We start from the raw sequence: 142,430 nt of genomic DNA, 5'->3' as shown, positions 1-142,430 counted from the left end.
AATTCCAGCAGTGAAATTCCATTTAAGCATAGCCAACTCTCTTGTCTTCTCTAGACAGCTTCTTTTCCACCTCACAGCTCTCCAGTGACCCTTCAGTCTCCCACAAGATGCTGTGTGCTGTAGTGCCCTCAAAAATGCTTTTGGTCCAGCTACAGCACTCAATTTCAAGTTTGAGCCTGACTCAGATGAAGCTGTTTTCCAGATCTGCTTTATACTTCAAGGACTAGGCATGTTCAGGGCACAGCTCATCTTGTCTTGACATGGGAGTCTGAAACAGGTCAAAAGAGTAAGATCTGCAAGTGCTCCTCTGCCTCTCTTGAGTAGAAGAAGACACAATGCTAAAATAGGAGCAGATGACTAAAGTTAAGTGGAATTGTCTACCTTCTAGAAACTTATACTTCCCCTGAAATACCTTCCAGGATGTTTTTAGAGAAGATGGCAGGGGAGTAACTGCACAAGCAGCTAAAACCAGCCTCCTGGACATCCAGAGAACTTCCTACAGTTTTGACTAGACTTCTTTTACATGTCTCCTGTATTGATTCCTCCCTGTGCCATTTTAAGAAATTTGAGTGAATTAAAAAAAACCCCTCAAAGTCACTTTTTCCTTTCTCACTTAGAAGCGCTGCTATATTAAGTATAGTTAAAAAGTAATACCAGTGTGCACCTTTTACCAGCCTTCTCAAAGCTGTATTAACTGTGAATTCACTTTAAAATTGTGTTTGCAGTTATTTGTGTTTGCTTTCCTCCCAGTCACAGCTGCTGAGGGGAAAAAGAAATCACATGAAAAATCCAGTAAAGTTCCATACCAAGGATACAAATTTGGACTGCAACTCTAGAATTATCATCTGAGAAAAAAAACCACATCTGTAAGTCATCATTTCTCACGCTTGGTATGCTTCTCGTGCTCGGTATGCTTGGTAGCATTACAGCTATGGCTACGTGGCTGTAGAATTTTCTCCCACACTTCAGATGTGATCCTGCCCATACTCCCAGCAACACCTCCATTAGTAATACACTGATTACCAGGGGCTTTGTCCAAGTTCAATACTGGGGGCTGTTCGATATTGCCAGAAAATTTATTGCAGGAGTGCTGAAGTTAACACCAACACCAGCTCTCCATCTCAAAGGCGTTTTTAATATGGGGGATACAGTGATACAAAAATATGTCTAAGCAACATAATTGCCCTATCCAGAATAATTTCAAAAGACTCCCAGAGACGCCACCTTAAATTTAGGAACCCGCCTCTATTCGGGAGCCCAAAGCTCTCAAAGCCACAGGACTGCTACTAGAAGACAAAAGGCAGTAGGAAAACATATAAAAATCCAGTGTAACTCCTGAACAGCCTCTACTGCTCCATAATAAGAGAATAATAGTGTGTGGCCCTCTTATAGCACTCTATCTGGGGATCTCAGTGGCTACACAATGGATGAGTTAGTTTGTCTCTTAGCCTAAAATAGAAAAATGTCCAAAACAGAGCTGTGGGAACACAGTACCTCTCCAGTTCAAATCACAAGTCTTTGAGAGCTCTTCAAGGCACGGAGAAAGCCTTACTCATGGAGTATACCTTGCTCCATCTCCCTGTAAACCATCTCCATGGTTTAACTCCAGCTGGCAACTAGTACCATGTAGCCACTCACTCACACACCCCCTGCTGTGGATGGGGAGAAGAGTAGGAAAAAAAAGAAAACCCCATAGGTTGAGATAAGAAAAGTTTAATAATGGATATAAAATAATAATACTAATATAATAATTATAACAATAATAGTAATGAAAAGAGAGACAACAAAAAAGAGAGATAAAACCCCAAGAGGGGCACATTATTCTCAACACAACTGCTCTCCACTCACTGACCAATGCCCAGCCTGTCCCTGAATCATCATGATCAGACCCAGACAACTCCCTCCAATTTATATAGTGAGCACGATGGCCTGTGGTATGGAATATTCTTTTGGCTAGTTTGGGTAGTTTACAGCATTCCTGGCTACACTCCCTCCTGGCTTCTTGTGTGCCTTCTCATTGGCAGAGCATGAGAAACTGAAAAGTCCTTGACTTCGGGTAAGCACTACTTAGCAACAACTAAAACATCGGCGTGATATCAACATTGCTCTCATACTGAATCCAGACCACACCACTGTACCAGGAAGAAAACTAACTCTATCCCAGCTGAAATCTGGGCACTCTCCTTTGGCACCACAAGGATGCAGAAAAGCTGAGCGTTGCATGGAGCATATCAGAAGCAGCATGGCATTTCTTTGCTACTGTTTCTGGGCTGGTACTTGCTTTCAATGCTTGAAATTTTGCGTAGTAAAAATACTAAGTAAACTTGAATTATTTTATAAGAGAGGTTGAATGGTAGGCTATATATAATGTACTATCTAATGCACTGAACAGAAAGATATAGGCAATAAGGCATATGTGTGTTCTTCTGTATATTAAAACTTGCTTTTTCTTGGCATTTCACTCTCAAATTCTGTTTGACAGAGAAATTCATGCTGACACGAAGAAGCTTTTCACCAGAATTTGAGGTGCAAGAATATGTACAAGATTTTTTTAGTAGCTCATTGGTTTTAATGGCCTGGAATAGTGCATAATTTATCCCGAACACCAGTCAACTAAAGTATTATTCGTCCGATAGCTTTGTTTTAAAAATCTTTCTAAGACATTTTCTACCACATGCTGCATAGGGTATAGTCCTCTAGACATCCAAACAGCTCTTGACTGCACATTTTTAAAACCCTCAAACCGATGGCTCCAGGCAATAAGTTCCAGGACATCAGAGCTAGGACATTGTTTAAACATAAACATCCTAGATTGCAGGAGCCCTTGCCTTTGCCTTCCTCCCCTGGAAGGTGATGGCTTCCCATGTTCAAACAAAACACTTCTGCAAAGCTAGGTCACTTTCTTGGTAACAACACTGAACAGGCTGGACTCAATGTAACCACTATCCTTGACACAGCTTGTTCAGCGTGTAGGGAAAAATGTCAAAACTAAACCAGTAAAGACCTCCAGCTAGCCAATTCTCCCAGTAGGTTAAAAAATATACATGTTAAAATGCCAGGACTGCCTAACATTTCACTTGAAATCCTCAATAGCAACACCCCTTGGTACTGTAGTGGGAAAAAAAGAGTATAAAAAAAATCTAAGATCTACAAAAAGGCCCTTCAACTTTAAAGTGAATGTATTCTTGGAGAAGTGAAGGGTCTGTTGTGCAGATGGCTGTTTGCTCTCAATGCTAGAAGCAGACACTCTTCAGTGAGGAGGAAAGGGGAGTCAGATAGCGTATTACCATGCAAAAGCAGCAAGCTCTGCCTATGATGACTGCAATATTAACTCCCAGGGCTTCCTGCGGCTGAGAGGCAGCAGCAGCAGCAGCAGCAGCGAGTTTCACTTGCCCCCTGCCCCCCACCCCCAAGCTTCCAGGTTCAATAAAGATTACATCATGGAATAAGTATGCCATGTAAGCCTGAGAATCAAAGCCGTCACAATTGGCGGCTGTTTAACTGTAATGTCGCTGAAACACATACTCCCCCTATGTGCACATGCACTTTCCCCCTCACCCCTCCCGGCCCATCCCGAACCCTCCGTGGCTCCTACGATTAAGGGTAGTATTATCGGGGAGAGGAAAATCTGATCAAAACTGTCGACTGCAAACTGCCGATTTTCTATGGATTCAATAAAGGCCACCTTAACGATTTCCCTAATTAATGGATGACATCTTTGGCTGGAGGAGAGGCGCTGTATTCTACTCTGCCTTAGTCTTTGTTAACCTTCTAATTAACTTTCGTAGGTCACCCAGGTCTCCCAAACCTAAAAGTGAAGAGAGCCATTGTGCTAGAAGCAGTAAACTTACTTTTTCTGCCTGGGTACTTAAAAGGGAGAACGATTATAGGCAGGGAAAAATAACTTCATTTAAACTCTTTGTGACTGTGGAGAATGCATAGGTCCCTGCCTTAGAAAATAATTGAAACACCTTTTATACCAATATTTGCATGCATAATACACCGAATTAGCAAATATACATCTAAATTCAGCTGCAGTTGCAAATTGATTAGGGATTTGGACGGGGTTTTTTTGGGGTTGGTTTTTTTTTTTTTTTTTTTTTTGGAATGTCAACTTCAGTGGGTCAACAAAAGGAATTGGATTTCTTGAGCAAATTGCAACTGCAACAGCTATCAGCTTTTACATGGCATGATCTCCAGCAAAGAGTCTGGGCTAATAGTACACACACATGCATTCTAACACTATAATATTAGGCCAGATTAATCCCTGTGGTAAGACCATTGAAGTCAATGGAATTGTATCGGAGATGAATTTGGTTCACTGCCTTTTGTGGAATCTAATATGAATTGACCATTGAGCTGGAGGCATCAAAGATGATAAATGCAGCCCTCTTTCAAACAGTCTGATGCAACCCAAAAAAGGGCAGGCAGAAGGCATTTAGGATGGGTGGCCTTTTCTTCTGTCTACAGCTTTCTCAGGGAAATTCTGCCCTCATTCACGCCCATTGACTGAAGTCAATTAAATTATTTTAATAAATTGTAATTAAAATTCACAGTGTACAATGAAAGATTGAAACTTCATAGCACAACTTGACTAATAAACCTGAAGTTAATTGCTTCTTGAAAGTAAAGATTGAGAGTGCTTCTTTGGCTTACGGAAGAGACATGAAATTAATTGTTCCTAGTTTTCTCTACTCAGCAGAGAATAACAGAGCAGAGTAAAAGAGAGTAATAATTGTTCCCCACTATAAACATACAGATGTACATCCCTGCACAAATATCTGACTGTGCAACCCATATTCTTGGACAGAATGAACTGAGCTTAAAATTTTTGTTGAAAAAAAATAGAGCAGTGTGGTCTGGTGAAATTTTTGGATTAGCTGAGGAGGAAGCATGATATAGTGATTAAAAGAGACCTGAAAATCAGGCTGTCTCCAGACTTATCCCTTACTGCCATTGTTTCACAGTGGAAACTGGCGGCTTTGACCTTGATTTAGTTTCTCCATCTTTAGGGAAGTTACGAGTCACTGAAGTAGCATTAGAAAAAAGAGGCCTTGGCTGATCAGATATGAAAGTTGTAGTCATGAAAAATGCAACATGCTAAACCAAAAGTGTGAGGTTTTTAAATTCTTTTTTGATGGTTCAATTCTGCCATCATGTACAAATTTTCTAGTGGAATAATTGGCATGTAAGATGACATCTACTGCTTCTTTACTCTCCGATCAAGTGGTGCAAAGTATATTAATCATCCTCCCAAGTGTCTCTTGATTGTCCTAGAAACACCTTGCCTGTGGATACATAACTCTGAGGATATCTGAATTGTGTCACCTTTCAAAAATATCTTCAGTTTATACACACTTTTCACATTTCTGCCTGCGAGTCTTGAAGAAGTTTTGGCGTCATGTGGTACTGATTGATGAGGAAAGGCAATCAAACTACATGTATGAGACCAAGATACAGAAAAATGCAGCTCGCCTTCCCTCCCTCTGGAAGCTTCTGCCACTGGACAGCTAGGCAACTACTGGAGGCCCAGGGCTCTATCCTGCTCCTACTGAACATCACAACCAGGCAATGCTTTACGTGACCATTCAGAGGAGAGACGAGCTATCCCACATTGATTGTAATTTGTTGCCCTTTGTAGCCTAATGACAGCTTTCAGGGACCCCAGTGTCAGGCTCTGCCTCAGAAGGAGTATTTGTACTAAAGCAAGAGGTCTTCAAGGAAGGGGATCACTGTTTAGGTTTGATGAAAAACTGGGTTCATTCTCAGACACCAAAACAAACCTCCCACATGACACAGAGCTGGGGGAATTCATCTCACCTGACTTTTAATATCCATGTGAAGTTATCTGCATCAGTGGGATTAGGGGGGACAATCAGAAAGAAGGTAAACCCCATGGGTTGCCATAAGAACAGTTTAATAATTGAAACAAAACATAATAATAACATTATGATAATAAAAATAATAATTGTAATGAAAAGAGAGACAACAGAAAGAGAGGGAAAAATAAAACCCAAGAATGAAAGACAAGTGATACACATACAATTGTTTATCACCCAGTTTACATATTGAGCATGACATTCTAAGGCATGAAATATCCTTTTGGCTAATCAAGTGCCCTGTTCTGGCCACACTCCCTCCCAGGTTCTAGTGTACCTCCTCTTGGCAGAGAATGAGAAACTGAAAAGTCCTTGACTTAGACTAAGCACTACTTAGCAATAACTAAAACACCCGTGTGTTATCAGCATTTTTCTCAAACTGAATCCAAACCACAGCACTAGGAAGAAAACTACTTCTATCACAGCCAAAACCAGGACACTTAGTAATGAACATAACAGACAATTTAAAACTTGTTATTTCAAACGAAACAAATGATCTGTGATAATAATATTTCACAGCAACTGGGACATTCATTATCTGTCTTCTGACACAACACACTGGGTTGTGTGTACCCAGAACTGGAACTGACTATCTGACTCTGACATTAAAGTCATATTTCACAGTCTGTGATAGATGCCTCCCTCCAGCTCAGCCCATCATTTTCCGGAGGAAATTAATTATTTTTACCAGACAGCCTTGCTGTTAAATTAAATTATGCTCAGTTGTCATCTACAAATAGCGACAATTTCATATGAATAATAATAAAAAGGATTTACAGACAGAGAGTGCAAACCAGGGCTCCTAAAATGCATTTAATTTGTCTTCTTGCAACACAAACACAATTTTTTTTAGGTCAAACTTGTAGTGAAGCGCTGGGCACATAGCTCATTGAATCCACTGCCTTGGCAAGACTGGAGCTGGACCTGAGGTACAGCAAATGTTCCATCTCCATTGCCTGGACTAGAAATTCCACCCTGCCACCTTCTCAGCCCTGAGAGGTGTGATGAGCTGCTTTCCCAGACCAGGAGGCTCATGTGGATTTTCTCCATCCTCCGAACTTTTCTGTGGGGGAGAAGCTCGTGAACTCAACACAAACAGAGGTGTCGTCCTTCCCAATTTTAGAGTGAGCTCAGCTCTTAAAAGTGACCTTATACAAAGCAGAGCAAGGCTGCACATTTTGTGCATCTTGGTGGCTTTCACACCAAATATGTTTAATTTACACGAAAAAAATAGTGTTTCTTTCCCTGCTTGGCTCTCTGGCAGAAGCAGAAGGCTTGATCATCTCTGACGAGCTCAGCACTCTGCAGCAATTTTGTCTTCACTCTCAGCTGTCCCCACAGGGATGTTACATGTTTACCCAATGGGGCTGAGCAGATGATCCTGCCTGAGGTGAGTGCAGTGCAGCCCAATGCAACCGGCATCCTGGTACATACCAAATGGATACAACTGGGCTCGTTTAGCCTGCAGGAAAGGAAGCGCAGAGGAGCCTCTTATCACTCTCTACAACTACCTGAAAGAAGGTTGTGAGGAGGTGGGGGATGGTGTCTTCTCCCAAGTAACAAGCAACAAGATGAGTAGAAATTGCCTCAAGTTGTGCCAGAGGAGGTTTAGATTGGATATTAGGAAAAAATTCTTCACTGAAAGGGTTGTCAACCATTGGAACAGGCTTCCCAGGGAAGTGCAGGAGTCACCATCTCTGGAGGTACTTAAGACATGTAGATGTGGCACTTGGGACATGGTTTAAGGGTGAGCCAGTGTTGGGTTAATGGTTGAACTCAATGATCTCTAAGGTCTTTTCCAACCTAAACAATTCCATGATTCTATAGCATCTCCATGTCTGTTAGATGTGAAAAATCAACTCTACCCTGTTGCCTAACTTGTGCCAGAAAACATAGTGCCCAGTGAATGGATCACCTAAGTAAAGTTTCAGTGCAATAGGTCTGCTTCTCTTGGAAGCCAGGAGCCATCTTTCTTCTGATATAAAATAGTACAATTCTCATTTTTGTTTCTACACAGGCCCCCGTACAGTATCAGAGCTTTTTGGATGACCTGGACTAGACTCACAAAGAAGTCTCAGACACAGCAAGGCTGACTGAGCTGCTCAGCGTTGTCCAGTATTAGAGATGTAACAAAAGTAAAGACTTTGTCCCCAAAATATGGCATTTTAAGTGCCTCCAGGTTGATACAGACACCTTTATGTCGATCTTGGACACTAAAGAGAAAATTTGGAGTGAAAGGAAAGCACTTTGGTCAGCCCTAGTACAAGAGCCCATTGTTGAACACTAGATTGTATAAGTAGAGAGCAACAGTAACAGGCTCTGAAGGCAGGTCCATCTGTCCAAGATGAAAATCTGGATATCTGAGAAGTTCTGAGGATTCCAAGGGGTTTATATGGATGAAAAAGAAAGTAAGAGAATCTATAGATTCTTCCCTAGCTGCTGTGCTTTTTTTGTTTAAAGAGTGTGCTTTATACTTCCCAACTACACCAACTGAGGCAGGGCCATGGGCTTTGGAAACCCTTATGGCCATGCCTGAAACTAGATTAATATGTAAAAATATGCACATAATGGCACTGCTGTCTCCCTGGTTCTCTTTGCCCCACCAGGAACCCCATTAGGTCTACCAGCTGCAGTGCCAGTCCCTTTCTCCCATTTTCTTATCTGCTGCCTTACAGTGCATTCCTGGTAACCATTCCTTTTCCTCCTCACTGTTGCTGATTTGGTTTCTCTTGCTGATTTTTGCAGCTCAACTCCTATATTAAGAGCTTCAAGTTTCAGCTGCCATCTCAACAGAAAGTCACTGACCTCATTGCACACCTGTTTCTGCCTTTTACCCCTTCTGCATTCTCCAGTTACCTTTGGGCCAGTCTGATTTCTTTTTTTCCATCCCTCCTTTAGCCCCTAAGTACGGTGATACTTACCCCCAACTCTCCTCTCTCCTTCCCTTGTTGCACTTCCCCACCCACTAAGTGTTAAATCTTCCAGCCTCTAGGCTGACTTATTTCATCCAGGCACGTGGTCTGGTGAATGTCTCTAGACCCTTGTGTTCACCCTCTGCGTCTTTGCATTTATCCTTGGAAAAAAATCCTTTCTTCATCCACTCCCTGCTAGGGTCCCTTCAACCTCCCCCATCCCTACTCATTCTTTGATTAGCACTTTCCTTCTCCGGACTCACCAGCAGGCTCTTTCTATGGATCACTCTCTTCATCTGTTTTCAAATAAGCCTCTGAAGCCTCTGCAAAAACAACCCTCCTCTACATACCATTATGCCTTTCTCATCTCCTTTACCTCTTATCCTTTCAAATTACTAGTTTACTCCCATTCTCTTGAACTCACCTCTCTGACACTCAGCAGTCTGGTTTCCAGCCACTTCACTCTGCAGGAACTGCTCTCTCTAAAATCACTAATGATGTTCTTCTAGTCAATTCTAACCACCTCTTCTCCAGCCTCTTTCCCTTTGATTTTTCCAACACCTATGACATATCGGACTATTCTTTCCCTTGGAGTTTCCTACAACTCAGCTGCTGTGCTGAAAATTGCCACCTTAATTTTAGAGCTTGGTCGTTGACAGCCAGAATCGCTAAGAATGGGGGCACAATGAAAAGGATAATTCTTTGTGTAGTCTTCTGCACACTAATGAAGCTCCTTTTAAGAAACCACGAAAATTTTGAGGTCATACCCAATAGCAAGGAAAACTCCAGCACAGGCTCTTTTTGCTTCCTATGGACCTCTATGCCACACCTAATGTGTAATACAAGAAATTTCACTTTCATATCTTCATAGTTTTCTTGACGGATTCTTGATGATGAAACTAATAATTTCACCTTTCTACAGACTGGTTTTTTGTGGATCTCTCTGTTCACTGATAAAGTCAGAGATGGATTAATTCAGAACCAGATACAGATACATAATATATACAAAAAGAGGATCAGCCTGTGAAAACAGAAGAGTCTTTCCAGTGTCAGGTTAGCCAAAAGTCAAAGAACATTAGAGGGTAAAAGCAAATGCAGTGGCATAGCGAAGGTCACAGTCAAAGGTTTAGGGGAGGGGGTGTGTGGTGTGGTGTTAAATCCTCCAGCTCAGTAATGAAGCCAGAGGCTCTTTTCAAGTTAAGCTATACTTGCAAAGCTACATGGATAACACGAACAGATGTTCCTACTGTTTGGCCCTTGCTGTACCCATTTTTACGAAGATAGTTCTACTTGAGAAGTGGACTAAATAAAACCTGCAATGTGGACCTTAAAATATCAAAAGTTTATGTGCAGAGTGCACAGAGATAAAACACACAAGAATTATCACTGACTTCAAATCAAACTGCTGCACTCTGTACTCTTCTACTTTAAGCTCTGTTTGCCTGCCTTATAGTCTGCAGCAAAGCTGTGCATGATAAATCACATCGTGTTTCCCATTAAAGTAAGAATAAGTTGCAGAATATGATGGTTTAAAAAAATCAGAGGAATGAAATTTAACTGTTGGGATGCCCCACTCCCTCCCCTGTGTGTCAAAGCAATTAGTAAGAGTTAGATCAAAGGACCCACTCTGCAGAAAAGGGAGAAATAGAATCCAGTGTGAAATATCTCCCTGCAAAGACAGAATATATGCAAATAAATTGCAGGTAACTAGGAGATCTGATACTATACCACCGCCAGGAGGAGAGGGTCAGCAGTTACATCTGATAATAGCCTGTCTCTTTTATTTGGGGATCACTATTTTCCAAAGGAAAAGCTAAATATTGATTAAGTGATACCTTAAATACCACAAGATTATCAAAGCAATTACAGGGATTAACTTCCCAAAATGCTCCAGTAAAACCTCAGCTTCAGAAACTGTGCCAACTTGGTAATGGCTATTAACATCTGTATGCACAAGAGTAATCCCCAGTTTTCTTTATTTTTCCTCTCTCTTTGATTGCTCCTATATATATTACAGTTTCTCTAAGTACTTGGGATGTACCTCCTGGGAACCTCATTCTGCATTCTCTGTTTTGACCGGATTAGAGTCAGAGGAAGTCAAAGTTTATTCAAGGAGGACACAAGACACCTGGTTGTGTCGCCCACTTCCACACGAGAAAACCTTCCCCGTTAGAAGAGGGCAGGAGACTTGCCAGTCATGAAGTCCAATATGGATATGCTGACTTCAGTCGTGCTAGCTCAGTCTCATTCCCTGACGGTGCTGTCTACCTGAGGATTAAATGTACTGAGGGCACCTTTGGGAACAGCATCAGAGGGCTGAAGAAGTTTAACTTGACTAAATAAGAGCTTCAGCTTGGTCCCCAGCATGGTTGCAGATCCCAGGCTCCTTGTTAACTTTCTACTCCCAGAGCCCACTCTCACGCTTACGTTGATGGGGACGGCTCATTTTTGCTTCCATTTTTCCCCCTTCACTCTTCTCTTAGTGGGAGAAGCAACTTTAAAGCATGGGAGAGACAGACAGAGAGAGCATGACGCCCTATAATCCAACAAGTCAACTTCCCGAGCTCAAACATGAACTGATTTTTTTTTTCTTCCCTCGCCTTATAAAAAAGAAATTGACTTTTGTTTGGAGTTTGTGAAAAGTGGGACTCGGGGCCCAGTCAATGGGGCTCCCCGCAGCGCGGGCTGAGTGGAGCCATCTCGAACCAGTCAGCCGCGGCACCAATTAATCCGCTCTTTGTCACAGCCCCGGCCTCAGCAGCAGCGGCAGCAGTAGCAGCAACACATTTGGCCATTGTTCAGACCTTCATGCAACGGGATTTACCCTTTCAAAGAGGCAGTTTTGTCCCAAAGAGTTCGAGCGGAAGTTTCTCACTGACAATTTGCCCCAAATAGATAGATTTGTCAGCAGCAACCTTTAAAAGCAAAAAGCCATGGAGGGAAAAGGGGAGAAAAAGAAGTGTAGGAGGAAGAGCAAGTGCATCCTTGTCTCTGTCTGTCTGTCTATGAGGCCGTCCCAAGCAGGTGGGATGAGTGCAGGGCCTGAGGTACAGAAAGGCAAAATAGCATTGATGGGGGCTCTTGTTCATCTCAAGGCAGATGCAGCAAGGGAGCTAACAAGCTCCCAGGCAGTTGTATAGCTGCTCTGACTTCTGAAAGCCTTTCAGGGAACTTCTTTTACATGGCATTGTCATGCCTGATACACAGCAATGTGCAAGGCTGCCCAGGGTTTCCCAGCCTCAAACACCCCAACAGCAGCTCAAACTTGAGAGCAGCAGGCCTCGTTCTTTATGGTCTTTCCACCAAAACCTGCATTTAAACACCTACAAGCTTCTTTTTTTCATGAACAGGCTGATGTAGCTTTTCTTATGCACAGTGCAGTAGGATTCATATTCCAGGCAGGAAACGGGTAAACAAATCCACAGGTATTTCTTGCCCCGGCACACCCTCCTTCGGACTTCACAGTCTGTTTGCGTGAACAGAGAGACAAACCTGTGCTGTTGCAAACTGCAGCTCTTCACATGCTCTGCTGTTGCTCCCACCCTCAGAGTAGAGCACTACCCAGTATCCCTGGCTCACACATAGGACCTGCCCTTCCCCACAACACTTCCACACACACTGCAAAAGCAGAACGGGAAAATGCACAGGAAACTCTCTCCACAGCTTGAACTCCAGCAGATCCACATCTATACACACATTGCCTCTCCCAGCAGCATGGAGACAGCCTTACTCTCACATTGCAGGGCAGCAACTGAGAAGTTCTCAACCCTGTCAGACTAATATCTACTAATAACTCAGATTTTGGGAAAAATAGAAAAAATAAACTTAATCTCACCTTGACCCTGAGACTAGCTCAGCTAGTTAGAGCCTGGTGCTAATAATACCAAGGTTGAGTCTGATCCTTTTATGGGCCATTCACTTAAGAGCTGGACTCAATGATCCTTTGGGGTCCCTTCCAACCAGGAATATTCTGTGATTCTGTTACACCCACTGGTTGGGTGGTGAGGTGGGAGCTAGCAGATTCCTTTGAGCATTACTGTGCTGAAAACTAGAGCTCTGGTTTTTTCCTGGCTTAGGCTGAAAGAGGTCGTTCAGCCCAACATAGGGTTGCCCTTTGCATACAAGAAACTGACATCTAATCCTCTAGACACCAAGTATAGCCTGATCTTCCCCAGAGGCCTTTGCACAGCAAAGGAGCCAAATTCACAGGAGAACAAGTGGTTCTGCTGCAGTCTTAGTGCTTACCTGTTGCTATTTGGGCAGTTTGGCTTCCCAAACAAAGCTGAAGAAATACAGTTTGCAGATGTAGATCTGCTGCAGTTATCTGACCAAAAGAAGGGCATGAGAAACAGATGCAAGGCAGCTATACAGCCCTAAAACTTTGCAATGAACTCTGGAAACTCCACTGCTGGGTGACAGCTGGTCCAGCTCTTCCATCAGACTACTTGGTCCCACTGTATCTAAAATGGGGTTTATCTACATTACTGAAAGAATCTCATTGTTTGAGTATTGCCCAGCCCACTGGTGTTTATTTGATGGCCTTCCTAAGGCGTTTCCTGAAAGACTAGAGAAAAATGAAGACCAGGTTCAAACTGACTTAAAAAGTGTCACCAGTCTGCTTTATACCCCTAAGCCTGCTTACACCTGCTCTTGGAAAGCAAAAAGGGCACAAGGGGTGCAACCTAATTATAAACCAGCTAGAAGCAGGGGTTATTTGCTATTATGTTAGACCTATTCCAAGTCAATTAGTTTAGAAAACCTAGAACACACTGAGTTAAAACCAAGACCAACTCATAGCTCTCAGTTAAAACTGAAACATCAGGCTCCACACCTGAAGACACCAGTGGATATCATATATTCTAGGTGCCCTTCAGCACAGAGGACAAAGAGTTCAACAAATAGTTGCAGAGCAGCAGTGTCCTCAGTCCCATGAGGCAGTTGTAGGATCTAAGACCTTCCCCATCTGCAGAGGAGTTTTAAGAGATCATAAGGGCAGGTGAGTAAGCATGGACACACCTTGCAATGGTACAATACACTGAGATGGGTAAAATTCAAATAGTACAATTGCAAATATATTCAAACACAGCTTTCTCCATATGGCATCTCTCTGGTGGGAGCCTCACTCCTTCAACTCTCCTAGAAATGCACAAATAAATTAACATTTGTTCTTCCCTGGCATGGTAGGAACACCAGTACGAGGGACAGTGGTATCCATAAGGAAGCTTGGCTGTTTCACCTTTTATTCCTTTAGCATGATTGGCTCTGGTCATCAGTCAAATTGATGGATCTCCTGAGACCAAACCTCCTCTTTTCTGAGCAGTCATTTTGCTTGTAACTTCCAATAAAAGAAAAAAAATCTACTGGATACAGAAAATATTCTACCAGCTACAGTGTGCTTACTATGTGCATGGAAAACAAAACAGAAGAAAAACATATTTCCTCTGTTTGTCTGTCAGATGCTGAATCACATCAACATCATGCCAGGAAAAAGGCTAGCTGGATTTGGGCAGAATAAGCCAACACTGACTGCAATGACAACATATATAAAATATAAGTAATAATCAAACATTCACTCCTGACAGTACAAAACTAGTTAATTGACCACACAGTGGATTTTAAGCAACTTCCCATGCATATATGTAGCCAAACTACAGTATTTTGTTCCCTCTTGAGGTTTCCTAAAGATCGTGATTCAGTACACAGTATCATCTCTTCACTTGTAATTGGAACAAAAGCATTGTTGAGCAATAATCTGTGCACCTGACTTTTACTGCTTTAGCTTAGTGATCTGCCACACAGCTTGCTTATCAGTATCAGCACTGTCACAGAACTGAGTAATTATGAAAAGTAGTTTATTGTAAGCATTACTAGTTATTACTGCTCCACAAGCACCATTCCACACTGGATTGCCATCCGTGTCAGTCCTCAGCTTTTGATTCAGTGCTTCAGTACTTTTTGCTCTGTATTGTAGTGTGAAGAACTAAGTCACAAGATAAAGCTCTGTACTGGAATTCCCATAACACATTACCCTTATTTATATTTTTTTATAAAAGCCATGTTTCATGGAAAAGAGGGACAAAGAGGTACTGGATCACATCTCACGAGGGGGATATCCTCACCTATATCCAAGCACCAGTAATTCCCTAATACATATATAGTGATAGAATGTTCTTGTGACAATGCAGCAAAATTGCTTCTGGTAAAATCATGTGAAGACATGAGAAAAATATCTGAAGTCTCTTTTAAGAGCACTTAAAGCTCGGAATCCCTGGGTTAGTAGCATGCAAGTGCCCCACACTGCAGAAAGCACTCCAGGCACCTGGGTTTATGAACCATCAAAATACATTGCAAGCTGAAGGATGTACATTGCATTTGAATGGTGAAATCTTAATTGAGGACTGACAGGACTCTTCCAGTCAGAGAGGCTGCCTAAAACTTTATTGTTCACATTGAATTTTGCAGATCTTGTCCGCACCAGCAACCCTGTCAAAGTCTGTTAAACTACTGCAATTTCATATTTACAGTGGAAGACTGCAGGATCAAAATCTGCCTCAGTGTATGTTCTCATTGAACTACACTTTCTGTTTGGGTATGACAGGTGCAAATAGCTGCAGGATTAATTCATTTTACAGAGGAGCACAGTAGACTTCTGCTTCCCACTTTTCTTAGGGGTAAGAGTGTTAAATCTTGTTACATGGGCTCAGGCCACTGGTATCTCAAGCACACCATCCTGGTCTCATGTCCAAAATATCAAAAGGCAGAAAATCCTAACCAGCCCCATAATACATGTAGCTAGTTGCAGAGTGATGTGTGTTGTTCTCTCCTCTGTTTGGACTTGCCAGTAATTGCTCTACCTGCAAGGATATTTCTGTGACCCATATTTTATGAAGCAAGAGATAAAGCAAACTTGTCTATAAACATTGCAGTCAGTAATAAAGCTATACATCTCGTCTTAGAAATCTATCTGCCCCAACCGGCTCAATACTTTTAAGCAGCACTGAATGTGATGTGCTGACTCAATGCTGCATCTGGAAGTATTTATTTTTGTTGGTTCTAAATTCATTTCCTGAAATAGATACAACAGATCTGGTCTCCAGCCAATATCAAGAGATATAGCTAAATTGAAATCAATGGAGCTGAGCCACTACATTGCCAACCAGAAATACAGCCCTTTCTAACAGCATTCTTTGCTGCCACTACATAGTATTTTGTGCAATTGCCTCAAAGGTCAGCTTGTTAATAGGCTTCTCCAGCAAAATTTGGGAGGCCAGTCTACCAAAGAAATGATTACATTCAAAGGAAAATCAATCAGGGTCATAGCTAAGGCAACTCTTTCCTACGCACACACAAGTGCTTAGGATGTAACCGGAGTATTTATTCAATACACTGACAAAACGATTTTTAAATGTCACAGCATCACTCCAAGATGTATTTATTCCTTGCAGTCAGCATTGTTTTATTGACAATTTAAAACTATTAAAGCATAGACCAATCTTAAGTTTTCTTTTATTGAGTTAATAATATATTTGGTCTTGTATTTGGACCTTTCACTAGTTTTACATAGCTGTGTCTCCGCTGGCTTCAGTATTGATACTATCTTTTGTGTTCATGTCAGGAAAACTAAAATGAGGCTGTTTCTCTCTAAATTAGATTGCAGCTGCTGCTACATCATTGGCTTATTACGACACTTTGATTTATATCTAACTAGCAAACTAACAAATAAGTCAAGTTACTAACTACAGCTGCTTTGTTCAGCGCTTGTCTGGCATTGTCTAGATGAGATCAGGTACCAATGTAGGCGTATAAGCCAAGCCTGACATATCCCTTTCAAAGGCATACGTGATTAATGGGGCATTTCATTGCTGCAAGTGAACTCAGGCTTGTTCCACCCCTGAATACAAGTATTGAGAAGAAGTGCCATGACTTACAGCAATACTCTTTTCTCAGTTATCTTTCTTAGGTATAACTGTCCCCTCTCTTCTGCACAAGATGCCTCTGCTCACATACACTCATCAGATGCAAGAGTGGAAACAGAGCTATATGGTTGCTGTTGCATGTGGTCATTAACTTACTTAACCAAGCATGCACATGCACAAGGGAGAAACTCACCACTTTTTCACTGGCATTTGCAAGGAATGCAGGTCTTCCCCAAAGCTTTGCTGGATGGATTACTCAGGATGGAGGATGAGCTGATAGCTGCTCCAGCCTAGAAGCCACCAGAGGTAACTGGTATATTCGCTGTGGGACACCTCAGCACAGTCGAGATGGAATGCAAGGTGCCACCAGCTCAGGGAAAGTCATCCCCAGCTGCAGCAGGAAGGTGGTTTTGCTTTACACAGCACACATGAGCACGAGGAAATCCCTCTTGCACCAGGAGGGAGGGAGCAATTACACGATAAGGTTTTAACATTTTGGAGTAAAAGCCTTTTCTTGCCTCATCTGGGTAAAATTCATGGCACCAAACTGTGGTGCTTTTTGGTTTGTTTATTTTAATCAGGGCTCTCATCATGGCCCTGCAGCCCTAGAAAGCACCTGGCCCCAGGGTGGCTGCCAGCCCAGCTGCCACACAGCATCCTCATTCCACAGGGTCAGAGATGTTGGGTGTATGGTGGGGTCTAACCCCGGCCAACAACTCAGCCCCACACAGGCACCCACCCACTCCCCCTTAGTGGGGAATAGGGGAGAGAATAGGAAGTGTAAAAGTGAAAAAACTCATGGGTTGGGATGAAGACAGTGTAACAGGTGAAGGAAAAGGCACACACGTGTGCAAAGTAAAACAATTCACCACTTCTCATTGGCAGGCAGGTGTTCAGCCATCCCTGGGAGAGCAGGGCTCTGTCACACTCAACAGTGACTTGGGAAGACAAATTCCACCACTCTGAACATCCCCTGCTTTCTCCTTCTTCCCCCAGCTTTATATGCTGAGTATGAAGGTTTGTAATATCCCTTTGGTTAGCTGGGGTCAGCTGTCCTGGTTATGCCCCCTCCCAGCTTGCACCCCGAGCTCCCTTGCTGGTGGAATGGGAGGCAGAGAAGGCCTTTCGCTCAGCAGTAGCAAAAATATCCCTGTGTTATCAACACTGCTTCCAGCACAAATCCAGAACACAGGCCCATGCCAGCTACCATGAGGAAAAATACCTACCTCAGCCAAAACCAGCACAGCACGATGGCTCAGACAGGGCACAGGGAGGACCAGCATCACGGCGCACAGTGCAGGGCCCTCCCGGGAAGGTGTGCGTAGGGCAGGGGCTTGGCAAGGAAGACTCAATACTGAAAATGAACATGTTAGGTGTATTTCGGGGAGCAGCCTGAGCTGGGCACCAAGCACAGCCGTGTCACAGACCAGGAGTGTGGCAGGACAGCCAAGAATCACCACAGTCCCTTCAGCAGCCCTCACAGTATGGCTGCCCATCCATCTACTGGTAGGTGGATACAGAAGGGGATTTGGGTGGTGCTGCAAAACCACAGATTGTGACCTAAAGAGAAGGGAGCTTACCTTAGATTTCAGAGGTGAATGGCAACCCTGAAGAATTATACTTTGTGGGTCTCTATGCTGTGAGGGTGCTGCTGTGCTCACCCCTTTTGCTTGAGGTTGCCTAGGGACTTCCCTGGCTCTTACGTGGCACATACCACAAAGGAGGGGAATGGAGATAGTTTCTTAAGCATCCCGAAGCAAGAGCAACTCCTCCTCCCAGGAGGAAATAGCTCTATTCTTTCCCTTCTTATCTCCTTTCCAAGAAAACAGGTTATGTTAGATTTGCCTGATCTTACCCACCTGCTTCCCACTGAGAGAAACAGAGGAAAATGCCACATCCATATATTCTGCTGCTACATCCATACATCTCTGGCAGTTCAAATTTCAAATTTTTCCCACACCTGACCTTCTTCTTCTTCTTTTCTTTTTTTTTTTTTTTTTTTTGCTCACTGAGTATCTTTTGTCTCCCCATTCAAAGAGCAGAGAAGACACAGAAGATAAAGGCAGAAGTGCTGAACTTGAAGATGGGTTGCACATTGGATTTTTCTTGCTGCTAAGGCTCCAAGAAAAGAAAAGATACCTGGCAAGAGACTATGGCACAATGATGAAAGATGTCACCATGTAATCCAAGTCCAGAGTCCTGAACGAGATACACTGAAAAGGGAACACATGCCAGCTCCTGTATCAAGATGGATAACTGTACTTCCAAGGCGCTATGAGAAGACAGTAAATTTCATTACTATATTAGCATCTTCTATGTATGTAGGACTGTTTAATAAACAAAATACTAAATATAATTGTTGTGGTTTAACTCAGCAGGCAGCTAAACACCATATGGCTGTTCACTCACTGCCCACTCAGTGGGACGAGGGAGAGAATCAGAGAAAACGTAAAACTTGTGGGCTGACATAAAGGTAGTTTAAAGGAACAGAAAAGGAAGGGAAAAAATAATAATAATGATAAAAGAATATACTGATAAAGTGATGGACAATTGCACATCACCTAGCCAGTCCTCCAGCCAGCTCCCTCCAGTCTTTTTGTTCAGCAATGATACCATATGGTATGGGATATACCTTTGTCCAGTTTGGGTCAGCTGTCCCAGCAGTGTCCCCTCTCAGCTTCTTGCACGCCCCCAGCTTACTTGCTGGCAGGGCAGTATGAGAAGCTGAAAAGTCCTTGACTTACTGTAAGCACTGCTCAGCAACAACTAAAACATCAGCGTGTTATCAACATTATTCTCCTCCTAAATCCCCAACACAACACTATACCAGCTACTATGAAGAAAATTAACTCTACCCCATCCAAAACCAAGACAGTAGGGGTAAATGTTAAACGGTAATAATGGTAATAATTATAAATAAAATGTTAACAATAATTTCATGCCTTTTTGGAGCTGTACTACTTTTCCATCAAATGACCATGGAAATGGCTTTCATAGGAGCTGCAGTGAAAAACTGGGGTAAGGGAGAGAGCTCTTCCCTGTATTCTTGGAAGATACATGCTGCCTTCACTTTCAGGGCTGAGATATACCCACCCAGAGGAAAGAGGACAAACCCCAGCTGGTGCAGGTTTGCAAAGCAACACCAGGCACAGCCTGGGGAACAGGAAAAGGCTGATGGTTTGCTCCCACCCCAGCCCACCTCACATGCAGAGCCAGCTTTGGGTGTGTGCATTATGTTAGTGGAGTTTTGGATGGAGGGCTGGGTTGTTTGAGCCCTTCTTTTTATTTAACCTTCACAGAGCCTGATTTTGTACATGGGAGGGAAAGCCCTGCTCATATTTAGAGCAGCCTGTCTAAGGTGTGGCTGGAACCTGTGGACACAGTTTGATCAGCCTTTGCAGTGTTTTTCAGAGTTTATAAGGCAAAGAACTGTAGCTTCTGTAGGGCCAGAAGTCTGCCTCACTAGAGCAAGAGATGCCCAGGGACAGTTATGGGCCCTGCTGCCATTTAATCACCTTTGTTTTGGTCTCCAGACCCTGCTAATGTAGCATCTCCTTTCCTGTTACTCTCCACATTGCTCAAGCCTCCCTGGAAGCAGATTTGGAATGGATTTGTCTGCATTCCCTGATACACTAGTTTCTTTGCTTTCTGAGATCTCCCTGAGCAACTTCCCAGTCCTCTGGACAGTGTCTCTCAGTGTTAGGCAGGACCAGGCTTGCCCTGATTCAAGGCTTCCTTCTGTGCTATGGATGCACTGGACCCACGGGGAGCAAAGAGCAAAAAGTCACTGGGATTCCAGTGCTGTCCAGAGTCATGCAGCCCTGCAACACAGGTATGGTGTAGGCACAAGAGGAGTCACCCATAACCTGGAGTAGAAGGATGGAAGGATGAAATAATGAAGTGCAGAAGGACGGGGACTGTGTGCTTAGGGCTGGGCTGAGCACCACTTTCCGTCAGCGTTACTGCCAGCAAGAGGGAAGTCAGTCATGGTGCGTTAATACCTCACGCCAGTGACAGGGAGGAGAAAGGAGAGACCGAGGGACACCCGAGGTTTTCACAAGTTCCTCAGCAACTGCTACCCCTGCTCTCTGGTGCCCTTGCCCGCCTCAGCTTGCCTACGCAGGAGAGATAGTCTTTCCTTCCTCCGCAGATGCGGAACGAAAGCACCTCTCACCATTCTTGGGCTTGCTCTACCAGGTCTCAACAGGTAGAGCGTTTCCAACAGGTGAAGCCGGAGAGGCCGAGCTGGGAAAGGGTCCCGTCTCTGGCCCCCTGCCGCTCCACCGCCCCCCGGCTCTGACAGCGCTGCTGGGCCACTCGAGGCACGGCGAGGTCGGCGGTGCCCGAGGGTCGCAGCGGCCCTACGGAGCAAGAGCGGGCTCCTTGCCCGGCCGCCGTGCAACAAGTCCCGGCGCCGGGGAGCGGGAAGCGGCAGTCACCCTCCCGCTCGCCTTGCACACCGCGCCGTGCGCCGGCCCTGCTCCCCCCGTGCCAGCCTCCGGCTCCCTCGGCACCACGGAGGTCCGGCTGCCCGGCGGGGAGGCTGCAGGCTCGGCCCGGCCCGGCCCGGCCCGGCTCGCAGTCCCGGCCCGCTCCCCGCCCGGCCCCGCCGAGAGCCAGCACGGCCGTGCCCGGGCCGGGGCAAGGGCAAGGGCAGGGGCGAGCCACAGGCGGGCCCCACCTCAGCACGAGAAAAAGCGAAAGAAACGGGATCTTGATCCCTTCTTTCTGCTTTCCCTTTTGTCTCCTCTTTTTTCCTTTTTTTTTTTTTTTTTTTTTTTTTTTTTTCTGGGGGGGGATGTCCTTTTTTATGACAGTGAGGGCACAAGGCGAGTGAGGAGGCGGAATCGTCTCGGCAGCCGCTGCATTTTGTGTGGAAGCCGCTCGGGGGTTCATTAATATCATTAGCATTTAACCCCCTCCCTGCCCCCTCCCCTTCCCAGCGCGGGGTGACGTCACGCGGCGGCAGGAGTTGGGGGGAAAGCGAGGGAAGCTCAGTGGGCAAGGGGCGTCCCTCTCCCCTCCCCGCCGCTGCCTGTCACAGCCTCTCTGCCGATATTATAGGGGCTGAAGCCTGGAGCTCAAAGCGCGAAGTCAGCCAGTGTAATGAACTTCTGGAAACCTTTCCCTTTTTATACCATTCAGTTTCTGAGAGGCAGAGACTGCCTCCTCTGACGCCTTTTCCCCCCTTCCATTATTTTTCCAGGCTCTGATCTCCCTGCTCGTTGCACCGAGGCGCTCGGCGCAGAGCCCCGCTCCCCATCCTACCTTCTCTTTCGCCTCATTGTTGTCCTGGCTGCTGTGGCTCTCGCTTGCCTTCCAGGAGCGCGGTGGCGAGAACAGTCGCACCCCCTGCACCCTCCCGGGGTCCCGAGAGCATCTGCTCGCAGGGGGGCAGCGAGCGGCCGCCGACTTTGGGTCACTTCGTTGCTATTTTTCCTTGCCTTATTTTCGGCTTTCCTCCTTTTTTTTTTTTTTTTTTTTTCATATTACTCCACTTTTCTTTTTTTTTTTTTTCTCCCCTTGCCGCGTCCCCGCAGCGTGTCCCCGTCCCTCGGGAGGACATTGCTGGGGAGCGGGGCCCCGGCGAGGATGTGCCGGCCCCCGCGGCGGAGCCAGCAGTGAGCGCCCAAGGGAGGCACCTGCCCCGCGGAGGAGGGGGCGCTCCGGGGGGGCCGCACCGCCTCGCCCCGGCGCCGACACTTCACCCCGAGTTTAACGACTCCCGGGGGCTTCGAGCATGAGCAAGCCGGCGGGATCAACAAGTGGGTAATAACGCGGTGGAGACTTCGAGCAGCCTTTCCGAGCCCGGCTGCAACCTGGCCTGGGGGGCGGGAGGTGGAGGGGAGGGAAATGAAGGGGAGGGGGGGTTGTGGCTTGGGTTTGCATACCCCCCCCTTCCCCTCCGCCACCCCCGCCCAATTGAAAAAGAAGTGTATATTTCCAACCGGAATGGCAACGAATATATAGGCTCGGTGTTGCCCCGATGGAGTTTGGGCCCGGGGTTTTACAAAAAGTCGCTTTTCAGCTGCATGCCCTGGCCTTCCGCGCCGGGAACCGGGGCAGAAGCCGGTGGGCAGCGAGCCCCGGGGCAGGCGGCTCTGCCGGCGGCGGGGAGGGGGCTGGTCCCGCCGGGGCTCGGGCGGCTGTGTGCGGGTCTCCGGTACTGGGGCGGAAGAATGAAGGTTTGAGTTTAAATGGCATTACGGCGTTGAAACGTGCTGCTTTTCTCACGGACTTTATGCAACCTTCTGCGACATAATAATTTCTTTTTAAGAGTTTGAAACTCCGGTCACTCAGTTACACGGAATCGCGTAAGCAACTCAGTTGAAGGAGGATTTAAATGCAATACTTTGCACACCATTCCCAGTTACAACAAATAATCCTGCAACGAGGAAAGCAGAAACAACTTAAAAGTCACATTTTCCTTAATCCTAAATCCATGCACCTCATAACTGGAGAATTTAAAGCATGACTAACCGCTCTTACAGAATGGCTCAATCCGTATAATCCCAATGGGACTTTCGGAGTTCGTAATATGGATGGAGTCAGTAACAAAGGGGGGGAAAAATACCCAATCCAATTTAATGTCTGACAAGTGATGGATCGGACAGCTATTTCCTCTGCGCTCCGACGGGCTCCCGGGGTTGCGGAGCACCGGAAAAAGGGAGTCAGAGCCGTGAGGAACCCGCCGCGGTACCTGCCACCGGCCGGCCCCGGCCAGCCCTGCGGCCTTCTCCTCGCCGCTGCCCTCCATTATTTTGACCCGGGTCCGCCCTTTGTCCGCGGGGGCCGGGAAGCCGGGAAGGAGGGAGGGGGGCGCGGCAGGCCCGGGGGACAGCCGGGGCCGCGGCGCGGAGGTCGCGCGTGGAGGAGGCTGGCGGCGCGGAGCCCCCGGCGCTGAGGCCGAGCTGCCGCCCGCCTCGGCGTGGGTTAGTTTTATTTCTTCCTCCTCGGGGCTGAGTGCGGCACCTTTCCGAGCCAGCCGCCCGAGGGGAAAAAAAAAAAAATGTATTCGAGGTGCTAAGGGGCTAACTGGGGTAGAGGAGGGGGAGCAGGGGCGAAAAACCTGCGGTGGCCTGAGGCTGGTTCCGCCGGCTGCTCTGCCCAGGCTGCTCGGGAAGTGCGAGGCAGTCGGAGCGGGATCGGGCCCGTGGGCAGCCGCACTGGGACGTTGTCGGGGCTCCTGGCAGCTTTCTGAGTGCTGGGGAAGGGGCAGGAAGGACCGGTGAGCCTCGTCCCCAAAAGACGCCGGAGCTTCTGCCGGAGACATTTTGCGGAGGAGAAAACCCGCCAGGCTGGTCCGCGCCTCCGGCCGCACGGCGCTGGGCGACCCTGGGCCACCGCCGCCGCTTACACCGCTTGATGACCCCCTGACCTTGAGGACCTCCCTAAAGGGACCCCCAGGCCCGACTCGGCCAAACCCCACGGGGACGGGCACGCGCGTGGTCTTGCCCAGGGCCCCGGGACCCGAGTGCAGCCACACTCGGCAGCGCATGCAAGCTGTCCCGGGGCCTGGGCGCTTATCCTGGAGGTCCTGGGGGGCTCCCGGGCAAGGGGGCTGCGTCCTGGCTTTTCTGCCCGCCGGTGGGCGCCTGGCTATGTCTGCTGCGATGTCAGCCTGGGTGGTAACAAGACCCCATCCCGCCGTCCCCCGAGCCCAGACTAACTTCTTTCAACAGCCTCTGATGGTAATTACAGTAATCGGGGCTGCCATATATCCTTTAAGCAATTATGACACAAAAAAAAGCCCCCAAGGACCCCCTGTCGTGGGATGTTCAAAACGGTTTCCCCGCTGAACAGAAATCCCATTTTCTTAGCGCTAAAACTTCTGAGACGAAGCGGTACCTCGGGGAACCGGAGCGCTTTTAAACAGAGTTAATCAGTTATCGCATGACCCCGTGTCAAGCTTACATTTTTCTCCTCCCACCCCCCGCCCTGCCTCTTACCCGTCTACTTATTTCATATTTTTCCCTGCACGAAAGTTTTCTCATAACAGCCCCTGCGGGGCAGAGATTTGGGTTTTTGGTGGGGAGGGGGGTGGGGGAGGAGCAGAGCGCGGCCCGGGCTGCGGGCGGGCGGCGGGACGGAGCGGCCCCGCAGACGCGCGAAGCTGGGGGGCCCCAGCCGCTCCCTCCACCGAGTCCCCTCTGCCCGTCCTCAGCCTCGCCAAGGCCCACGGAGCTCAGCGGACCGGCTGCGCCGCTCCGGCAGCTGGAAACGTGTTTATGTGGGTTTGGCGAGGTGCTCCAGGCGCTCGGGTTTTATAGACCGAATACGTGGGCGTGTAAAAGGATATATGGAAAATATGTTTACATGCATGATGTGGATATGTACTTAGATAGTGAACAGGATTTTTTCAAAACTGCTCCCAAACACAAAATCCGTCTGGGAAAAACTATTTCTAAAAGTAACCCAAGTTTCTTCCCTCTCCACCGCACCACTTTAGCGCCGGCGGAGCCGAGCTGGCTGCCACGCACCGCAGGCCGGCCGGAGAAGCGGGGACAGCCGCGGCTGTCCTGTGCCCCGGCGGGGACGGCGGTCCCACGGCGGGCCCGGGTGGGCGGCCTAGGCTGGGGACGGCTGCCAAGGGAAGAGGAGCGGAGCGGGGTCCTGGCGCCGGGAGCGGGGTGGACCAGGGTGCACGGGGGCAGCGCGGCAGTGCCGGGCTCCGCACCGGGATGCACCAGCGCTGCACGTATTGCTCCAGTGTCTCTCCCCCCACCCCCAGCCTGCCCCTCCTCCTCCTCCTCCTCCTTTGTGTGCGTGCGTGTGGACCCTCTCTCTCCCCGTGGATGCTAAGGACTGGAGAGGGAAGTCGAGCGCTTTCCCCCCGTTGGCATTGTGCGATATCCGAATTCCCATGCTACACTTTTTGACGGGTCACTGGTGCCCCAATAGGCAGGTGGCAAGGAGGGCTTGTAATTACACACTCCCAGAAACGGTGCCTTGGCCTCAGCCCTCCTCACGGGCGCCTACCTGCAGCTCCAAAGCCGCGGTTTGCTCGCAGGCAGTGGGTCGGGGGGGCATCCTTCAGCTGCGCTCCTTATTAATTGCGTAAAAGTTTTCTATTCTTTAACCTCTCTCCCTCCCTCCCACCTCCCCTCCCTCCGCCACCCCTCCCTCTCGCAGTCTCTAACCTAATCCCCGTCCCTCTCACCGTGTTGTGTATAGCAGCTGTCGGGTTTCATTTAGGGGAGAAGCTGGCAGCTTGTGCTCATTGGAGGCAGTCAAACGAGTTTCAATGGGCAAAATCATTAAGTTAACACTTTATCTAATGTCCCTATTGTCTGCCAGCAGGCATTGTCTTAGAGCCTTAGCACAGACATGTCTGAAAGTATCTCGGACTCCTAAATTCTCTAGGGAGCGAGAGGAGCCCCTGCGGCCTGTTTCCATTGCCCTCTCCCGCCCCCCAGCAGCGCTCCGCACCGCTCCGCACGCTGCCGCTTTTCCCCCTCCAGCCTTCATCCTCAACCGCCATAGCCCGGGCTCTCCCCGAACTACTTCCAAACAAAGATAGTGCTCTCGAGAGCTCTTCATTAGAGTTTGGAGACCAAGGTTTCGGTGAGGGGACTGAATTTCCAGCTTAAGTTCTGGTAGGAGAGAAGAAGACTGTTTGATGCAAAGGGAAAGAGAAAAGAGAAGAGAAGAGAAGAGAAGAGAAGAGAAGAGAAGAGAAGAGAAGAGAAGAGAAGAGAAGAGAAGAGAAGAGAAGAGAAGAGAAGAGAAGAGAAGAAGAGAAGAGAAGAGAAGAGAAGAGAAGAGAAGAGAAGAGAAGAGAGAAGAATAAAAAAAAGAAAAAGAGAAGAAAAAGAAAAAGAAGAAAAATAAAAGAATAAATAAAAAGAATAAAAAGAAGGAAAATAAAATAATAAAGAAAAATAAAATAATAAAGAAAAAGAAAAGAATAAAGAAAAAGAAAAGAATAAAGAAAAAGAAGAAGGCAAAAAAAATATAAAGCAAAAGAAAAAAAAGATAGAAGGAGAAGAAATAAGCCATAGAAAAGGCAGAAGCCGAGCGAGGTTTTGGCGGGTTTCTTGAACCGGGCTGCGATAGTCTCTCTAAGAGGTTTTACATCCCCCTCAGAGCATTTGCAATTCTAGTCAAAACCGGTGCGAAAGCAGCGCCCGGTGGAGCGGGGGCTGCGGGAGAGGCGGAGCGGAGCGGAGGGGCGCTGCCCGCCCTGCAGACTCGCACCCAAGCTCGCCCGCAGACTCCTCCGCTCACAAAAACGAGGTGGAAAGTTTTGGTGCAGGTTTTGAGGTGAAGAAAATGGCACTCCTTCTCTGCAGCAGAAACCAACCCCCTTTCGCCGGGGTTGCTAGCGGGGAGAGGAGATTACTTGGCTTCCCGGTCATTTTATTTTGTTTTTGTTTAATTCTGTCCCTCGGTCTCCTGACTGCTCTCCTGCCCAGGGAAAGTGCCGGCCTCTGTTTGCCGAGCGCCAGAAAGAGAGGGAAACATTCCCCTAGAACCCCCGCAATTCCCTCCCCGCCCCCCTCATCCTCACTTCTAGCGGGCAAGCCTGCTGCTCCCGCTGCTGTCATCTTCCCTTCCAAAATGGGTCTTGGCGATTATAGAAGATCCAAATAAACGTAGTGGGGCATGAATAATGCTCATTGTAGAAAACTGACACTTGCTCAAGGAAAAGAAAGTTGGCTATAAAATCACTTCGTTATTTGCTTGTACTGCGGCTCTGGGGCTAATCCCTTCGGAGGTCAGATTGCTGAGCACTCTCTCTTTCCCTCTTTCCCTTCTCTGCTTTCAGGTCGCATCTTAGACATCCCTTGCAAAGTGTGTGGGGACCGCAGCTCCGGGAAGCACTATGGAGTGTACGCCTGCGATGGGTGCTCGGGATTTTTCAAGCGGAGCATCAGGAGGAATAGGACCTATGTTTGCAAATCAGGAAATCAGGTACCAGCCTCAGAGCATTCCCCTCACCGCCTGCACCCATTACCCTGCATTTTCCCAGGGGTCCGTATTGCCCTCCTTTTGCCAACAGAGACACCCGCAGCAGCAAGGTGCAGCAGCCATGCAACCTCACCCTCCCTTCCCAGGGGTTGTCGGACCGAGGCCGGGCTCTGCGTGTCCCAGCCCGCCTGTCCCTGGCACGCCCCCCCGCCCCAGACCACCGGAGAGGCCGGGGGGATGCGCAGGGAGGTGGAGGGATGCGGGCGGGGGGAGGGTGTAGCCAGCACACCGCCTCGTTACGAGGGGACAGAGAGGGGCAACCTTCAGTAAGCCTCAATACGTGGCCGAGAGATGGACAACCATCGGTTTACATGCCGGCGTGTCGCGCCCGCGCCTGGCCGGAGGCATCTCTGCTTTTCGCCTTCCCGCTCCGGCCGCGCTCCTTTCCACCCACGGACCGTCCCCACGGGGACGTGGGGCTGGGAACGCGGAGTGGGGCTCGGGTCACCGGGGCGCCCCGAGGGGGCGGCACCGCCGTCGCTGTCTCGGGTGCTGAAGGCGGCCCGGCCCGCCCTATCCTGGGGCCGAGCGCCCGGCCCGGCCCGGCCCGGCCCGACGCACCCAGGGGCGGCCCCTCCGTGCCCCCCGCCGCCGCGGGGAGGGTGTCGGGGGCTGGCGGGGTGGGCGCGCTGCTGCCCCCGGCCCGACGGCTGGCTGTGTTGCAGGGAGGCTGTCCGGTGGACAAGACGCACAGGAACCAGTGCCGAGCCTGCCGGCTGAAGAAGTGCTTGGAGGTCAACATGAACAAAGATGGTACCTGCTCCCCCTCTCCCGGGGCCGGGGTGGCAGGGCAGCAGGACGGAGCTGCTCTGAACCATGGAGCATTATGTCATTCCGGTGTTTCCTTGCCCTGGTCCCTAATAACCCCCCGATCCTGTGGCAGCCTTGGACATTTCTCCCCAGACATCTCTTGGGCAGGGGGCACGAGAAAATTGCAGGGAGGGAGGGAAGCCCAGCCGAGCAGTGCAGGGTACCCAGTGTGGAACCCCCTGGTGACTCCCTCGTCTCTCCTTGGTGCCCCACAGCGGTGCAGCACGAGCGGGGCCCCCGGACGTCGACAATAAGGAAGCAGGTGGCCCTCTACTTCCGCGGGCACAAGGAAGAGAGCGGCGGCACCCCACACTTCCCCACCGCTGCCCTGCCAGCACCCGCCTTCTTCACTGCCGTCTCTCAGCTGGAGCCCCACGGCCTGGAGCTGGCCACCGTCACTGGCACCCCGGAGAGACAGGCTCTGGTGGGACTGGCACAGCCCACCCCAAAGGTCAGCCACTGCCCCGGCCCCCAGCGGGCCTGCAGACCAGGGTGCCTGCAACCTGTCAGCTCCTTCCTGCCTCTGGGATAGACATGGCAAAGAGCAAGGCTTGAGGCTTTGAGGGTTGCGGTGGGGACTTCTGTTATACCCCTAAGAGCCCTGAAGATATGAGGTGCACGGGATGAGAGGCCCTCTGCAGAAGGGGTGAGCAGCAGCACTGACTGATAACCTGCTCCATACAAACCCTGTCTCTCCTAGACTTTTACACCTTCATGGCTGCAGAAGTGCTACTCCTGCCTGGAGCCCTTCCACAAGTCAGTTTTAAACAAATTGTTTCACAAGGCATGCAATCATTGAGTTTTCTTTCAGCAAAATGCCCATCTCCATGGTGGTATAGTCCAGAAAGTACTATGTGTACTTACTAAAGCCTGTAGCTTGTCCACATAGACACAAAAACCAAACTTAGCTCAGCTGGCTCTGTACTTCTTGGTTGTGACATTTCCTAAGCAGACCAGTGGAAGCACTACTGTGGCCTCAACTGCACAGGAATTAGCTGTGAGGTGATGTTTTTCATTAGCCCATTTGCAATGGTATTTTGAATATTCACTGCATCCAGAAAATCACAGAAGAGACTGATTAAATAGTTCTGCATTTTCAGAGTTGGTAGCTTGGCAGAGGCCATCATGAATGTGGTCACAATATATAGTTTTACATGGTAATTTTGGAAAATACAGAATCAGATATTATTTGGCAAGAAAATGTAGCACACACTTGAAAACATAACTCCATTCCAACCCGACACAGCCTTTGGATAGTGATGTTTAGCTCTACTCATTTACTTACAACCTGTTGCAGTCAGGGAGCAAGTTGAAGGTTAAGGCTAAGTGAGTGCTTACTGCTTTGCTGAGCAGGGTTGGAATGCTAAATCAGCTTCTGAAGCAAGGTTTCAAACCACAAATTCCTAATCAAATTTGTATTCTTCTAACTCTGCTATCAGAGATGTGCGATTGTGTAACCGAGTAAAGGATGACACTTTGTTTTGATACTTCCCCCCTCCCCCCCCGGGTAATAATTTCATTCTCCCTTCAGCCTTTTCCTCCAAACTGTTTCTGCAGTACAGCTCATCCACGCGGATAAGCAGCAGGGAGCAGTTTGGAGTGAGCCCACTGCAAGCAATGCCCTCTGCTTGCAGAACAGGAGAGTGCACACTCTGTATTGGGCATGAGCATGATGCACAGAATGGCAGCTGTAGGGGAGAGGAAGATGAGGCTGCCTTGGTGACACTGTATGAAGTTGCTTTATTTTCTTTTTGACATTAGTACCCACATGAAGTCAACGGTACCCCTATGTACCTCTATGAAGTGGCCACTGAATCCGTCTGCGAGTCAGCAGCCAGACTTCTGTTCATGAGCATCAAGTGGGCCAAGAGTGTCCCAGCCTTCTCCACCTTGTCCTTACAAGACCAGGTAAGGCACCTGCAGTGGGAGTGGCATCAGCCTGGTCTGCCTGTTAAAGGCTCAGGCCTCAGATAGGGTCCTGAACTTCCAGCCCTAGATTCAAAATCCGTAATGGACTTGGACTTCAGCAGTTCTGAAGTTCAGAGCAGAATTTAGGTCTGTCCCTGAAAACCAGGCAGTGATTTAGAAACTGCTCTCCTCCAACTTTTATTTCATGAAGCAAGTGAAAATCAAACAAACAAAAAAAAATCTAATATAAAGTGACTATTATGGGAGGACAAGGTCTAGAGGAGAAATCACCAGGCTGCAGACCAAGCTTAGCATGCCAAAACTCTTTTTCTACTTGTGGGACAACTCTTCCCTCCATAAAATAGGAAACAGCATTTTGCTATTTTGAGATGAGAAATGTTTATTAAAGTATATAGTCTCAGGATACCACTGAGGAGTTTCTGAAGACCATTTCTCCTCCTCCTACTCTACCACTTCCTCTATCTCCTCCTACCTTTGTCTTCTCCTCCTCCTCTCCTCTCAACTGTTTACACAGCCAACATTTTTTCCTTATTCACCTTGGCTTCAGTGAACTTACAATTACATCAATATGGTGGAAGCAGTATTTGACCAACCCCCAATATTTTCCCCCTTAATTAAAATCTTCCCTAATGTGTTTTGTTTTCCTCTATGACAATTTGCCTTTGCCTCGAGTAAATCATATGTGCACCATACAAGCTGAAGCAATTTCTTAATGACTTGATTCTTGATGAGGACTCAGTGTGCTTTGTATAATGCAAAAAAGTAATCATGCAATTATAAAATGGAAGGGTGGAAAACTACACAAAGCCCCAATCATAAAAGACACCTCATACTTTGATACGATTGAGCTAATTTACCAAAATGGTTACTAGAGAAATTGTGCCTTAGATGTTACACAGCAGTCTAGATGCTACATAGCAGTCATCAGGGGAACTAGTTTCTTTCCACAGATGCACGTTGCAAATGTTGCATGTGATATGCAGATATGTATTTTGAACTAAAAGAAAATAATTTCTTAGGAAGCCAATAGTGTTTTCTACCTAAAGGCAAATCATGGTGGTCACAATGTGATATAAGGCAAAGGTACATAAAAATGTTTCTTTTCTAGCACCAAACCCATGTTTTGAAATTCTTGTCTGGAAATTATACAAAGGGGAATGCTGCTCAGCTCCACTGCTATGCAGTGAGGATGAGGGGAGCGATGACACAGGGCCCAGGAGATCACACACGCTGTTAGGAAGATAACAATCCCAGTGTGGAATGCTGCTCTCTAATCTCATCTTCTGCTGGCACTACTCCTGTGGAGCACCGGCTCTGTCACACCAAGCAATCAAAGAAACAGGCTGAAATACCAGGAACAAGAAGCAGGTGTGCTGCTCCAGCCCCAGCCCCAGCCCCAGCACACAGGTGGAGACTGGGTCCATCTCTACACCAGTGAGGCATCTCTACACCTCCACAGCAGGCTCCCTAGGAAAAGGCTTTATTTGACATAATAGGGATGCATTTCCCTACTCATCTCTGTTAGCGTGCAAAGGAGAGGGCAGCAGGATTTGGGAGCAAGGGAAGTCTCCACTGCACATGAACAAGCAGGTCTCAAACAGCAAGGTCTGCTTATCTACCATAGATACCATAGTGCTCCTGTTAAATAACCCACTACCTCTTTCACTATCATATCAGAGACTAACATTAGTTAAAAACCCAGCCTTCCCTTAACATTACCCTGACTTGCTGTACCTCACTGCAAGCCAGCTTCCTCAAAACTCAGAGCTGCTCAGCTCTAATGCTTTGACTTGGGCCTCTTTCCGAATGATTCCCCTGACATATTTAGGAGAGCTGGAGAAGAAATAACTTATTTTAAATAATTTTATTTCATAAATAATCATACTGTTGATTTTTATAACAGTGCTACTGCATTATTTAATTTGACAATGGCACAGCTGTAAATGTCTGCATTTCTCTTTTTGTATCCCTGACATATGCCTGAGGAGACTCTAAAACCTTTTCCTGAGTTTTGGGGGATTTTTTGTGCTCTTCTAAAAAAAGGCAAGTGCACTGTGATTTCGGGACTCTGAGATGGTTTCATCTCGAAGGCAAGGAAATAGATAAAAATTAATTTGCTGATAAAACACAAGTCTGAGGATTGCTGAGTCACTTACCCTTGGTAAAACAGAGGGTGCATCCCTTCCTTAGATCCATACAGATAAATCCATCATGAACTGGAAGCCACACAAAGAAAAAACCACCATACTTCTAGTTCTGCTAGCCTGCACACCTGCCCATTTTGTCTGTGAGACAGGTTGGCCCAATGCACGTCACCAACAAAATGTCACTCTAAAGATGGGGTTGATTAAGAAGCAAAACCCAGTCCTTCAGAAAGCCCAGTATTTGTTGCTTCTTTGAAGAAGGAGGGCTGAGTATGACTTCAGCATGAATTATTTTAATTAGTGGTTTTACAGACATATGCATAGGCATGAAGAAAGCTTCAGCTATTGGAATAGTCTCTTATTTCTAAAGTCTTCTGACTTTAAAGAGTTAGTGAAAGAACATATGAAATTGATGAAATTGATATCTTCCAGGAACCACCATTCATTACCATTGTATCTGCATGAATGAATGACAAAAAGTTTTACAAACGCAAATGAAAGGCTGGCGATCATTTCCTGTGTCATACAGAAACCTGCCCATCCATCAGGCAGGATTATCCAAAGGAGGGGCTGGGTTCACAGGTTGCAGTGGTTAGGAGAGACTTAAGAGCATCTTCATCTGCTCTCAGAACAGAGCAGAGATGGGCACTACACTCTAGACAAAGCACCCCCTCCCCTACATTTCATAGAACTAATATGGGTAGTTTTCTACATTGTGAAATACAATGTAAGTATTTCAAACAATAACTGTGTGCAGTGACAGAAATACAGTCCTGTCACAATTTCCTTAGGTTATGTAGAAGTCCTGCAAAGCATATAGCATAAAAAGGCACAAAATAGACATAACCCTACAGTGACATTTTAGAGCAGAGATTCTGAGAGGTCTTCATCCCATTCGGATCAGAACGGGGGGTTAAAACTTGTAATCTCAGAATCACAGAATGGGTCAGGCTGCGAGGTACCACAGTGCGTCACCTGGTCCAACCTTCTTGCTCAAGCAGGGACAACATGGCACAGGATTGGGTCCAGATGGTTCTTGAGCATCTCCAGTGAGGGCAACTCCACAGGCTCTCTGAGCAACCTGTTCAATGCTCAGTCATCCACACAATAAAGTTCTTCCTCATAGTCAGGTGAAACTTCCTGTGCACCGGTTTCTGTCTGTTACCTCTTGTCCTATTAGTTGGCAACAAATAACACTGCCCTGAACAGCAATACTGTTAAGAACTCACACATTGATGAAGAATTAATTTTTATTGATGCTTTCTGTATCAGCTATTACTTTCACATATCTGATTCCAAGGAAATAATCATTAATTTGGTAGAACATCTTTTTACTTTGCTCTTCTTTACAGACTTTTTATAGACTTAAAATACCCTCCTTCCTATTTTCCTAAAAAGCTAAGCTGCTGAAACTTTCAGGAACATTAATTTTTGTAGGTTTTGGGGGGTTGTTTTGGTTTGGTTTGTTGGTTTTTTTGCTGCACGAGTTTTGGAAAATCTGTTTTCACTGCAGGGAGCTGCTAGAAGATACCTCCCTACTCCATTCCAGTTCTCACCCCTCCAAGTCTCTCTATTGTGAGGCACAAGGTCCCAGCAATGTGTATGCACCACAACATGCCTTTTAGGCCATGAAGTTCAGCTGAACTGAGTGTCCTCCAAATGCCTCTTAAGAGTTGGTCTGGGCTAACAGTCCTAGATGCCCTCAAAAATAAAAATGCCTGGCTTTGCCAGTCTGCATTTCCAGAAGTCTTTTATCCTCCTCAGATGCACCACTGACTCTTCATGGAAATCAAAAGCATTGCCTTCAAACAGAGAAAAACACATCCTCTATCCAGCCACACAGCATGCAAAAATGGCAGAGAACCAGCAATGCTGTCAGTGTAGGTGCTTGGATTTTCACATCTCTGAAAGGCAACAGCTCTTAGTGCCTGGAATTTCTGAGTGATTTTAAGCAAAAAAAGTAGGAAAACAGGTGGCACTGAGAAACAATATGTGTGTCCAGATGCTGTGCCTGACAGAGCTAAAGACTCACTTAGTAAGGAAGGGGCTAAAAGATACATATGTGCCCTAAAGCAGTGTTCCCTACACTGATGCAGGATGTTGTCCAGGCTTTTCTTCACAAATTCTGCCTTCCCAGGGGAAAGGAGTGTAATCCCTAGAGAGCAAGAGGAAAGCACTCATCCAACCTGTCCTAGAACAGGTGTTCTGTGTGTGAGGGAGAGGAGCAGGGAGCCCACACCATGCTGAGAAACAAAGGCACAGTGTGTTCATGTTGTGAGCAAACTCTTGGGGAAGGAATTCTCACTCTCCTTTCTTCTCTTCCCTTTTGGTCCACAACATGGTGCACAGTGAGCCAACGCTTTAGTGTTTTTCCACAATGCATAGACTTATTTCTAGACACCTTCTCAAAAACCTAAGAGCTAATGAATGCTGTGGGGAAAATACCATGACAGGCATTTAAAGTAGTTTTTAAAATAACAGAAATTTACATATTTAAATTGTTTATAAATCTATAAATTATACACTATGTTATATTGTACATCTATTGTATGACAGCTGATGCTTTTGGAAGATGCTTGGAGAGAACTGTTTGTTCTAGGAATAGCACAATGGGCCATTCCAGTTGATGCTAACACTCTACTGGCTGTATCTGGTAAGAATTGCACAATTTAATGACTTTGTTACAAAAATTACCATAAAAATACATTACTGAAAAAAGAACAACATGTAAAGAATAACAAATTCCTACTGAACAATAGAGCATACCTGTCATTTATAAATCTATATTTAAATGCAAATAATGTTGTTTTGTTGTATTCATGACCGCTTGCATTGTCATTTAAATGCAAATTACTGTGTTTGTTATCATCCAAGAGAAGATTTTATATTAACTTTCATACAATATAGTCAGTTTACATGGAACCAGATAGACAAGTGTGACAATAGAGTGGATATTGATACAGAGGATTTTGTCAGAAATCAATATAAAATAAAGGAAATGCCTTTAATATTATTTATTTCATCTGTTTCTGTTTCAGGCATGAACGGTGACAATACAGATTCTCAGAAGCTGAATAAAATTATTTCAGAAATACAGGCTTTACAGGAGGTTGTGGCTAGATTTAGACAACTTCGGCTAGATGCTACTGAATTTGCCTGTCTTAAATGCATCGTCACTTTCAAAGCTGGTAAGCAGAAAGAAGCTCTTGCTCGTCTGGTCTGATAACTATGAGGTTGCTACTTTAGAGAAAAAAATTATGTTTTAAACCGCATACAGCTTTATATCACCCAACAGGTTTCCCAGTATTGAGTTCCAGTAGTCAGTGCTGCCTTTTGAAAGACTGACAGTGGAGTGCTAGGAAACTAATAGGAACATTTAATTTGCGTTGATAGCACTAGCTGAACTGTCTTGACCCACTCAAGAGTCAAGCTGAACTAGTAACTATCTGCTTTCCAGTGCCCACACACAGCGGTTCTGAACTGAGGAGTTTCCGAAATGCTGCTGCCATAGCAGCCCTTCAAGATGAAGCCCAGCTCACTCTGAACAGCTACATTCATACCAGGTGAGTGGTGTCTTCTCCCAATACTTCTGGCAGGTGTAGGGGTAAGATCCTACTCTCGCTGTACTGAAGGAGACATTTGCACTGACTGAAACGGAGACTGGGTTGTTACAGCAAGTATTCACTGGCTGTCAGCCTGCTGGCATTTGGCATTTCCTGGTGGAAGAGAACTATAGAAAATGTCAGAAAAGACCCTTCAAATCATCGAGTTCAATCATTAACTTAACACTGCCAAGTCCACCACTAAACCATGCCCCCAAGTGCCAGATTTATGTGTCTTTTAAATACCTTCAGGGACGGTGACTCCGCCACTTCCCTGGGCAGTCTATTCCAATGCTTGACAACCCTTTTGGGGAAGAAATTTTTCCTAATATTTAATCTAAACTTTCCCTGGTGCAACTTGAGGCTGTTTCCTCCGCTTGCTATTTGGGAGAAGAGACCAAAACCCAACTCACTACAACTTCCTTTCAGGTAGAGAGTGGTAAGGTCTCCCCTGAACCTCCTTTTCTTCAGACTGAACAACCCCAGCCCTCTCAGCTGCTGCTCAGAGGACTTGTGCTCTAGACCTTTCACCAGTTTTGTTGCCCTTCTTTGGGTATGCTCCAGCACTTCAATGTATTTAAACAAATGGAAAAGTGCTAAAAGGAGAGATCTTCTCCTGGGAAGTGATACCTGCTGTGGAAAACTTTGCAGTTCAGAGGGCTACATTCTCCTCTACACTTTATCCAATTAAATACCTCTAAAAGTGATGCTCAGAACTTCACATCTCAGACCAGGATGAGTGCTTTTTACCCATGATCTCCAATTCCCATATGATTTCCCCCACATTGCAGACACAGAAATCAGGACACGAATGGCTCTTCCAAGATGCTACCCTGTGTCTGTGCTCAGGTTGAAACAAAAAACCCAGAACTTGTGAATCCCACTGTTGTGCTGCAGCAGAGTGATGAGAATCATTGTCTGGGAAGAAAATATTCCCCCTTGTCTCATTCAGGACAAGTTCCACAGGATACAGAAATCTTAAAACCTGCTGTAAAAGCTGTAGCTGTCATTTCACAAAGTGTATGGGGATGAGCACAGAAAATGTGCAAAGGACAGCCCCACACTCTAGAACAGCTGGCTGGGAACAGATCAGTAGCCTCCTACTATGGACCACTTCAGAGTGGTGTGACAGGGGAGAAGCCTGAAGATGTTACCAAACATCTTCCGCAACATTGCCCTGGTTGGTTCAGGACTCCCAGGGAGTTGTCACAGGGCTTGTAAAGTCCACGTCTATGTCCTTTAGCTGCAGTGGAGGCCCATGAGACTAGAACAGTGGGAGATGGAGCCCTGAAAGAGAAACTTCTATACTACCTTTTCTTTCTGAAACTTTGATTTGCTGTCGTAACAGCTCTGTTGGGCAGAAGGCTACTCCATATCAGAGATTAGATGGCAGCAGTCTCTGAAGCACTTTAGTCTAAAGCCTGACTGGGGATGGGAGTATGCAAATTCCATCCAGTTATGGGTGCTTCAGAGCAAAAAGAATAACTGCTGCATAGCAACCTCTTCCTACTCTTAAGGAAGGCCTTTTCCAGGAAGATTGCTCCCTAGAGTCTGAGACAGGGCCTGTTGAAGAGACAAGCCAGGGACATACTCACTGTTTCCATTCCAGGCATGGCAATTTTTCTGCTGCATTTCCGTGTTGTTGGAAGTATCTAGCTACTGGGCTAAACGATATCTGTTGTAAAAGATAGCCTTTTACATGGGAAAATCTGCAGTGCACTGACAGGACTGTCACTTTGACTTCATTGGGAGAGGAGGGCTTTCAGCTTGCATTTCATCCTCAGGCTTGAATATACCTTCCTGCCAGTGAGTGTTACAGCAGTATCAGCCCTTTGACCTCAGTGGAGTCAACAGGATGCAAGGGAGGGCAGTCTGGAGGAGCAGTACATTTCTCCAAATGACCTACTCCTCCTTTTAGGGACACCACTGTAAGCAGAAGTTTGAGAATCGCTGGTGTAAAGTCAGCGTAAGCCCAGCTAGAATGCACATCCTATGTTGTGTTGGCTTTAAAACCTGGGAGAAAGGATGGAAAGTATCCTGTACACAAACACATTACCTGGGGATAAACGTAGCTTCTTTAACTAAAATTTTCTTTAAAAATGTCAACTGGCATTCAATACATATGTCAACCAAAAAGGGGTAGAGAGATTACCATGGCAATCCAGCTAGGTTTAAACTGCACTTTAAATGAGAGGGCAGTTATTACAGGACAAGCTCTTCCCTGAACTGCATTGAAAACAGAGTTGTTGTATGAGGGACACATCAGATCAAGTCTTTATATTGCTACTGCTCAAGGGGAATAAACAAAGGAGATAAACAAAACTCAGAAACTTTGTTCTATATTCTGCTAACTGCTATATAGAGAGACTTCCTTGGAATCAAATCTTCTTGCTCACCTGAGTACAAAACACAGGTAGCACCATCTCTACAGTTGATTGAATGTTGGTCCTTTTCTATGAAGTAAAATAGTTACTCTGAAAAAATACTTGAAAACTTCAATAACATTCTTTCTCTCTCCATTTCCCAGGTATCCCACACAACCCTGTCGTTTTGGGAAACTTTTATTGCTTTTACCAGCTTTACGTTCAATTAGTCCATCTACAATAGAAGAAGTGTTTTTCAAAAAGACCATTGGGAATGTACCAATTACAAGACTGCTTTCAGATATGTACAAATCCAGTGACATATAAATTACCTTAAAATAAACAATCAGGATGGACAGTTTGAGAAGAACTTTTATCTATGGAGAATAAGCCTCAACTAACAAAATCTACAGGAAGCATAAGCCTGGGAATGTTTAGCCCTTAAACTCATTGACAAAAAACACCCCAGTAGATATGATTCTGCTGCTCTGAACAGAGTGATTTAGATCATGGAGAGAATGCTTTGTTCTACAGAAAAAGTGAAAGTGGTTGGAATTTGGCTGCTATTCCTGTTACTACAGGATGGAGGCAATTCAGATGCCAGTCATAGTTAACAAAGACTCTGCTATTCTCTCATTTAACTGGCAGATCTGAGACAAAATGTGAAAGAAGGTACTTTAGTTTGTTCAGTATTTGGAACTGAGTGACCAAACTTGGCTTCTGTTGTAACACAAGATGCGGTGGCCTTCAGAATTGTTTTAAAAGTAGCCTATGTTGGGAAAATGTTTTTAATACGATAGGCAACATTTAAGACCAGGTTACCAAAACATTGCTTCTGCTATAATACATCATGAAGTGGCCTTCAGAACTGATTAAAAAGTAGCTTACGATGGCAGCTCCATTCTTCCTACAAAATGAACTGGTGATCTTTGACGCGGATGTCACAATTTGTTTGGCTAACATCTCAAAGACACAAGAGCTTTATACACATCCTCCCCGAACTTCCCTCCTTCTTCTTCCACACACACAGACATACATTCACACACACACACACACACACACACACACAAACACCTGAAGAGATACAAGTCAAGAAAGGAAGACTAAAACAGCAAAACCAAATACAATGGAGATGACCGCTTCAGTGACCTGCTGGCTGTCCCGTTGGCACAGTGCTGAAACCAAAGGCAACGGTGGCCAAACTCTTTGTCGATGAGATGTGTGGAGAAATGAAATGACTATAAAAAAAAAATCAATGGAAGGAATTTTATTTCAAAGAAATAAAGGTTGTTGACTGATACAATGCTAACAATTTCCAAAAGTCTCCAATGCCTTTTTAGAATACTCCAGGTTCTAATTTCGAAGCCTTGTTCACCTATACCCTCTCACACACAAAAACGTTATAAGCTGCTTATCTGATGTATGAAAAATGTAGGAAAAAAAACATTTAAAGATAGCTGCTGTACTTTTCAAAATTTGTTATTAGGAACTAGCACTGAGAAAGATCAGCACTTGGACTATCATAGAATGAGTAAAACTTTTCCTGTACAAAGTGGATTAACCGATTTGTGAAGTTAAAAAGTTGTACTCATTGTATTTACAAAGAATAAAAATATATTGAATTTAAATTACTTTCCAGTGTTCTTTTAATGCTAGTTCTTAATTAGCTTCTTCCACTGTATCCCACTTAGCAGGGAATAGAACTATTCTCTACTAAAATGGATTGCCTAAGATGCTGTGGACTCTCCATCAACAGAGGTTTGAAAAACAGGTTAGACAAACATCAAAGGAGTAGCTTAGGTGATCCTGACTTTTGAGATTCTGCATTGAACTATTCCCTGTAATCCAAATATACACTGGCTGCAATATTCCCTTCTCAAGGAGGTGACATATTCTTTTGCTAGGACACAACTAAGTGCATTGGAGATCTAATCCAGTATGTGCTTTCTGTTTCATGTTATTACAATTTTTAATATTCGCGAATTGCGCAGCTAACAAAGGATGATGAGTACAAAAGCACTGCTTCAATTAAAAAGATTGAGGTTTTATTAAGGTGCCCAATCGTGTAATCACACCAAAGAAAGAGGTAAGTAACTCCCAGTCAACAGAAAAGGTTGGCAGTAGAAGGGAAATATATTGTTCATATGGCAATGAGTGACTGAAGTCATGCATGCTAAAATGATGGGTAGAAATACATTGATGGCTCACTGATTTGCACTGTCAAGGAATATAGGTCATGAGTGCAATCCTAGCTCTGCTGACTTTCAAGCTCAAAATTCTCATATGTTTCAGTGGTCAAAGTTTTCATCCCAGCTCTCTTCCATTTGCACTCTGCTAGGTCTCACATTCTATCCTTTCCAAGACAACTGGACCAAGTACACAAGACAAGTCTTTGGATAAGTCCAGTGAGACAAGGCACAGACTACAGGACCTCAAGACATCTTCTATACAAACTAGCATGGAGCACTTGAGAATGTATTTACCACAGGGCACAGTACTTTCCTAGAAAGAAATCAACAAACACTTTATAAGTCATTTTTCCTGCACCTGTAATAGCTTTAAAACATTTTCTGCTCTCTATGATAAAAATAACCAGATAGGGTAGAAAAATCAACTGTAGTTCTCTACTCTGTGACAATTCAGTTTATGAGTTATAGAAGTTGAACTCAGTGGTGCACAGAACCCATCACAGAACATTAATTCCAATAAGATTCATGCTGCTGTCCCAGAGCAGCAATAAACGTGAACTGCAGTCCTGCTGCAAGGCAACGAGGCAACTGCGCTCTGCAGCGTGCTGTAGTCCCTACATCACCCAAGCTAGAGGACAAAATAGAGTGTACTGGTTCTCTTCCAGCTGCAAAACAGGCAGGACAATGGGAACAGACCCATATCTCACCCTCTTACCTGCAGAACTTAGCCCAGCTGCAGGGCAGACTCATGAGCTGGGAACGATGCCCAGATCCCCGTGGTTTAGGCACAGCTAATCTCAGACTATGTCTTGTTCCCACTACAGCAGATTGCACAGAAGCAGAACCAGTACACTACACTAGAATTAGGGTCTCTAGTTAGCTTTGAAGGACTTAAGGCCATGTAAGATCCCAGAGTCCTGCAATTCTCAGAAGCTAACGCCCCAAAGTCCTCACTTTGGAAATAAGAATACTTTGACATCAAGCATGCAGTTTTTCCCTCTTTGGCTTATTTTTTTTTCTTTTCATGGCAAATGATACAGACTGTGTTATCATATTTTAGGTATAAGATGGGGCATGTATCTTGATTTCTGAGAGAAGCACCCCTCAGAAAAGAATGTTTGAGAAGAGAAAAAGAATACCTTACTCTGTATATAAACCTACATAATGAAACTTCATATACATTTAACTCCTTTCCCCTTTTTCAAGAGTAATTCAACTTTTAAGTGCGATTCAAGAAGCACAGGGAATTTTAGAAATCATTTTACATTATCACAAACATCTTGAAAAGCTGGACATCCCTGGGCTGCAAGTGGACTCTGTCAGTTCTGGTCCCTGGTTTAATGAATAGGGCCATTAGAGAGAATCAGCACAGTCTTAGTTAAGAATAAGGTGGAAAGAGTAATTATTCAAACACCTATCTATTCAGTGTAGCTAATCACCAGTACTATACGTCATCCAGTCGGCCACCACTGCTTTGTCAGTTAAGTCTTTGACATTCAGATTTCCAAAAATGAGGTTAGTGGCCTCAGTAAAAAGAGGCTAATAACTTCTGTCAGCAAGTTTGTGGGATGCTCTGGACAGTGATAAGTATTGTAAGAAGGAAAAAAGCAGCAGAGCTGAGTCTAAGTCAACATGTAGCTACCAAGCAGCACAAAACACTAGAGCAGATTGCTTCTAGAATATTCTTGAATCCATTTTCAAGAGCATCTGAACAGGTCAATTCTGTGTCACATGTGGAAGACTAAGAAAGCTTCTCTAGCTCACTTCTTTCTCATGAGAAAGACAACCTCAGAAGTGCTGCTTGTGAACTGCAGTTCAGCCACTGACTATCTGCACTGCATCAGTGGTCACACAAGCACAGTGCTACAGCTTACCCCTCCTTTTGGAAGTGGGCTATGATCACATCTTACAGCCGACTTGGGGGATTTCATGTCCCTAACTGTAATTGTAGAGCAGAGCTACTTTAATCTAGGAATGAAGTTATGTCAACATTCCTTTCTCAATAGGATGGTATAGTTTTCACCAGCTAGTTGAAGCTAGACTGATGCTTCTCATGCCAAGTAGAAAGGTACTCTTTCCCCAGAGTTATTAAAGTCACAGATCTGTTGACTGCCTACCATGAATGGTATTCCAGTTTTGGCTCCACACCACAGGAACAGCCTTCAATACCTTTATATGTTCTTTAACACTTGCAGAGGGAGTGCCACCATCTCAGGGTTCTTAGTGCTGGCTGTTAGTAATACAAAACTACATTGTGGAAGAGCATCACAGCAAGGCTGCAACACCAGTTCACTCCATACAGTAAAATCCCTGCTTCTCAGAAAGCATGAGATACCCCACGCTCAAGGTCAAGAGTGACAAAACATTTGAAGTGCATTTTCATTTTTATTTCAAAACTTTAGACAAGTTACTTTAGTATATAAATTTGATTTTTTCCTTTTACAGAATATAAAGATACTTCCCTCATTACTTCAGTATAAAGTGTTTTACAAGCTTGAAGACAATTGCATAAGTGTTTCTCACACAGGATATCAGAAATAAAGCAGTCTTTCTACAGACATTCAGACAGGTGACTACCTCAGAAACAGCATAGCAGTTCAGTCAAATACAAGTGAACACGTGACACTACAATTGTGAAAGTTCAAGTAAGGCCAAGTCAGTAAACATTGTTAAGTCATTGCAAATAATAGTGGAAAGGTTTGTGAGACTTTGCAAGGGGTGAACGGTCTCACAGTATAATACTTTTAAATGAAGGATTCAGAGGGATTTAGCTAGAAGACAAGTGAGTTCTTAAATGCTATAAAGCATATGCAAAGACCAAGCAGTGTACTGGTGTTAGTGGAGACTTCGTGCCTGTTCATCCTCAGCATGCTAAGACAAACTATAACCTTTAAAACCAAGCCTAAGAACCACTAATGTTTAAGAAGACAGTTTTAGAATTCAAGTATGTCTTATTTTGGATGGTGTGTAGTTTTTGTCTATTACTTCATCTTGTAAGAACATGTGAAGACAGCGCTCGTTCTGTGCCAGTGGGTGGCCTGCAACCCTGGAGAGGAAAAAGACAAGCATTAGTGTGAACCAATCGAGCCTACTTGCAGCTAGCCAGTAGACTGAGGTTTTGTACCACTAACCTATTGTTCTGCATTTAGGCATGAATCCCACTTTCAGTTCACTGCTGGCAACTAGAATGATGTCCAGCAGTAAGATTTGTCATGCTCCCCCAGATGAAGTTAGTCCATAGGAACTCTCAGCTACCTCTGATCATTTGGAAGCATGTTATGTCATCATCTATCACCTGCAACTGATGGGACTATCCAAGAGCCATTCCAACATTAGGAAATCTAGAGTTAAGGAAGGCAAATGGATTTTTTTTTTACAGGTCTTGACACCTGTGCCACAGGACCCCTTTCTAAAGGCTGCTTATCTGCTCAGTCCTCATCTCACTGAGCAGCAGTCTGCCCCGGCAGAGCTGAAGCCTTGCTCCACCAGGGGGTGCGAAGGCCTTCCAAAGGCTCCAGCACTGCTCCGGGCAGTGACTCCCCTTGGTCAGTGCTCCTCTACCATGGGAAGTCAGAGGGTTCTGTTCATTGCTCATATCTTAGCTATCAAACACAGGAGACAGACCTTGTCTGCTCTAGGAGAGACCAGTATCTCTACTGTAGGTTTAGTTTTGTTTCACACATAAACTGAGACACCATCCTTTTAACAGGAAAGTGGCTGAAATTGAATTAGGAGACACTACCAAACTTGGAAGAAAACCACAAGATATTGCATTCAAACCCTTAAAATACCATGCAGACTCTTGTGCTGGTAAAAATCCAAGGGAACCAGATACCCGAAAGCTGACCACTTATGAACATAAAAACGTAAAGCAGTTTGGTTTAAAAAAGCTACATCCAGTTTGGTCAATCAAGACAGACTTTTGCCTTTAAGACAAAAAGCCCCCCATCCTCCCTAGGGCAGCTTGTGTCAGCCTTATGGCCTCCATATCTGTCAAAACATTTCTACTCTTAAAGGAGGTGATCTAATTGAACACATGTAATACACAGTAAGCTCCAGTGGTTCACCACCAGTACTTCCACGAACCTTTGTGCATTTTCTCCAAATTTATCTATCACTGTTTATTTCACCACAGGACATATTCACTTATCATTGAGGGTGACCTGTAATGAGGAAGCTAAGCTCTCCTATTCAGTATTGATGATTATTTCAAGTGCAGTTATAACACTTATCAATCTTGTTGGTTCTAGTAAATGGCCAGCAGTCTTAAGCACAAGTTCACAAGAATGATAGTCTAGAATAATTAGCCTGAGTTTCTTATCCTCATCAGACTGACACTGATGGCCTTGAACTTCAAGGGAAAGATATATAGGAGAAGATGATGGGGAAGTAGCATATTCCTTCTCCTTTTCAGGAAGGCTTGGAAATTGGTGGCTGAATTGCAAGATTAGATCTGATCCCAGATTCAACTGGAATAGCTTGCTCTGCGTTGGCTTTCCCTCAATATTTTTCACAAAGGTGACCCTTACAAATAGCAACTGCTACTTCAAGAATTTTCATGTATCTCAAAGTCAGGTTCAGGCAGACAAGAATGCTGAGACGCAGCCATCCCTTGAATGTCATTGTATGTAGTACTGATGGTGGTGCCAGCAAGCTGGCCCAAGACAGTTGAATCAAATAAGGTGCACTGTCTTGATTTAGATTTTACATCTAGAGAGGCAAAGCTTCTCAATAACATCCATCTCAACACTCCTGGATATCAAGAACTGGCATTGGTGCACTAAGACTTTTTTTGTTATGATGATATAATTTATCTGAGGGACTCTAGCTCTAGAAGGAAAGACCAGCATGGAGAATGCAATAATGTGAATGTACTACGCAAATGACCTTCAGGTGTAATTCACTAATACTCAGAATACTTGGTAGAAGCCTTAAGGCTTCTGTGTTGTTCAAATCTTTAGTAATATTTGCTTAGCCAGTTGGTCCTGCTATTAGAATAAATCGATGAGCTGGAATAGTTATGAGTTGTGTCTGAAAAGTCCTATTCCAGCTGTACTCAAGTCTGCCACTACGTCAACAGCTACATTAATAATCTGCTTTTATATTTCAAAGGAGGAAAAATTAACCAAGAAGTTGTACACTTCCACACAATCAATTTATTACTTGCTGTAGGACTGAACAAGTGATGCCCACAAACCGACTACCTAATTTCTGTCAGCTATACTGAGTTTTTCAGAGTGTCGAGGTAAGATGACTGTTTCAGCTGCTTCAGAACACAAACAGCCCTCTTGCATATACATACATATTGCTAGACTCAGCATACAAAAGTTTGCACTTCTTCCCCATACAAGACAGAGTCCCAAGCCTGCATGGACAAAAGTTGCACTTTACAGTCATGACTGCCTTGATTTTACAGCACTAAAAAAACCAAACACATTCCATCTTGCTATTCGATGCCCTGGAAGTTCATTCCACTTGTCTTTAAACAGCACAAAGAGCAGTCTGAAGCATTTTACCTGCTCAGAATCATTAGCAATACCTCTAAATTGAGCTGACATGCAAGTATGTGAAGAAAAAACAGAGATTTCATATGGTCACACTTACTTGCACAAAACAGACAGTTTTAGTAAACTAGTCACTTGCAACTCCAAGACACTGAACTAACAGTAACTCACAAGTACATTCTCTTAAGTACTTGAGTAACTCACAGGCATCTTCTGTTAAACAGCCTAACTATCAAACAAGGTTAGAATGCTAGTGGAACTGACAAGCTTGAACTTTTAAAGGGAGCAGTCCCAAATCCAGTTGGTCTGAACAGCGTTGACTCTAGAGACCAGAAGAGTGGGTTAACTGACTGCACTCCTCCTTACCCACAGCTTGGATCCACATTGTAAAAGAGATTACACCAGCGACCCCGGTCCATGTACAGACAGCTGTTAGTAGTGCCAGATGGCAGAAACAGAATCATAATACTTTGCTACTATAATTTCTGCTCAACCTTCTGAAAGGCAGTGACAAAACCCAAAGTGTCTATTTCAAACTATGCATGCCTACCTAGAGCAGTGTTTTTACATCTTCAGAAAGATTCTCATGATGATTAGAGAAAATATGCATCATTACACAAGCTGATAATACCTCAACATCTGCTATCAAAGTAAACTGCTGTAAGCCCACTGTAAGCTCCATTGTTCACACAGTGGAGAATACCCTTTCAGAAATTATAAAGTAGGACTCTTTTGAATGTTATAATTTTAGTAGCAATTTGCATAAATTAACAACAGCACTAACAGTCATTTCAGTTGTTCAGGTAAGCATTAAGACATCCAAACTAAACACTGGATGAGCAATGTTAGTATGTCCTACTTCAAGATTATGTGAAAGTTAATATTCAGAACCTAGTGCAGTTACCTCCGTTAGAGGACTAATAGCTTTAACGCAATTTTCCAGAGCGGAGCTCTGGGTTTGTCTTGGATAACTAGACCTGATACTTACTTGTTTATGAATTGTTCAAGAGCCTGCTTCCTTTCCTCTATAAAGGAATCATCAAATATACCATCATCTCCTCGGAAGGGAAGCTGACGGAGAAGCGCTTTTCCTGGTAGAGGTGGTACCACAACCTGAAAGATTTACAGAAGTGTCCTTAAGTGCAGCCTATAAGCAAGTTCATACACCTGTTCCACCTCTTCATCCTAGAGGACCCAACTTGTCATTCACATTACGAGTGAAATAATAAAACATGAGCAGAGAAGACCAGTATCTGCCCACAGAGATAAGATGAATTCCAGTAGTTTAACTCTGAATTAACTCAAAACCATTAAAACAGCCTCTGGCATTGTAGAACTGAGGCTTGATAAAAAGACTGACACACTGGTTTATTACTGGACATTTTCAACCACAGTATCTGCTCCATATGATATATGCTTTACAACATGGTGATAATATTTCAGCATCATTACTCTTTGTATGAAGACTCGTATTTACCTCTCACTTTACTCACCTTGCTTTCTCTTTCTAATTCATTCCTTAGCCATTCAAAATCACTATATCTTCTTCTGACTGTAGATTCTTTCAATTTGAATATAGGTAGATTTGTCTGAAAACAAGAACACAAGCTGTTGATTAGACAGATTAGAAATTTTGATAACCAGAAGAACCAAGCTGTTAAGTTACACATTACTTCCATTTAGGCAACAACAACAGTATTGAGAAACACTCGACACACAGAAATATAAATAAAGCTCTAAGCTACATCAGTAAGCTGTACCTCAAACTGCGTAACTGTGAGCCTCATTTACATGGCATCATTATCACTGGTATTTTGTCATCTATCACCTAGCAGAATATCTGATTTGCTGGTCACTTGAGATAGTTCTAAGGTCGCATAAGCAACTCTTTCAGGAGCTGGATCCCCAATATGAACAAAATTGGAGGTGGGGAGGGAAGGGGGAAGAAAGTCTTCTTAATCCACACAGGCTTCTCTTATTGCATTGAAGGGAGTGTTTCAGATACCATTATAGGACATGAACCAAGCATCCTGTACTTTTCTACTCCCTGATAAATCATGACCTCCAACATCTTTAGAAGCAAAACCAGTAAGTCCTACAGTGAATCCATCTAGGACAGATGAAGATTTGATAGCACAAGCTGCCAAGTTTGGGTAGCTCCAAAGAAGCTAACAAGACCGAGATGCAATACCACATTCAGTGCTGAAGAGATCAGACTATCTGACTACAAAGTTAAACTAAGCAGACCATCATTACGGACATTAGGGAGAACTTTGCTGAACGAGGATAGGAGCCAGCACCCAAGTCTAACACCCTTGAAAGAGACATCAGATGGAGCAAGACTATAATGCTGCACAAGACCATGTTACGTATACAAGCACCCTGGTAAAAGTCCTTACACTAACTTGTGTGAGAGCCTGTATTACTTCTGTTCATTCTTGGGTGCAGTGTAATCCCACTGTTGTAATCCAACTTGCATGCTGTTTTCAAAGTAGACATTGGGAGAGTCCTCTCTTAATGACATCCTCAGAATGAAAAGTTCCAAAACCATATTCTGAAATTTAGTGTCATCAGTAAACTGGCTAGAACATTACAAAAATGTTCCTAGGAGTTATGACTTCCTAAAAGTAAGACCATAAGCCTGTAACTGCCATATACAACCAGAAGCAACAAAATAAAGCCTACTCTTGTCATACTGCATATTCTCTAATAGTCTTAGTCTGCCTTTAAGGAGTCTTGAGGAGTACCCTAGGAAGCTGATGTTCACATGGGACTACAGTTACGCCCCAGTCTTCCTGCTGACAGATGCACAGTAGTCATTCTCTGCTAGTACCTTGTACCTTTTACTTTTTGTTGTTTTATTTTTTTATCTCGTAAGCCATCTCACTCAGGATCTGGTCACAAGAGTGGATATCCCTACACAATAACTTTCATAGGATGTTATGCTTAAGCTATGACTGGGCAATAATTTTGGCTTCTCAAAACACGTTTAATTGCAGGTTTAATTCCTGCACTAGGCAAGCCTGGCACTATGGATTGTGGTATTGCTGCCAGCCAATAACAAGTTTCTGGCTGTCACAGTTCAAAAGTACTTGAGAAGTTGGTTGTGTACTTTCACATTATGCAAATTAGTCCAAAATTTACAAGTGATAAAGTATAGAACAGTACTTTGTTAGGTAATTTTATTGCTAAATGTTTTAAAGTATTCAAGCTCTCTTTCCCAGGTAAATTATTGTTGATTGGGCTAGAGACTACTAATAAAATTGCACTTAAGACTTATGTCAGAAGTCAGGACTTTAATAAATAAACACTCTTGTCTTGAGGGTAAAAATACTTTACTCAAGAGTGAATATAGGTCTCCCTGAGTACATGAAGGAGATTCCCTGGAGTGAAGTACTGGATTATTTTCCTCTGCTTTCAGCTATTGGCTTTTTAACCAAATTCACCCTTACACATTACATCAACTCTTTGCCAGTGTCTCAGGTAGAAAAAGTTCTTTACAATATTTAACAAATAGGTTCTCACCTGCAGAAAATACTCCTTTCTCCTCTCAAGTTACTTACAAGAGGGATTAGGACTGGATAAAAGCAACTAAAAAACAATGAGTTCCCAGGTCTTCAGGAACTCTTTTCATGCTTCTAGGCATGAAGTCTATAAAGTTAATCTCTAAACAACATATCAGGCTTACAGGTACAATGTGTTGGTAGAAGTGCCAATTGAGCTCACTTTACCTTCTACACTCCCTTTTGAACTTTTGACATGCTAGCCCAGTTAGCAAGTTGGAGGGAAGGACAGAGTCCTTTGTTTTCCTTTTGAGCTGAAAAATCTTCTCCAATCTTGATCATAAGCACTGGAAATGTTCACACTGAAAAGTATGTCAAAAGGCATCCATTAAATTAAGCGTCTTACAAGTGACATTTTGACAACTATATGCTAAAGTACCTGTTCCCTGTCCTCTGGTCTGGTTATGAGATAGAGCTATCTGTTGATATCAATTTCTAAACCTCATGTTTCTTAAACCCCAGAAACTACAGCAATTCTCCTTCCTCTAGAAATAAGTACTGATAGAGCAGTGTCTTTCAGGTAACCAGGTGTTAGGATCTATTTTAAAAAGCAATTTGAGAGTCCTGTTTTATACTGCTTAAGGCTATATTCATACCTGAAGTTACTCTATGGGCCTTTCTCACTAAGGATTATTGCCCTTCAGTAGGAAGGGTTTGTGCATGTACTACTGCCTCCATCTACCATGGAGATACAGTTTTCATTAAGCAAAGACAGCTCCTGAAGTATGGGCTATCAATGGACAAGAATTTGATAGAAGTAGACAATCCTGAAGTGTCAACAATAACCTAAAGTGTCACTTTAAGACCATGTGAGATATCAAAAATGTTATTATCTGCTTCACATTTGATGTCAAGAGCTATCCTTGTTTAGTCAATCAGGTGCTAATAGCTATTCAGAGTACTGCTAGTGCTTTGTTTGCCTGCTAGAACAGAGGCAAGAGTAAGGCACAAAACTTGAAGTCAGGCTAATTTTATTTTTACAAGCATTTCTGCCCATGCTCATTCAGCATTATGGTGTTGGCTTTCTGGCCTGCTGACCTGCAAAGTCTACTATCATGACACTCATGACCCAGTTTGGCATAGCCCCTGGAGCACAGCTCATTCCTCTGATAAATTCAGCAGAATTGCTGCAGCAGTTGCTTCTTCTGGAGTGTAATAATCATATCATTTGGGGTAAAAAAATTAAACAACTTCCTAGTCCAAAATCATGTCTCTTAGCAGTTTGAATGCAAGCCCCTCAACCTGAAAGGATTATGCATCACCCAAGATATTATTAGACAACCAAAAGTCACTAGTCAGCATTACAGATAAAGCACTATTGCAGAAGGACCAATAAACCAGCTCTGCAGAAATCCCACACAGCCCAAAATCCTAAGCCATAGAAAGATGCTAAGACAAGAGATTTTGTGTAGCACTGTCTCTGTATTAGACTACATGTAGACACCATCAGGCTTTCTCTGACTACTGTCAAACTAACAGTCTGCATTCTGCAGGGGGAGTTATTGCCCAAGCCAGCACACTGCAATAAATATTGTCAAAAGTGGTGCCAAGTCACATTACATAGTTAAACAACAGATGACAAAGCCAGACCCCTAAGTCACTCCTACATTTCTCCACTCAGACGCCAAATAAGTTTCTACAGCCATTTGGCTTGTGCTCAGCAAACTAGTAGTGGGAAGCAATGACTGCTTGCTAATAGACTTCAGGGTGAAACCTGTATTCACAGTGAGCACGTTTCTTCAGCTACATTTATGTTATTATAACATATTCAATTGGAGACCAATTCCAAGCTCAGGAGGCTCCCAATTCACCTCAGAAGCAAATGACAGTCCTAGGACAGTAGCTTGGATAACCAGGTAGCAATCTTCTAGATGTTACTACAGTCAATCCCCAAGTTAGAAGCCTACAAATTGTTTCTATATAAAAGTGCGGAGACTTTCACAAACAGAATGCAAATACTTTGAGTACTAGTCAATACTGTCCATTTAGTTTCAGACACAGCCCTCTAATGTAGCCATTCCGGTATAAAAGTTACCATAAACGCAGGAGGAAATCTAGAGTATTTTAAACACATTTGAATTCTAAGTATTTTCAAGTGTTCTGTTATCTAGACTAGATTAATTTATTCAGGGAGTAGACAAAGTCTTACAAATAGCTAGACTTGCTCCTATAGATTTGTTTCCAGACACAAATCGAACGCAAATAGCATTTGGATTTCTTCAAAGAGCATGTTGACACTCCACAAGATTGTCTCTATGTGTCACTGCAGTTCGGTCCACCTCCAAACAGCAGAAACTCCATAGCTGTAGTTGTTAGTATAGTTTGAAGTAAATTTGATTCGTTTCCTCATCTGCCAACACAACACTCACCAGCAGCACTGCATTGCCCATGTCTCCTGCTCCTAACAGACCAAGAATAAAGCTTCTCTGTTGCCACAGCACCTACTTTGATGTCATCTTTTCAAGTTGCTTATGGCAGCCTTGACAGAACTCTATTTCCATTAAAATAGAGCAAAAGAAAGCACACAGTTCACTTTTGATAGAAGCTTGTGGCTTTGAATCTCAGAAGCTAAATTCAAGCATCTTACTGTCTCCTCATACAAGCTGTAATCTTTGTCAAGAGACTACACCCTTTGACTACATTTACAGTCAGTCAAAGGGAGCTCTGGGGTATTACAGTAAATAGCATTCAGGCTGGATAAAAAAGTATTATGATTTTCTTAACACAAGAGCCTGCTGTCCTTTAGTGCAAGAAACTGGCTTCAGCAGTCCACTGTTATTGCAGAAACCTTGTCAGTGGTTTGTTTCCTTCCAGACTCAACATAAGCAGCTACCTCTCTATTTCCTACAATTACGAAAAGCAAGAAAGAAGGAAAACATGCTCTAAACTTCAGTTTCTAGAAATTTAGTTTCTTGCTGGGTGCCTTACTGAAGGAAAGCTTCTTTCCCACTGCAAAATGTCACACAAGACATTGTTATTTTTCTAAATTTCAGTCCTTTTGCCTAAACCTTCCCTTTTCTCCACTTGGTGTCCAGATCTACTGAAGATACATTATACTAAAAAAAAAAATAAAGTTAATAGAACACTGAAAAATCTGACCATATGTACACCTAAGTTTTAAACAATGTTGACTTAAAGTATACCAAGAACTAGAGCTTCCCACCATGCAGTGCTGAGATATGGAGCTAGCATGTTTTCCACCTTAAAGATAAGGCAGTAAAATCCTAATAGCAACGTGAGAGAGACTATCAGTCTTTAGACAAGACAACCTTTGCCAAGTCCAATGCCTTGAGCTCAGAATTGCTTTCTGAAAATGAGAATAGGGATGTCTAGGTTTTTGCCAAAAAGCATCTATCATCACCTGATCATGTTCAACAACATCAATTCAAACAACTGAGTTATGGTGAGCCACAGTAAAAAGGCTCAAAGCAGGGTAAATCAAGATTAACAGATTATTTAGTGACTCTTTATTCTTCAGGTTGCATGCTCAGAAGCCAAAGGTAAAAACAGAAGCCAACTTTAAGAAGGACTTGGGCAAAGACTTTTACAACATCCAAATGGAATTAGTAACTCTAAATAATTATTTCACAGGGTTAGCAAGCCAAAGCCTCTTCTGAAATATCAAATATTCATTTGAAAGAAAAGGGATTGCTACTTTTACATAACTGCAAGCTATAATGGCCATATGCTCTGATTTGGCCTACTGTAATGTTCCCATTCATTCATCACTGAGAATGACTGAAGAGGGATCACATTAAGTTGATACTTCATCATCATTAGCTGACATCTGCCAGCTACAGTCAAATGGCGATGAACAAATTTCTGTGAATTACTGTAATTGATAATTTTTTATCAGGAACAAAAGCTTTACTGTGCTTTGTGAGCTAGAGACAGTCCAGCATCCCTATATTTCAAACATGCAAGAAAAAGGAGGTAACCAGTACAGAATAGATCTATTAAGTAGCAGAAATTTTTCTTCATATTTCCAGTTTTACTGAAGTAGTAACATTCACATTCTTAAGTAGCCAATAAAAGCTGCAGAAAGGCTTCTAACTTCTGCTCATTAATTTGTAGCATATCCTAATGCTTAGAGGGTGCTGCAGCTTAGGCCCATGGAAATAATCTTGGAAGCTTTTCCCCCATGTATAGAGTTGGCTTTAAACCACTTAATATAGAGTTTCATTTTGTTCTGGATTTTAGAGTAAAGTTGCTATACACAAGCTAACAGTTACACTTTCAAGATGGGCTTTGTGGCCAATATAAACAATACTGACACGTGGGAGAACCTTCTGGGGCATAGCAGAAGTTTTGGATTCTCAAGAAATAGCCACAGAAGAAATACTTCAGGGACCCATTTTCATTTGGTAAAACACTTGTTTTAATACTCTGACTAGAAGGCTGGGGTTTCTTCATCCTTTTCACATTAAAAGTTATTTTTCACATTAACAGTAGCAACTTCAGACCCCTCACTCAGTGCTATAGCCTCACAGGGCATTTGGATTACATACTTGGTTAAACACCCTCCAATAGTGCAACTGGCATTGCATTACCAAGTGAAAAAACTTTTATAAATAAAATACTTCCCTTACATTTAGAAGACATAAATGATGCAGCACAGATTTATTACACCAGATGAAAAGCATCAGAGACCTGACTGCTCTAAAGTTCAAGCTAACACTTTTTCAGCATGCCATCTAAAAATAAACATGTATCAGAACACTCTGGCATCAGATGCCTACCTGGATCACAGCCATCTGTCCTACAAAGATTAGTCATTGTTCCATTTGACTTGGTCTGTTCCACACTGTACTAGAGTGCAATCTTAATATATGACAATCAAGACCCACACTGTGTGTGCCGAAAAAAAAGGACTCCAAGTCACTAATAAGAAGCACTCTTCAGAGACTTGCTTATTTTATTTACACAGTAACACACAGCAGTGCAAAACTAGTTCAATACCTTTGGACCAGGCTCTTGAACCTAGTTTAATCACAAACCGCTACAGAAAAAACAGCTGCTCAAAGCAAATATAGACAATAGACTTGTAAATCAACTCTCCTTGCTTTGGAAATTTCTTTCATTCAAGCCATTCCCCTTCTCTGTCTCCCTAGTCAGTGTCCTTGGAAGTTCTTAGCCTTCCAGATATCGTTTTCTGAACTAATGCTTGAAGGAGCAGTTAGTGTCTGTAAATGTGCACTATCTGGGCTGTAGAACAGAAAAATAAAGTCACCTGAATCACTGCATTTTTATTCTTTGAAGAGGAGTCTGAAAATATCTGACTGGTAGCAGTGTCTAGAAAAGGGCATTAAAAGCATAATTTACTCCAGTTAGAGAAGACTTGCAGTGTTATGCAAGACTTCCAGTAGTAAAGAAATAAAGAATTACTGCGTATTATGCATCCCTAAATATCCACACTGAGTCAGTGTTCAGTCATTACTCCACCACAAGCTTCAGCTGTGAAACTCTACAATGCTGAAGTCAACTACATCAAGGGTAGATTTGATTTTTCTCATGGTGGGGGAAGAATCTGCAGCTTCCAACCCTGCCAAACACAGGAAGGACAGGAGATATGGTACCATTCAAGGACAGACCATTTCAAAGACACATTCATCAGATCAAGAGCACCACTTTGCAAAACATGGCATTAAGACAAGTGCTTTCTGAGCAAGTTATACTTTCAGTTCATTTACTGTCTGTGTTGATTTGATCACAGCAGTGAGACTCAAATCAGTCACTCAAGTCAGATTACTACAAATATGCTGAAATGCAAATATTATATCCAAGCTAAGCCTTGAAAAAACGGGTTAAGAGGAGAACAGACTTTTACAAGTGTCTCAAGTTCAGCAGTACTTGGATATACTTCCCCAATCCTTTGAAACCAGTACTATTCTTAACACTGCAGGCACTTCACAGTCTGTGTGTTCATTTCCTTCCCCACACTGGACCTACAGAGTCAAGTACCTCTGTAGGTATACAGAAGTCTTTCTGCAGAAGATACAGGAAAGCTGACTGCTGCCTTAAAGACCATTGGTGCCACTCAAGTGATCCATTTCACAACATCTGAAAGCACAGCAGCAAGGCAGTACCTTTCTACACCTCAAGACAAATCACTGCACTAGAGAACCTCAAAAAGCTAAGGTATACTTAGTGCTGAGTTTAATAATACTGATTAGAGGCAACAGGCCATTGAACATTAAAGAAAGGAACTAAGAAGACAAAGGCTTTTAGTTTGACTTCAGTTTAACAAAAAAAAAAATCTTTAACTACTTGGACTAATAGCTCCTGTAACAGGTATTTTGTTTCAGTTCTGTCAATTTAAACACCAATGACTTCCCTGCAAGTTCTCATTAACCATAACAGATATTTTAATCTTTTAGTCTAGGTGACAAACCAAACCAAAATGGGCAGCACAGAAGCCACTTTTACTTCTACAGAAACAGTAACAGATGAAACAGCGTTAACAAAGGGATATTTCCCCACATGTACCAAGTTCCTGGATACCCCTATGCTCTGTTGACACTATTCTAACCAATGTCTTTACCTCCTGTGGCACTGCCTTTACAGTGGGTGTACGGCTCTGATGTGTCACCAGTTGCTGGATCAGAGTTAGCTTGTAAAGCTTAAGTCTTGTCTCCTTAAAGGATTTAACAACTGAAGCTATTGCAGAGAATCTGTTTGAGCAAAGACCTTCCTTTTGACCCACTTATCAAGAAAACTATGTCTCAACTACAGCAGAAGACAAATGATACCTGGAACTGGACTGAGGACTGAAGACATGTTGTAGGACGATAATATGACAACTGCCATTTTTATTATGTTTGTTTCCTGGAATTCAGGGAGAGGACTGATTTATAGCCCATAAATAGTAACAGGTATTTGCATGCCCTCACTGAAGAGTGTTGACGTGCACAAGTCCACCCTGACAAGGTTTAACAAGTAGGAGGGAACAGCTAGTAAAGACTCATGAGAAACAGCACGCAAGAGTATTTACAGGGAACTTACCTGTTGGTTCACATCTTTCCTCAAGAGGTAAGGGCAGTGGAGTAGTTTGCAGCATTACTTTAGTAGGCAGTCTAGCTGATTATGTTAAACACTGCACAGTCACCATACTGTGATCATTTAGGTAACTTCAGATGAGATGAGTAATTTATCAAGTTTACTTCAATAGAAAAAGCACTTGGAACTTTATACCCTACTGCATTATCTCTGTGTTGGTTCACCCTAAGCTGTCACACACAAAGGACACCTTAGAACAGTACAAACTCACTGCCTAATGCTGCTGATGGAAGGCAAATTCTCAAGCACTCTATCAAAAACACGACCCACTCAAATTTGCCATTTCAGCACTGCCACGATGACAATTCCTATCACTTACCATTTTTGAGCAAGTCATTTGACTTTTATTGCTAGGCTGCACTGTAGTGGCACACTGCCACATTGTATGCCTTACAGTGGTTGCTACAGTGGAAAGTTTTCTGTCATCACCTTGTTCAGCTTGCCAGGAACAGACTGTTATTTAATGTAAGTTCAGGCTCAGAAAGTCAATACTTTGGCCAAGTGTCCATCTGTGAAGTAAGCTGCCCAGCTAGAAGTGCTGTGTAGGGTCTACCTGCAGCAATCCTCTTAAGAAATCTCAAATCCTTGTCAAAGCACCATGCATTTACCACAATTCACATCAACCTTTCACAGAGACCTTCGCTGTGAAAAACCTTCCTAAGTACCAAAATACTGATAACTTGCTTATGCAGCAGCGTACTGTCAAGGAGTCTACCCAAATCTTTGGAGTTCCCCATTAGGCTTTCCAACTTCCACCAGAAGCTGATTAATGCAGCAATAGAAGAACTGAAGCATGAGGTTGTTCCACTTATTGCTTTCCATACAACAGATATGCTTCAGCTGCACTACCAGTAGAAAGCTTGCCAGTAAAAGCTTTGAGGAAACTGTGTATTTCACATATGTACTTTTTGCAAGATACTTGTTAACAGATATCAGTTCAAGAGTCTGCCAGCAAGCTCAATCTTTCAAACAAAAAGAAAAAAAAAAGTTAAGCTTTTAGATTCAGACAAAGATAGAATTACGCTTGAACAGTTTGTAAACACCGCAATAATGGTACAAGTCTAATTGCCTCAACAAAAACTTCAGTCTCAGTGTCCTCTCTCACAATATTTCTGGCTCAGTGTGATCTCTACCATAACATGAAGCTGCTTTCTCCAGAATCTGGCAGCAGTTTAGCCTTCCATTTCTGCACACTTAACACTTTTAACGTTGGTGTTAGCAGAAGACACAGCTTTCCAGATATGACACAGGTAACTCACACCATCTTCTCAGGTTTGTTCTATTGCCATTACTAGCACTGCTGCGGGAAACTGCCAGTGTCAGCTGCTACTTTCTTACCTTCCGTGACCACAAGCACTTGTCAAAGACAGAGGCTAGCTGGTGGCTATTGTCTGCCACACTCCAAGAAGCAGCTTATAGTACTAGGCCTACCTTTTACAAATACAATAGCACCCACAGCAATTCAAGTTTGAATTCTTCTTCCATGCTGAAACTTGTATATTAGCAACACGGCCTGTGTTCTGCCAAGAAGCAGTTAATTGATACAAGTGAACGTAATTCTGCATATCTTGTATTAGCTGCTCTGTAGCCTTCCAGCACACAGAGACATAACATTCAATTTTTCAGCTCATGATAGCTATGAACTGTGTGTACAGCAGTGCACGACTGGAAAGGGAAAGATCATGTTTTATAAGAGAGTCCTGTACACAGGCATGCACAGATGTGAGCAAAGAGGGTGGAGGATACAATGTTTACATAGTAGTCAGACTGGGAGGAAGAACAGAGGAAGGTCACAGCACTATCACAGCGTATGTTTGTCTAAATCACTTCTTGGTCTTCATTACAACAGGAATCCAGAATTTTCTACCCCAAACAGCAGATAGGCTGAAACTAATCCATCTCAAAATCTGTTTTTCTGCTTTCCTTTCTGATGAAGAACCTCAGCTTAAGATTTTTAAACAATTAGTATTTTTTAATCACAGGTAATTTGTTCTCATTCCCAAGGCTATATCATGGCCTTTTATATCATCTTCCCTGGATCCAGCAATTCCAAGTGCTCAGTCTCATGGAAAGAAACGTCACCAGGAACTGAAGGTGCAAATACTTTCCAGCAAGGTAGAATTACATCTTTCTGCTAAGTGGACTGCTAATGTTCTCATAAGGTCAGTGTAATGCAACACAGGTTTGCAAGTTCCAGTTTGTCCTCACACAGAGGCCAAACACAGGCTACAAGAGTGTTACTTTATTCTTCCTACCCCACTGACACATCCCGAAACACAAGAATGGCTACTAAACATGACAACTTATAAGCATCTGAAACAAAGAAGTATCCTTCCTAGTAGCTTTAGATCTCAGCTGATTTTGCTTTTAAAAGTAAGGTTACATTAAGCTGGGAACTTAAACCTTTAAAATCAGAAAATCCACACAAGGTTAAGTCTTGTCTAAAGAATTTTAGTGATCAAGGCAGCAGCCCTCCACTGAAGCCTTCTGGGATCTGAAGGCATATGTAAAACCTCATATTTCAGAGAATGTGTGCAGGGAGTCAATGAAGCTTTCCCCTTTATTACTAACTGCAATAACTGACCAGGTTCAATCAGCTTAAAAAAAAAAAAAAAAAAAAGGCGATACAAGGTAGTAGACTCAGCCATAAACCACAAAAAAAAATAAATTATAAGAGGTCATTAATCCAACTTATCCCTGGCAATGTAGACCAGAAATGGTTCCCTGCCTCAAGTCCCTACCAGCCACAGGCAAGAATTATGTTGTAGATATTGCATTTTTTGCATCCACTGCTCTGGGCTCTGTTTATGAAAGACCAGGGAACTTAGTAATGACTTCACATAGCTTTTCTCAAGCCATGACTTCGAGACTACTAGCCTTTGGGGCAGGTCAGTGCACACAGCCCTTCCAGCTAGGAAGAAGTCTAGTGCTGCTAAGAAAAAGTATTTGATAGTGGTACATAGCGAGAAACAGCCCAATTTATCAGGCACTAAAATTTCATTTCAGGTACAAAAGAAACCAGGAAGCCCTGCCCCATACACAGGCACCTGATCACTTCAGCTGGCTTTGATCTCCCACGTGTGCCCACTAAACTTACTTACACATTCTCTATGTATCTTTTGAGGCCACAGGAGTTCTGAATTTGACCTCCTTCTCAGGCTAGATCCACCCATATTACTCCACCTCAGGCAGCTCAGAGTTTGCCCTCCTCTATTTACCTGAAGACAGACAAGCAATTGCTCACAGTACATGGTATTTCAGTCTTAAGGACAAGCTGTGCACAGCAGAGCCGAGACAGCAGTTGTCCTCTGGTTATCTGAACCGAGCTGCATCGCCTTAGCTCCCAGGAGCCCGTCACAGAGCTGTGAGCCCCAGGCCGAGGGTGGAGAGCCCACTGCGTCTCTGCCACCGCCCCCCCAGCGCCGCTCCCGCAGCAGGCGCGACACGGGTCCTGAAGGACACGGCGGAGGGAGCCCGTCACCGCCCCCGGCCAGCCGCGGCCGACAGAAGGGCCCGACACCGCCACCCCCGCGACCGGGCCGGGCAGGGGCCGGGGCTGCCTCACCTTGACGCGGATCTCGTAGGTGGTGAAGCGGCCGCGGCCCACCCCCACCGTCTGCGGGTTGCCCACGTCGATCTCCAGGAAGTTGCTGGGCGGCCCGTAGGCGTCGTTCAGGTTCTGGGGCTTGCTGATCAGCCGCCGGGTGTCCGCGATCGTCTCGGCCATGGCGGAGCGGGCGCCTTTCCCACCCTGAGCGACCGACCGAGCCCCGAGCGCCGCTCCGCCCGCCCGCCCCGCGCCCAGCCCAGCTGACTGCCCGGCAACGCTCACCCGCACCCACGGCCCTCGCGCGAGGCACGCTGGGCGGTGTAGTCCTCGGGGGCCGCGCCCCTCGCTGACGCCCGCCGCGATCTCCCGCCTTCTGAACTACAGATCCCGGCGGGCGCTGGGGGGCGAGGCGCGCTGACCGGGGGAGCTGGTTTGTCGGGCCCGCCCGCTGGCGGGGCGCGGGCCGTGGGGCTGAGGGGTGGGCGTAGCTTCCCCGCCCTGTGGGGGTGAGAAGGCTGAGGAGGAAACGCCGTAAGGGCGAGTTGTTGGGCACAAGGAATCGGATAGGGATAAACGTGAGCCGCAGGAGCTGCCCACCAAAAGCTTTGTGTCGAAAGCAAAGTCTTAAGTTACAGACCCGCGCTGCAATCAAGGTGACAGCGTCGTCTGTAGTGGCCTTAAATCTTGTAAGACTTAGTGCATTCTCACAAGGGATTCACATTTAATAATATAACCAGCGGGCACAGATTTTATATCCTCGTAGCTTACAAAGACTAAGAGTTTGTTCCCCATTTCATTCATAAAGGATGAGAAAGGAAAATTGTGTTTACAGAATAATTAAAAGATTTTAAAAAGTATTTTAATAATGAGAGAGGGAAAGGAAGAAAGAAAATGAGAGAAAGGCAGAAGCGGAGCTGATAGACTTGTTCCCTTCCATGACATAAGGTCTTTATTTCTTCAGTATCTGATCAGGCAAGTGGTGTGTTACAATAAAAGAAATGTTGCCCAAAGTAGTGGAATGTTTACCCTCTTGATCCACCCAGAACATCAGTGAATAGAAATTGTGTTAATCTGCTAATATTTCAAATTACTCCACCATCTTGGAGAGCTTCCAGAATTTTTTACTGTCTGTTAACAGTAACCTTCCAATGATTAAATACGTATATAATTTTCCTTCCTTTCTTCCTGCCTTCCTGCCTGCCTTCCGAAAGAGTTTTAGTGATACTCATTACAATCCAGGTAGAATGAGACTGTAGTCTACCTAAAAAAAAATACACCAACAAAAAAACTAGTGATATTTTTACTAAAAATCTGTGTAGGCAGCAGGTAAAATGGCAGGCTGCCCACAGATCACATCCAAGAGACTCAAAGTTAACATTGTGGCAAGTTTAGTTAGCAGTTGTGTATGTTAATAAAAAGATAATCCTGAAAGCAGAGATGAACTCAATATACAAAAAGAGCCCATCGCCATAACCAGTATGCCGTAGGTGGTTTGCTTGGTAACTTTTCTGAGAATTTCCTTGTCATCACTCCTTCAGGATTACAATGCACCTTCCTTACTTCCTTTCTTTCCACTAATAGCTGCCAACTATTCACTTTATAATTATAAACAGAAATTAAGCTGACAAGAGTTTTACAAAGCAGGAGTGAAAGGGAGCTTTACCTGAATTATACTTGTTATTAAACTGGTCTTGCAGCAAGGCAAGAAAAAACTCATTAGCTCTACTGAGATCACATAGACATGCATCTGGATAAGCTTTTGTTTGTTGCACAACCTATCCAGCCACATCTGACTGAAAATGTGAACATGCAGCAGAGCAGTGGTGTTGTCTTAACTATAATATATTGTCTGCCTCCTGGCCAAGCCTGGTTTCATTATCTGTTCCGAAGCAACTAAAAGGTGTCCAGAACCATACATTTGGAAAGTTGCTGAGTCTATAATGAGTCCGTAATTTGTTCTCATGCTGGCTAAATACTAAAAGCAAGGCCTAAGTTGAATTCTTTTCCCACAGCGTTCCATCTGAGCACCTCTCTTCTGTCTGCTTTTCCTAACAGGGATAACTGGCGGTGGAGAGCCACGTGGAGGCAAGCTACAGGGAACAATTGTTATATATAAGTGCCCATGTGTCAACAGCATTGGTATATAAAGGGGTTGCAGTGATTTGAAGAGGTCTCCCATTTCTGTTTCTTTTCCCACTGAGGTCATCTACAAATCCTCTGACCTGGGAGGCAAAGGGGAAGATGCCCTGCTTTGTGACCAGCCTCCCCCTTACATCAGCTGAAAGCATGCATGCCACATTGGCTGATGAGGCAAGGAGAAGGAGTGAAGGTGGGGGAAAAGCAGCGTCTTGTGATCCTCCTTGTTTTCTTCCAACCCTCAGAAAGTGCATTTGTTTACTTTGTAACGTTTCGGGTGGTTTTTGTGATCACGAGACTGGACTTACTCTCTCTGTAATTGCTTCTTCTTGCTAGAAAGGTTCTTCTCTCAGGGTGAAAGTGAGCATAAATTCAGAAAAGAAAGTTCTAATTCTGTTTCTGACATGAACTTTGTGCCAGATTTCAAATCTGGAGGGAGAGAGAGGTCAGCTGTGTTTGTAGGTCCAAAGATTAGATGCAAGAAACCAAGCATTTAGATACTCACAGATTTGTTACTACACATTATTTATTTAATTATGACACAGAGATTTTCTGGCAGAACATTAATATGGATACCATAGCATGAACCTGTGTGAGCAGTTATGAATGGATGATTACTTCTTGAATTTTGTAAAGTAATACCTCTCCAGTAGCTTTTTGTTTGTTTCTTATTGTCTTTTAAAAGAAAAAGTCACATTGAATTGGAAAGGAAATCAAATCTCTCCATTATCCAGTTAGGACTCTTCAGCATTTCTGACAAGTGCCTAGATTAACACATTTTAGACATGACAGGCATATTTTGTCTTGTGGGGAATGCTGACTCAGGATAAGGCAAAACTCACAGGGCATTGAACTAATTGTGCAATGCCTTATGTGGAAAAATTACTTCCTGATCCCTGCAGTAGTTGCCAGTGCTTTGAAACATGGTGTTTTAATATCTGCATTGTGTACTTGCCTGCCAGAAAATAATATTAAGCTTCTAAATATAATTTGTAATATCCACATTTATATATATATACCTACATTGTGAACTCCTGTTCTGAGAGATGCTAAGTAGAGCCTGTGTAACTGAAAGACCGTGCAGTGAATTTCTAACACATTGAGCTGTTTCAGCTATTGAGAAGTAAGCTATAAACAGATAGTGAAAAACATCCGTAAGTCCATAGTTTTGGGAATATTTATTCAGATTTATTAACCTGAGGCTTTATAAGCAGTGTAGATTATTAACAGCATATTTGATTGACTCAAAATAGATGAGAATTAATATCAAATTTACCCAAGGGTGTTTTGACATAATCCCAGGAAAATGACTTTTGATGGAAACTGTGTTGATGAAAACTAGCCACAAAATTAATTTTCATAGAGTAGGCTGAATGGTCAATTCTATATCAAAAGTGCATTTGTGTTTGGGAGCCAAAAATGTGTCCCCTGGTGGGAATATCTCGGAGTCTTGCAGGCAGGTAAACCCAGCCCTCCTTCTGCAGAAACTCAGAAAGGGTCTGGCAGAGACCCGAACACCCTTGGACACATCAATCCATCCTCATAAGGTTCAACACATCCAGGTTTCTAAAAGCAGTGCAGTTTATACCACTAGAGGCCAGAGGGGACCACTGGAGTGGTTTGATTATAACCCTGATTTTTATTCCTCTCCAAGGCCACCTATACTTTTGGCTATCTGGCAGATTAATAATGCAATTGAACAAGTGCCAGTTTAATTTCTGCACAGATGTCATGTTTTTGAAGGTGAGCAAAGGCACAGGTACAGGGAATGAAGGGTACAAGTGTACCACAGAATGGATCTGTATCTGTTCCAGGACATTAACCATGGTAATCTACAGAAGTGTACTTGAAAGTCCTGTTTGTTTGGGTTAACACGAAAACTTTGTTTTGCCAAGTGCTTACAGCAAACGGACAAAGAGTTCCTGGAGTGTGCCATCCAGCGCGTGCTGGCATGTCAGGGTTTGCCCGTATATAGAAGGCTCATGGCATTGCAGAGGGTTTATTCACTTAGGTAGAAGATGTCAGAATAGAACCAAATGGGAAGATTTTCTGTGCTGCCTTGCGTAACAAGGTTAAGAAAAAAACAGTGGCAATTTAAATAAATCAGATGTTTTTGCTGAAGATTATACTGTCATTTTCTCCAATTATTCTTGACATTTCACCCATTCATATTGTGATCTGAGTTAATAATGGAAGAAAACCCAGCTCTTGTTGCCTTGTTTATTCTTTGTTCTCAAGGAGATAAGCTGTTTATAAAGATAACTTATTTGTTATTTAAATCACTTTTACTGAAGTTGTTTGTTTCCTTGTTTGAGTTTCTAAATATATTGCAACAATTGTGATGCATCTCTGAGACGTCTATTCAATGCACTATGATTTGTACTGGAATTCATTCCTAAATGGGCACAGGTGTTGATAGCTATAATATGCTAGAATGAGTCAAAACCAATAAATGGCCAATAAAGGAAAGATGAAAGAAAATGCACTGAAAACAGCTCTTTTAAGATGTGATTAAAAAGCACTTTAGTTCACTCCTTAATTAGGTGTATTGCGCTGAAGATGTGTCTGCAGCAACTACGTAATTTAAAACAGCTGAACATATTAGAGCATAACTTCAATCACTGTTAATATTTTCAAGATCCTAAACATTATTTTTAGAATTAGCAATACTATTCAGGATATAATCAACTTTTGTTTGCAAGCTATTCTAATAGTGCCCTAAAGCAACATTTTCCAATACATTTGTAAAAAAAAAAGTTAATTGGCAGCCTAGGAAAATTACTTGCTTGCCTTCTCACGTTGCACAGAAATTTAATGATAGAATAAGACATAGGAATTGTGACGTTGCAAAACTAAAAGTCATTTTAAGCATTTCCTTTGTGCTTCTATAAGGAGCAGACATTTTATCTATTTCTTGCACAATGCACCCTGCAGGCAACATCTCCTGAAGCCCCATCCTGACCTTTGGGTGCATTTCTGACATAAACTTATACTGATAGACATAAACTGATACGGCTAATGTGCAGATAGGCTGTAACTCTGGACAGGAATATTGTCCTTAATATTTTACAAATATTTGTTGTTGGTATTTTATGGTGCATGTTTTTGAAGATAAGAACAAATAGCACAAGCTAGGACGGATCAACAAATGCAAATTCAGTTGTCACTCCTCAGTGACAGCCAAGCTGGCCTGAAAGCTGCGGCACCCGATACAGGCACAGTGCAGCATGATACAAATTATGGAAACACAGAATTGTTAGGATTGAAAGGGACCTCTGGAGATTAAATAGTCCAAGGCAGGGTCACCTAGAGCAGGTTACACAAGAATGTGTCCAGGTGGGTTTTGAATGCCTCCAGAGAGGGAGACTCCATGACTTCCCTGGGCAGCCTGTTCCAGTGCTCTGTCATCCTCAATGTAAAGAACTTCTTCCTCACGTTGAGATGGACAAGGAAGTTGTTTGGAAACTGGATTGCACAGGTAGGGCAGTAAGGTGCTATGTGCAGCTCCAGGTGGGTCTGGAAGTTGCAGTTTCTGCTGAGTGGCCAGAGCAGCACGGGGAACATAGCCCTTGGGCAGGCAGGTAGGTGGGCTCTCCAAGGGCTGTGGTGCAGCTTGGAAAGTGAAGAGAAGGGGAAGGAGCCAGGGACTGGCAAGGGTCCGCAGGGTTCTGATCGACAGCCAGGTAAACATGAGCCAGCAATGTGCCCAAGTGGCCAAGAAGGCCAATGGCATCCTGGCCTGTGTCAGGAACACTGTGGGCAGCAGGACCAGGGAAGGGATTGTTCCCTTGTACTCAGCAACTGGTGAAGCAACACCTTGAGTACTGTGTCCAGTTCTGGGCACCTCACTACAAGAAGGACGCTGAGGTGCTGGAGTGAGTCCAGAGAAGGGCAATGGAGCTGGTGAAGGGTCTGGAGCACAAGTCCTATGAGGAGTGGCTGAGGGGACTGGGATTGTTTAGCCTGCAGAAGAGGAGGCTTAGGGATGACCTCATCACACTCCACAATGCCCTGAAAGAAGGTTGTAGCAAATTGCGGGTGGGTCTCTTCTCCCAGGCAGCTAGTGATGAGAGGACATGGGGAGGTTTAGGTTGGGTATTAGGAAGAATTTCTTCATAGAGAGTGTGATTAGACATTGGAATGGGCTGCCCAGGGTGGTAGTAGAGTCACTGTCCCTGGAGGTGTTTAAGGAAAGGCTGTACATAGCACTTAGTGCTGTTCTGAAAAATAATGTACCTGTTTGTTTCTGTTATTATGAACCTCAAAAATATCCCAGAGACAGAGGAGCTAACTAAACTTTTATTCAAATAAAAGAGAGAGTTCTCTGGCCAATCCCCAGTGAGGTCTCTCAACTTAATGGAGGTCACAGCCTCTTTTATACCCTTGTCCGAAACGCAGGTCCCTCGCCGTTTCCTCCCTGGCTGAGGTACTCCGGGGTTACAGCCTTCCCGACGCCTACAATGTGTCCCCCCATTACATGATCCCCTTGTTTCTGGGCAAACTGCACCTTTCTATAACTAAACAAGAGAACGACCACTAACTTGTCACTTCCCGCCACCAAATGCAACCACACTACAAATTTTGCGAGAACACCTATTTATTCCGAACAGCTCTGTGTTTTATTTGTCACGGTGGTGTTAGGTCATAGGTTGGACTCGGTGATCTCGGCGGTCTTTTCCAAACTGACTGACTCAACCACACTACAAATTTTGTGAGAACACCTATTTATCCCGAACAGCTCTGTGTTTTATTTGTCACGGTGGTATTAGGTCATAGGTTGGACTCGGTGATCTCGGCGGTCTTTTCCAAACTGACTGACTTCGTGTCTCTGTGATCCCGGCGGGAGCGCTGACGGGCTCCTCCGGAGGGCCGCGGGACTCCATTTCCCAGCGCGCCCCGCGCCGCCGCGCCGGCCGGGCCGGGAAGATGGCGGCGCTCGTGTCGCCCTTGGCTACAGCGCGGTGCCTGCTGCGGGCTCCGCGGCGCTGCGCCCGCCTGCTCCCGGCGCTCAGAGGTCAGTGCCGCGGCCGCAGCCCGGGCGGCCACAGGCTGCCGGGGCACTGCGCGGGGAGGGCACCGAGGAGCGCGTCCCTTCCGCCCCTCCCCGCCGTGCCGCGGGTCTCCCCCCTGCAGAGGCGGCGGATCGGGACAAGGGGACAGGAGGGGGTTGGTGCCGGGCGAGGCGTGCATGGACGCGCACCGGCCCCGCCGCGGTGCCGTGACCTGCCGGTGTCCTCATGTGCCCTGTCCTGGGCCTGTCCGCCACCCAGCACCGGCGGGGCGCGCCTGCCGGTGTGGCGCCGGGAGTCGGCCCCGGTCCCCTGGGAGGGCACGCGGACGGGGCCCTGTGGCTTCCCGAGTGGATGGTGCCGCTTTCCCCCTGGGAAGCAGTGCTGCGGTGCGGTGCCTGGTTGAACGCGTCGCCCTGCGGCTGCACCGGGTGCTCGGCGAGCGCGCCCGTGGCAGCCAGCGCCGTGCCTGGGCTGCGGGGTGTCTGAGGGACTGTGTTTTCCTCCGAGTATCTTCCGATGCGTAACAACAGCCGTGCTCTAAGCCTGGCTTTAAAATTCAGTACAGTACACAGATTTATGGAGGCTTGTGAACTTGAGGCTTAGGTCAGGAGCAGAGGTCTTTTTTTGTTCGCTGAGATCTCTCCGTCCTCTGCCAGCCTGGCAAAAGTGGTGAGAATTCAAGTTGGCAACAGGTGGGTCCCAGGGTTCATAAATGTTGCGTGCACATTATGTTGCGATTGTACAATTTTTATATATCCTAAGAAAAATAGACAAGCACTGCAGTTAATAGTATGATGGTTGTATGTGTTCTGTTTGATATTGGTCTAACACCTGAAATCTCTGTAGTTTGTTTTTTATAACCAACATACTACCATTTAGAAAAAGTTGTTAGAGCAAGTTAGAGCAGTGGCTGTAGGCATGGTTTTTCAGCTTCCATGTTAAAGGAAAAGTAGTCCTTATATGTGGTGTTTGAGGACATCTGCAGGGGTGGGCAGCCATCGTAGAATTGATTTATAATCTTGATTTTGTGATCACTGGGTTACAGTCTTTTTTTTGTTTTTGTGATTTGCTTGCCACAGTTTTGTATCTTTTTGTTAATTAAAAAACTCCAAAAGTAGTAGTTGTGTAAAGTTCCAATTTCAGTGATAAACTACTTCTGTGTTTCTACTTTCATCTGTAGGTCACATGGTTAAATAGGGTGTGCATAGAAAAAATACAAGTAATCCTTTTTCAGAATAATGCCACAGGCATGTATGCAAAAAGCAGAATTCTAGTTCCAACTCATGTTTCTCTAGAAGCTTAAATGCTACTTCATACACTGCCCGAATAAATGGACTGCAGGAAGGTTTTAGACTTCAGTGATTCATCAAAGGTCATTGAAAAGTAAATAATTTTTTCGAATGACCTCCTCTCACATTCTTGTCTTTAATAATTGTAAAATATTTTGAAAAGAGCCATTGTTTGGTGTTATTATATATAAATGTATTTTCTGCTTTATAACGAGCACATGATCCCTTTCCCAAGAAGCTTACATGCCAAGTCTTTGTTCTTCTGCAGGTTTTCTCATGTACATAACTTCAGCACATGTGTATAACTTATCCAAACCCTTGTACATCATGGGCCAGTTCAGCTGAGACAGATACTGTAAAACTTGTACATGCATTTAATAAAAGATGAGATGAGAACATTATTATTGTCTACAGGTACTAGCATGCAAAAAAATTGTCTTTTCTGATCTTTTGCTACCTTTGCTCCTGTTCTCCTGCAGGAAAATAACCTTTGGAGCTACAACACTGTACCATTGCCCTTCCTCCTCACTGTGGTGTCATCTAAGAAGGAAAGATTTCGCAATAGTTCTGTTAGCAGCTTAATTTTGAGTTTAGGGAGGCCTTCGATGCTGCCATCTGTCTGTCCATTAAAGTGCCCTCTGACTTCCAAGTCTTATTTTTCTGTCATGGCAATTGTGTTCCATAGGCAGTTTTAGCAACTTTACATTAAGGGGTTCTGCGTTTGAAGCACTTTGGCTTCATAGTTACCCAAACAATGATCCTGAACTTCAGCATGGGTTGAAAACAAGACAGTTTTTAAAAGTAGCTTTCAATTACTTTTTTTTTTCCCTTTCCTCACACAAATTCCAGGGTTTGTGAAAAGCTCTCAAGGCACACTGTGTTGGCAGAGCAGTAATGAAACAGATGTGATTCCTGTACTTTGCCTTAACACTGGTTTAACAGATGCTGTTCCAACTTCTTGATTATGCTTGTCAGCAAAGGTAGCAGTAGAGTGATTTTGGCGTACTTAACTTTGGTGCTGTTGTAACCTCCATGAGTTTGGTTGAGATGCAGTTCTGAAACTACTGTTGTTTGGAAATATTTTAAAGACAAACAGTAATTAACAGTAATTAACCATTTCAGTAGAGTGTCATGGGAAATGGCTAATTCTCCATCTCTTATATCTTCAGAACATATTTTCTGCAAAATGTGTTGTAATCAAATATAATTCTTAAGCGTAGTTCAGGGATAATTAGGTAAATTGAACTTTGCTTGTACTTGGAAAGGTCAGTATTGTCTTCCAGCCTTAATCTCTGTGAATGAAAACTATTTCTGACTGTTCCAGTGAGAGAGTGATTCGAAGCATACATTCAGCTCAAAGTGATTTTTTCATCATCAGTCCCTTGAAGTGCTTTTCCAACTTTATTTCCAGAATTAGTAATACACATTTTCATGTGTATGGTGTGTGAGTGACCCTCCAGTGAGGTGAATGTTGTAATCTGAAGTATGACTTACAGTTTGCAATAAAACATTCAGTTTCGGTTGTTTGATCTTTGCTTCTTTAGCTGGGTATTGTCTATCAGTCGTGGTTTTCCTTTTTCGTCCCATACAATTCTAATAATGTGTTTAAAAGATGTGTAGTTTGAGGGCAGTGAGCGATTTTGCAGACCGAATTTTTATTCCTCTGTGGAAGTACAATACTTTGTCTTTCCCAGAAGTGAATAATCATCTTGCAATTACATGGAATGTTTTTGTGCTACTTGAAAATTCACAGTAATAAATTCAGAAGCATCAGTTTCTGCAGTAATGAAAAGATAGCAAAGATGAAATTCATGTCAGGGAAGCCCAGGTCCTTTTCTGAGGCCCTGAAATACAGGAGAGACAAGGACCTGTTAGGATTTTTGTCATAGGAATTTTCTTCTGACAGATTTTAGACCTCACAGTTCAAAACCTTACATAATGAAATTCAACTGCTTAGGGAAAAAATAAGGATTACCAGGGTGAGTGGTGTTTTTCTCAGTTACCCTTCTGTGTTCTCTCTTGGCTACTGGCAAGATCAGTTTTTTATATACCACAACCCAACTTCCATTTCAGCTTGTCTTCTTACATAAATAATAATTCTAGTGCCTGCCTCAGCTGCGACTGTTGCTTTCATAAGCCATGTCATTGAGACTGGCATGCCTTTTTCTGTCATCTCAGACATCAGTTCTAAGTGGCAGTAGAAAAACTCAACAACATACATCAGTTTTCCAATTTGTTGCTCTTTTCCAGAGCAGAAGGTTCCTGGAGATGAAAGACATTTTTTTATATTTTTATGTGGGCACTTACCTTTGCAGTGGTAAATTAATGTCAGTTTGCTGAAGGTGTCTTAAGCTCTCCACTGTAAAGAATTTTTTTATATTTCCAGTTCTGCATTTTCTTAAGGCATTTCTACAGACGTAAGTTTTTTTGGCTTTGGTGAGTTCTCCCTCCCAGATTTCTCCAAGGCAAGGCCTTTTTTGGTTATATTACAGTAATTCTTCACTGCAGCTGTGGCAAGTAGAAAAGATGAAAAGCAAGAAAGGCAAGCAGCAAGGCAAATGCAAAAAGCTAATTTTATGTTTTGAAATAAAGCAAGATTACACTTATGTATGTTTTGGGAACAGGAACTGAATAAAAAGTTGCAACTTGGTGTCAAATCTAAAGAGCCAAGTTAAATGTGATGACATCCAACACTTTTCCTGAAGGTAGGAGAGATAGGTTATGCATAATCATAGGCTGTACACTGCTTTATGTAAGACCAGGTGGATAGTGAACTGATGTGGTGCTTTTATATAGTCGTATCTAGAATACTACATAGAGATGGAAGATGCTTTTCCTGTGTGTGACACCTAAAGATTTCCAGTAAAAGAGAGCCAATAAAAATTGAGTATCAGTTTAAATAAAGTAATGAAAATAAAATAATAAAAAATAAATAAAACCATTAATAAAAGTTGTGTAGCAGTTTATGTAGCACAAACATTAGATAATTAAACAGGAAGAGATAAATGAAAACTCATATGTTGTAATGTGGAGGAGAGGGCTGTAGGACTACAGTTAGTGTGCTGAATCATACATGATTCCTATTCTAATAGTAGTTTCCTTGATGTAAAATTATGGATGGTAATTGCCTGATATTCCTTTGCTATGTATTAAAATTTCTTAAGTTTCCTTTCTTTATCAGTCTAATATAGATGCTTAGTTGAGTGAGTGGTTTTGCAATCTGTCTCACAAAATGCAGGTTAGAATGGAAGACCCACTTTTTTTTCTGTCTCTTAGAATAGTTTATCACTTGTATAGCTGTGTTCTCTTGATACTACATGCTCTTTAGTAGTGTCTGCCTTTGTTTTGCAACTACAAGTGTGAGTTTATTGCTTAAGCAGTTCCTGGGTGTGTCCTGGTAGTCTACTGTAGTGTACCCCCACCATATTTAAATCTCAGCATTCAATATTATTTTAGGAGAACAGTGAGTAATTTGTGCCAGGACACCCTCTGTCACCACTTGGGCATACTCTCCATTTCTGTCATCTGTTAGTGACAGAATATTTTCTTCCACTCCCAGGATGGTTAGCTGTGAGGACATGTAATCTGAGACAAAACCCATGCTTCTGGGCAGTCCTACTGGCGTGCTTTGTCCATGGCCATGAAGGTCATGAGCCACAAACCCTTTCTTACCGCTACATCAGCTTTTATGTTTTTTTTCTTCCATCTTTTGGTAAGCAATAGGAACTATTGGATTTATAGGTATAATGGGGCACATTGGAGCTCTTGGAGCCATCAGCTTCTGCACATTGCAAAGGCACAGAGTTCAGAGCTACAGATCACACGACTGAGGTTGACTTTAGGTGGGAGCAGAATGGTTGAACAAGATGAAAAAAACTTTAGAGAAATCATCTGAGCAACCTGGTGTAGTGGAAGGCGTCGCCGCTGCCCGTGGCAGGATGGTTGGAATTAGATGATTTTTAAGGCCCCTTCCAACCCTTTTCACTGTCCCTCTAGAGGCAGGTCAGGCTTTGCTGACCTGTTCCTGACAGATTTTTGTCACACTTATTTTTAAAATTTACCCCCCATCAGTGAAAGTTTTATAACGGCTAGACTGTAATCTATTTCACTGCCTTAATTATGGGTGTTAAGATATCTGTATAAATATAATTTCCTTTCATTTTCTCAGTACCCTATATGCATCTGGAGATGGCTAGGTGCTTTTCTTCTCTACAAGTTTTACTCCAATTTTTGCAATAACAGACTATGAACTCAACTTTCTTTATGTGGTCTCTTTAGCTAGGGATGAGCTAATTACTTTTAATTCAAAGCAGTAACTCAGTTCCTTCAAGACAGGAGAATTTGCTGGAATTATTGACTGCAGATGTAAAGGCTGTCTTACTATGGAGAAACGAAGGTGTTACTTGCAATAAATAAACATAATTTGATCTAATTATTCAGTTTTATCCTTCTCTTTTCTAACTATATTAATTTTACATTTTTTATAACTATTTAAAACTTTCTTGTGCTTCTTATGACTTCTTTGTGGATTATTACCTGTTTAAAAAAAACAGTCCTTTAAATCACCACCTACTCTCCTATTTGGTTCATACTTCTTGTAACATATGATGTGAAAATTGAAAAGTGTGTTCTGGGGCAGACCACACCACAATAGAACATTGGGTTTTTTCACATATTTAGTTTAGTTTATTTTTACCTCTAATAGTGTCATGATATTGTCTCATTGTCAGTTTGTGATCCAGTGTAGCCCTTAGATCCTTTTTTGCACAGCTGCTCTTTAGCTGGTCATTGACTATCTCTTCAGTTATTTATTGCTTCTAAATACTATTGTCCCTGTTGAATTGCATCCTATTTGTATTAGATTATTTGTCCAGTTTGTCAGAATTGACTTACCTTCCAGGGTTGTTTGCAAACCTCTCCTGATTTTCTGTTATCTGTGTTCCCAATCCATGTACTTTATTTTGCCATATGGAAATTCATGAATCGAAATTCTGGATTGCATCCAAGATGAGATCCTGAGCCCTCTCTGAAACTGTACTACAAATATACACGTAGTTTAATTGTACTAAATATTCATTCAGTATAGTTTTTCCAACTGTTTTGCACCTGCTCAAAAGTACTTTCATTTGCAACTTACTTTCCTACTTTATAGATGAGAATGCTGTGTAACAAAAGTGTTACTGCAATAAAGATGTTTTCCTCTCCCATTAAGCATATTGCTTGATCAGAGAGGAAAACCTTTTGATCTTGTATTGTTCCTGAGGAGCTGATGTTGCCTTTTATTTGTTATGTTATCTTGTTAAGCGCTTTATTAAAAAAAAAAAAAAATCTACTTGTACTTGTTCTGGTATTTTTGAGTATTCTGAAGTTGTGTTGACTTGCCTCTGAATTTCTGGATTTACCTTTCTCTTCTTTATAAAGACAAATATTTTTTCATTTTCCTCATGGATTGGAACCTTACCTGCCTTCAGTGAGGCCTCCAAGAAAGCTGTTAGAAGCCATTGTGTTGTTGGGAAACTTACCTAAAGCATTTAGGGATAAATTTCTTCAGATGTCACAGTGTTAAAAATATGCAGTCTTTGATATGTGTTTTTCCTACACTCAAATCTATTCCCTTCACCATTGCTACAAATTGTGTTTTTCTGTATTATACTTAACCTGTTGAATGACAGTAGAAGCAAAGAAGGTATTTAACAGCTTTTCAGTGTATGCCATTGTTTCTGATCTTAATGATTTGACAAGCCTTCTTTGTAATCCTGTACATTCTTTCCTTTCGTAGTTATATCTTATATTAGGTCTAGCAATTCTGCCTTTTTTTTTTTTTTTTAAATTTCTTGTTTCCAGCAGAATTCCTGCTTGGGCTCGCCCCTGTCTCTTCTAGGCAGAAGATGATGCCAGCAGAACAGGCTATGGCATTGCAGGGCTTCACAGCTATTGCCTTGCTCAGTATGGTGTTTGACTCGCTCAACTTCCTTACAGAACTCCTGGTTTGGTCTCCTGATTGCTGACTTTTAAATACTTTCTAAAGTATTGTATAAAGGATTATCTATTCAAAGAAATGCACTTTGGAATTTTTAAATAGTTTTACATCCCAGTTTTGAAAATAGAAGGTCAAAACTTTGCTTGCAACAGCTCATTCAAATCTTACCAAGTCTCCAACTGGGCTTCTCAGTGAGTGTACTTTTTAATAATAAAAATAAATGGTAAAACATACTCCTGGAGTAAAGGTAGAACTTCAGTTAATTGAAAGTGAAGGGTAACATACGCTAGTGGTTGTATAGGTAAGTAATGTATATATGTCTTTGTGTAAACTGTTACGAATGTGTACTGTTTATAAGAAAATGCTTTTCAAAATGTCTCTGTTAATTGGCTGCTTTTATTTTTACAGCATACACAGCTCAGGCAGAGGAGAAGACAGGCCCTGGTACTCCTACAGATGCTCACGCCAGAGCCTTATTGGTTTGCAATGGACCTTTAGAACATTATGACTTTCTGATTAAGCAAGAAGAGCTGAAGAATGATGAGCAACAAAGAAGAGTTGTGCAGCACCTGCAGAAGTTGCACGAGAGCCTTAAAGGCTACAGCATTGATTCAAAAAATCTTCTCTCAAAGGTGAGGCTTATAGTGATAAAAATGGTTTTTTTGCATTTATGTTTGCTTATAAGAATGTGCTTAAAATACGTAAGTCTCTGTCATTAGCATGAATCTTGTTTTTGCAGATGGGTCTTTACAGAAACATCATTCTTCGTATTTCATAAATCCAGTGGCACTCTAGAAGTAACCAAATTAAATATTATTGAAATAATTTTGCAAGAAAATCTGATATGGTTTTAATTATGTCCACTGTCTGCCTTTCCAAAGTGTTATTTGGCTATGGGAGAGAGTGGCCTAGTCCGGGTTTTAGTTTTAAAGTACGGATATTATACTTGTGTGTTGGGTTTACATTAACTGAACACTGACGTTTTGTGTTTTAACAGAACTTTCATGAATAATTTCCACATGATACTATAGATCACATATGACTTAAAAATTTTTTTTTTCCATGTTGTTGTCTCTGGGTGAGGTGACAAAGAAGGCAGAGGTGTGATTTGTGTCCTGATTGAGTTTTGGAGGGGCATCACAGCTTCTTTTCAAAGGATTAACAAAAGTTCAGACATATCCCTGTTGCACAGGGACTTGGCAATCATAGTCCCTTAGCATTAGTAATGCTGTTAGCTGGCTGTTGCATCTCTGCAACTTTGCCCTGAAGCTCTTGACACAGTGTTTTCCAGAGTCTCTTTGACGGTATTCCATATCTTGTTCTCATGCTGTTTCTTGTGCTCTCTCTATTTCTCTTGCACCACTTTAAGTTTTATTTTTCGTCAGAAGTAACTGTCACATTTACAGTCACTGTTTGCCATCATCTGCAGTCCTTGCTGACAAAGCTCTGTGTCAGCCTTTCTCAGCATTCGTTACACAACGCTGCCTCCTCTCATGGGCGTAAATCTAAACATGTAACTCTATTGAACTTCTTACCTAATCATATACTTCCTATTACAATCCCAAATTCTCCTGTTACCTGGCACAAAGACTGTATATTTTTTTTGCTTGGCAAGCTCAGATAATGTAGCATGGGATCAGGGGAGCCAAAGCCTGCAAGGCTTAAGTGCCTTAAAATGGCACACTGTCCTCTGTCCTTTAGGTACTAAATGACAGGTTACCACTCAAAGGCTCTTGCAATGGCTATTAGCTTCAAGGTGTGGAAAAAAGTAGAGAAGAGAACAGGTGTTATACCTGTAGATGGACCTTTTAGTATATATATTAGTATAGCAGGGTGCAGAGCATTGGGACATGCTGTGATCTGCCTCTAACATCGCTTGAATGCCTGAAACTCAGATATGTAGCTGCAGATCATATATTTGCTAATTGTATGGTTGACTGAAAATGCCCTAAATATCTTCCTGCCTCGTGATGGAAGGAAGGAGACTAAACACCTAGGAAGGACCTCTTATTTTATTGAGAAGAAACCTGAATGGGAAATAATTCCATGGAGCAACAGTCAGGCACTCTGGAAGAACAAACACGCAAGTACAGGAAGCAAAGTCCTAAGGCAAGACTGTTCCTAGAGGGCAATGAGTGTGTCTTTGGAAGGTTTGTTGTGGAAGCAGCATCCTTATGGGTCCCTTTCAACCAGAGATATTCTGTGACCCAACTTAAACAGAGGGCTTGGCCATATGATCCCCTGAAAACCCTACCAACCCAAATCATTCAATGATTCTAACTCTGATGTGGGAATTGGAACCAAACTTGGTTTGGAGTATATTTTTGCCTGCTCTGGCAGATGAGTCATTTCATCACATTACTTACCTTTTTACTTCTGGGATTTCTTTAATTAATATTATTAAAAACATAAACCCAGTGTAAAAATGATAGATGTAGGTTGAAAACTGTATGTTTATGGTATTTTAAAACACTTAATGATGTTGTATGTGGGTGTGTGCCTGTAGATTCATGTTGTCTTGATGCATTTGTGGGCTAACTCTTGAGTCTAAATCAGTCTCCTGATGCAATTTGGACAAGTATCAAATGAAAAATAGAAAATTCCTCTTTGAAAAATGGTTATTTCTTATCTTTGGTATCCAGAGCAATACAGCAGCATGCCTGAATGCAAACCTCTTTTGCTTAAGTGTAAGGAGATTAAGCTGGAATCAGCTTGCCAAACTGTTCTCTAAGTGGAATCTTGCTGGCCAGAGTTTTGTATCTTGAGAATTGTTGATGTGAAAAGTTCTTGGGTTTGGAGTTTGTTTTTCTTTTTCATCTATCTGGACTTCTTTTTGATCTTTGGTGTTAGGCTCATAATCTTTTAATTTGCCTATCTCAAAATTGTCTTATTGTGCCTGGACTGTAAAAGAAGTCACTCGAAAGGGAGCCGGTTATCAGGCTTGCTCCTGTATTATTTTTGGACATACTCTCAGACTTTTATTCATTTTTATATTCTAGAAAAAAATGTTATGATGAAGGCATTAGTCTTATTGTCAAACCTGAGGATCAGTAGGCTAAAGCATTTTGATCTTTACTGGAAAACTGTTTTGGACATTCGGATACTAGGTTCTGAAAGTGCTGCCTTTGAGAACAGTTTTGAGAGCTGATTGTGTTAACTGGAGGGCCCTGAATCACTGTTAGATTAGGTGTTTTATCCTGGCTTGTAGATCAGCCATTGTGTGGGTTATTTACTGATTCTTTGGGAATCATGAATAAGGAAGAAAGTTTGTATTGCAGAGAACAAATACTAATCTTATTTTATTTAAGGAAATGTAATGCTACTTTTTCCCCTATGTAACAGAACTAATTGCAGTATAGCTGGACTGACTGACACTTTCTTAAAGGGAAAAAGTCAAATGCCATTTTATAAGTTGAGAATGTGTTTTTCATTAGTTCATTTAAAGCACTCTACTGCTTTATTTAACATTGCTTCAATTCCATGCTTTAATTTTAAACCAGCTTTTAAAAATGGTTGCATGGCTCACTGGTAGAACTAATGCCACAGTCAGTGAGAAGCAGCTGTAGAACTACTTGCTATTGGGGTAAGTGTTGTTGTAGTTTGAGGTTTTTCTTCTAGAGCTTGATATTTCTATGGAAATCTCAAGACTGATAGTCAAGGTTGAGCACTATAGTGCCATGCCATGCATCAAAACTCCAGAAAAGAAGGAGAGCAGTGAATTTTGTGTAAATCTGTTAAAGCCTGGCTTGTGTAATTAAATCAAGTCATGATTCAGGCTGAAGAAGTCACAACAGCTTTGTTTCTGTTCTGGTGTCTTTGAGGATGTTATTTGCCAGTTCAAGCAGAGCTCCTTTTGAGATAAAATGAAGCCAAGTAGAGTATGGATTAAATTCTAGTGCAGGCAAGGTTTTGCTTCAGCAAAGTTGTAATCAACATCCTTAATGAAGGTTTTCTCCAGAGTAAGTCACAACTGTGACTAGGTAGTTGCTAAAGTCATATGCTTGTCATATGTCTGCATCTGTTGAGGAGTTTCCTAAGTAAGCAAAATACCTGTTTTTCTATTATGGACTTCCAGAGTAGGGATGCCGTTGCAGATTTGGTTCAGGCTTAGAGAGTAAAACTAAGCCTTTTGTACCGAGAAGAGGTGATGGTGAGTACTGCTGTCTGGAACTGGCCTGGGTTGAATAGGATTTGTGTAGATTGTATGAGTGGAATTAGTTCACGTAACTAGTAGAAGGCATGTCCATGGAGTGCTAGTTATACAGAGCACAGGTAGATGCCATAGTTGTGAATAACTTGTTGGCACTCTCCTCTCATGAGGGCCTGGTACTTTGTAACTTTGAATATGCTAGGAAGTAAAAAATAAGCCTTATGTTTTTGTGATAGAACAGTTGGTTTCACCTTTTGTTTTGTACTTAATGGGCTTTAATAGATGTAAATGAAAAAAATGGTTGTATTTTAAATTATTTAAGGATTTAGTTTAAAAAAATCAAAGGCTTTATCAGTTATACTTAGTATCTTGTAGATTGATGTTTTGCTTTTTCAGGAGGTTTTTGGCAACTTGACTAGCCTACCTTTAGTGTGAAATCTCCTGTGTTGAGAAGAGATTTATCTACTGGCAGCTTTTTCGATATAAAAAATAGTGGTTCTTGGCATTTCAAGTGTACTCATTTTCCTGGCTGTGTCATTGAAGAGAATGTAGTTTGAGAGGCTGCATTTAAGAAAAGGGGGTGGTGAAAGAGAAGCATTTCTCAGCCTCTTCTGTAGTCTGATCTTCCTTATTTTATTGCCTGATTGCTTCTGTGATAGAATTGCAGAAGCCTCTTCCAAAATAGCAGTTATTCCAGAAATAGAAACTTTGCACCCATGACAAGAATGGTCTGCTTTGGTTTTCATTTTGTTCTTCTTTTGTCACTTTTTGTCTAAATAGTTTTATTCACTAAAATACGGTAAAAGTAGGATTAGGGAGCAAATATTTGTATCAGATACAATAGAGAAGCATTTCAGTGTTCATAGAAGGGACTTATATTACCTCACAGGCCAAAGCTTTCTGAAATGAGTAGTTTGGGGCACCAGTGTTTTTCTTCGTGGTAATAAAACTCTATTTTTTTTTTGTGATGTAGGTTTTTTTGGGGCATCATCTTAGAAGGAATCTCAGGGGAAAAACCATTAGTCTTGCTGCCAACTAAGTAGGCTTCTGTTTTTCAAAATTGTTACTCAAATTTGAGCAAGGACTTTGATCTTCAACTTGGTGAAGGCCTGGCCTTACATGTTGAGATATTTTGAGATCCTCTGAATTGAAGTTCAAGGCTATAAGAGTTTGCACAGACATTTCAGATCTCTAGCTTTTCAAAATAATACCAATTGGGACTTCTTAAGAGTTGTTGAGTTGCTGTACTAATGACTTGAAATAAGCTCAATTATAAGTGAGGTCATGTTTTGAAAAGAGGTATGAACAATAGTAAACACCATTCAAGACCTTGAAAATGTCTTCAGCTACAAGAGCAGCCAAAAAGGAGCCTGAAAGAGTGGGAGAAAGAGGCGGTTTTGTTAGCATTTAAGGGAGACTTGTCTCCTGGATTTTGCATATTTTAATTAACCACCTTAGTAGCCTAGCCATCTTAAAAGTTTTTCAAATCAGAGTGTAAATATTCCCAGGAAATGAGTTGTTTGCTTCTAGTGTTTGAGTGTGGGAGAACGTGGAAAGACGTTGCATTTTACTGAAGTTATTTAAGAAAGAATAAGAAGTTGTCAGAATGAAGGAGATGTTTGGACCAATTTAATTCCTTAGATGAGGTAGGGTATTGTATGATTGATAGTGAAGTTTAAACAAAGAAAAAAATCTGATCTGATATGATCAAAGCAAGGCTTGCTGTTTTGAAACAGAAATGTGTAAAATGGGGCTTTGAGCAATCTGGTCTAGTGGAAGGTATCGCTTTGCCCATGGCAGGGGTTTGGAACTAAGTGATCTTTAAGGTCCCTTCCAACCCAAACCATTCTGTGATTCTATGAAAACATTTTGATAACACAGAAGAGAATTCTGTAATCTAGGGATACTAAGGTTTGTATCATCTTCTGGAAGTGTAAATATTTTTAAGATATGAATGATTTTCAAATTAAAATCTGTAAGTCGACTATCTATAAAAAGAGAAGAGGCTTCTGTTCTAGCATGTCCTGATGATAATGAAACTCTGTGAAGCACTGAATTTATGCTTTCTTAAGTTATTGCAAAGAATGTTGTGGCAGTTAAGAAACTCAGAGGACTCAAGCAGTTTGACACATCTGTGGTGATGCCCTTGTTTGAAAGGGTATGGAGAGCCTTTAAAACTTATGTATAAGCATTTCAAAATTCTCCCCTTCATACTCAAATTTGGTGCATCACTTATTATCTCTGAGTTAGTATATTCTAAATATTAACTTTAAGATCCTTAAATCTTACCATTGTTCCAAAAGAAAATGTACTGTCAACAAATTGAACATTATTATACCGAGAGCCCAAATATTTGTCAGGGTAATACGGGAATGAGGAGAGAGGAGAAGCTCATCCATTTAGTTTGTCTTCCTACATTTCCTACTTCTCTCTCTTCTCTCCGTGAAATAAACTAGACTGTCCTTATTTTTGGGTAACTGGAGGATCTTTTGCGTTAGTTCTCCCTCCTCCTTTTTTCAGAGTGTGTGTTTGAATAGAAGCAAGATCAGTCTTCTCCTTTCTTTGCCCTCACATATCATTGACTTTCCTGACTGCTTACTGTGCTTTAAATTAAGAGCATTGATGAGATTTTGTCAGAAATCGTAGTTGGAAGTTGCTCTTATTCTTACACAACGTCTAGAAGATTAAATTATTAAAATAATTAAATTATTAAAATAATCTAAAAAAAGGGAAAAAATCCATTTTGTGATTATGCAGAATAACTTGAGATTGGTAGGATGTCTGAGTTTTCAGTATTAAAGATCTACTAATCAAGTTTACTTTCTAAAAATAAAATATATTTCAAGGAAAAAAAACCCAACCAAATCAACAAAACAACCCAAGAATATAAAAATAAATTCTTAGCATTATACAGTACCTGACAGGATAAGAAAGTGTTTATCCTGAAGCTGTCAATAGTGTCACTTTTGGCAGAAGTATATGTAAAATATTTCTGACAAACTTCTTTAATTGCTCAAAGAGGACAAAAAGTTTTCTGACATTTGATTTGCTTTTAGAGATGACCAACTTCAGCAGATGTGTTTGGATCTGCCACAGTACCCATTCCTTTCAGCAATTAAATATCATTCAAAAATTGCTTTCTTCACAGGGAAGCTAATTTCATTTTTTAAATCAACCAGAAATTGATTTAGACTTTTCATGGAGCCTGAGCCATTATATTTATTTCCTTTAGTCAAAACGCCTTTTTTCTGTAACATGTTTTCCAGAAATAAATATACCTAAAAAGGCAAATATTAAGATGGTTAAATATAATTAATAAAAAAATTTGCAGTGAAAAAAATGGTTTAAAATGTAGGCATTAATACTTGTTCTGGTTATATAACCTTTACAAAGACAAGTGAAGCTGTACTCTAAACAGATTTATTTTTCTAGCTTGGTGTCACTCCTTGTTAAAGTACAAATCAGATTGATACAGCCCTTCTGTGGAATAAATTGAATGTGATAATCTTTTGTATTAATAAAATGACTGTTGTTAATATCAAATTAAACCCAAAGAAATTATTATGAATGTCTTTCTTTTGGATTTTTCTTCCGTTCCTCCTTTCTTTGCTGTGTAACTTTGAGCATCGGTAGTTTTACTGAGTGCAGGCTCTTAAAAAGTACACAATGAAAAATATTCAACAGTTAAATTGTCTTGCAGTGCTTTGAAAGCACTAGCAAATAGTTTCAGCCTTATCTGTTAATGGAATGGTTTCAGAACATCTGAAACCCTGTCCAAACAGAGATTGATGATACAAATTTTTGATTACCCTATTAATACAGCTTAAATGAAATCGAAAAGGGGATCTTATGTAAGAGCCATGCTTGGATATTTTCTGAATGAACTGGTACTCCAGACTTGAGATGTTAGCCTTCTACCTTTTGGTCATGAATTTTCTTTCCTGTTCAATTAGTGTCTTGCTGCTGACTCCTCTATTTCTTTAACATGGCACTGTATTTTGAAGAAGTGCTTTAGATTCAACTTGTTTAGCAATTACCCAGCTCCAAAGGAGACCCCCGGGTTGCAATTTTAATATTCTTCTGTGTTGCCTCAGCCCACAGAGCTCTGAAAGTGGAGCCCTTTAAAATAACCAAATACTCTTTTGCAGTGTTTTTGTGGATGTCAATTGAGTTCCATGGATTTGATAGAATTTTTGTTAAGATCTCTATTTTTTTAGAAACTGTTTCTTTTTAGAGTTATACTTGGAAAGGGCTATGCACAATACTGGAGGGGGAGGGGGAGAGGACTATTTCAAATGGAAAGTTTGGTGTTATTGGAAGTTTTTCCATATGTGTTTGAGTACAATTGACACCATCAGGTGTAATAATATATGTCCTGAATAATATTAAGAAATCTAAAATGTTTAAGCAGTGCTCATTCCACATAAAAATAACTAATTTGAAAAAAAGGATAATAAAAAGCGTACTTTTGAAAATGTTTTTTATATTTTAACATATTTATACATATACACACACATGCATGTGTATATAGGTACATATTTTTACTGTGACTCCATTTATTTTAATAATGTTTAAACCAGAGATGATTCTGCATTTAAGACTCAAGGCTGAGAGAAAGAGGTCTTACAATGCTCACTGGCTTTGCAATACTGATTTTATGAATCCTATTAGTTTATATCTTTAGCAGAACTGCTCTAATAGGTATATAGTGCATATATCTGTGAATACTATAATAGTGCTTAATTTTATATCCTTTTTTCTCGGACTGTTCAAATGGCTTAATGAGGGAAAGGACTTGTTTTGATAATGATAGATTAGGAAATATTAAATCATTATATATGTGTTCTGATAAAAAGGTATGTGTGGTAGGACTGGGAATGGGGATATTTTCACAATGATCTGGAAAAAAAACCCAACCAAACCCTGCATGTGTGTTTTGCCTCTTTTATAGAAGTCACACAAATACAACATTGATTGCCTATCAATTCTGAGCTAATGATTTATTCAAGATTGCACTTTGGTAGCTAGTGGTACTTTTGTGGTTAAGTATAGCTACTTTCTTACTATACCACAGCAATATGTTTGCTTTTATTTTACCCTGTATCCATATTTATTCTTTTTCTCTTGACTTGCAGCTCCTTGCCAAAAACAAACCCCCAAAAGGTGTTTATGTCTATGGAGATGTTGGTAAGTTTCATTCAATGGAATTTTCTCTAATGCGTGTCTCTTCAAACTCTGGACTGTCTAAAAGCTTTACGTTTATGTAGCTTAATTGCTTTAATGAATTTTACAGGATTAGTTTTCTTCCACATTATGATGTTATTTAATACAATTACAGTCTGAATCCTGGAAGCTGTTTGATTGGGCCACATTACTATGTGTAGCTTTCAACGTTATCCATTCCCTAGTATTTAAAAATGCAATTTAAGAATTTGGGAAGTAATTGTGGAGGCCACCAGAGAGAATTTGTATATTCTAATTGCAATAGTGCAGCATGAAATCATACTTGCTTTCCAGAGGAAATACTAAGGATGTTTTCTGGATGTATGTGGAGCCATTTACGCAACCTTAGGATTGTCTCTGAATGGATCAAAATTTTAAAACAGAAAAATAAAAATGCAGTTGTTCCAAGTTTTTGAACAGAAAACATAGCTGTTCTTCACAGCAGTCTGGTCTTGTACTTACTCTGTGGAAGACTATAGTTGAATTAATTCAAAGCTATCAAACAATCATTGTTCTAATCAGTACTTACTGTACTTAAATTAACTACTAGTTGAGTGCTTTTTATTGTTTTTATTTGAAGGCACAGGAAAGACAATGGTGATGGACATGTTCTATTCTCACTTAGAAGTAGAAAGGAAAAAGAGAGTCCATTTTCATGGTTTCATGTTGGATGTACACCAGAGTAAGTGCAGACACAGGTATTGACAAGAATTTCATGAAATATGGTATCTATAAAAAGGTCTATCTCATTCTCATGTTTGTATTAACCACTGTAACTTTATTCAAGTATTTAAGCAAAAAAAAAAAAAAAAGTAAAAAATAGGAGAAATGTTGAAGCATTTTAGCATTGTCTGTCAGACCAGTGTAGATATTAATTGCATATTATTTCTCAAATATCTTTTCTGAAAGAGATATATATATACTTGATTGTATAGAAACTTGGGTGTGTTGTTTAGGATGAAATCCTTAACTAAACATTTTCCAGTTACCAGTTAGCTTATATGAAATCTGAAGAAGGCAATTGCTGAAATTGGAACTGGAAAGCTTAAACTCCATCTGTGTTTTGAATAAACAATAACTAAATGCCAAGGAGAATGGAAACTATTCTGGTTGAGTAACTTAGTAATACTATGAGTGATTTGGAGGAAGAAAATAAAGAAGTTCATCTTACGTTTCAGAAAATTTTCTGACAGGGTGAAAAGGCACTTTGTTTTGACAGAGATACTGTTTTAGATATTTTAAAATTTGCTTCTGTTTCTAAATTCTATGACCTTATATGACTGTGAAATTGTTAAATATTGCTGTACTTTACAAGTGTTGTGACAGCTGCATTTTTCTTGCGAGGCTTTCATCAGTGTAAACAACCTGAGTCACTTCTAGTGCTCGCTTTTCTATCATCCCTGGGTCACTCTTGAGATTTTCCATTTACGTTTTTTGTCATTTGTGCTTAATCTTAACAAAGAAAGCTTCCTACTGTGAGGTCGTTGTTTTCCAAATGTTTGTTTGTAGTCAGATGCAATACAATCCATGAGACAGTGAAGTATGGGTATAATAATCTTACCTTGTGCCAGTATCATCATCTTCACATTTTAAAGCATGACTGTGTTGCTATGTCTGCATTCTTTTAACTAAATGCATTCTAAGAATACCTTCAGAGCAAGATAAAACTGTAATTAATATAAATTTATAAAAGATAAGGTATAGGTGCATAGCATTCGAGACTTCTTTGATTTTTGTTTTCTATATTCCTAAACAAAACAAACAACAACAACAAAGATATCATAGAATCTGTGAGCTTTTAGTTGTTGCCTGGATGTGGTTGAAAACTCTTTTGCCCTCTTGAAACTAGATTAAGTTTGAAGCTTTCTTATTTTTACTAGACTGGGCTAGTTTTTATTTGGTAGCTAAATAATTTTCTTCTTCCTATCTTAGAAAAAGAAATAAGTAATATTTGTTCTTTTCTATCAACTAAGGAATACATCGCCTTAAGCAGAGCTTGCCAAAGAGAAAGGCGGGATTTATGGCTAAATCATATGACCCAATTGCACCAGTGGCAGAGGAAATAAGCAAAGAGGCTGCTCTCTTATGTTTTGATGAATTTCAGGTAAGAAGCCAAAGATTACTCCTTTGCTTCAAGAGAAACTACATTGAATTACTTTTGATCTTAAAATATGGCACTTGTTACTGCTAATGTAATATTGGAATCGCTGGCCAGTATTCAACTGTAGAAGTTGAAGAGTATAATTTCACAGTTTTGAAGATGGTGGGGGTTTGGGGTTTTTTTTCCACAGTAGGTAAGATGTAAGTTGGCAGTGTAAGTCCCCTTATAGTGCTTTGGTTTACCAATCTGTTTACTGATCCTACAAGGAGGAATTAGTTTGTCTAGAGGCTCATGAATACTTCAGGGCAGGGGCCATCATCCTGTACTGAGTCTGTCCAGTACCACCTGATACTTGCTTGGCGTGCCTGATCTTTGCTGTAGTTCATATAGTGCTACAAAATACTCTCTGTGATTAAGGATATGTAAATAACACGTTAGATTCAACTTAAATTCTTTCCTAGAGTTATTGAAGTCTTTGGCATGACTGTGCCAGATTATATCAACTAGCATTTTAAGAAACTCATTGAATTAAATGTGAGAATTAAAATAAGCTTATAAAATGATCTTTGCACAAGTTAACTTGATTGTTTCATTTTGAACAGCTTGTGAATTTTGTTTTAAGGGCACATCACAAACTTAAGTGCAAAATTGCTTTATTTATTAGTAGATAAGCTAGAGGTATTTGGCAGTTTAACCAACTGAGATTTTTTTAATTTATAGAGAAAATGCAGAGCAAGATAAGAACAGATCTGTGTTAGTTCTCAAATCACTGAGAATAAAAGAATAACCTGTTAACTGTAAATTGTCTGTCTTATGCTCATAAATTAATACATTTCTGAAATGGATGGAGCAACTCATCATATTTGCTGGCTGTTATTTTACAAGTGTGCACACCCGAGGAAAATAACTGTTTTGTGATTGGCTCCCATGAAGGGGATTTTTGTGAAGTAGTAGCAGTTCTTGTTTTAAGTTACTCTTCCATTTTTCATCTGGGGTTAGTCTTTTGATCTACGGTTTCAGAATGTGTGGGCTCATTGCAATTGTTACTGTTTGATCATTTAATTTATGCTTTATCTGTTGAATATGAATGCTGGGCTTCCAAAACCTGAATATAAAATCTAAATACAGAGGCAGTTGTATTTACGTTATGAAGAAATGGGAAGGTTTGGAGAGGGAGGCATTAACTCTCAAGACATTATATGCTCAGATGGTAGAAGGAGGCTGCACTATATATCAGTGTAAATACCTGCTTTTCTGTATAAATGCCCACTGCTTCTGTGTTCTGGTATTGCTGTGTTTCCAGACTGTCTGTCATGTTTCCACATTTTAAAGAGAGAGACTGGTATTTTTTGTTCCCAGATTGATTGCCTGCTCCCCCTGCTGACTTGCTTGAGGTACATCAGTGGCTTCAGTTGGAAAAATCACCTGGTTTTGTCAGTCCGTCACAGCTGGGAAATTAATACAAGAACTATATTTTTAAAAGTGTTTCTAAGACTTTGCATTCATATATGGATTTTTAAAATCTACTTGTTCTGGGTGTACTAATTTTCTAAATTCACAGATTTCTGAATGGCTGGATTTCTTGCCTGATTTGCTGTAGCATGGAAGTCTGTACAGGTTTTGCCTACTGAAGAGGAGTCCCAGCTTTCTTAAATTTTGCAGAAGGCGCTGATTTTGGGATAAGAAGCCTTCTCTTTAAGAAATCATAAAGTAGTGCAGTGACTGGAAGAACAGCTCACAATAATAATAAGGAGTCATATTTAATTCAGGATGTTTGCAGCTCATTTCCCCAGTGGAGATCATAGCTGTATTTCATTGCGGTCTGATTTACTCATAACTAAAGAATTACTAGATTAAAATGATACTGAAAAGAGCTGGAGACTCAGGACATGTACTGTTCTGACTTGCTGGCAAAGTGACTCTCTGTCTTGACAGATGGAAAGTGAAGATGGGCCTGTACTGCTTTGTCAAAATAATTGTGTGTGGAGGCAACATCAGAAAAATACTGAGATTTGCTTTAAACACTTCATGTTGCTTTCAGATGCCTGTTGGACAAAAGAAAAGGAGACAAGCTGAAATTATTTAATTATTTATTTATCTTAAGAACACTTAACAAGTGATGTTGTAAACAGAGGCAGCAAAAAAATATTGTTATATTGTTAATGCTCATATTTCAGAGGAAACCAAATGCAGAACTTCAGAAGACAAAAGCCTTGCTTAGGTTGCAATTTTGTCTTTGACAGTGGGCTAAAGCAAAGCAGAAGTATTCGGAAGTGAATCTTCCTGCAAAGCCTAGAAAACTGTCAAGCAGCTGAAGAATTGTCTAATTGATGTAAAAAAATATTTCAGTACTTCTTTTAAAAGTAGTGTTTCTGTGTTGTATTAAAAAAAATTACTATGTTTTAAATGTTTCATTTTGCAAATATTGTGTAATAGACAGGACCTTAATGATGGCATTAAGCTTGTGTGTCTGTTTTGAAACAGGATTTTGTCAGCATTTTGCCTGAGTCACAGGCTCTCAGATTATTAAAGCATTGCTACTTCCTACTGATCTTTGTCATGCAGTTTACTGTAAATATTGTCTTCTCTTTTTTAATCACAAAAGTCTTAAGCCATTCTAAAAATGTGTCCTCATTTTGAAGAATAACTCTAGAATTAAACCATTTGTAGTTATGGTTTTGATGTTTTAAAACACAGAGGTTGGCTAATAAAAGAGTCCAGTTATTGTTTAGTAATCAAATAACTATACACAGGTAATTAGAAGGTCTAATTTTGGCATGAGACTGTAACCTATGTTAGTTAGTATTGAAAATGAAAACAGAATCCCTACTTCTTGGGAAGCTGAGTGATCATGCAGTGTTAGTCTTAATATGCCATCAGTACCATTTGGATTTAAAGTGAACTACAATTTAGGGAATTTTTACTAACCTGCATTCTATTAAAAGCCTCTAATAAAAATTAGGCTCTTATTTTTGTGCTAATACTAATTGCTGATAATACATGCTTATGTTTGCCATTCATTACATGGAACTGTACCAATCAGTGGCTGACTGAATCTCAGGCACTTACACATGTAAATTAACTATTAGTCTAGTGTTTTTCCTTCTTTTTTCTTCTTCTTTTTTTTTTTTTTTTTTAACCTGAGTTATAATGGAAAGCAACACTATGTAATAAAAATCTTTTAAATGCATGAAATTTCTGCACTCTCTCCATTAGCCGACTCTCCTTATTGGTAATTTGTAGCCTTTGCTTTTCTTATCCATTGCAATGAATACTGGATACCGTAAAAAACATGAGAAGTTACAATCCTTTAGTTACTGTCTGCTACCTGCTTTGCCCTGTAGAATTTTTTTGGCTTTCCCAAACTAGATTAGATAAAAAGAGCTCATATTTGCATTCTGGTCCTCAAAATGGCTCTTGCTTTCAAGAAGGTTTTTTGTTGTTTGTGGTTGTTTTGTTTTGTTTTTTTTTAATGGAGTTCAGAATTCTGCATCAAATAACAGCTTCTATTAATAAGAGGATGTTATTGTTTTGTTTTATGAGCATTAATATTCTTTCACTCCCTGTTTTCCACAGGTAACATGCTTTGCAGTATTGTTAAACAAAAAAGTTTGTAACAAAATTATTTATATAGTAGGTTTTTAAAACTTGGCTTTTAGGCTTGCTTTGTGGTACAACAAATTCAGTTACCCCTAAGATGCACATCTATAGTGATTTCTTGTGTGTCTTGTTCTTTAGGAATGGGGGAAGTTCCTAAATTTTAGTATTTAGAAGAAATAAATTACTGATAAGTGATGCATAAGCATAGACATATAGTACAGAAGAGAGTTACTATATTTTTTTTTTTAATATCAGATCTTAGTGAGCAGGGATGTGCAAATCTGAGGGACGTGTTACAGATTATGTAAAAGTTTGTTTTTTAAAAAGGAAAGAAAAAAGTCCCTATTAATGCATTACATAGAACAAAATAGAAGTAGTCTTTGGAAGAAGGAAACTAGTGTTTGGATACAGTTCATTAAGAACATTATTGCTTCCAAACTAGCTGTCAGAAATGTAACCTAAGTCTTTTACTGTGTCTAGTGTAGAATTATCTTCTTTTTTTCTGCCCAGAAAGGTCATTTAGAAATATGAGAATGAGGGCAAGTGGAGGGGTGTGGAGTAGAGGAAAAAATTATACTGGTTAAAATATTTCTGTACATGTATTACTATCACAGCATACACATCTAAGCTGGTTAAGGCACAGTAACCTGTCAGTCTGTTGTGTGATGAGTATGTGTAACTCTCACCATGCCACCACTGGTTTATTTCCTCAGGGTTAGGGTCTGTTTTGGTAAGTCAAAATGCAACAAGTGTCTGTATGATAACCACAGGGAATGCAGGAGAATCGAGTGTAATGATCATAAAGGTGGTTTGTGTATTAAGATTGCTGATCTCATCTGGTGGACTCTTATAAAATATGATTTGCTGTTGTAACAAGGATCTTTTTTATCCAAAAAAACTTATATTTTATCATTTGTACAGAGTGGTTTCTGTTTCCTTTTATTTCTTGGTACTAGAAAGCAAGTTTTTTAAGCTAAAATTAAGATCTTATAAAGAAATTTTACTTAAAGGCTTATTTTTTTCCTCCGTCTGTCTGGTTTTTTCCTCCTTCCCCCTCCCCAGTATCACTTGTCCTACCCATTTTTATTTTTCATTTGTGTTTTGCGCCTGAAGGTTAGAAGAGGCTGACTGTGCTGGAAGTGACTGCCTGCCTTTTGATTATTCATGGACAGTAATAGAAGGCACTTAAAAAGAACAATGAAATTGCTTATTTTTGTGATGGGCCATCTGTTGAATTGTTTTTTGCAACAATCACACAATAGTATCTATGTCATATCATTCTATTTTCAACAGCAGCTGATTATGTATAGTTGGCTACTTGTCTTTATTTCTGAAGTCCCATGACCATTTAAATTCACCTCTGCAAACCTTTGCCTCAAAGGTAATAGAAATGTAAAACAGCCGGTGTGTATTTTCTTTCTATTTTCTGGGTTTTTTTCATGTTGCTTCTAATTAAGTAGGCCTCTTAAATGTTTAGGTCTGTTTTCTGTGTCTCCCACCTGTAGTTTTATAATAGAAGTTAACACAGAATCATTTAGCAATTGGAAAAGATATGGTGGAGTTCCGCAATAAAGAGTGGGCAAGTTTTGAAAGACTGTGGTACATTCGCTGCTTATTAATTATCCCTTTTATTTTTTTCTCACCAAGCAATAATTAGAATCTTTCTCAAATGGCTTTCACTAACAAGCATTTTTCCTAGCTACAAAGCCACTTGCAGATCTATTGCGGCAGAAGCTGAAAGCAAGATAAAACAAATGTGTTGTCTTCTACAGGTCACTGACATTGCTGATGCCATGATTCTGAAGCAGCTTTTTGAAAATCTCTTCCAAAATGGGGTTGTCGTTGTGGCAACATCTAACAGGCCGCCAGAAGGTAAAAACAAACATGCTACTGGTATTATCCAAATACAATGAATCTCAGTATCTTACAAAACAATTGTAGTAATATCATGCAGTATTTAATACTAATAAAATCTCTAGTCTGCAAGAATCTGAGATAGTCTGGTTTTTGCACCCTATTTTTTCTTGTTCTTAAGGAAGAAAGATTTTTACTAAATCATACTCCTCTTTTCTCTCAAACCCAAGGTGTTCCTTCCCCTGTCACTCTCAAATCCTCACATGTTTTCTGATCTCCTCTACTCTGTCCAAACCAGTGGAAGGGTATTTGAGGACAGGGATGTTGAGGAGGGGTAAAATACTGCCTATTGTGGATGTATGCCAGAATAGGAAAAGACCATATTCTGCAGAAGAGAGGGGAAGTGAGAGTACGATCCTTCCCAGTTTCTAACTCGGGAACTTGCAGACTTGATCCACCAGCTCAAAGCAGAACCACTTATCAAGATGCCATTCTTAAAGCCCAGTTTGAGTTCACTAGGAATTACTTAGGTGGAGAGTTGTTTCCATGTCTAACTTTTTTTAGAATAACTAGTCACTGGTAGTGACTAGCTAGGTAAATCCTTCTACAAAGTGCCCAAATCTGTTTGGGTTTTAACAACTGTAATTTTTTGTAGAGGAGAAAAATTTTTATATAGTGTAGCATTAGGAGTTAGCATAATGCGTAATTTCTATGCAACTTTCAGATTGATTACTTTGGAGTGTTTTTAAAAATACTGAAGAGTTACAGTATTAACTGTAACTACCAGTTAATTTTTCTTCCCAAATTAATTAAGGAAAAAGAAAACAAATCCACCCAAAGGTTTTTAGGTTTTTTCTACAGGAGTAAATAATTCCCTCTTGGCTTATTTTACTTGTTTGATCAAAGAAGATGAAATCATAACTACTGTAGTTGGGTTAACTACAGATAGACTGGATGCCTTACTCAGTTGAGAGCCATCCTTGTGTTTTTGGAGCACTGCTCTTTGAAGTTCAGGAGAAATTTTTATCATAACTTGGGAATTGTATTCAACATCCTAAATTGAGGGCATCAGTTTGTGACCATTATAGTCCTATGGGGTTTTTTGATGCATATTAAGTCACTTTATTGATCCAAAAGCCATGCATTTGTTTTAGCTGCCCAACAAAGAATGTCAAGAACAGCATCTCCACAACTGGACTATGTTGCAGTCCAGGTGTTGGTCAATGCCTGTCTCTTCCCTTGTCACTTCCTGCGTGCTCACGGCATGTCTGAAATCCTCCCACAGGAAAGAGAGCTGAGTCACTGTACTGTGCCACATCATGGTTTAAGAATGCATGGAGAGATTTGTTTCCTGTGGATACAAAGAGGAAAAGTGACCTTTTCATTAGAGGGCAGATGTACTGAGCTGCTGGACATTAGTGCTGTGCTTAACTGTGTTGAACTTCTGCCCCAGGGGGATGTGAAGGAAAATACTGAGGTGCAGTATTTGAGGAATCCTGGCTTCATTTCTCCACCAAAATTACTGTTTATTTTTCTCATCCTCAGAAAACAGAGACATAATACAGAACTCACAACCCTACTGACTAAAAGGCCTAACAGGAGTAGCTGCCTAATAGCGTTACATGTTCACTAATCTTTGCAAGTGAATATGCAATTGCTATACACTTTTAACAAATGTGTAGCCATCCCGATTTGCGGAGTTGTGAATGAGCGTGATGCATGGCTTCCTACAGCTTTGTTAGTGATTAGGGTGTGGAATCTCCTTCACTGATAATTTTCCTGAATATGTCTGTGTACATACCAATTTTGTGAAAACCGTTCTGTAGCTGTCGTGTTGGTGTCTTGTGCCTGCTGCATCTTCTGTCCACAGTGAAGTGGTGGCAGAGCATAAAGGCTTTAATATAGCTGTAGCCTTCAAGCATTATGGGGAATATAAGTCATAATCATAACCTGGAATGGTCTTTGTGTGGAATTTTTGTGATATCTCTACCAGGTGTCTGCATTATCTTACTCATTCCTCCCATCAGTCACAGGTGCTTTACTGCCTTTTTATAAGGCTTCGTAATATTCATGAAACAGAACAGCTCATCATGCAGTTCAAGTGTTACATTTTGAAAGAAGTCATTCTCTTATGAACTTCTTGGGCAGTTGAATAACTTGCAGAGAAGATAAATTTATGTTGTATAAATGTATGGTGATAAATAAGACAAAAAATGCTGCTTTGCAGTTGTTTTTGTTAATTTGTATTTTCTTTGAGTCCAGATCTGCATTTTGTTACGTAGTATCTCATTTTTTTAAAAAAATTCAGTTGTATTTTTAGCAACTTTGCCTAAGTTAACACGATAATTTAATTTTCATTTTTTTAGCCGCAGGGATGACCCTTTTTCTTGCTTCGGAAAAGGGGGTATACCTGGCAGAATAACTAGAAGATAAAGTGTACCACAGTACACAGAGAAAGAATGATGCTGACTTTGTAAACTTAAATTGTGTATTTTTAGTTTACGTGGGGGTTGTGCCCTCTGCCAAATACGCAGGATTTAGCAGTTGCAGTTTGGCCTTTTAATCATACCAATGTATACCCAGCATTACGAAATATTTTTATAACCTTACTTTAAAACAGATGATGGTCTAATTTCTTCTGTTACAATCACTTACATGTCATTAAGAGATCAAAATCATTTTTTCATTCCCTGCCTTTTTCAGACTTACTCAGGGTGTTCCTTTCTTCCTTAAAAATGTATTGAATTTACATATAGTAAAAGAAGAGAAATTAATTTCAGCTCTCCTTTTCTGCCTTTTGTTCCTCCTCCTGAGGAGGAGGAATCCTGAGATTTATTTGCTAGACTAGAAGACAAGCTGACATTGTTATTAAGTAGCAAAATGGTACTGATTTCCTTTCTTTCAGATCTCTATAAAAATGGTCTTCAGAGAGCTAATTTTGTACCATTCATTGCTGTGCTGAAGGTAAGGAGAGCCACCTGTTAAATGCCTTTTTTCCTTGTTTTATTAATAAATTGGAGATTTGTACAGGATTGCTTTGATGCTAGTTTCCAGATTACATATATGCTTTAACTATTTCGAGCAAAAATAATTGAAGGTAAGGCAAGAAAGGACTTTGTCCTTCTGGAATTAACATGTCTTGAAAGCTGGACATTTTTAGTATGACAAAAAATTATCTTTTGGGCTAAGGCAGCAGAATTTGTTTGTTTGGATAAGACTTTCTTGCTGGCTGGTGTGTGTATGCTGTATAACATAGTATGCCTCTAACATTAGTGTTGTACTTGTGGACATCTTACATTTATTACGCTACGAAAACTTGCCATTTCTTTGATGTAAGGAAAGTAGTGTTTGTTCTGTACCCCTTGACTGCCTTGCTTCTGGGTCTTTCTCCTGTGTCAGTAGGTTTTTGAATGACTAATTTTGAGGCTTCACGTAATGTTCAACAAGCAGCAGCTCTGAAGCTTCCTCGGGTCTGCGTCTTGTAGTGTGGCAGGTCAGAAACTGTAATTGCTTCATTTAAGTTAAAAAATTGAGGATCCTTTCTCTATGTGAATAATACAATCACTGCTTATTTTGCTGGTAAAAAGAACATATGCTGAAATCACACTTTTTAAGTTCTGGACAAGTCAGAGGTATTTTTCGTTCACAAGTTGCATTTGTGTTGTTATGAAGGGCTAACATACACCACTCATATCTTGCTCTGCCTGGATTGATGTGACATGTAAAATGGAAATAACAGCATTTCTCTAACTCACAGAAGTATTGCTAGCAATAATACATAAATAATGTTAACTATATTGATCTCTAAGATAAGAGAAAGGTAAGGTAGAGTTTAGGGTAGGCTTGGCTTTGTGATAGGAAATTTGGAATTGCTGAATAGACGCATTGGTTGGATGTTTCTGTTAAGGTGCTCAGCAGTAAAGCAGCAGACAGTGTCTTGGGTTTTCAGTGGGCCCTTTTTGAATCATGAGGTTGCTTGATTGCCTAAGCACATCTGATATTGCCATTTGAACAATTACCAGTTTTTGAAGTTAATATACTATTGACATTATTGTGGCACTCCTATACATCTTAGAATGGTTGCATATAAAGTTAGGGAGGTTACCAGTGAAAGTGGTTCTCACCTGGATGTGAGCTTTCTAGAAAAGTGAGAAACATAAAAATAAATGAACAACCACTACCATTTCAGGTTCTTGAAAAGGTTTGCTCTGTAGCTGGCTGCATTGGATACAGGAGAGCTCCCAGTCAAGAGTATTTTCACGAACAGAAGTAGTTCCATATGAAATTGCTTTTAGAAATGCAGCAACGGCAGCAAATCATTCTTTTCTATATATCTTCCCTTGTTGACTCTGAGTTTTCTTCTTGATAAGTGTAAGGCTCTTTAATTTCACCAATCATCAGATTTTAAGAATATCTGTCATGTATGCTTATTTGTAGTTTCCTTTTTTTCCTCTTTCTGTCTAGCTGAAGAAAAAAAAAAGGGAAATGTAGTTTATGCATGTAGAATACCTCATCAGGACTGGGAATGTGATCAAAATATTTTAGAATGGAATACAGAGAGAAGCACTGAAAATGGATTGTCTAGAGAATGTAGTAGTGCAACAAAAAATAAGTACCACAACCTAGACTTAAGGCAGATAAATATTTTCATCATAATGAATGGAGAAAAAAAAGTTTAACACTATTCACGAGGACCTTTCTAAAATTCTGGATTACCTGTCATTGTTCTTTTTCCCAACACCTTTGTGTTTTAATACTGCTCTTAATATATCTGCCTTCAGTGTCACTTTAATAAATGTTACCAGTATAATATGATTCTTTCCCAAAAACATAATGCCTGAAAGGTGGATTAGAGGAAGTTTATCAACAAATGCTTTGCTGACCGCTAACTGGAAAGTGGAATGGTAATGGCAAGATACTAAAAATTAATTTAAAAATGTAAGAATATACGTTTTTCATTTAACAGTTTTTAGAAGTAGGCATTAAAAACCCACAATGGAATGTTATCTAAAGTAAGATTTTAACAAATAACCTTTACATTACAAAGATGTGGATAGAACTACATTGATACTCTGGCTTTGGTGGTTTGAGAAATGCAGATTTAGGCCTCCCCAGTGTGTGTAGAATCTGTGTAATGGCATTGGTGTAAATGGATGAAGTAGCTTCTGCCTCAGCTGTGTGCGATTAGGAAGTGTAAACATGGTGTCTCCCAGCATTTTGTGTGAAAATACGAAGGAAAATACTACATTGTTTTTTTGCAAACATTTGATTTGTCTTCTCAACCTTTATACTTCACTCCAAGCCGTGTGTGTCTGTGGTAATGTCAGTCTCTTCTGACCTCTTCCCTGGCACTGGCTTTGCCAACAACCAGGACTAATTCCTGTCTTAGTTTTCTCTGGGCTCAGAGCCTCCCAGAGGGATTTTGTTTGGGGTTTAGTGGGGGCAAATGGGTGGGTTGGTTTTCTTTGTTTTTTTCAGTAATTAACTTTTATGATTGTAAATCTTAAAATGAAGTTTCAGCACTAAAAGGAGTTCAAGTTCAACATAGGAGCTTCAAATTCCTTGAAATGTTCTTAGGAAGGTGGGATGAATGAAAAGTATTGGCAGTATATTTCTGTAAAGAGATGCTTCATTTGAAATAGATTTCAGGGTGGTTTCATTCCTCATAAATGGAAGACATAGTTCCTAGATACCCAGGTAGCTTTTACAAAAATCTTTTCCTGTCTTCAAATGATGAAAAGAAATGGTTTCTTTTCTAGACCTATGCTCATCCTCAGTTGTTGTTTTTCTTTTCTGCAGTCCATGTAATTCCAGTATCTGTGTTTGAGTTCCTATTTTGTACAAAGAAAACTGAAAACCAGTTTCTGTGGAATAAGCTAAAGGGTGAAATAGCATTCTAGGGAAGCTACAATTGTCTTCCAGAGTTTGTCTGTATTGTCTTTCTAGGTGGTAGATTACTGGGGACAAGTGGTTGTTGAATGCCTGCAGTATGACGTTGCAGTTGATAAGTTCCAATTTTTAGGGACACATGCTTCAGGTTCCACAGAACCAGCCACAGAAAAGCCCCAGATCTGTGTTATTGGGTATGCCAGTAACACCACTGTCAGCTCTTTCTGACCTGTGTGTGTTCCCTGTCCGATTCTGAGCCTATCGCAGTGTTCTCATCTTTTAAAATCTTAAATAATTTGAGATGTAATTTTTCAGCAATTCATTGATCAAAGAGGTGGTTTTCATAAACAGGAGAAAACTCTGAATTGATCAGTTCATTGTTATGGCTATGTCCTAGTTACAGGGACTGGGAACAGTTTGTCACTATGCAGGTATACCCAAAACTGTGTATTCTACACCCTCTGTGTCGTTTCTGATGGACTGTTAATAATGGATCATTTGGAGCACACCTGACACCTCAGGCTACAACCTGGGTGTTAAAGAAACCCTTTGAGGAGTGTTTCTTTTGTTTTCACACTATAATAATAATAATGGCCAGTCTTTGCGAGCGAAGATCCGGGGAAGGTCTTTACACCTTCCAGCCTGCGCATTGGATTTTTTAGGTGAGACACAGTGTGCGCGGAACTGAGCCCACCCTTTAATCCTAAGGTTCATCTGCCGGGGCCAAGTGAGCTTGGACGGAGGCAGCGAGGTCCTTAGGACTAATAACTGTGGTAACAGCTGTGATAACTCCCCTCCAGGGAGGCATTAGCACCTTCACGCCCAGCCTGAGGGGTCATGTCTGCTAATGGGCCATACTGGACTGGCAGAATAGGCAGCTGCCAAGACCTAGACCATTAAAGACTCCAGAAATATCCCATGACTCACAGAGTTAAATCACCCTTTGTGAAACTGCCCACCCTGGGGGAGGTACTGGGCATTCCCACTTGAACCTGAGCATATATAAACTTTGGGTTTTGGGACTTCTGGTACCACTTGTTGGATCCAGAGGAGGACCAGAACTTCAACAGAACTGTGATCATCATCCAGACCAACAGGTTTTCCTTTCCTTTTACTTTGCACCTGCGGGGGTCCACGTGGTGCTCGGCACAGGGACCAACAAACACAGTTCTGTTCTTGTCCGAGAGTACTGGGTTATATATCTGTTTGTTGGGGGTGAAAACCAGTTTTTCTCTGTATCATTTGATTTATTGTAATCTTTTTTAGTAAATTGTAACTCTGGCTTGTAATCTCTCTAGAGTTGGGTTCATTTTTCGCACCAGTTTGCTCCTAAAGCAGCACAGGCTGTAATTCTTTGGAACACAGTATTCCTTATTGAACAGATAAGAGTGCTCCTTCAGTCCATGAAATTTTACAGAGATGGAGCTTTACAGAGATAAGAAGTATTAGGAAGAAAAATCTTTTAATTCTATAATTGTAATTAGATTCAATCCCTTTTGATTGAGCTTTAATCTTGCAGGATCTCTTACTGAGCATTTTAAAGTGCATGGAACTACTATGTGATTTTTTTTTTTTTAAGGCATTTCTTGAAAAGAGGAACATTCATTGCTCACAGTTACTTTGTTCAAATGCTTAGAGCATAAATACTGCAAAAAGCTTGTTAAGCTAACCAAAAAGAAATACATAAATTTTCTAAATGTTTTAAAGATGATTCACAAATTGCAGAATCAGCTAGGTTGTAAAAGACCTCTGAGATCATTGAGTCCAGCCTTTGACCCAAGACCACTATGGTTACTAGACCATGGCACTAAGTGCCACATCCAGTCTCTTCTTAAATACCTCCAGGGACGGAGAATCCCTGGGCAGCCCATTCCAATGTCCAATCACTCTCTGTAAAGAACTTCTTCCTAATGTCTAACCTTAACCTCCCCTGCTGCAGCTTAAGCCCGTGTCCTCTTGTCCCCTGGTTGCCTGGGAGGAGAGACCGACCCCCCCTGGCTACAACCTCCTTTCAGGGAGTTGTAGAGAGTGATGAGGTCTGCCCTGAGCTTTCCCTTCTCCAGGCTAAACAACCCCAGCTCCTTCAGCCTCTCCTCATAGGATTTGTGCTCAAGTCCCTTCACCAGCCTGGTTGCTCTTCTCTGGACCTGCTCCAGTACCTCCATATCCTTCCTGAACTGAGGGGCCCAGAACTGGACAGAGCACTCCAGGTGTGGCCTCACCAGCCCTGAGTAAAGGGGAAGAATCCCTTCCCTGCTCCTGCTGGCCACACTGTTCCTGATCCAGGCCAGGATGCCATTGGCCTTCTTGGCCACCTGGGCACACTGCTGGCTCATGTTCAGCTTCCTGTCGATCCAAACTCCCAGGTCCCTTTCTGCCTGGCTGCTCTGCAGCCACTCTGTACCCAGCCTGTAGCGCTGCAGGGGGTTGTTGTGGCCAAAGTGCAGGACCCAGCATTTGGCTTTGTTGAACTTCAATCCGTTGGAATCAGCCCAGCTCTCCAGTCTGTCCAGGTCCCTGTGCAGAGCCCTCCTGCCTTCCAGCTGATCAACACTCCCCCTTAACTTAGTGTCATCTGCAAATTTTCTAATGGTACACTCAATCCCTTTATCCAGATCATCGATAAAGATGTATAACAGAACTGGGCCCAACACTGATCCCTGGGAGACACCACTAGTGACCAGAATAAATAAAGATATGTATCTTGGAATCACAGAATTATTCAAGGTTGGAAAAAGACCTTGAAGATTGTTGAGTCTAACCATTAACCTAGCACTGCCAAGTCCACCACTAAACCATGTCCCTTAGTGAAACATCTACATGTCTTTCCTCCAGGGATGGTAACTCACCCGTTTCCTTGGGCAGCCTGTTTCAATGCTTGACAAATGCTTTTGGTGAAGAAATTTTAATCCCAGGTCCTTTTCTGCTGGTGAGCTTTCCAGCCACTTTTCCTCCAGCCTGTAGCACTGCAGGGGGTTGTTGGGAGCCAAGGGCAGGACCCAACACTTGGCCTTGTTGAACCTCTTACAGTTGGCCTTGGCCTATGAATCCAACCTGTCCAGATCCCTCTGCAGAGCCTTCCTACCCTCCAGCAGATCAACATTCCACTAATCTTTAACAACTTGATGTAAAATATGATGTGTGAGGCTCTTGGGGAAAAAAAAAAAAAAAAAAAAGAGTTCTTTAATTTACTGGTTTGGCAGTAATTTCGACAACATTTTAATTTTTGCAGAAGCTTAATGAAGACATTTACATCAACCCTTAACTGTTCTGGAATCCTAATTCTAATTCAGTGACTAGTTCAATGTTTCATTCTCCAGAAATTCAGGAAGGAAAGCTCCTCAAATTTGTTATATGGAGTCTGTAACTTCAGTGAGCAGTTCTTGAGTTTCCAAAGGTTTCCTGGAAGTGTAGTCTGAAGTTTAAAAATGTCAAGCTGTGTTGAAATACCAAGTATGTAACTTCTGCATTTTGTCAGTTTTTCTTCATGCAATAGACCTGCATTGCACTAAATTCTAACTGAAAGTCAGAAAGTTTTAGGGCCTTTCATAGTCTGAGTACACCTTTAAAAGGTACAATTTTAAAATAAAGTGTTTGGCTTTGGCTACCTGCATTTTGCTTTAAGAGAAGGAATCAGCCAGAAATTTATTGTCAGTAGGACATGAAAGCCCTGTCAGCTTCCTGTAGTGACCTTTTTCCCCCCCTTCTGCTATCAGGGACCAAATAGTTATTTATTTTAACAGTATTTGGTTAAAATGACTCTTAACAGTAAGCATTGTGCACTCAAATAGAAAGCAGTGTATTTTTATATGCTGCTTCCATGAAATTGGTTAATGATTATTACTGTGGTTTTAAGTGAAATATAAATTTTCTTAGAAAGCAAGAAATTGAGGAACTTGAAAGCATTTTCACTTTTCAATAACTTAGTTTGAGTATGTGAAAAATACTTGTTTAAAAAACATTTAGAGCTGTCCCTAAGAAAATGGTGGGAGTTAGTTTTGTACAAAGGCATTTGGTAGATATAAAATGTCTTTGATGGTGCAGTCAGCTTTTGTCCAACCACCTGTGTGAGAAATGCAGGCATTTGTTGAGTGGCGGATCTGCCTCCCCCCTCGCCCCCCTCCCAAAAAAAGTCATCTCCTTGATGAAATTGATTTGTCAGTTTGTTCCAGTCTAATGGTGTGATAGCCCCACAGCTTTCAGTATGTTGAATAGTTAAAACCTGCTTTTGAGGTCAGTGTCAGCCACTCTGACCCCTGTGAACTGTCACCTGAGTCAGAATTGCAGGGATTAGGCCTTTGATATTGTGATGGCTTCGCCTATCAATTGACTTTTTCATTACTGAAGATGTTGGGCCTTTTGTTTCCCTTCTTAGTATGTAACCAAGCAAACTCGTAAGTAGAAGGAGCATTTGTTCTTGTTCTCTCTCTCTGCAAGTAATAGAAGTACTCGTCTTTTGTGAAGTGTACCTAATTAAACACAGAAAAAAATAAAAATAGGAAATATAGCATGACTGCAAGTATTTTTGTGCTGAACATCAGTATAATTTCTAAGTAATTTGTGTTGGACAAATTTGTGAGACTATCAACTAAAAAAATGTTGTATATAGAAAGCAGGGTGTCAGATTAGAAATTACCAATCGTTTCTGCATTCAGCCTTCTAAGTCACTCTGTGTGTATGTGTTACGTTGAAACACAAGATTTATTTGAATTCTGTAGTTTAGAGCACTTAAATGTTACAATATTTTATAATGTCCCTGTTGCTTTATTGTATTGTTGAAAGATGAACTGTTCAGTTTGTTTACCTTCTGCGTCTGTCTTACACGCTTGCTCCTACACAATTTAGTTAGATGCAGATCAAAATTTATCTTAGGATAAAATGGTTGCTAATGTAGCTCTGGGCCAGGCTTCCTGCCTTCTCCCTCCCATTAATTGTTAGGATTTCCTGAGCTCTTGCTTTGTTTGTTTACTCCTTGATTAAAATAAGTAAATCAAAGCATATCATAGGTATGGAATAGTTGATTCCTGCTATATCAGGATAAATTAGTCTAATTACACGTGGCAGCTCTGTTTGCTTGTGAGGTAATGTGAAATGAGGTCCTGCCTCCCCCCAAAAAGCCCGAGCCAATTAATAAAGCCTTTAAGCTCTTTGTCACAGGCCACCGTGGAGGTCTGCAGAGAAGAACTTTAATCCAATAAACATTTCATTTAGATCATGAAAAGAAAGCATGAGGAGAAGCTCCTACAAGAGAGGGTGTTACCAGCAATTCTAGTCGTGAAGAGATGTGAGGAATTTGCCAAATTAACGAGGCCTTCATATTTAACACATAAATGTGTCAAAACTAACAATAGAATAATTTAATTTGAGTTGAACCTTATATTGTTAAAATTCTAAGAAGCCACAACTGTTTTCTTCAAAGACTTTACTGTTGAGTTGGATGGACAGGGCAAGGGGAGGTTGTGAGAAACCCAGATAGCAAATAACACTGGCCGAAGCTGGTGGAAAGGGGGGGGAAAAGAAAGGAATAGATAATTAGGTGTAATTAGTGTGTATGAATTGTTGTCTCCCTGCCCTTGGCTTGAATAAATTTCAGAGGAAAAAAAACCCTAGTGGTGAAAACGCTTTGATGTAAGAAGAGTCATTGTGGTTTGGCAGCATAAAGGCAGTGTTTTATACTTCTTACATAATGGTTGTGGTACAGAATGAGTGAATGGACCCTGCACCCCCCAGCCTGCTTTACAGCAAGGACTTTTGGATTCCCTTGAAACAAAATGCATCAGAAGTTTTCAGTTGTTGGTAATGAGGTAGTGGACCTCATCAGAGCTAAGCGTAAGCCATCTTTAGCCTTTGTTTAGACCTTAATAGTTTTGGTTTTTTTTTTTTTATTCTGGGAAATCCAGTTTTGTAAATCAATACTACTTTTTTTTTTCTTTCCTTTTTTTTTTTTTCATGCCTGCCAACAGTTCTGGCAGGAGCAAAGGCTAATACTGGGAAAAGAAATACAAATCAAATGTTAAAAAGAAAAACAACAGCATAAAAGAAATCTGGACAAATAACTTTGTCCAGGGTATAATTCCAATGAAGTACATGTATTAAGGGTGATTTGACCCTTAGCTTACGAAACATCATGTTATAAATTCAGTGTGAACTCTTGGCATTTGTTTTTCACAGAATGCCACAGCTTGCTTATTAGGAGATTGAAAGTTACAGTCGTTATTGATTCTTTAGCAAAACTGGGTGTTATACGATGATTTGTGGTTTGCAGGTTTGGCCCTTTTTTTTTTTAATTTATTTTTTAAATTTTTCCTTATTATGCACGGAAGATTTTTTCCTAAGTGATGTGAAATGGGGAGAGCTGTTCAGTGTAATTCTTATTGCATGGAGGTTTACTCTGCCATTCTTCTGCTCCCTGACTGGAAAAAGGAGAGGCTACTTGTCTCCAAGCCGGCACAGCCACATCTGTACCTTCTGAGTGCTTTCACTTTTGTCTGAATATCTGAAATACTATTCACAGAACAGTACATTTTAAGAGTCTCTGTTTTTATTCATGCACCATTATTTTACAAGTTAATTGTCTATTTTTCCTCTTCTTAGGGGGTAGCTGATTTGTAGCTAGACATTAAAATAAGTTATTGAAAAGTTGTACAATAGATCATATGTTCTTTGTGGTAGCAAGAATAGTGGGGTTTCTTAGTTGCTAAAGTTTGAAGGCTGTAATGTAAACTTGTGCAACTTCCACTGAATGAATTTTGCCTCTCAATTTATTTTTGCTAAGCTCTTCAGTTTAAAGTCTAAAAGTTCTTGTCCCAAGTGTAAGAAGAAGATTCATTGAAAAAAAATTATACTTGGCATTATTTCTTTTCCCAGATCTCTGTGCTTTAGGTTCATTGAAAAATAATTCACAAATAAAATGTTTGTCATCTAAAATCAAATTGACCGTGATGTTTCCTTCATATTTTACAAGATTCTTGGATGATATTTAGAAAGTTTTCCTCAAAATGTCTTTGCATGGTTATTTTTTTTTTTGTTTCGTTTTGTTATAGTGTTTACAGCTGGGATTAAGCATGATATGTCTAAGGCTATTTTAGCAATATCCCATATTGCATTATTGCAGAAGAATATAAGGGAAAAAAGACTGTAAATAAATTTAGTTAACCCCTTAAAGCATTGCACTGTTTTGCAGAACAAATAGCCTTTTCTCCTTAAAGGTCATTTATTTGATCTGTGAAAGGCAATACCTGAAAATCATGCAAAACTAAATAATTACTCCTGATTGTAGGGTTTGGTTGGTTTTTTTTTTCAGGTATAGGTCACAAGAAATTCAGTTAGGGTAGAGTATGTACAAAGCTAAGAAATGTGCGGATTTTTTGTTGTAAGATTGTGTAAAAATTATTTACAGTTAATACTTGCATAAAGGTTAGAAAGGTTGATGAAGTGATATTTAGTTTTGCTTTACTATTCACTGCGTGTCAGAATGTAATTATGACTGATTCATGGAACTGTCTTAGAAATGAACCGTCTTTATTAAAATGCTGATCAAGACAAGAGCTGACAGTAATAAAGAATAGAACACTTTAGTCTTGTTGCTTTTGAATGATTGCTAATTACCCCAGAGGTCATGTATAGTGCTTATGAGGATTCATTGACATTTTCTTTAAAGTCTACTGTTTCAACAACATCTGAACAAGGAGACAAAAACTATGTGCACACCCAACAATGCTTGGACCAAGTTTTTATCCACCACCAAATATCTGACGATTCTCTTTCTCCTTTCCCCTCCCCCTGAGTACATCTTGCGTTCCTGTGGATTGGTGTAGCAGAAAGTTGGGAAAGTAACAAACTTGGTTACTTTTTTTAAAAAAAAACAAAAACAAACAACCAAAAAAAAAAAAAAAATGTCCAGGGCAAAAGGATAAAAGGAGCAGCCCCTGGAAGGTCCTGCACCTGTACCGCAGAATCAGGGAATTGCAGAATGTGCTAAGTTGGAAGGGACCCACAAGGATTATTGAGTCCAACCCTTAGCCCTGCATAGGTGGTTGGCCCTCCTGGCTGCCAGGGCACTGCTGACTCACATTCAACTTGCCGGTGACCAGGACCCTCAGGTCCCTTTCCGCAGCACTGTTTTCCAGCATCTCATTCCCTAGTCTGTGCGTCCAGGATTGCCCTACCCCAGGTGCAGAATCAGGCAGTTTACTTTGTTGGTCATTGCCCAGTCCTCTAATTTGTCGAGGTTTCTCTACAGGGCCTCCCTGCCTTCAGGAGAGTCAACAGCTCCTCCCAGTTTTGTGTGTCTGCAAAATTTGTTTAGTATCTCTTCTCTTCCACTTCGACATCCAAGCTGTGTACCATTCATGCTTGTGACTAACAGTCTGGCTGATCTCCTTTTACAGCTGCACCAGAGAGGAAACACTGCACGTAACCTCCTACACTTCTCTCAGCAGGCTGTTGACAGCCTGTCCAGCTTATGACTTGTCCAGCTTATGAGTCCCAGTTGGACCAGTTTCACATTCTGAAACATGCTGGTGACTGTCACATGCTGATGACTTTGAGAGTACACCGAAGTTACTCAAAGCACTGTGGTTGTGCTTTGTATGTCGGAAATAAGTTTTTTCATGACACGCTACCTATTTGCTTAAGACGATTCTTATTCTACCACAGTTATGGAAAATGCTAGTTTGTAATGGTATCCTTTGCAACTTTTTCTTGAATTCATTTAAGGAAGAATTTTGAGAAAGAAGAAATAATATTATTTTTGCTAATGTAACACTACACGGAGTCAAATAATGAAAAACAAAAATGGTTAAGTCCATTGAGCTTTTTATACCTGAGGAACTCTTCCTCTGTTGTTGGCTAGCGTGCTCTTATCACGTGTCTACGTGTTGTGTGATGCAAGAGAGTTTTTCTCTCTTAAGTGGGATGTAAATGTATGAGAAGAACGACTGCAAATGAACGATCTCATTATTTTTCTGATTTGCTGGGGGAAAGGAATATTAGTGATCCTGTGTATTGTTAATGGACACCAAATCAGAGGATGCACTTGGAAAGGGAGGATGAGGCCTGCATAAAAATTATGATTCCTTTTACTCAAAAGAGTAGCTGGAAGTTGCACTTCTTAGATAGGCGTGGCTTGGTTTCTAGTAGTAGTTGTCCTAATGTACTTGTTCAGAACTACACAGAGGCCAAGAGTATTAATTGTGCAGCTTTGCATGTGTGGGGATAGAACTATACTCTTCTTTGCTCATATGGAAAGCGTTACTTGATACTGCAGATGCAGTGCTGCATTTGCAGGTGTCTGGTTTGACACAGGTGTGAAAGGCTGCAGAAGCTCAGCAGGTGTGGGAATTAAGGTAATGATCATCCTAAATTGAAGCACTCGAGTGTCTCTGTTTCCCTACCCCTTCTCTGGAGGTCTTCAGGATAGGTGGTTTTGACGGTTAAGTTCTTTGGCTGTTGATAAGGATTCCGTGGTGATTAGTTTGCGTATTCCTGTGGTCCAACAGGATGATTTATATGTTGTTTTTTCAGCGTTCTTTTTTTTAGTGGTGTTACAAATCCAGAGCAGAGAATGATAATTGGGTTGACTTACAATGATATTCAATAAGCTTAAGAAATATCTACTCACCTGCATTATCAAGGTTGTTTAGCTGATCACAATGTTTGAGCTCACAGGGGCACGTGTTTAATGTGGACCACAAGGCTGTCTATTGACATTTCAGGGCTTTTTGTGACACATGGGAAACACACGTCTTGAGAACTTGCAGGTTATCCAGTTAACTTTGACTGCCTTTTTCAATTTTCTGAAACCTTTGTTCCTCTTCTTAATGATCTATCATGTCGTGTACTTTATTTTCTTGAGCAGTTAAACATTTTAGTAGCTACCATTCTTGATTGCAGCAACAAAGGAATATTAGAGGTAGTCACAGGAAGAAAAATGTATTTATATTAGTCTGTATTTAATACTTTCTACAGTAGTCTATTGACAGTCTGATTTTATCTACTCTATCTAAAGATTGTTGGTTTTGGTGTTGAGGCTTTATCATTTTTTTTTTCCACCTGGAATACAAAGTTTTTATGCCACTTCAGTGAAAATAACTGCATGCTCACATCTGTATTTTTAACTTACTAATTGCGTTTTCAATTCTGTAATTGTATTTTTTCTTTGTATCCATAAATACATAAATGACTTCAAAATAAATTGTATGACTAATTAATTTTATGCACTTTAATTGAATAGAGTAAATCAGACTTTTAAATATCTCAGGAGAATAGAAAATCTGTTGGAAACTGTGGGTGGTTCTATTAGACTGACTGTAGCTTCAGTATTAAGTATTTATTTCAAAAGAAGTTTAGCCCAAGTAAATGAAATTTGAAATCTTAAAACTCCATCTTAACAATTGGAAACCAATAGTTACAGTCGTGGGTTTGACAATTAAGTGCTGACAATCTGAGCACTCCAGTTAGTTCTGTGGCTGTTGATTAGGATTCAGTGGTGATTAGTGAGTGTGAGGATGCAATCACATCTGTAGGATTTAATCAGTCCAGTGCTGGATGAGGTAGTCCGAAGATGAAGAGAGAAACTAGAACTTCTATATGTAGTACTGTATGGGGTTTTTTTCCCCTTGCTATAAGAAGAAGAAGAAGAAGGACAAAAAGTAGAGAAGCCTTTCCCCTCCTCCCCAAACTTGCAGGTTTTTAAATTGTAGTATTGACTGCTTAGTTCTGTGATGAAGGAGAAAAATATTGTTAACACCTGTGAAGGGGAGAGAAGATGCATGGGGATATCACATAGGCACACTCTCTGACGTTCAGCATTCTTACACTTGTGAGCAGGATTTGTTTTTCCACACTGTGCAACCGTGTATCTGGTTTTTCTTTTCGTAAACCTAGGATTTTAAGTGTTTAGCTTGGACGTATAGAATATTTTGGTGTGTCTTATTTTCTTCTGTTATACATTGTGATTATATGCTGTCTTTTTAACACTGAAAGCTTGTATCTTAAAAGAATAATGTACAAAGATGAACATTTTGTCCTCTGCCTTTCTGTGAAGCAGATAAGTGAATGTTAATGTGTGCAGAAACAGAAAACCATTGTGGGTACTCTTGTCTACAAAGGAAAACCCTAAAGGAAAAACTTTTGGATCTTTGCTGTGCACAAAGCTTCTTTGTGACCTTTCTGACTCTGAGTAAAGGTGACCATGTGCTGAATCCTCCTTTAGAACCATCTGCAGAGACATTCTTAACTTAGAGGAGGGATGGTGTTGTTATCATCTGGCAGTGCAAGCAGTCCTCCCATTACTGCCCTTTGGTTTACTGCTACTGCTGCCACTACTTTTCTCTCCCCTACTATGTGTAGCTCGATTTGTGTAAATAGTATTGCCAAATTCTGTGTGATTTTTTTTTTTGTTACATTATTTTACATTAGCACCTATGGATCTCTATTTGTCATATATCCACATAAGAGAAGCTTGTTCCTACCCTGCACAACTTATAATTTAACAGCAAGATTCATGTTTTAAAGCAGTGTTTGCTGAGAGCATGTTGCGGTGCAGATTACAATGTTTGGGTTTAATAGCAGGAGCTGTTCCTTTTATGTATATTTATACAGTGTCTAAAAGAATAGGTGTGGGTGAGCTGAGCATCAATCTGAAGAGGACAAAACCATAAATTAATTAAGAAAATTTAAGGAAAGGGAGATTAAAATGCCAAATGTTTTAAAAAGGACTAAGTATTTCACTGTTCCTGTTAGCCGGCCCCTGCTTCTATGCTTATATTGTGTATTACACAAACTGCTGTACCTCAGAATTCTGGTTTTCCATTTTTTTCATATTTGGTTCGGTTAACTTTCGCCTCCTAAGGAAGCAAAAAATCAGTAGGACTGTATTAACTTTATTTTCTAGATCTCCGAACAGGATTCTGCTATTGCATTTCTGGCTAAAAGGTCCTATAGCCCAGAATATCTAGCAGATATTTTTGAAATAGACTGTATAATGTTATATCATATTAGGATCAGTAGTAGTGCAATCACGGCAGACAAACAAGCAAGATTTATAGGGAAGAGAAATATCTTTCAGTTAGGCAACTGTTTGTAGCTTTAAAAAGGCCAAAAAACATAAATAAGCTTTTGAACACACAAGCTCTTCTTGACTAGTGTCACTAATGATAGTGATTTTTCTTGAATAGTGATAATACTAATTACTTTGAAGAAAAAGGGAAGGAAGACAGAAAAAATTAATCTTCTTTGTAGCTGTATTGGTAGTATTTACATCTACAGTTCTTAACTCCAAAACTCATTCACTGTAATGTTAAATCATGGAGTCATAAAAGGCTGTCTGTGAATTTAAGGAGTGACGAGTTTGTAAGTGGAACACAAGCGGACTAAAATAATGTAGCACTGCTTGTTGATTTCTGTTTCATCAAGTTGCAACGACCTGCATAACATAGCCCAGTACCAGCCTGTATTTGAGTGCCCAGAACTCCTGCTCCACTCAGCACTCATTAGAAGTTGAGCCACAAGCACCAGTGTAAATATCAGGGCAACAAATTTACATGAGCTGCAGTGTTCAGGTGTACTTTTTATTTCTTTCAACCCTACCATAACTACAGAATACTCTAAACTATACATAGTTCTGTGTTTGCACTTCACTGCATGCAACACAACATGCTGAGGGAGCAGTAGAGTTTGTAAATCCGTCTTGAAAGGCCAAAGAGGTGAGGCTGAATTAACGCAAGATTGATGATCTCTTGTTTCCAGGAGAAAACCCCCAAAATTATGAACAGCATGACTAAATATCCGAGTATCTAAAGTTAATCTAAGTAATCTCAGAGTCCCCAAAGCTGTAGTAGTAATCTGCATTTTTTTTTTTCCCTACTAGCATAAAGAAAATAGTACTTAAGCTAATCTTCTACTTTGGAAAAATAAAACATTAGGTGGAAAGATACTGGCAAATAAAAGCTAAGTGCACCAGCTTTGCTGGGAAATTTCAGTAATCTTCCTTGTAGCCTTGGCTGCCAGACTGATGCTGAAGAAAAGCTTAAACAGCCTCCCTCCCTTGTGCATATTATTACATGCCTCTGAAACTTTTTTCTTCTGCTCTGTCATTCTCCTTCTTTGTGAGCTCTCACGAAAAGAAAGGGAATAGATTATAATAATATTGTAGCACCAACGCTATTGTGTCTGCAGTAGCCTTAGTCCAAGATAACGATTTGATTAGCATGGCTTTTTCACTTACTGGAATTAAAGATATGTGGATTTTCCTGGGATTCTGTGCTTTCAGGATGGGTTTTTTTTCACCTTCTTTCTTCAGCTGTATGTCTGTGCAGAGAAGGAGGAGGTTTAAAATCAGTATAGAGCCTTCAGTAATAGCCAAGGGCAAAAAATTAGTGCAATGAGTCATCACAGTCACTCCTGCAATGTCCTGTGCAACGCATTTGTTCAAAAGGACCATTGTTCCTTAAAATCACTGATGATAGTTCTTCTAAATTATTTCCCTGCAATGTAGTTGCTATAAATGAGGTTTGACATTTCCAATTTTGTTATTTGAATGGCCTCAAGGAGGTTTTGAAAAGTTTGACACACAGAATATGAAATGCTTAACAAGACTATTAAAGATAAACTAGTAGTTCATAGTGCAGTGAAGAAGCAGAGTGATTTAGTGCATTCTAGCAATCCAAAGACTTTTAGTGGCGTTGAATTACATAAAAAAAAGTTTAATTGCTTTAATTGAATTCTTGATAGAGTTACGTTTTTCTAAAATATTAAAACTTTTCCTCCCTTTCTTCTGTAGCTTCTTTTGCTTCTAGCTATACAACACACAGAAGTTGTGTATGTTGGCAGTAGCCATAACACATAAGCAGAGTTATTCCCTTTGCCAGAGGGTGTAAAATCTTGATCCCACTGATATTAGTGAGAATTTTGCTCTCAGCCTCAGTCCTTGAATAAAAAAAAGCACCCTTTAGTACAGCTGGGTTTGAGTTTTCTAACAGAAGCAATTAACTGTGACTGCTTAAGACATCTGTATCACACTTGTAATCTTACAGGTTGTTTAAAGAGGAACGAAAGAGATGCTTTTCTGAGTCAATGCAGATATTGCAAAAATGAAACAAAATCTTTTTGATATAGAGCTTTGTTTATTCCTCTTTTTGCTTTGGTCCATTTTGCAGCGAGATGGGTGTGGTTCATATATTTGATGTCTCATTTACAAAATTTTTAATCTTATTAGTAAAAGATAACTATTTTTAGCTTATAAAATAGAAGTAGTTTCACTTGTTGCTAGAATTTCTTTGTAGTCTGTTAAACTCTTAATGCTACTAGTTTTGTTTTTCTAAATGTACATACTTTAATGTGGAAATAATTATTTTTGCACACTGCCCCAACAAAGCACTATCCAGAGAGAACAAATAATGTTCACCCTTATTTCATGTGCTTCTAATCTATATTATTCTAGCTGAGGGACTTGTGAAAATGGTAACTTTTTTGTTTTGAATATGTGAACGATTTCCAGGTTATTTCTTTGCTTTGATTATTGCAAAGGAGACTTCAGTTTTCTGATCTTGAATTTCTGTTTCACTGATGATATTCATGCTGATGGTTTATCACAGCAGTGTGTCTTCTCTCTAACACAGACAATAGTAAATACAGCTTTGGCTTGAGGAAAGCTATTCTTTTCTTTTCTTTTCTTTTTTTTTTTTTTTTTTTTTTTTGTCTCTGTAGAAATACTGCAACACAGTCCAGCTTGATTCTGGAATAGACTACAGGAAACGAGTGCTTCCAGCTGCTGGAAAACTTTACTACCTGTAAGTTTATCTATGATATTGTATTTGCTCTCTTTTTCCTTCTTATTAGCCAACAATTTCCTAGTTAATGGGAAATGGAAAATGTATAGTAGAATTAGCAGGGTGTGACTTTTCCTTTTTTTGCCTTCTGGTCCATTTTGTTCAGCAAACCGCCTTCCATTATGCCTTGATATTAACTTCATTAAACTACATTTTCAGTATCCACACTAGCATCATTTATAATGTGTGACTGAATAAAAACTAATTAGATTTTTTGGGGAGGTGTGGTGTTTGGAGAACTGAAGTGACAGATGGTTAGAAAGTAATGAATATCCTCTTGTGAGAGATTGCACAATTCTCCTATAATAGAAGAACATCCTTATTGTATTTAAGTAATTAAGTATTTATAGAAATCCAATGACAAGGATTCATTTAATTTTGGGTGTTTCAAGTGCTGTGGATGAAAAAACCCAACACCCTCCTGTTTTGACAGATTGTTTCTGTTTGTCATGACAAAAATTCCGTAGCTTTTTTATATTTGCAAATAAATAAATTTTAAAATATATTCACAGTTATGGTTGCAGCACAAATCTGCCTAATAGGAACGTTCTCTCTTTTTTGTAAAAATACCTTTGCAGTGCAAACATTTTTCTGTCTTGTATTTGCTCTTGTAGTATTATTTGATCAGTGACAACCTGAACAAAGCAAACAACTTAGTATGAGATAAGCAGACTGCTTAGTATGAGATTTATAACTGTTCCGTGTTTCAACCCAGTGTATAATATTGATCATGCTTCCATTAAGAAAGGTGTGCTATTTTTATCACTGTGATAGGTATTTGAAACCAAGTATGTCCATGTCACTTTATTATAAAGTTAGACACCATAGTTGTTGTAGGAAGGAGGAATAATGCTTAGTAGAATTACAAGAGGTAACTCTTTCTGCTTCTGGAAGGAAATGACAGAATTTTATGTACGGAAAACACGTCCAGTGCAGGTTCTGTATCCTCAAACAAATTGTGACTGTATGAGCTCAAGAAAAGTAGCTCTTGTTCCATATTCTTGTCTGGCTCCACTTCCTCTAATCTTTGCGGTGTCTGCTTTAGCAGTTCTTTTTGAAGCCACCACTGATATCTCGGTGTTGCTCATCGTGGCTCTTGTTTGGATTGCCGCTGCCCCTGCTCATGGCACTGCTTCCTGTGCCTGCTGCACTCTGTGACTTTGTCTGACAATTGTGGAGAGCACCTGCTGTATTCTTTTCTCACTGTCCATGCTCTGAAGAAAGCAAGAGCACACTGGTGGTTTCTAACAGGTAATAGGCCTGTGGCATCAGCTCTCAGTGGGGAAGAAACACAAACAAGTCGCAGGACTTGTACTCAGCTGAAATATGTTTCATGGTGATCTGCTGTAAAACTTGTGATCAAGTGAATGGCAGAGATTGGTGATGTCTGTCTTGGTATTCTGTTATTGACAGGATGTGGGTTACCTTCAGAATTTGGTGTGTAAATCATTAGGGAGCAGTGAGGGGAACAAAACAATTTGAAAAATCCTGTAGCTGCCAATGGAATAAGATACTTATTTCATCATCCTTTCTTTTTCTGAGGGAATCTCATTCTTTCTTCTATTCAGACTTGTTCATTGGAGCTTTCAACACTGCTGAACTAGCTTAGTATGTGGGGATTCTTTTTTTCTGTTTGTTTTAAAATTAGGTACTATACAGTATTTTGCTACAGATCTTTGAAATTTAGTTAGCAGTCTTGCCCCCAAAAGAAGATGTCCTTGTCTAACGTGTTTTCATTCCTCTATTAAGGGTCATAGTATCATTGTCACATTTTGTTAAGAATCTCCTTGATGCTTCATGTTTTGTGTAGTCTTGTCTTCATTTAAAATATGCAACTGAGAGTTGCTTAAAGCTGTTTCATGCTCATCTGAGAGCCATCAGTGTAACACAATTACAAGATGCCTGATCAAAGCCACTTCATTGATCTCAGTCTCAGGTGTCTGTAAAATGAACTTTCTTGGCAATTAGGTGCAACACTCCACCTTGGCATCATGTTCAGCTGTTCCTTGTTGCAGCCTTTCCATCGAACTTTTTGATAATGGTATGCATGTGTAATGCACATTCTCTCTGATACAGATATATACAGTCTTTCCCCCCTTCTATGGCCTTTGTCCTGGTTTTGTCTGTTCATTTTCATTTGTCACTTTGTTGGAGGAAAGCAGCATGAAAATATCAATGTTGAGAGAAACTTGTACAATTTTATGTCATCTGTTAGTCAGAAATGTTTTTTAAAGTGTTCTGCATTTACAGAAGTTTGTGGGGTTTTTCCCCCAAATTCTCTGTATTTACAAGGTTTGTTATTGTTAATCTTGAGCTAAAAAGTAGTTACTTCAGTTCTGCTGTTAGTAAAGTGCTTAAGGCCTAATAAGGAGAGTAATTGTGTCACTTGCTGATCTTCATTTGTCATATAGAGGATTTCTAGAACTGAAGGAAGCAATAGACCTTCCACACCAAAAGAGACTGTACAAATTTCAATGAAGCTTTATATATTCTAGGTCTAGTTTGTTGTCTACGGTAGCATTAATTTACTATTCTTAGCCAGAAATATGATCTATCTGGCTGTATCTATCCATCTCTAAGAATGAAATATGGAAAGATTGACCCTCTAAACCCATTCAATGATAAAAAAAATTCTCTGATTGGACTGAGTTATAATTCTTGTATCAACCAGAAGATGAATATAAACTTAACTTCAGCCTCAGCACAGGTATTTTGCATTTTCACCATCTGTCTTGGGGACAGAGTTTGGGGGGGGAACTGATAAAATTACTATTGAAGAAATTATACTGGTATTTTTAATTTCACAGTTTAATTTTGCAAATTTTTAGATCGATACAATCAGTTGACTTGACCCCTCCCCTGACCCCCCCAAAAAAAGAAAAAGCTGCTTCAGCATTTAATTTCACAAAGTCCCCTTTCAGAAATTTCAAAGAATACTTCTTTAGGTGCTTGACTGCCTTGCCTTGTCTATTTGCTCTTATTTTGCATGCAAGATAGAGCCAGAAGCCTTTTTTCTCATTGTGTACACATAGTGTTAATGGATCTGCTCTGTCTGTATTGCCTCATTACTGGAAACAGCTCAAAACACAGAAGTCTTTCAGTGTATGCAAATAAGGCAGAATCATCTACCTGAGAGTTAATATTCTCTACTTTTAAGTGTATTCTAAATGTAATGTTTGTATTTAGAGCATAACATCCTGTTCCCTTTTTTGATGGGCAAAAAGCTAAGCAGGCTCAGGCAGCTGTTTGATGTTGGCTTCAAGTGTTATTAATTTCATATTCTATTATTCTTTTCACTGTAGCACAAGTGAAGCTGATGTGGAGGCTGTCATGGATAAGTTGTTTGATGAGCTGGCTCAGAAACAAAATGATTGTACGTAAGTTAATTTCTCTTGAAAGAGAATACATTTAGAACACAATGCCCAATCTCCACTGACCAATTAATAAGTTCCATTGCTGTATATGGGTTGATGCCACACTCAAGTGGCAGTCATTGTATCAGCATTTTGTCTAATTTATGTGTTGAATCATGTGCTATTATTCATGAAGCTATGCATTTCCTATCTGTAAGAGATGAATTTTATAGTAATTATCCAGAGAAGATTGAGTCTTTGTTCATGTTCCCATAGTAACTAGACCAAGGATTCTAAAAGTGCAAGGCAGAGAGCTGAGGCTGAATAAAGCGTGTGGAACCATTGCAGACTTCACGTTTGAAGAGCTGTGCGACAGAGTAAGTACCCAGTCCAATCTAGATCAGTTAATGCTCAGACTTTTTGCAGTTTAAAAAAAAAAAAAAAAAAGCAAAAAAAAGAATCCAAAACACACATTCACTATTTTCCAAGTCAAACTAAATTTTATTTTTTTTTTTTTTAATTTGGCAGAAAGATTTTGAATTTAGCAGGACAAAAAACCCCACCCTTGGCAGAAGAACAATAATAATTTTCTTTTTAATGATACAGTAAATTCACTCTTAGGTGTATCACAGATTGCCTTCAAAGATCCCACTACAGTATTTGCCTGGACTAACATTGTTGTTGGTATATTAGTAGTCATAACATATCTGTATGTAAATAGCATTCAAAAGCTGTTTTTAAAACCTGGGGTTTAAGTTGATGTTCAAGTAAATGAGTTGTGATCCTGACACCACTACAGTAACACTGCTGTTGCATGCTTTAGTTTCAACTATGTGTACAAGGGCTGTTCAGTCCCAGGACTTCTCAAAATATGACAGATTTTGGTAAATATTGCCAAATTCTCTGCTTAAACATGTGGGATGTGATTCCTGGAAAGCTCTATGTATATGACTCCCATTGGGTTGGAACACAGTTCCCCAGGAGTTTCACTGTACTTGGTGACCTCTCTGCTGATATATAAAGTTATTGTTAAGTGACCACAACCCTAAACTGGGCTGATGGCATTTTGATTCAGGATTCTGACTAGTCTTTTGATGATTAACATTATGCTTTCACTTCCTTGTAGCTACCAAGTTGATAACTATTTGGACAGAAATTTCACTGGTTAAGTTTCAGACTATAGGTTTTAGACTGTTGGTTTTCAGTTTCAGACAAAACCATTGAGCCATTTGTAAGAATGAAGGTATGTAATGGGTAGAACAGCTTGCTTTTCACTAGAAGTTGTGAGACTTTTTCTTCCTCGTGCCTCTTAAAATATCGAGAAGCGATGCTGTCAGCAGGTACTTTTAAAATCCTTTAGTCCAGTAAATGCCTTATGTACTTATACTGGATGGTAGGTTGCTTCTAAGTAGAAGTGCTCTGATAGCTCACATGTCAATGGCCGCTACTTTGGGTCTGAAGGTCCTGATCCTCTTTCAAGAATTACTTGGGATTCAGGTCTTCTTGGCTTAATGGAGCTGAGGGGCTCGGCTTGCACTCAGAACAAGTAAAGAGAATCCTTATGAAATGTTAAACATTGTTTAACAGTACTGTGTTAACACTGACTGCCCAGGACTTAGGAAGTCATGCTGTCTTGATTTAGATGCCTTCTGCATATGTGTTATGGTAGTCTCTTAACAGCACAACCACGTGCTTAAAACTAAAACAATGTGGCAGACAAGAAATGTTTTTCTTTAACAGCTTCCTCAGTCATCACTTGTTTTGTTTGTCTATGCCTCCATTTGTTTCTACCTTTAATTGTTGTATAGTTATTTATTGTGCCATGATTTTTCTCTGCAGTTCACTGATGTACATTCATAAATATTACATTAATCTGTTTGTTAGGGGGTATCACTGTGCTCCTTTTATAAGTAGAGAAGTATAGTCATGAACTTGGAATTGTCCATTAAATTTGGAGGCTTCAGTTGCCTCCAGTATGATTTTTTTCACGATTATAACTTCTGTAGTGATTCATAGCAACAGTAGAAAATTCTCCTTGGTATAAGCTGCATTTAGGATTGTGCCTGCCCCACTGCTCTGTTTGCCCACCCTGTTGCCATTAAAATCTCCTAAAAGGCAAAAGAAAAATTTAGAATTCAGCTGTCAAACCATGAAACCATGTTCCTTTTTTTCATGAAGTCTTTTAACTTTTTGATGGAAAAACTTAAACATGCAGTGTCTTTTTTAAACCATCGGAGTTGCTCCCACTCATGTCACAGAAGACATAGGTAGGATCCAGAAGAATGCCCTGGTGGTTTATAGCAAAAAATACCCCAAAGTCAGGAGACATTCCACACAACAGGAAGTATAAAGTCATTCATATATATTCCAATAAACTGGAATGGGAAGTGGCAAAGATTTGTGGAAGTATAAAGCAGAAATCTGTAGGAGAATAGCTACAAGGTATTTACTCCTTCTTGTGAAGCCATATGGTAGATAAGTTAACAGGCATCATAAGTGTTACTGTTAAGAAAAAGGAAAGTAGGAGGCTGAAGAAGATGTAATGAAAAGCAAGATCCACAAAAGAAAGTACTGGAGGGGAATTTGTTGGATTTGCGTGGAGTGAATCTGCAGGTTTCTTTGGGCAGGATATAGGGACAAAGTCCCATGGGAAGGCAGATTGTATAAAAAGACACATGGGGCAGGGAATCTTCCTAGCTGGAGTCTGTAGCAGCCAGGGTGGAGCTTGAATGATAGCCCAAGCAAAGCCTCCTAGGTAGATAAATGACATTTAAAGTTACTATTGTAGGAGTCCATTGAAATTATAACAGAATTGAAAACAAGATTTGCTGCTGTAAGACCTGGAGACAAGCATGATAAATGGTAAATTCTCATTGATGGGGCAAAATGAGGTATAACTGATATTACTGAAACCTTGTGGACAATTCATAAAATAATAATGTGGAATCAGTGCTTACAGCCTACTTAAGGACAGAGTGGCTAAAACAGGTGGAAGACAATGTGCAACATTAAAGATACTGATACCTGCCTTAAAGTTAATTAATGCAAGGTTCTTGAATACATATCAATCAGTCTGCTAATTAACAAACCCAAGAGGGTATTCATAGGGATCTCTTGCAAATGGAGAATGAGGTGAATTGCTTCTTGAGCACTTGGCTATAAAAAGCATAAAAAGAAAATATACCATTGTGTGGGAATCTTATGCTGTAGATGAAGCACAGAAGAAGGTGAAATGTAATTATTCCCAAAATTGCAAATGATAATTTTCTAGCATAAAATGCAATACATCCAGTACAAGGTCATTTGGTTGGAACAGCTTTATGGGAACTAAAGTGATGAATTTGTATAGAAATTTGTGTTGTATAGCAACAGTCTTCTCAATTTTCTAAAATTCATTGAAACCAAAAGATAATTCCAAACAGTGAAGTTACATATTTGAGTGTTCAGGAAGAGTAGTTTTCAAAAGCAGAAGGGAAGTATGCCTAACTGGAAAGGGAAGTGTAAATGACAACAACAAAAAGGAACAAGAAGGACTCTTTGAGAAGGAAGATAGGAAAAGTATTTCCTGTGCCACTGTTGAGACAGAATCAAATAATATGGAATGAATGGCAACTAGTTATGAAGTGCAGGAAAATTATAAAATAAAGATAATGGGAAAATATCATGTCTCTCAGATAAAAGACTTGTTAAGTAAAATGGCAGTTTTGATATGGTTTATATTATCTTAATGTTATTGGCTTATTGCTAGTTTGGAGATGGATGAAATTTAAATAATGATGTGGAAAAAGGAAAAGGTTTTGCAAAAAAGATATGTTCTAGATGAAGCTGAGTGAAATACTGTTTCACTAAAGGGTAGTGAAATAATTTTCAGTCTGTTAATAGCATATGTTAAAAGTAGCCTGCAAATACATTTTGTATCACTGGAGTCCTGGAAAACTAGGCTGAGATCTCTGACTACCTTTTTATTTTGGATAAAAGTTGGAGTCCAAGAGAAAGTCTACATCACTAGAAGGCACACTCTGTATGGCAGTATTAAAAAATAAACAAGTAAAATTCATGCATACACATGATGACTGGTATAACTGCAGGATGTTGGTCAGATTTTAGTCCAGAAGGGGTAATAGAGGAGCTGGTTCTGGATTCATATATGTGGATGACTAAAGAATGGAAATGAAACTGATTCTCCAATCTCCCTGATTTTGTAGGAGGAGCTGAGTTTTGAAGATGCTGTTCTTACTAGGAAATTAGCATTGTGCAGTCTCAAGGAAGCATTCGTTAAATGGATTGCTATGTTAGTTAACTAACATATAAAAAGAATTATTACTGAAGGTTTGTTGTTGAGTGTAGCATTTCTAATGAGCACATTTTTATACTAAGCCAAATATAGTTTTTCCCCAGCAGCTTTGAATATAAGATAAATGCTAATACAAATTTGCTGTAAATACGGAGTGCTGTGTGTATTGGGGGGAGGAGCAGTGAATACAAGGATGCTGTGTGCGATTTATTTTTCATCTGAATGGAGATTTTGGGGAAAGTGTGTTTTTTTGGCGAGAGAGTTTGTTTTGTTTTGCTTTTTTTACATCTAAGCAAACACAAAGTTTACAGCTAGAAATTGGGAACCCAAGTCACAAACACAGGAGGAGACTGTGCCCTAGGCAAAGTGACTTGGAAATAGATTTAAGGATTGTAATGGACAAACAGCTCAAAAGGAGCTTCCGGTCCAGTGTTAGAGCATTTAGACCGTATTTCGTCTAGGGTGGGTAGAGTGGAAATAAATAGGAGGGTAGGACGTTTACTTTAATTTTAGAAACATCTCAGGTTGATGGTAGAATGTTAGGTGTGGTTCTGACCTAAAAACTTTAGAAAATGCATTGAAAAACCTGACAGAGCTGTGGAAGAAACCACAAATCATTTGAGCTGCAGCAGATGGCAGACTTACAGTTCAGTTTTTTCAGCTTATCAGAAAGAGGACTGGAAGATGATTTTATAAGATACAGCTATTTTCACAGGGGAAAAAAAATAGAGGTATTAGTGGGATCCTAAATCTAGCTGAAGAAGGCATAATAAAACCCAGAGACTACATTTGAAACAGCGAAGGGAATGGCAGAGCCTCCTTGTACTGTGTTTCAGGTCAAAACTGGATGTCATTTTAGGAGGAGGTGTTTGTGTTTGAGCTACATACTAGTTTTTAGGCTTAGCTGTCTCTAAAATGCAGGATCTTGAAGTACCTCATGATCTTCTCTTCTCTTGAAACTAGGGATGTGAGAATCGGTCCCTGCTGCCTGTTGGAAGCTGTGTCACTTCCTGCATGTGTGGTGAACAGGTTTAAGCAGCTGGCAGGGGAATGTCCCCAGTCCATCCTGAAGGATAACCTGCTCTCAGCCCCCTCATGCTTTTGGAAGTAGGCAGTACTTAGTCTGCTGTAAACCTGTGCAGTCAGTTCAGACTGAGTTTTTCCAGGGCTTGTAACTTCCTTGGTTTTTAGGGGGGTTTCACGGGACATATATAGGACATTTCCCTGATGCCAAGCAACCTTTCTTCTGATCTTAGGTGCCTTGGTCTATGTCATGGAAGCACTAGAACTTCTCACTGAGCTAAAGGAAAGTAACTTGAGGAGCAAATTAGTCAGAAAGTAACTAAGTTACTCTCAGAAATATAGTACTTGACTGAAACTTTTACAAATAAATTTTCATTCACACAGAGATGCATGTTCATATGAAGTCAGTTTGATGCATCCATCAGAATGGGAAAGTTTCAAGATGAAAACTCATTTTGTCATGGAAGGTGGATGTCAACTCTTGCTTACGTTTCCCTATAGTAAATACAAGGTAGTGAGAGTGTGGTGTGTGAAAAAGCTTACACTGTCAACATCTTCTGACAAAACAACTCAAAATATCATCTAATTTGATTTAGTTAATGTAATTAACTTGGTTAAACTCATTTCCTCTGTTACGTTTGGTTCATAATTGCAAAAACATTTTTTAGTTTAAGGTAGAGGGATAAGTGAGTGTAATGAAGAGATTTGGGGGAGTTATTTTTTATTACATTGAATTGTTGCAGTATTATCTTGTAGTTACAATATTATTTTTTGAGTTTTCTGAAACTGTTGTAAACCGCTGCTTATGGGTGTCAGTAATGGTTGCAGCATGAGTGGACAATGTTGTACTCAAAACCTGGTTAATTGATTCCTTCGGCTATCCATAACCCCTACGGGTTCCAGAAAAAAGAACTAGAGTCTTGCAAGAGTCAACATGAATGGAACATGTGAAAGGACAGATGCTTTTGTTTGGTTTGAGAAATAATTTATCACGCATAATTTATGACTCTACTTTCACTTCATTGCAACAGTGTGTCTTCTAGTCTGGTCTTGGGTAATTGTTACAGTGCATTCCAGAGGGATAATCACCTAGACCTGGAAATCTATGTTTGTTGGTGTAGGATTAAGATGATGTGTTTGAAATATCTCAGACAATTGCTTTGTGACCTTTGTAATTAAATATTTCATATGAACAGCCTTTAAAAACTCTTCAAATTCACTGATGTTTCCTTCATCAAAGTAAAATCAAAATTCTATTTTAAAGGGAAATATTGAAACATTTTCCACTTCAATATCACATGATTTCAGGAAATGTCAGATAATACATAATAGATGAAAATAGCAAATCAGGAATTGATAATCTGATACTATTTAAAACATCTTTAGGAGAAGTTTCAAAGTAGCTGCTTTTTAATTAGTACTTGAAGGCCTGAAGAGATAGAGTTGGTGCCTTTCTAGCATTAATCTTGTGTTTCTTGTTTCATGTGTTTGCATTAAACCTTTTTGTCTCAAGAATATAACGAGTTAATTCTGTCTAAAATTATACATCAGATACTGTTAATGCAGTTGTCCATTACAACAAAAAATAAAATACAGAGAATATATTGTGTGCAATGCTGATATGACATTCAGTTGACTTGCTCAACTATTGTGTGCATCACTTTTTAAATGATAGATTCCCAGTTGAGGAAAATTCCAAGTTTTAGCTAACTTAGTTAAGATCAAATGCATAAACTTAAATTTTTGTTCTTTACTGGCTATTTGACCATGTGGAAAACTAAAAAATGCTGGATGAGAGGATATTGATCTATTTTGGTTGCTTTAGAGCAAAACGAGAAGCAATTTTTCAGACTTGACACTCCAGGGTTTCTGTGGCAGTGTGGCACATGGGAGTGTTTGTCATGGCATGAAAGCAGCTGTCTACTCACTAGAATGGAGCCCTGTAAATGTGCTTCTCCAGCACAGTTATCCAGGGAGGACTGTGCTTCATTTTCATTAAAATGTTTGTTATTTTATCACCTTTTCTAAGGCCCCATAAAATGAAAAATGTAGCCAGAGAAGCCTGGGAGAAGCACCAGGCAGAACAGGGACTCATAGTTCCTATTTGTTTTAGAATTTCTATGCTAACAGTAACTTCCCCCATTCTTTGTGGCCTTTAATTTCTTTCTGCCTGTTTCTCTGTCTGTACAATGTGGGATACATTTACCAGTGGAGTTAGATTCTTGCACAACATAATTAGTTAATTTTTTCATTGAGTTAGTGTGTGAATGAAAAGATCACACAAATACTTTTTAAAGTAAAATGTACATATCAATTCGGTTTTAAAATCTCTCTATATAAACCTAGCAATTGTGCAAATAGAAGTTATATGTTTATATACACATAAAGGTCAGTGTTCATTATGCCTTAGAAAAAATCACCCTCTGCCAGTCCTCTGTCTTCGCTTTCTTTTTAAAATTTCACTTGAAAACTGGTATGTGTGACACTTTGGCTTGAATTGGGTATAAATAGTGTCGACAACAGTGTCCTTTATGTGTAATCTTCCAGGTCCTGAGGGAGTCGGGAGATCCAGTCTTCCCCGCAGTGCTGCCTTTTAGTCTTCCCCTCGCTTGTGCGCAGCAGCTGCTGCCCTCTGCCGGGAACGCCGGCTGCCTTCGGCCACCAAACACGTGAGCCTGTTCCTCACAGAGGTGGAATTACTTTGGTTCATGTGTCCTTTAGTCTTTCCATTAGGTAATCAAAGTATATCCTTTCATCCACCTGCCCAGTACCAGTGAACAGTGTCTTAACATGATACTAACCATTAACAAACGTATAAAAGTTTGAAGACTAGGAAAATAAATTTAATAGCAATATCTATGTTGTAAAAAGGTTATCCTACTGTGATTTTTTTTCCTAGTAATTGTTCAGCGTTTCTGAAATTGTCAAAATACAATTTTTGTGTAGATTAATGCAACAAATAATTGGCAAACAGTTTTTGTTAGGTTGCTGTTCCACTGCAATAGGCACGCTCTGCAGACCAGGAGGAAGATGTAGTTCCTGGCTTGAATAGCTTGCACTTCAAAAGGAAAGATGTAACTAAGCTTTAAATAAAAAGAAAAAAAAAAAAGAAAATAAAAAAGTCACCATTTTCAAAGGCAACAAGTGATTTAGAAATGCAAGTGTCTGTCTTTAAGTCAACTGAATGTCTCCCCTACATGATGACATAACTGAGCTGCATTTGCAGTTTAATGATTCTGAACCGTTTTGAGGGAATTACCTTCATTAAAAGCTGCTAAATTTATCCACTGTATAATTCAGTGTCATCTTTAGGATTGTAGGATTGTCAAGTGTAGTTGTAAATAAACATACTATGTTTATTTTTATTATATTATATAGTAAGCACTATTTTCAGTAATTTTCTAGAAGCATAGTTTTCCTTGTTTTAGGATCTTAGGTTTATTCCCAGCCAGAGATCAGCTTTTGCAGTGTAAGCTCTGGACTCAGAGCCTGTCATTTATAAGCTACATTTGCTTTAGGAGTGTAATCAGTTTCTGTACCTCCAAAAAAGTTGCCTTGTCTAACTCACAAGTATGTTTTGTAAAAGAGACTCAAGAAACTTATTTCAGGTGGAAATATTGTAACACAGTAATATTTTTAGCCAAACTTCCTTTCTGTTTTATATTTTAGGTGTATCAGAGCTTAATTTTTAGAAAGCACTCCCTTCAGTGAAAGCTGCATAAACCTTGAGGGTTTAGATCCTATACTTTATAGACCAGGGAATACCCAAATACAAGCTGATTGTAGTGTCAAGGGTTTGCCTTTTAATTCAGTGTTTTGTTTCTTAAATTCTCGAGTGTACTATTTTCTCTTTTTTTAAAGGTTTGTTGACCATGGTTTTGAAATCTTAACAGTAAGTGTCAGTATAGTATTTAAATAGACATATGAATTTTTTAAGCCTTCTGTTTTGGAGACCATTTCACTGACAAATGCCATACTTTGGAGTTGGAACTGGAAATTTGGCAGTGGAAATTTGGGAGCAGAAACATGCCTTTTGCAGTTCTTCCACTTTGCAGCCAGCTTTGAGCAGCTGATAGGTAGGTCTTTGAGACATCTCACTTTTGATAGGGTCAGTATGGATATCTGTCCCTGTTCTAAGCTCTTCTAAGGCAGGAGTGGTCGTGCTGAATGATGACTGAGCATAGGAGCAAGCATCTTCTTAGAAATCAGAAGAGCAAAGGTCTGAAATAACTTTTCCACTGTGAGGAATGTGACTAAAAAACTTGTGCTATAAGGTCAAGCAAAATTAGTTCCTGCCTGGATTCTGTAATGAGGTAACAAGTATAGCAAGGAGCTGTACTTGATCCAGAAAATATCTTCGACCCCAGGGTTTACAAATCTCAGATTCATGTTCTAGTGGTTGAACTAGATGATATTTAAGGAATCTTCCAGACCCAGGCTGGTCTATGGTTCTATGATTTGCACTGCCATCAGTATAGTTAAATTTTTTAACCCAATTAGCCATGCCCTATCTTCCCATTTTTATTTAAACTTCAGCATGCTGCTGCATCACAGATCATGCCTTAGGTTTTTCTATTCCTTTCATGGAATTATGGTCTTGAAATATCACCTAAGTAATATTTATCTGTTTTATCAGCCTCACTAATGATTGTGTGTGGCTCCTTTGGAAACAACAGAGCTCTGTATTTTTTTCTTTATGCTTAATGTCTAAGTTGTAAATATTATCTGGTCTTAAATTGTGTGTTGGTTTTAGTAATTTTTTGGGTGTTGGAGTGTCTGCAGTAAATTATAGTTATTGTCAATCACAACTCTTCAGGGTATTACTGGAACTGGCCCTGGAGTATCTTCCAACATCAACAAAACCCATTTTATCTTGAGATGAAATATGTTTTTCTAACATATGTAAAGCATTCTGTATTCTTCAGACTATCTCTAAAAGATGATATACTGTGTCACTGATGAGTCAACAAAGAAGAAGGATGCTTTATGCTATAATTAATGGGCTACATAATAGAAACAGGAGACTGCTAACTTCTAAAACAGCCCACAGAGAGCTCCAAATAACAAACATCCTACTTGAGCAGAGATGATGATAGCTGAAAATGCATTAAGTAGACAGAGAAACAAAACCAAATGAAGGTGAGAACTCAGTCAAGCAGGCTGAAGTGGAGGAAACACTTTGTCAGGAGCATAGCCCATGACAGTGCTAATGCGTTTTGCATTAGTGTGATGCCTGTAAAATACTGACTCCTGGCATCAGAGTTAATGACAAAAATCTACAACAGTTTTACTGTATATACACATGCAGGAACGATAACATCATAAGAAAAATTCTTACCTGTTCACGTTTCCAGGTTTTTAAAATAACACTGTAGCATGTGAAAGAACTGGTAACAAATGGTAAGTGACAATTGTTACATAAATGTTTTATTGTTCTGAAGTTGAGTTTTGATGAACAGTTGATGAAACAAAAGAGATCAGACAGTACCAGAAACATACACCAAATCAAATTATTTTTAGAATGTTGTTCAGAGGATGAGATTAATCAGGCTAAACTTTTAGTAAGGGGATTACAAATATATGTATCAATATTAGGAGGATTTGTGGCTTCATTAGCAACTACAGAGGAAGAAGTACCTTCGTATGCTACTGACTAAAATGAAATACTTTCTGTGACTGGATGAGATTCATAAAATAAATTTCAGCCCTGGAGGGTTATACAGGGAACAGCGCCATGTGTCTAAAATCATTTGCCACTAGTCTTGTCACCTAGTCTGAGCCTGTGTTGTTGGCAGTCGGGACCCAGCCTATGCTGCAAGGTGAAGAGAAATGGTCTGAAGGCAGTACAGTAAAGGGGAGGGCTGTTGGCTGCTGAAACAACAGAAATCTGCTCCTCAGTGGAGCTGCTGTGTATGGACTGTACAGCCAGAACCCCTAGCAGTGGTGTAATCTGGCCTTGAACCCATTGCCCCTCTCTCTTTTCTGCGTGCCACAGAGTTGGTATGTTCATGCCAGTTTTGGGGGGTGGCAGGCCAGTGAGAACGTGGGCTGAGAAGCTGTCAGGGGCTCTTGCATCATGGCCTCCTGAGTTTGGAGCATTTTGAATAAGCTGGTGAGTTAGAAGAGTTTTGAAGCAATTACAGGCAGCACGAGAGTTGGGCCAATAACAAGGTTAGAGGAATACGAAAAGGGCTCTAAACTGTCCCCAGAACATTTGCAAATTTGCTGGTGGTTCCTTCTTTTTTACAGTAAGTAGAGTAAGGCAGAAGAGAATTAAAGGACTTCCAAGATGAGAGTAAGTCATGTGGGGAACAAGATTGAAAGCTCTGTCTTTCATCCCCCGGGTTATGCCTCTAAACTCCAAAAGCAGAGAGTATGAGAACTCATCTATGTAAAGAACTACAGGTGATGCCAGCTGAGCCACGTGTAATATCAGAATGGCTGACTCAGCACTTCAGTTGCATCTCATCAGACTTGAGTCTTGGCAGGAAGGTACCAAACTTACTGTGTTAAAATACTCGTATAGCTGCGAGGCTCACATCTTTTGGAGCGTAAGATTTTGGAGTCTCTAAAGGCATGTTTCTGCCAACACTTACAGAATATTATCACTTAGTGCTGGTATAGGTGTTTCATTTCAGCTTGAAATGATCTGCCTTTTATGTCCATAATTAGAGAGATTCTTGAATTGCCTCTTTTTGCACTGCTGAAGTAGGTTGAATTCTTGTTAGACTGTGATAAAGATGCATATCATAACCTTCTATGAACTGTGATTTTATGTCTGTATGAAAAGCAATATAAGTATTCCATCTTCCATTCTTCCCATTTGAAATGCATTAGCCTTATTTTTGTCCTCCGCCTGTTTCCTCCCTCCAGCTCCTCAGGTTTTTCATTTTCCTGTTTGGATATCCACCAAGGTGCCTACCAAGTTTTTAGATATGTAGCTCAATAGTTGGGTGCTTCAGTTTGCCTGTTTTGCCAAAGATTGAACCCCTTCATTTTTATTTCTATATTTATTTACTTTAGGAATCGGCTTTCAATATTTTATACTTTGTATTTGAGATAAGGAGGGTGTATTCATGTGGTTTGGGTGAGGAAGTATATCACACTGGGACAGGACAGAATAATTCCTCAGGGTTTTGGGTTTCAGCAGAAGAGTTCTTGGGCTCCTCATGTGATAAAAGAATGAACCAGCGTAGCATTGATGTCTGTAATCTCTTACCTAAAGGGAGACATGAGAAATATTTTCCTTTCTCAGGTACAATGAGATCACTGCTGTTCTCCCTCGCATGTTTGATCTCTGTACTGAACAATACGTCAGTCCTAAGTATGGAATAAAAATTACTGTTACCTGAATTATTTGCTTACCACTAATCTTAAATCTCCAGCAGTATCCTGGTGCTGTTGCTTTTGGTGGGGGACTGAAATGGAGGGAGAAAACAAGCAGTAAATACAATTTTGAGGAGAGGATACAGTGTATACTGCTCTTAAACTTTGCTAGAAGCACATGAAAGTTTTTTTAATAGTTCTTTTCCTTAGGTTTTACTGGGAAGTTGTGTGGTTGGAAATGAGAAAGCAGGGTGATTCATGAGACTGCAAGTGGGAGAACTGGCTGAGGGTCAGAGGCTTTAATACCTGCCTGGGGGGTTAGTTTATTCCCATTAATAGGAATAGATAAGATAGATCTTGCAAAATCATGAAATGAAAAGTAATTTTAAATTAATGTCCCTGAACGAGCTACTACTATTTGTACATATCTTCTGTTGATGGTTTAGATACAGAAAGAGAAACTAATAAGTTTTTATTAAAGTTTTTTATTTGATCATTATACAACAGAAACCATGAACAAAGGAACTGCTGCAAAATTGTACGTTTGTTTCCTCTTGCTTTCGGTACTTAGAATATACAGTTTTTCTTCAGTCTGGGTTAGTCTTGGGTGAACTAAATGCAGGTCTACTTAGGATTTAGTAACTAGCCTATGCATTTGCATTCAAAAATCTTGCTGCTGGAAAGCATCCTAACCTGTTCAAATTATGTATGCTTTAGGTTGAAATCACAGCTTAACTATGTCTTTTCTTCTGTGGATTACAGTTTATAGTGATTAGTTTATTTGAGATTGTTAGAGAGAGATCACAACGTTGTCAGGGTGCAGAAGAGCCATATTTTTAACTCTGAAACACTTCATGTAAGCCAACAGTATGAATGAGCAGCCATATGTCCCTAAGGGCAAATGCAAGCATTCCTGAAATGAGATACAAAGAAACAAAAGTAAGAATGTGATCTTGGGACTTTACCGCTCTCTTCTGTAATTGTAGTATATCAAGACACAGTGTTTATGTGTCCTATCATGGGTTTCCATTTCTTATGGTTTGTTTTGTTTCAGCCTCTTGGAGCCAGTGACTATCTGGAAATATCAAAGCATTTTGACACAGTGTTTGTTCGTGACATACCACTTCTTACGATATCAAAAAGGACACAAGCTCGTCGTTTCATTACTCTTATTGATACCTTTTATGAGCATAAGGTGAGAACCAAGCTTTTCCTATATATGTATAGGAATAACACTGGGGGTCCTCAAACTGGACTGTTACAATTGGTTTGAAGTAAGGCTTTCTGTAATAAGAGTTTGGAAAACATAGGCGGAATGAACTAGCACTGCAAAGAAGCATCGTTCCAGCTTCACCAAAAAAAAAAAAAAAAGGCCCCATTGCAATAAAGGCAAATAAAGCAGGGTGGGGTTTTTTGTTTTCTGCGAATATTAAGCATGAATACAAGCCTGTGCTCATTTGCCTTTCTTTCCTAACTTGGGAAAACAACAGAAGCCATATCATTTTAATAATCAAAGACTGTGCTGCCAACTGTGCTGGAGTCAGTTTAAGTTTTTTAGATTTTAATCTGTGTGGGCAGTTGGTCAGGAATCAGTGCCTTCCTGATCAGCACAGTTACAGTGTAAAGGAAACAGTTACTGTAGGCTTTACACTAGGTTGCAGAATTGCTCATGGAATAGTAATGATAAATGCAGAACTTTACGTGGATTTACAGAGGTTGCAATTAAGGAAATAAAATCAGCACAACTAGAACAAAGGGAAGGTCCTGTTTAAGGTGATATTTTAAAAAATAATACAAGATATTAAACCCTATTTCATGCATTCGTATATTTGCACACACTTAAATATTTATGTGGTCAGGAAATATTGATTGAGGTTGTTTTTTTCAAGAATGTTCTGGCATTGGTTGCTGATCAGAAAGGCCCCAGTTCAGCAAGGTATTGAACTCAGTGTATGGGTAGTCTCATTCAAATCAGCCAGATTCTTTATGCTTTATGATTTGGAAATGGACAGTTTCTAAGAGAATATGCTAGTATTAAACTAATGTTTAATTAGTTAATTAACCTTCTGTGAAATTTGGAATTTAAACATTCTTTAAATGGAAATACATGTGCAGTGCACTTATCTACTGAGAGGAATCTAACTGTGGTGAAAAGAAGGCATTGGTTACTACGTAGCTTTTATTTTAGAAAATAAACTTTATGATGAACTCATTGCCTATAGCAGATATTCTGAGTATTTAATAGAATAGTTGTTTGTTCTCTGAGTAAAAGTTACATGAATTGTTACTGAGAAAAAGATCCTGTAAGTTTAATATTCCAAATTACTGAGTCAGGTAAATTTGTAACAGCAGTGCTAATAAGAGAAAGGAAAAATACCTGGGAAAAAACACCAAGGTCTTATTTCTAGAATGCTTTCCACAGATCATGTATTTTATCCCTTTTCTGTAAACCCCAAGTGTTGATATTGTTGCCTGTTTTCCTCCTCTCAGGTGCGCATTATCTGTTCTGCAGCGACTCCTCTCGATAGCTTGTTCCTGGTGGAACACGGCAGTGGTGAGCAAGAGGACAACAGAGTGTTGATGGATGATTTGGACTTGAGCCAGGTACATGATATTCACATCATCTCCCTTTTATAACAAAATTTGGTTTCATAATAATTTCATAATTACAGCAGCATTTTAGGAGGAGAAATCAAGAAAACATTTAATGGGTGATTTGCTGTTTTTTCTGTAGTGTATCTGTTGCTCTGATAATTACATGTTGTGCTATTTATTCATAGTCAAAGAAAATGTCACAGTATACAGAACCATTTTGTGTAAGTTTTAGGGTCATTTTGAATGTTAATCATTGTATCTGTTCAGTCGTGTATGAAAATACTGATTTAAGTTTAGCTCCTACATTTAAAATACAGAAATAAAAGGTGGTTTGTTCTACCTCTTCCTAGACTATCTAAAACAGCCTTACAAGTCCTCACAGACATTACTAATTTGTATGTTGGTTATTCTGTGTTTATTTTTCCCTAGAGCCTAGCTGTTGTTAATGAATTATTAAATAATTTGTTTAAATCAGTATGCAGTTAGTCAACAAAAAAGGGAAAATAGATGGTTAACATGTCATCATGTTGTTTTAAAACCCAATTATTCTTTTTGCTATGTTCCTTCAGAGGGTTACCTAGCTAAAATAGATGCTTTTCTTTAATTTTGAACATTAATTTTAATTTTTTGGTGCCATGCTGCTGTCTTAGCTCTGTTTTGTCAAAGCCTGTAAAGCACAGAGCCTTAGGAGTTACACAGGATGCACTTTGGTACTGCCATGTCTCTCACAGTTCTATGGTTCTGGTTTTGTGTATTTATGTAGGATTCTGCCAAAGGACTCTCCATGTTTACAGGAGAAGAGGAAGTCTTTGCCTTTCAGCGTACTCTCTCACGGCTTACAGAGATGCAAACTGAACAGTACTGGAAAGATGGGGACAGAAGCAAAAAAACATAATTAAAAGTTAAATGAAATTACCAAGAAGTAAAATTACAGCACTGGAAAGGTTTTTAGCACAACTGAAATAATAATTGCACTTTATCACCTGGACCATGTTTTCTTTCATCAGTTGCCTTTTGAGTTTAAGACACAAGGACTTGGCTATTTTTCTGTACCACCAGTGTGTGGACATGTGAAATTTGGCCTTCGTTTGCTCTTCTTCAAGCCTGGCTGGATAGCCAGGCCCAGAGAGTGATGGTGAATGGAGTTACATCCACCTGGTGGCTGGTCACCAGTGGGGTTTCTCAGGGCTCAGTATTGGGACCAGCACTGCTTAATATCTTTATCCGTGACACAGAAAAAGGGATTGAGTGCACCCTCAGTAAATTCACAGAGGATGCCAGTTTGGGTGGGAGTGTTGATCTGCTGGAGGTGGGAAGGCTCTGCAGAGCAATCAGGACAGGACAGGCTGGATCAGTGAGCCAAGGCCAGTTGTATGAGATTCAATAAGGCCAAGTGCAGGGTCCTGCCCGTGGCTCCCAACAAGTCCCTGCAGTGCTACTGACTGAGGGAAGAGTGGCTGGAAAGCTCACTAGTGGAAAAGGGCCTGGGGGGATGCTGGTCAACAGTGGCTGAACATGAGCCAGCAGTGTGCCAGCAATGACATCCTGGCCTGTCTCAGGAATAGTGTGGCCAGCAGGACAAGGGCAGCGATTGTCCCCCTGTACTGGGTACTGGTGAGGCTGCTCCTCAAATCCTGTGTTCTGTTCTGGGCCCCTCACTACGGGAAGGTCATTGAGGTGCTGGAGTGAGTCTAAAGAGCAACAAGGCTGGTGAAAGGTCTGGAGCACAAGTCATGTGAGGAGTGGCTGAGGGAGCTGCAGGTGTTTAGCCTGGAGAAAAGGAAGCTCAGGGGAGACCTCATCACTCTGTGAACTATCTGAAAGGAGGTTGTAGCCAGGTGGGGGTGGGTCTCTTCTCCCAGGCAGCTGGCAACAGGACGAGAGGACAGAGCCTCAAGCAGCACCAGGGGAGGTTCAGGTTGGACATCATGAGCAGTTCCTTCACTGAAAGCGTTGTCCAGCATTGGAACAGGCTGCCCAGGGAGGTGGTGGAGTCACTTGCTAGAATCCTGGAACTCCTCTGTAGTGTGTTATGTTTTGGGATTTTTTTCTGAGTCTAGCTAAGTACTGACTTTCAAGCTCTAGGAGTGTTTTGTAATCAGGCTGTTGCTCAGTCTGGCTCATTGAAGACTAATGGTTTGAACCAAGAGAGAACCCTGAGGAGGAGCTTGAAGGTACTTGAAACTGCACAGGATTAAGATCTAAGTAATTGATGGGAAGAGAGACTATGATAAGGCAGGGTATGCTGTAACATAAGTGCCAGTTAGTACTCTTTCTAAATTTTGTGGTTCTTGCAAGCCTGGATATACTGCCTCTACACCAGTGACATATCTGTACCCTGAATTTCCTCAGGCTTCATCCATACCAAACCTTCCACTGCTGCTAACACACCTGCCCTGACCTGGGGAGAGTAGGACACAGTACTACTTGAAGCAATTCATCATATTACAAATAGGAATGTGTTTTATGGGAAAGATGGGATAGTAACTGATACCTCAAGACACATCACCACCTATCCGCGTGTTTGTAGTTGGAAACTTTGTATTTTAGTTAAAAATGCAGTGGTGTCACTCTTGATTTCGGTCTCACTGAGACAAAATATGGCACTGTGTGGATTCACTTACAGTGTATTTTTTGGAAAAAACATGTAGATGGACTGAAAAGATTGCCCTCATTTCTTAGGAAGGAGATATGTAACACACTGCCCCAAAAGCTGAGGCGTTTTCTTGGATTTTGCAACATGATCTTTTTCAGTTACCAAACATATTTTCACTGCCTTTGTTAAGCCTGATCAAATTGTTTCAGTTGTAGCCCCCACCAGAATTACAGAAAGCTTTTAAAAGGGCCTTCTGGGAGGGCTGGAGAGGTCCTGTGCACTTGCCTGTCTTATGGAGCCACATACTCAAGTCTGGTTTTCTGTTCTGTTCCCCTCTGTTGGTCCTGGAAGTTACTTATGCTGGCTATACCTGTTCTTCAAATAATGTTTAAAGCCTATATTTATAGTTTGCAACTCATGCAAGTATGTTATTATTCCCACAAGAGTGACTACCACGGAGAATTTTAATGCATATTTATGAAAACTTTATGAAAGAGAATATATTGCATATACTTAAAAATATACAAATAATTGATGTATGTTTTCAGAGATTTGGATTAGGTTTCTCAACAGAGGGACTATTGAGATTCATGCATGTGTGTCTGTATATACAAACACATATGTATATTTAATTTATACATATATATATATAAATCTAGATAAAGCTAATATATATAATTTAAGTGTGTGTGCTTCTATATTTATACATGGCAGTCTATACTTATCAGCCTGTGACTGTGCTGATAACTTGCCTGAAGCCTCAGCCTTGACTTTTTTCCAGTAGCATTCAAATGGCTCCTGCCTTCTCTAAAACTGAATGTGTTGTGGGAAAGTGGAAGATGGTGGTAGATAACCTAAAGCACTTTTCATCTGGATATTTATTTATATTCTTTTAAAAACTGTTTACATGTTTAGCTTGTATGTCCTCCTCTGTCATGTGGTGCAGGGGAAGTGCGTAATCTTGCAGAACACAGGTGAGATGTTTGGGATGTGTGAGAGGAGAGGTCCTGGCAGGTTCTGCATTCCCAGAGAGACTGTTTTGGGAGAGGGAGGTGAAGTATTTCTCCACAGTCTGTGTGGGTGATGACTAACGTCCTTTAACCAGGGGAATCCCTGTTTGTGTTCAAACCTGTTGCTGCTTTTCCAATTGTTATTTGAGGCTTTTCTGCAATCTGAGCACACACCCCAAACTCAGGTGCCCCAGATTCTCGGAAGCTCCTAAATGCAGTGGGACTGATGTATCACTGAAAACCTCTGAGGATATAGATGAGCTCCATCAAACCACAGGAGGAAAGTTCCCAAAAGCCTCCAGAGCCAGTGCTGCTTCCAGAACAAGACAGCCTTCCAAAGGCGATGGATGGATGGATGGACGGATGGATGGATGGATGGATGGATGGCCAGAAGAACTTTTTGCTGTGACTGGTTTCTGATCTGAAAAGGAGAACTGTTAGTGGCTTTTTTTTGAGTAAAGATGTTCATGATGACACTACAGCTGGATAGCTATCACCTATTTTTCAGCAATCTAAACATGAAAAGAAACAACTGACCAGGTTTCAAACAGGGCTCAGCACAGTCACCAACCCTCTAACAAGGAAGAAGAACAGTGTCTCCATCAAGACCTGGCTAACAGGATGAAGATTCATGATTTTAATTTCTGCAGTTGCCTGGATCTCAATACATCTCGTGCCTCAGTTTCCCTGTTGATAAAATAGGAATGATGTTACTTCCTTATTTGCCAAATCTGGAGTGCTGCCAGGCTTCCTCATTAATATTCTAAGATGCTTGCTTAGAGTCTGGGAGGAAAATACTTCAGTAAAGTATGTAAATAGTGCAAAAAAAAAAATTAGCTACTCAAAGTGGATTAGTCTCCTTGTTTGGGTTACAGAATTAATGCCATCAACTAAACACCATGTGCCTCTTTGTAGTGATGGGTTTTTAAAATAATGCATCTATTTTAAGAGTCTATTTAAAGAAAAAAATATTTGGGTTTGTGATTAAAACTCTAGACCATTTGTGTAGATTTTCTTTTAGTTGTAACGACATTACAACCTTAGCTCCTATATTTGTGAAATACAATGGCTTTGCAAATGCTGTTGGGATTTTCCTTGTATACTGAACTTTTTTTAAAAAAATGTCATTTGAAATCTAATACATAACAAACTGAACACTCAAATCCTTCTGTCATTTGAGAATAACTTACGTTGTAAACAATAAATCCAGATTTTATAAACATTTCACTCATTCTACTTTTAGGTATGTGTTCTGGATAGGCAGACACTCGTTAATTAGAATCATAGAATGTTAAGGGGTTGGAAGGAACCTTGAAGATCATCTAGTGCCAACTCCTCCTGCCACAGGCAGGGGCTCTCCCACTAGACCAGGTTGCTCAAGGCCTTATTCAGCCTAGGTTTCAAAAGTCCCACCCAAGCTGTACAGGAACACTGCCAGGAATGGGGAATCCACAGCTCCTCTGGGCAACCTGTCCCAGTGCCTCATCACCTTCACAGTAAAAAAAATTTCTTCCTAATACCCATTCTAAACCCACCCTCCTTTAGTTTAAAGCCATTCCCCCTTGTCTTGTCACTACGTGCCCTTGTAGAAAGCCCCTCTCCAGCTCTCTTGCGGCACCCTTTCGGTCCTGGAAGGCTGCTGTAAGGTCTCCCTGGGCCTTCTCTTCTCCAGGCTGAAAAGCCCCCACTCACCCTCTCTCCAGAGGAGAGGTGCTCCAGCCCCTGATCATCACTACTTGGTGTGATGTTTTTTCTTAAATCTCTGTATTCAGGGGGCAAACCCAGACTGGCAGCACGGCCAGTGTCTGGGCACTTTGGCTGCCTGTACAAGCTGTAGCACCACAGGCCACTGCCCTACACATGGCTCAGCTTTTGGTGCATACATCCAGAGCTTGTCAGAAAGATCCTCCTCCAGAAGCAGTTTAGGATTGTCCACCTCAATTATTGCTGCCAGCAGCCCTAATTTTCACGTTTAGAACCCATTTTTTTCTATCTCTCTGACTCCTTTTCTCCAGCAACTTACTCTTACTGTTCAAGATCTGCTTTTGCTGTCAGCCAGTTAGTTCTGTGGTCAGTTGTTACAGGTTTTGTACAGCTTGGGAAATTGCCCTTGGGAAGCAGTTAGTTAACATGGAGGCAGGCAGGGACGTCCCCACATTGAAGGGGCTGAAGGGCTCCCCAGTGCAGGTGCTCTCAGGCAGCACCTCTGTGTTGAGAATGGGAGAGCAAGGCTGCAGCATGGATGGCACTTCTCCATGGATGTCAGTGGCAGACAGTCAGACAGTTCTTGCCGACAGATGGCCAGCAGTGTTTCACAGTTCAGGCTTGAGAAACCAGTGGTGTGAAATGTTTTAGGAGGGGTTAAGTTTTAGGGCTATTTCTATACCTTCTACTGGAAACACTCAATCTTCCCATTTCTTGAAGAGGGAGATTGTCATATAGAATATCAAGCTGTGGCCAACTTGTTCCGCTGTGTTGCTTGCAGTAGTGCAGTATCGAGTGTTGAGAGCATCCATCAGCCTGGGATACTTAATATTTTTCTTTTGTTCTGTAATCTCATTTCTGATGTAGGAGAAGGGGTTCATGTGTCTCAGCTTCCCCGAGACCTCTGGGCCTGGAGTTTCCTGCTGCTTGGCTTTGGGCCTCAGGAGCTCTGGCACATGTGAAATAACAGTGTGTGGGGCCTGGGGGTGCCTCCATGTCCCTGCAGAATGGGAGACATTTCTGACCCTTGGGATGGGGCACTGCCTGCTTTTGCCTTCCTGTCTACTGAGAGGGAGGACTTGCAGTGGCAGTCCCTAGAGCGAGAGCAGAGAGAGGACGGAGCAGATGGAGGATGCAGGCCACTTGCTCCCTTTCCAGCCTTCTGCATTCTGCATGTATTTGTAAAACAACTTTTGTTTTAAATTGAATTGAATTCTAAGAGAGCTATTAAAATACAGAAATGCTTCTCACTGACCTATTACTCTGCATTCATGTTGGTAAAATTTTGGATGTGCTTCTATAGTCCTCCCGCCAGTTCTTTGTCAGGGTGAAGGGTTTAGTTGGCTCTGTTAATCCACTCTCTAGCTGAAATTGTTCATTTAAATCGTTATAAAAATCCACTCTTCCAATGCGAATCCTTTAGTCCCAGATTCGAGTACTGCTGCCAGTGCAAAGACTTCACATTCTCTGAGTGCAATCCACACTGTGTCAGTCCAAAGCCAAATTGCAAACACTTATCCACAATTCCCCTTACTCAGCTGTAAGCTAATTTTTTTTTAGCAGGCAACAATAGTCAAAAAAGTATAGGGAAAGATTATTAGAAGAGCTTAAGAAATGGTTAATTGACTCCTTCACAATCTGTGGTATAATTCTACCGCATTCTCTTATTGCAAGAAGCAAAACCTTTAGTTCTGTTACTTAATATATTTTTAGCACGTGATTCTTTGGTGTCACAGTAATTAAGTGCAATCACAGCCACTGAAAGATGAAGCATGAAAAGATTTGAGTGATATTTTTAAGCTGAAGTCAACTGAACCAGGAAAAGTAAGCTCACTGACATGATGAAGAAAGCCGCCTTTGAGTCCTCTGGTCTTTTACAATTTGCAAAGCCAAACACACCTGTGTGCCTTCTGCCTACAGCGATGGATAATGTTCAGGTCATAACACGACACGTTGGGAGGTGAAGTTTGTTCCTGCAGGCTTGTTAAGAGCATCGCTCACATCAGGTCTTTCTTGTAGCTGAGGTATGATGTGCCCAACAATGCTCCCCTGTTAATCGAGGTTCAAGTGTGCTGCAAACACCTAACAAAGTTCCTTGGTGGGCAGGGGGAGTGAAGTTCGCTGAAAACGCAGGCAGAGGACCCGTATCGTCCAGTTGCAGTTCATACCTCCCAAAAAGTAACATTTCAGAGGCCAGGGGAGAGAGAGGAGCAATTACTGTCCAGCAAAATTACAATCTGAATGGGCTGCCATTTTCAGTGCTTCGCTGGGATGGCCATGATTGCTATAGAAACTTCTGAGAGTGAGACAGAGAGGTTTTCCAGCACTGGAAATTGCGAATGGAGAAGGTTAGACTGGGTGCAAAGCCCATTCAGTCAAACAGCTGCCAATTGAGCCTCTTTGCCAAGTGGATTGTAGGAAATGCTGATTAAAATGTCCACGGAATGCACCAGGAAAATTAGATTTCAGTCACAGCCGCCTGGCCAGTTTCAGTGGGCAGACGGCTCCAGTGTGTGGTGCACCTGGGCTTGTTCTCCCGCCGTGGCCTCTCCCACAGCCGCTTGCCCCCAGCTCACCGGTACCTCAGTGAATAGTCTAAGGACACAGGTGAGATGAAGTTTGTGGGGATAGATGGTAACAACTGGTCTAATAAAGGATAACTGGGTGGGGGACAAAAAAAAGCCAGGCATCATTCCAGGTGAGGGAGAAGTGTCCCTCCCGACTCCAGCTTTGCCATTTCTCCCAGGGCACAAGCCCAGATGTGGGCTGCTGCCACATTCAGCTCCCTCTGACTGGGCTGGCACCCACATTTTGTCTCCCCCACCCTAACTCGCTGTGTTGGCATATAAACAGGACTGCTGTCTTCGAACATTGACTGAAAACCTCTTCTCCTCCCAACAGCCTGTGATGGACAGATGAAACTGTCCCTTTGGGGCAGAAGACCTGGCAGTACACCCAAAAGCCTGCCACAAACCGGGAGGCAGGGCTAAGCCTGTGGGAGGTTGTCATAGTTCCGATTTTAGCAAGGAATTTTTCTTTCCCTTCCCCCTGCCGTGTGTGCTCTGTGTATAGGCCATCAGGTACCTATCAGGTGAACAAAAGAATTGGCTGGTCCACTAATGGCCGAGAGAACAGTCTCCTAGGAAACAGGCAGATGAAGGATCTAAAGTCTACTTTTTTTCCTCCTCTCCGGGGCAATGGGGGAGGAGGAATTTTGGTGGACTGGGAGTGTGGCTGGCACGCAGGCTGGGAGGAGAGGCTGGTGTGCCGGTGGGCTCAGGACCTTCTGCGAGCTGCAGATGCTGTTTTTTTTTCTCCTGTCGGAGGGGAGTTTGCTGCTGCTCTCTGCTCAGTTGTTGCTGGCTGCAGGCCCTGCTTAAAGCGAACTCTAACCAGCTCAAGATCATGAGTTTTATTCCATTGGGAGAACTTTCTGTTTGATTGCTGGTTTTTTCCCTTCTTTTCCCTTCCCCCCCACCCCCACTACTCCCTCTCTCCTGTCCCAGTGTGGGAAGGGAAGGGGAACCGAGGGGTGTTTTTGTTGTTGTTTTTGTTGTTGTTGTTGTTTTTTTACTGGACATTACGAGTTCTGCACCTCCAGTGATCCAACAGCACCACCTGGTGAATGGTACAGGACATTACAAGTTTTGCATCTCCAGTGATACGATGGCGCCCCCTGCTGACTGTGGTTGGAATTGCACCAAGGGGCGCAAACATTGAACCCTTTACTCTTCCTTTTGCTGATTTATCGGTTTGTTCCTGAAGGGGATTATTGGTGGGTATAGGAGTATTGCTTGGTTGTTTTATTTGGGGTTTTTTCCATGTTTCTGTTAATACACACATACCTTTTAATAAAGGGCTGTTATTTTCCCTTTTCCATAATTTGTTTTCCTTCAATCGGAGCCTCTTAATTTTGGATTTATAATTGCTTAGAAAGAGAAGTTTCAGTCTTTTCTCCTAACTCATCCTCAGCAAAAGACCCTTGTCTCATTTAAACTGGGACAGAGGTGTTGGTGCTTCTTCTTCTTCTTCATCTCTCCAGCAGCTTAGACAAGCTCCTGAAATCCCATCCCATAGCCCATCAGTCCCCAGCTTTGGCTGCACACCCAGGTGCAGCTGCAACTCCAGTAGTGTTCCTCCTTAAGGGGCTCCTCTCACCTCCTTTCCCTATCCCCACTCCTCCATCCTTTCATCTCTGCTGGGGGAGGGGTTATTACCTTTTTGTGTTCATTGCTGACCTTGGTAAAACAGCTTCTCACCCTTCTGGCAGCAGACTGGCAGCAGTTATTTCAGTGCCTCGCTTCCTCACTGATCCCCTGAAGGACTCTTGGTATTATTAGGCTTTATCACCATCATTGTTTCATTTCCTCGTCTCTCCTGTCTCTCCTCAGCCTCCTTTGATTTAACTCCAGTCAGTCAGACAGCAGAGTCTCAGGCAGGTAAGCTCAGACACATATAATGCTGTGACACAGTAACACAGCCATTTCCCTTCTCCATAACTCAAGAGCAGTTGATGTGCCAGCTCGGGCAGCTTCCACTTAGGATAGCTGCTTTTCCAGTCGTGCTTGGCTTTGAGGCAAAACAATAAAATCAGTGGAATTTCCTGCCAACTCCTATTGGAATTTCCAAATATACTGGTTCTTCATAGGCTGTGCTTGGAAAAAAAATGTTTGCATTAAGGTACAAAAAATTATGTGGCCTGCATAAATAAAAGCAAAGAGATTTGTCTTGCAGCATAAGGGTGAATGATGTAACAAGTCACAGTTTATCAAATCCATGAAATGTTTGTTGTATGGAATTTTCTAATTTTTTTTTTCCAGAAAAAAAAAAAAAGCCCTTTTAGTAGTAAATACAACTGGTATTTTGGTCTGAGTGTGATTCTGTTCATTTAAAATCCCTCAATACAGAGTTCTTTAAAAGTCAGAGTGACTTCATCCTCTGCTCTCAGAGCACCTGAAGACAGTGCTCAAACATCAAGACATCTGCTCAAGCCAATGCCTGTCACTGCCTGCCCAGGCTTTTTATGTGCATTGGTTATTTGTTTTGCCAGGCTGGTGCAGTAGTGTGTAAACAACAATCTGGTGCAGTAGTGTGTATGTATATGTGTGCATATATATTATATGTACTCAAGGACCTATGAATGGATTTTGAGGTCCTTGTGGCCTGTAACTACTCCCATAGCCATGAGTTAAGGCTTGGTTAATGGATGCTAATCTGTCAATTCTTGAACAATTCAGGAAATTAGTTATTGACATAATGGAGAAATTATCTGAGAGTATCACAGCAACCCCTACTTGAGGACTCCTCTGTCTGCTAAGGCTGACCTTAATAATTAACAGCCTTACCCAGTGCCCCAGAGGTGCTTTATAAGACACGAGGCTGAAGGTTAAATAGCTTCTGTGCATCAGATGTGCTCATTACATCAGTAAGTCTATAATGGCTTTTCTGAAGCCACAGCAGCTTGTTAATTGATTGTTCTCATTTCACGGTCTTTCCAGGGGTCCCCTGTACCATTACAAAGCTGTGTCCTTGTCCTTGCCAGACTGCCTTTTCCTGTCCAGCCTGAGAACTAGTGTCCCCTCTCCGAACAGGGACTGCCTGCCATTCCTTTGCTTGACCTTGGTTGACTGTACAGTGCTCGGGTACCCTCCATTCCTCTTCCTCCAGCCCCAGTCCTCCACCTCAGCTCCTCCTTCCTTGAAACTCTCCGGCTCCCCAGTCAGCTGCCTCTGTTTTACCATCCCCATCCACAGTGTAGCATCCAGGCAGCCCTGCAGTTCTTCCCTGTCTGGTCCAGGGTTTATTTAACATAGTTTTACAAAACAAGGCAGCGATGATGAATCAAAGGCTAAGTGTCATAAATGGCTTGGTGTGGAAGACGAACAAGGTTTTGCAAGGAAAGCTCGATCAACTGGTAAAGTAGCAGCTCACCGGTCACAGCCAGCATGGCTTCATGAGGGGAAAGTCCTGCTTGCCAAACTTCTTTTCACAAGGTAACCCACCCAGCTGACCAAGGGAAGCCAGGTAATGTCATCTTTTTGGACTTGAGCAAAGCTTTCGAGGCTGTCTCTCACAG

At 41.1% G+C, this 142,430-nt stretch overlaps 3 protein-coding genes across 6 annotated transcripts; 2 read left to right on the top strand and 1 right to left on the bottom strand.

Moving 5' to 3' along the window:
* The first annotated feature begins 21,795 nt into the window (after positions 1 to 21,795).
* On the top strand, positions 21,796 to 39,599 carry NR2E1 (nuclear receptor subfamily 2 group E member 1). The gene is made up of 9 exons (XM_050316352.1): positions 21,796 to 22,472; positions 27,476 to 27,621; positions 28,344 to 28,431; positions 28,704 to 28,939; positions 30,250 to 30,396; positions 35,118 to 35,214; positions 35,600 to 35,749; positions 36,019 to 36,124; positions 38,691 to 39,599. Exons 1-9 carry the CDS (start codon positions 22,448 to 22,450, stop codon positions 38,851 to 38,853), a joined length of 1,158 nt encoding a protein of 385 aa, XP_050172309.1. The 5' UTR covers positions 21,796 to 22,447; the 3' UTR covers positions 38,854 to 39,599.
* A 3,481-nt stretch (positions 39,600 to 43,080) lies between these two features.
* Positions 43,081 to 60,675, bottom strand: SNX3 (sorting nexin 3). 2 transcript variants are annotated; one of them, XM_050316354.1, is made up of 4 exons: positions 60,404 to 60,675; positions 47,713 to 47,808; positions 47,208 to 47,332; positions 43,081 to 43,761 (listed from the first exon to the last, which is right to left on the bottom strand). In XM_050316354.1, exons 1-4 carry the CDS (start codon positions 60,563 to 60,565, stop codon positions 43,656 to 43,658), a joined length of 489 nt encoding a protein of 162 aa, XP_050172311.1. In that variant the 5' UTR covers positions 60,566 to 60,675; the 3' UTR covers positions 43,081 to 43,655. The 2 variants fall into 2 exon arrangements, with proteins under 2 accessions (XP_050172311.1, XP_050172312.1); XM_050316355.1 differs by lacking the exon at positions 47,208 to 47,332 and having other exon boundaries at positions 60,404 to 60,650.
* A 6,762-nt stretch (positions 60,676 to 67,437) lies between these two features.
* Positions 67,438 to 141,126, top strand: AFG1L (AFG1 like ATPase). Of its 3 annotated transcripts, none has more exons than XM_050314844.1 (13): positions 67,438 to 67,538; positions 75,214 to 75,437; positions 84,091 to 84,142; positions 84,759 to 84,860; positions 86,152 to 86,282; positions 91,652 to 91,751; positions 94,639 to 94,697; positions 112,332 to 112,414; positions 115,756 to 115,826; positions 116,083 to 116,183; positions 129,504 to 129,644; positions 130,940 to 131,053; positions 131,808 to 141,126. In XM_050314844.1, exons 1-13 carry the CDS (start codon positions 67,451 to 67,453, stop codon positions 131,937 to 131,939), a joined length of 1,398 nt encoding a protein of 465 aa, XP_050170801.1. In that variant the 5' UTR covers positions 67,438 to 67,450; the 3' UTR covers positions 131,940 to 141,126. The 3 variants fall into 3 exon arrangements, with proteins under 3 accessions (XP_050170801.1, XP_050170803.1, XP_050170802.1); XM_050314845.1 differs by lacking the exon at positions 67,438 to 67,538 and adding an exon at positions 69,775 to 69,805; XM_050314846.1 differs by lacking the exon at positions 84,759 to 84,860.
* The last annotated feature ends 1,304 nt before the right edge of the window (positions 141,127 to 142,430 follow it).

This window comes from Myiozetetes cayanensis, unplaced genomic scaffold (genome assembly GCF_022539395.1).
Source record: "Myiozetetes cayanensis isolate MyiCay16 unplaced genomic scaffold, myiCay2020 scf2-11, whole genome shotgun sequence".
Lineage (NCBI taxonomy): Eukaryota > Metazoa > Chordata > Aves > Passeriformes > Tyrannidae > Myiozetetes > Myiozetetes cayanensis.
This window is presented reverse-complemented; position numbering and strand designations above follow the sequence as displayed.

Bases quoted from the DNA above. Each gene is read 5' to 3' on its own strand.
- AFG1L (XM_050314844.1), top strand. From the start codon at position 67,451: ATGGCGGCGCTCGTGTCGCCCTTGGCTACAGCGCGGTGCCTGCTGCGG. The intron at 94,698-112,331 runs GTAAGGAGAGCC...TTGTCTCTGTAG, and splicing joins CATTCATTGCTGTGCTGAAG to AAATACTGCAACACAGTCCA. The intron at 115,827-116,082 runs GTACGTAAGTTA...ATGTTCCCATAG, and splicing joins GGCTCAGAAACAAAATGATT to TAACTAGACCAAGGATTCTA.
- SNX3 (XM_050316354.1), bottom strand. From the start codon at position 60,565: ATGGCCGAGACGATCGCGGACACCCGGCGGCTGATCAGCAAGCCCCAG. The intron at 47,333-47,712 runs GTGAGTAAAGTG...TAAATCTTTCAG, and splicing joins AATTAGAAAGAGAAAGCAAG to GTTGTGGTACCACCTCTACC. The intron at 43,762-47,207 runs GTAAGTATCAGG...TTTCCTCTCCAG, and splicing joins CTTGAACAATTCATAAACAA to GGTTGCAGGCCACCCACTGG.
- NR2E1 (XM_050316352.1), top strand. From the start codon at position 22,448: ATGAGCAAGCCGGCGGGATCAACAA. The intron at 27,622-28,343 runs GTACCAGCCTCA...GCTGTGTTGCAG, and splicing joins TTTGCAAATCAGGAAATCAG to GGAGGCTGTCCGGTGGACAA. The intron at 36,125-38,690 runs GTGAGTGGTGTC...TCCATTTCCCAG, and splicing joins AACAGCTACATTCATACCAG to GTATCCCACACAACCCTGTC.